At 43.1% G+C, this 113852-nt stretch overlaps 5 protein-coding genes across 10 annotated transcripts; 2 read left to right on the top strand and 3 right to left on the bottom strand.

Moving 5' to 3' along the window:
• Positions 1-2367: 2367 nt before the first annotated feature.
• Positions 2368-28522, bottom strand: LOC308104684 (vesicle-fusing ATPase-like). The gene is made up of 22 exons (XM_080455175.1): positions 28391-28522; positions 26264-26349; positions 25390-25486; positions 23882-23921; positions 19243-19409; positions 18652-18765; positions 18423-18498; positions 17703-17858; positions 16224-16423; positions 15642-15807; positions 15131-15205; positions 14738-14925; positions 9981-10076; positions 9608-9764; positions 8784-8917; positions 7996-8062; positions 7558-7637; positions 6394-6528; positions 5908-6021; positions 5159-5214; positions 3276-3358; positions 2368-2978 (listed from the first exon to the last, which is right to left on the bottom strand). The coding sequence occupies exons 1-21, from the start codon at positions 28400-28402 to the stop codon at positions 3319-3321; spliced, it is 2256 nt and encodes a 751-aa protein (XP_080311301.1). The 5' UTR covers positions 28403-28522; the 3' UTR covers positions 2368-2978; positions 3276-3318.
• An 8674-nt stretch (positions 28523-37196) lies between these two features.
• On the bottom strand, positions 37197-41636 carry LOC308104596 (multidrug resistance-associated protein 1-like; the record flags this gene model as incomplete). The annotated part of the gene is made up of 1 exon (XM_080455045.1): positions 37197-41636. One exon carries the CDS (start codon positions 41634-41636, stop codon positions 37197-37199), a length of 4440 nt encoding a protein of 1479 aa, XP_080311171.1.
• A 10414-nt stretch (positions 41637-52050) lies between these two features.
• On the bottom strand, positions 52051-56921 carry dhrs7cb (dehydrogenase/reductase (SDR family) member 7Cb). Its single transcript, XM_080454986.1, has 7 exons — positions 56762-56921; positions 55408-55564; positions 55132-55244; positions 54100-54310; positions 53869-53961; positions 53034-53195; positions 52051-52518 (listed from the first exon to the last, which is right to left on the bottom strand). Exons 2-7 carry the CDS (start codon positions 55559-55561, stop codon positions 52298-52300), a joined length of 954 nt encoding a protein of 317 aa, XP_080311112.1. The 5' UTR covers positions 55562-55564; positions 56762-56921; the 3' UTR covers positions 52051-52297.
• A 1330-nt stretch (positions 56922-58251) lies between these two features.
• On the top strand, positions 58252-97158 carry LOC308105391 (myosin phosphatase Rho interacting protein). Of its 4 annotated transcripts, XM_080456084.1 has the most exons (25): positions 58252-59344; positions 64545-64622; positions 65169-65234; positions 72283-72434; positions 72793-72877; positions 73335-73509; positions 73626-74058; positions 77912-78038; positions 79518-79616; positions 82510-82566; positions 83378-83446; positions 83560-83649; positions 83777-83886; positions 84557-85103; positions 85218-85355; positions 86744-89407; positions 91460-91607; positions 91855-91972; positions 93057-93216; positions 93438-93545; positions 93808-93894; positions 94110-94272; positions 94399-94484; positions 94909-94984; positions 96137-97158. In XM_080456084.1, exons 1-24 carry the CDS (start codon positions 59222-59224, stop codon positions 94939-94941), a joined length of 5916 nt encoding a protein of 1971 aa, XP_080312210.1. In that variant the 5' UTR covers positions 58252-59221; the 3' UTR covers positions 94942-94984; positions 96137-97158. The 4 variants fall into 4 exon arrangements, with proteins under 4 accessions (XP_080312210.1, XP_080312211.1, XP_080312209.1 ...); XM_080456085.1 differs by lacking the exon at positions 94909-94984 and having other exon boundaries at positions 86744-86800; XM_080456083.1 differs by lacking the exon at positions 94909-94984.
• Positions 97159-98571: 1413 nt separating this feature from the next.
• On the top strand, positions 98572-110466 carry LOC308104141 (uncharacterized protein). Of its 3 annotated transcripts, XR_013934799.1 has the most exons (7): positions 99309-99631; positions 99979-102806; positions 103291-103384; positions 104163-104212; positions 105359-105430; positions 107609-108328; positions 108407-110466. XR_013934799.1 is itself a non-coding variant. In XM_080454458.1 (6 exons), exons 2-5 carry the CDS (start codon positions 99984-99986, stop codon positions 105407-105409), a joined length of 3018 nt encoding a protein of 1005 aa, XP_080310584.1. In that variant the 5' UTR covers positions 98572-98748; positions 99979-99983; the 3' UTR covers positions 105410-105430; positions 107609-110466. The 3 variants fall into 3 exon arrangements, 2 of the variants coding, with proteins under 2 accessions (XP_080310584.1, XP_080310583.1); XM_080454458.1 differs by lacking the exon at positions 99309-99631 and adding an exon at positions 98572-98748 and having other exon boundaries at positions 107609-110466; XM_080454457.1 differs by having other exon boundaries at positions 107609-110466.
• Positions 110467-113852: the final 3386 nt, after the last annotated feature.

Below are 113852 nucleotides of genomic sequence, written 5' to 3'. Positions count from 1 at the left end.
TTTTACCAAAAAAATCTAATTTTCTAATTTTCTTTCTTGCATACACGATCAAGCATTGTGTCGAGCTTCACTGCAACTAGATTCCAAGGCTGTACAGTAATAAGAACTTGATATGAAAAATATAAGTGTAATGGTTGATCATTATATCCCTAGTCAGACTTTTTAGACATCAAATTGGTGTGCCAAAACAATATAGATGTTCAATTAATTAGCTCAAAACCCAGTTTAAACTGGCTTCCAATTTCCATTCAGTTCTTCATAGATACCATAAGATGGCGCCAGACACTGACTATACATTTGACAAACATGAGCTCTACAACCATTCGCCTCCAATGTTATGAACAGTTTAGAAATACTCCAATCAATCAATCAATCAATCACTTACTTATAAGGCATTATGCCTTAATTTCGATTTTCGAATTTCAAGTATGACATTTTTATTGATTAAGTGTAATGGTATTGCATAATCGGAGGGGCCTGCATTACCAGTGGGCATGGGCCTAGTTAATGCACTACACACAATAATAAGAATAGTACTGGACAGTGAAGATAACAGCAACAGGGCATTGTAGATTTGGGGGTATATACGCATTTTTTAACCCAAAGACACTTTACATGGGGGGGAGGAGAAAACCAAAGAAACTTTAATCATCAAGTACACTATGTACATCTGTGAAAGTATAGACAAAATCGTTATAGGGTTATAACGATTTTGTCTTTTACTTTGTTTATTTTCCCCATATTTATTTTATTTTGTATTAACATCTGTGTCTGTGTTCAGGGCTCTGAGAGATACCGGGGAAAGCTCTTCCTCAGCCTTGAGCCTCGGGCTGTGAGACACCTCAAGCGCTTACCATCGCACATCATCATGAACTGTCTGCTCTGTTACAATCCTACCCAAACACCTACTTGTGGTATGCGTCCTGCAGATCGGTCCAGGGGTTTGTGGGTTTAGCCGTGGATGGAGATGTGCCGAGCTGTTCATCTTCCCATGTGATGTGCCGAGCTGTACTTCATCATCCCAATCCTTTCGAACTGGACCAATGACATCTGTACCATGGTCTTCTCAACCCTCATATACTGTAAGTCTGTAAGGATCCAAAAGTGGGTCACGAGACCAATATTGTGTATTAATATTAATGTATTGGTTCTCGGCTTCAGTCAGATCAATTAAGGTCCTTGAAACCAGCTGAGAACCAGTGGCTTACAGTGCATTGCTCATACATTACAAATTACAAATGAGTGCAATAGCTACTGAATAAAGGCCTCCGTTCTCTCACAGTGTAGACTAGAGATTAGTCCACACAGGACTAGTGAGAGGGGATTACCATGATACCAAAAAGGGCTATGCTTTCATTGAAAGATAAACCCATACCAAATCTCCCATAAGCTCATATTTGCTATGGTTAGGGGTGGTTTAAATACAGGGACTTTTTTGACATGTTGCCCATGTTATTTGTACGGCGTGGCTCTGTAGGTGGTGAGCAATCTACACTACAGTATAAGAGGGTCGATCTGTGTGTCTAAAGTTAATCTCGCAAACCTTTGGACCAATCAGTGCCAAATGTACACTGCCAGTTGTAGGCCAGTAGTTTTATATACTTTGAATGTTATAACTTTCATTTTATAATAGGAGTTAATGGGGCTCGGATAGGGTCAGAAACTTTCCCAGATAAAGAGTCATACGTCAAAGATGTCAGCTGATGTCAAAGGCACATGAAGTCCGAGATTCACATTGGAGCCAAGTTTTTTTTTACCTGTGTCGAAGGTTACCTCTCATTTAAAATGAGAGGTATTTATCTAGAATCATTAATGATTAAGCAAAATTACAACTTACATTTTTTAAATGATATAAGGAAGCAATTGGTATTAGAATTCAGAGTGTTAGTTTTAAACAGTTTTATGTGCCTTTCTATGATATCAGAATTATTCAGATCATGTTGTCAAGTTGTCAATCACAGAAACGCAAATTGACTTATATATTATGCAAAACAAACAAATAACCAAGAAAAAAACTAAACTAAATCTCCACCCATAAGGCATTCCAAGCAGGCTAATACAAAGACATACTGTATTACTTTTTTGGGGGGAAATACTGTTAGACTCAGGTCTATGATGGGCTAAGTACATCTCTTAATGCATTCTCTACACCAGTGAATAGAGGTGCTTCTGAGTTCATGATCGGCACCTCTAGTATTTATGCAGTCTCTCTAAGCCAGTGAACAGAGAGCTGCCTGGGCCTGAGGTTATGAGATAAGGGGACACACTGAATGATGGACAACACTTCTCTGTCATTCCTCAAAACACAGGACAAAGTTTTCTTTTCCCTTTTTTACAGTACAAAGTTTTCAAGGCACAAAAGACAACTCCAGAAGCAAACAAAAATTGTACAGAAATAGTTTCAACAAACAAATGTATAGCGGAGAGTTGATCAGTAATGTGATCACTTATTAAACTATCTACAATTTGCATTCTTATCGTAACATTAATTTAGCAATTAAAGCACAGCACAACAAGGTAATAAGACCAACCGCGAGTAGATTTAAGCGCCAGTCTTGGAATGAAATTGAGAGGCTGTGCACACGTTATCAATATTATCCAAATAACAGCATGTGTGCATGTTGTACTTGACTCAATTCTGCTTTTATACATAAAAAAACATGCAGTTCTCAGAACATGTAGATTACAAATGGTTGGCTGCAAAAAATAAAATGTACTATATACACTGACACCATAAACGGCGCAAGTCCACTTTTACACTCTCAGTGTTAAATTCACACTCTGGATTTTAGTGTGCACCTCTGTCCATATAGTGTTGGAGAACTTCAAGGAGCCGTGGGAGGTGGAGGTTGTATAGCTGGTCACAGACACGTGCAGCAGAGGAAGCTGACTCTGGGATGGGCAGGGTACATGAGGGAGATAGAATCTCTCTCTCTCCTCTCTTGCCAGCCGCTCGCATGCTGATGCAACCTTGGCAACTGAGGTGAGAAGAAAAGTCAAAGTGAGGAGAGACGGGAATTCAAAGGAGATGCACAGCAGCCAAAGAGCACCTGTCTCGCTGACCTATTTCTACCGTCAATGCCACGCGCTAGTTCTACACCGCTGCTCTCTCTGGCTTGACCGAGCGAGACCGTTTTCTCTGTAAGGTGTCTTGGAAGTTTCCCGGCTTTCAAGAGACAGCAGGCAGTCCGTCCTCGTGACTTATTTTTATGTGACTGCAGAAAATCAACTCGTATGAAAGATAGTGAAAGGAAGAAGACTACAGCAGTTCTTACCATGATAAGCTGCCTCTCTTTACTCTGCGGCTCCATCGCGGGCCTAGATCCTCACAATCATAATATCCGCATCAGAACGCAGCCTGGAGGAAAGAATGACAAAAACATATATGCTGTAAATGCAATACTTTTTTTTGACATTTTGGATTTTTTTTGGAAAAACATTTCACACAACACTGATGATACGTCCCAGGTGCATCCATGTGATGTTTTTTCGTTATAGTTATTCTATTTATAGTGGCTCATAGGAATTTATAGACTACGTGACAACCAGGAATAGATTGGTGACCACCGGAGAGACGGGTGACAGCCGGAATGTAGACGGCATCCGGGAGCAGTTTGGGTTGGCGCCCCAGTCTGTGTCTTCCGTGAGGAAGAAGCCCAACAAATCCACGGTGAGGCCTTTAGGAGGACCATTCAAGCAAGACGCAAAGGGAGCCTGCAGTACCACCACGGGCCAAGACACCATCACACCAGAATGAAATGTTTGGAGCGGGGGAGTCTGGTGCAATGCTCAGGTCCTGGACCTGGTGAGACGGAGGAGGAGCCCGGCCAGGAGGCCATCCACAGAGCCTAGCCCCTCCACGTGCCAGAGCCTCCGCTCTCCCCCATTCCTGGCAGCGTATTGAGTGGCCCTGTCTTTCCCTATTTAGGACTGACCGTGGGTAGCTATCTGGGACGTAAGTCGGGGCTTGATCAACCCTGGCTGGGTCACCTGGGCGAGGGTGTATGTTGCGAGACCCGAAACATCCTATGACCCCAGGCTACAACACTGATGATACGTCCCAGGTGCATCCATGTGATGTTTTTTCGTTAAAGGGGTTAAGTCTGTCCTCGAGTTTTATAAATATTTAACCAATGAAATGTATTAAGAGCTTGTGATTACATTGGAATTTTTTTGTCCATTTCCTGAAAATGTAAGGGTTTGGACATGGTTTCTGCCCGACACCAATGATATACTGTTCTGTATACATATAGATTATCACCCAGGCATTCGCCATTGCTTGAGCTTATCCAACACGAGGGCAGGCATATGAACCCAAGCCGTTAGCTTAGGCGAGGGCAGATGGAGCTGTATCCGACACCGGAGAATGAAGGCAGCAATGAATGGCAATTTGTTTATTACACACCCATATTCAATCACGAAAAAAGACACTTGAAGTTGATAGGTTAACATTAATGTCATTTAAAACATTAGGTAATTTAAGGTAGTCAAAGAAACAGTGCCCTCAATACCCTCATACCTGTTGAACTACTTCTCCAAAGTGAGCGACACCCACAGCCACAACACTAGAGGGAGCGACCATGATCTGGTACAACCCAAATTCAGAACAAACATGGGAAATGCCCCGACACCATCCATTAACCCATTTAGACCTGTCGTAACCTATACGTTGCTATAACAACACTCCCTGCTGACAGGTGCCGCCCCAGCCCGTAGGATTACGTGCAGTGCCAATTATCACCATCTCCGCCCGGCTTCCCTCCCCCCCAACACAGGCCAATTGCGTTGGTGTTGTAGACGCTCAACAAAGCCAGATGCGCCACGGTGGATTTGAACTCACGACCTCCGTGGTGGTGGGCAGCTGCATTACCACTGCACCACCTGAGCGCCTGTCATGTTCCTTTTGAGCAATGAGGTCGCTTGCGGTGCCAGTTGAGTCAGGTGGCACTTTAGTTGTGCTGGTCAGCTGTCGTATAACTCCTGCTGCAAATAATGGCTGAGTGTATGATACATTTACATAAATATCATGTGTAATTCTTGTTTTCCGCACTGTTCCACAATGAAAGCTAAGGACTTGAAGGTAAGTGGATACAATGATGCGTGGAGGTACGAGCTCCATCGATGACCATATAGGAAGGAAGGAAGGTAGGGTACTTACGCTCCTTCATCTCTCAATAAGGTCAGGAACTTGCTAACTCTATATTCAGCATCCATCTGAAAGACAAAAAGATACAGCAGTTTTTTTTAACAATGGAAAAATGGATGTCCAAAGGACAGAATAACAGAGAAGTAGAAATATCTCAGTAATTTGACGTGGCGGCATTGCAGGTTCCTGGAATTCATACTTCAGTCTGAAGGGGAGGGGGAGAGGGGGCTTTAAGGAGGAGGAGATGAGGAAGTACAAGTTATTGCAAACTACTGTATGAAGTAACTTATGTAACTGCTGGAGTTAAGACATGATAACTGCATCATACTGTAGTTATCATCCCTGGAGAAGGCTTGAGGTGATAAATACCTGTGTATACAGTATATAGAGATATGGACTGTAGTGTGGTCCATGGGAAGCCTCACAAACAGTTTCCCTGCACTTTACAGTTTGGAGGGGGGGGGGGCACGAACTACGGAATTGCATAGTGACGTTTTGCAAGCTATGAATGTATTGACCCTGACAATGGCGAGAATTGTTTGTGAGCTACGAATGTATTGGACTATGACCATGGCGAGAATGGTTTGTGAGCATTATTTATTTATTGGACCCAGACACTCCACAAATCATGGCCAAAACCACACTGTTCTCATGCCAGCTAATTGATGACAGGTTGTTCTGACCGAGATAGAATCTGATGCCTAACGAGAATTCTGGACCGGGCAGGCATGCTGGCTGTCAGACCTCACTCGCTCTCTTACCTGTACAGCCATTTCAATGACCATGAGAAGCTTCTTAATGCCAATCGACAGCCTCTGGCCCTTGACAGCCGTGGCAATGCATGCCCTCTCCTTCTCTTGGAAGCTGCCCAGCAGCTGTAGGGAGCAGAGACAAACAGAGACAGGAACATGTTAGCAAAGTGAACACTGTTAGCGGAAGCCAAATAATCCCTGGTTTATGCATGCTGTGTGGCTGCATAATCTATGAGAAAGAGGGAGAGAGAGAGAAAGAAAGAGAGAGAGAGAGGACGTTCTTTAGTAAGTAAGAAAGGTGAGTGTGTTCATGGCTAGTGTGATTAGTGTACTCAAGTTTGGATGTGTACTGTACACCTGTAATGCATGTACTCTCTGTGTGTGTGTGTGTGTGTGTGTGTGTGTGTGTGTGTGTGTGTGTGTGTGTGTGTGTGTGTGTGTGTGTGTGTGTGTGTGTGTGTGTGTGTGTGTGTGTGTGGGGTGTGTGGGGGTCACCTCCAAGGCTTCTACCAGCTGCTCTCCTCTGGAGATGTTGGGAATGTGGATGGTGGTGCTGAAGGCATCCAGCATCTCCATCTCCTGCAAGACGTCTTTACGACTGGTGGTGCCAATGATAAGCAGCTTACGACCCTGAAGGAAACATTGTATGAATCAAGGTTGTTGTTTTTTTACCTAGGACTGGTCGATGAGGAAGGAACCACGTGCCATTCAACATGGTTCCAGTTTACAAGAGAAGAGAAGAGAAGAGAAGAGAAGAGAAGAGGCAGGCAAGGGGTGGAGAGGAGTGAAGGGGGATTATCGTGTCCGGCTGCCTCGTGGGCACGCCACCGCTTTAGAACATCAGAGGGGCATTGTAGCCAGGCATTCAACCCCCCCCCCCCCCAACTCAAAAGAGGCCCCACGCCTTTTCTAATGGACATACAGTAGAGCCATATTACTGGGCTATACTCTCATTCACAAAACCCTGTTAACTCATTCACTGCCTAGAACGACTAAAACGACTTTTGTCCTTTAAGCCTCCACTGCCAAGAACGACTAAAACGACTTTTAAAAAATCTTTTTTTTTTCTTTCTTATTTATTTATTTAATTTTTAACCTAAAGACCAAGGAGATATGATTTGTTGAAGATCTAGACTCCAATCCACTTCCTTGTTAACTTAAAACTTAAACATTTTGTATCTTGGCTCCTGAGTACTTTTTTTTTCTATGAAAAATCTCTGGCAGTTTGTCAAACGCAAAAATAAAAATGTTCTGGCAGTGAATGAGTTAATAACAGAACAGGGTTAAAAATAGGCTCTTATGCACACACACACACACACACACACACACACACACACACACACACACACACACACACACACACACACACACACACACACACACACACACACACACACACACACACACACACACACACACACACACGAGAAATGGGTCTCTCCACCACCACCATTCAAGTCGGAGAACAACGCAATGGACCTAAAACACTCGCTAATGCACTCACATACACAGGCCTTTACAGCTCCTGTGAGTGTGAATAGGCTGTGCTGTGGAGATCAGGGAGGTCTGCTGCCCTCTTTCTGCCTCCGCTGGAACAGCAACATTACAGTGAGTACAGCAGACATGAAGGAGATATAAATGATCATCTGCTGGATTTACCTTTGGAGGAGGTTTCTTCAGCAGAACCAGCAGGGCTTGCAGGACCAGGTTGGAGAAACGAGGGCCGATCGGCACATAGTCTGAAAGTACAATACAAAGATATTGAACATTTGGGGAATTTGTATTGACCCCCTTTCCAGATTGACTTGCAATGAGAGACCCTGCTAAAGGATATGGCTTTAGATTTGACACATTGGCTGAACAATGATCTTTAACAGCCAGATCAATTCAATACTTCTTTTCTAATGCTAAATTGGGATTTCTGAACAACTTCGATATTAAACAGGGATCCACAGATAGACCACAGACAAGGATGATCTCCATCTGAATGAAAAATACCAGGGCTTTGAGCATTCATTCAGTTTCTGTAAAACATACACGCTGACGCCAAGAGGTGTGCTAGAAGTGCGTTTAACTGAATGAAAACTAGAACCTTACCCAACAAGCGCTCAATGTCATCCACCACAACACAGCTCAGCTGGGACTTGTAGGCATCTTCAAATATCTGTCACAACAAAGGTCAGGGACAGAGAAAAACATTGGGGATTGTGCATGTGTGGTAGGCACTTGTCTGCATGATCTAAAACCATTGTGATTTAAGTGATGTAAGGAGTCTTTTAAATAGCATTCTAGGAATTTGACCTTCAAACAGGCTACCCTGCAAATTAACCCACTCATACATAGCTTTCTTAGACTTCATTTTCTTGACCAAACTTTTACATTTTGTGTGTGTGTGTTCAATAGGATGTAAGTAGACAGGCTGAGCAACTTTCATAGCTGAAGACATTGTTGTCCCTAAAATAAATTAGGTGATTGTGTTATTTCACAATATGTGAAATAACAATTGCAAATGAGCAGATTCTTCCATACTTCCTGTGAAACATCAAACTTGTTCTTTAAGGCAATGAAAGAATAAACTGACATACTTTTACTGACATTCAACACATTATGTAGAATGGGCAGTGATATAAGCTGGTCTACTCCACTTTTATTTTCTCTTCATTGAGAGAGTTTAGAGGCTGAAGAAGACAGTGGAAGGGAGGTACAGGAAGCTAGCAGGATTCAATCCTGCACAGTAAAGTCCTCAGTGTTCATTTGAGTCCCACAGCGTAAGGCTCTACACTCTCAGTTAAATGAACACAGAGGATTTTACTATGTGGGGAAGTAAGTGTGAGGATTGGAGGTGCAGGTTTCAACCACTGAACCATCAGGTGCCAGGGCATCACCTTTTTGATGGCCTGACATTTGGCGATCTCTGAGTGTCCTATCATCTTGTCTGGAGAGCAGATCTTGATGAAAGGGAACTGTGAGTCTTCAGCGATCTTGGCGGCCAGGGCTGTTTTCCCACTGTTAGGAGGACCTAGTAACAGAAGGGACACATGTAACAGTCAAATTGATGTCTGTAATCGCTGAAAGCTATTTTTTACGGCATGGCTCTGAAGGAGGCTAGCCATCTGTGTTTGTCAGTCAGTCTGTCTGTCTGTCGGTCTGTAGGGGGCTCGCAAACTGCTGGACCGATGAGCGCCAAATTCGTTGTGTGCATTTCCAGTAGGCCATGGAAGTACCTCCATGCATTTCTTTCACACGTTTTATGTTTTAAATATAGATCTTTAATTTCATAGTGGAAGTTAATGACAGTCAGATCGGACTGAAACCATGCCCAAACATGTAGTCATATGCCATAGATACCCGTATGTCACATAGATGACTGACATCATAGACTGGCCACATGAAGTCTGATATCTACATGAAGCCAAGCCTTTATTAGAACCTGTCTTGTTATTATAAAGGTTAAGTTAATACACTACACAGTTGAATTACACTGTTTACAATGTTAAGAAGAGTTTACAGTGTAGATTGGGGTGCCAGAGATAACGAATGGTATCAAATGTGGGTCCGTGGCATATTGTATATCAAAGTGTGGAACCATGAAATTAAAATGTTTGAGAATCAGTGGTTTATGGCAATACAAAACAGGATACAACAGCATGCATGTATAAGGTTCTTGTGTTATGCTTGGTTGGTGTGCCTGTGTGTTTGTATTCCCTACCCTCCAGCAGTACAGAGACAAGTGGTGTGCGGTCGCTGTTCTTGGTCTGCTGCACCAGCAGCACTCCGTCGTCCAGCACTGCAGACACTGGGTCTCCCCATCGGATGATTCCGTTCATGATGTAACTGGCATAATCCTCCTGGTTCGTACCGAATGCCTGGAGCCACATTACACACACACCATTACATACAATTATAACATGCTGTAACTGGCATAGTCCTCCTGGTTCATACCGAATGCCCGGTACCACATAAGTCACAGTACATACCATTATATGACATTAGATAAAGGCCCAAATGGAATTGAATTTTTTTAATTATTTCTTTAATCCCTAGTTTGGAAGACAAGAAAGGGAGAGAGCTGTAGAACTTACAGGTTTGATGTCGTTGTTCAGTGAAGCCAGGAAGTCATTTCTGTCTACTTGCAGCTTCTCTGCCTTTTCCATGTCCACCTCCACTGTGGTACTTGCCTACATGACACACACATGCACACACGTTTAGAATGCAAATGAGTTACTTATACAAGTTATATAAGATCAGTGGTTCCCAAACTTTTGGGGGTCCCCAGATGATTAGCTTAATGTGCAATATTGTTTTCTCACTATATGATTATTTTGGGAGCTCTGTGAACTACTCATACATTCTGTGGTCTCCTTCAGAATCTATGTGTGGCAGAGAGTACCAGAGGAGGGAGAGTGCAAACACTTGGTGTGGATTTTAACCTGCTAAACTGACACACACACACACACACACACACACACACACACAGCTCCACAATAACAAGCCTTTATCCAGCCTACACATACAGTATATACTGTAGAACGTTGGCCCTGGTGGGGTGGAAGTTGTATAGGTGGGGTGGTTTCAACCTGCCCCCCCCCCCCCCAGCAACAGAAGCATACACAACAAAACTCTCAGTGATAACTGAAGTGTTAAACATTACTTCAATTAACACTTTTTTAGACCCTCCAGAAAATTCCTTGATTATGTGGGCCAAAATCCTTGGTTTTGCGGCCTAAAATCCTTGATTTTGCAATGAAATGGGCGGGTTTTTATGTTATTTTATGCTTAGAAATTGCGGGAAGTTGCGAAATATGCGGAAAGTTACAAAATATGTGTCAAGTTACAAAATATGCAGGAACTGGAAAAAAGATGATTCTTCTCCCACACCCTGTTCTAACTAGGCTACTACTGAATGAAAAAGAACCATTGACTTCCTATGATAAACAAGCATACAAGAAGCAAGCTACATCACAGAAAGTGCTGGTAATGTTTTAGTCATTTTTTTATTTTCTCAACTTAAGCATGGCTTAAACATTCCTCACAAAAGTCACAAAATTGACTAAAATAAAATTGCTTCCTGCTTTATAAAAGTGAGGTAGAACAGTCCATCTGTTATGCTACAATAATATTTTCAAAGACACAGTTGAAACTGAGTAACTGTTGAACATCAACATCAAAATATAATGAGGCAAACCTACTTTTTACATAATTGCTGTTGGGCAGAAACCTTGTAAATACATGTTTAAGCTTTTCATGTATTTTTGGTAAATTAAGGCTCTACTTGATCATACAAGAGTGTCGCACAAAAGCAGTGAAAATACACGATCTGCAAGCATGTCGCATTGCGTTTTTCACTATTTTAAAATGTTTTTACAATAATATAAAAGGTACGGTTTTGGACATACAAAGTTTCCACCCGACAGCAATGATATAAGAAAATGTGATCAGCATGAAAGCTGACAGTATGCAAAACTTAAGTCATTAAGTAACTCATGTACTGTACTCCTGCTCCCAAGTATTTCGCTTGAAGCTGGTGAAATCCTGGAATGGCTCCACCATTGATTACTCTTTCATTCAGGAATTTCCTCATTGCAGGATGGTCGCTCTTAGAGAGTGGAATGTTGACAGCAATGCAGGTGGCGACCCAGGTCTCACAAATCTAACAAGAAAAAAAAATGTTTTTTACTATTGGGCTGTTTTATTTATTTTCTCTATCTCTCTCTGACACAGCTAAATGTTAAATATCTTTGTCCCATTCAGTTAAACAAAATTCAATATTATGACATGTATTGTAAAAGCACACAACACACACACACACACACACACACACACACACACACACACACACACACACACACACACACCACTAGCCATGGTTCACATGACGCTCATCTGTCACAAGACGAGCGTCATGTGAACCATGGCTAAACCTGTCACTAACGTTAAAACCCTTTCCCATTCAATTAAACACATTCAATGTTTATTTATTGTAAAATCAATTGGGCTATTTTAATCACACACTCACTCTCTCACACACACGCGCGCGCACACAGCATTCTGTTTTCATTAACTCGTTCGTTATCTGACCAGCTTTAATCTTGTAGGCTACTCACCTCGTTTCTTGCAGCCCTCGTAAGAGTCGTAACGGTTTTGGAGGTTGACGCCTCGGTGGACGTGAGTTGCTTGACTTGTTTCTTGTCAGCAGCGGCAGAAAGCATTTTCGAATGTTTCGCGCTAGCAAAGTGGGTCGTCACCGTCGATTTTCTCTTGTGCTCCAACACACTGTTGCACGGGGAGCAGAACAGTTTCCCCCCGCTTTCGTGCAAGACATCTGGGTACTGGTTTGCCCGGTCTCGAGCAGAAATGTTCGTCGGTAAATGAGATGGATTAGATTTGTTCATCTTAAGTGTTCTCTCTCGTAGATCCACACGTTCTTCACGCTACGGTGTTGTTGTTGTTTACCTTCTGTCAATGCGCGGGCCGATGACGTCGCGAGTCGCATATGAATTACGTCACCACTTCGGGTCAAGTTAACTTGCAATTATTTTTTCAACTCTATGCGGAAAAATGCTGGGGTTGTGAATATGTGCACTTTTTTGGGGGGGGGGGGGATTGGACCCCCACATAATCTGCGCCATGTGGCTGATTATGCAATGAATTATGCGATCGCATAATCAAGTTTTTCTCGACTCATGGCTGGTGGATCAATGTGAACCATTCATTTAACCCTCCCCTTCAACTAGCCCTTGTAAAAAGTCCAAGCCTATCACCAGAAATTAAAATAAAACGATAATTTAAAAAAAATCTATGAAATCTATAAAAAATATATATGTATATTGGGGAGCCAGACCCCCAAACCCCTAAAATACATAGAAGTCTATGCATTTTGACAGTTAAAACTATAACACAATAATACAAACACAACAGGTCTTACACCTACATTACACTTAATGTACCTAGCCCTAGAATGTCTGTGATCTTACATACATTTCAAGTATTCCAAATACACAGTCATAGATCTCTCTCGGTCCCCCACTGTGTAGTGCCCATCTGCGCGGCCATAAAAGTGCTCTAAACTCCGTCTGTACTCACCCAATAATTAATTCCTAAGACGTGGAGTCATATTTTGTCCTCTAGTTTCATATCCATGTGAAAGTTCTGCCAGAAAACGTGTGTTTAGTCAAATATCTCCACTTTTTCACGAGCTGCACACGGACGAGTTCTGTGCGACGCGAGGGGCCAGGAATGATTGCAGCACTGAATATACGTAACTTCCATAAGGACGCACAAATGTTTGGGACACACAATTGACAGGTGCTTGTGATTGGTGCGGGGTAATGAATCATCACCTGCCAATTGTGTGTCCCAAACATTTGTGCGTCCTTATGGAAGTTACGTATATTCAGTGCTGCAATCATTCCTGGCCCCTCGCGTCGCACAGAACTCGTCCGTGTGCAGCTCGTGAATAAGTGGAGATATTTGACTAAACACACGTTTTCTGGCAGAACTTTCACATGGATATGAAACTAGAGGACAAAATATGACTCCACGTCTTAGGAATTAATTATTGGGTGAGTACAGACGGAGTTTAGAGCACTTTTATGGCCGCGCAGATGGGCACTACACAGTGGGGGACCGAGAGAGATCTATGACTGTGTATTTGGAATACTTGAAATGTATGTAAGATCACAGACATTCTAGGGCTATTAATGTACCATACAAGTCCTATTATTAATACCATAATACATCCATACAAGGAAATGCAATGCTTCAGCCATACACCACACATATATTGTGTAGCAGTGTAGGCCTATGTTTTGCAGTTTGAAATTGGAAAAAGTAAATAAAATAATGCTTTGGAAAATTGTATGAAATAATGTAATGTAAAGTCCTCAACTATGCATGATTTCAACAGCTGCTAAATTTACCCTTCAACTTATTGTTTATGCCATAATTACATCGACAAGTTTTATAGTAATAGTTGAAATTATGCCTTAAATGTCAAATGTTCAAGCAAGTTCAAATCATGTATACTTTACCTTACTTCAGACCATTTTCTAAAGCATAGTCCTACAGGCTTCTCAGGTGCCCACTCGCCCACCGCTTTGATTTAATTGACACGATTTCACACACGTGTTAGCCTCTGGGGTCGCTTGGCAGACAAGGAACTGTGTCAGTGCTCCCTGGCTTCTATATGCTGCTTGCTTCTCACTTTACTGTATGTTGTTTACATCATGGATTATACCGTGGCTATTAATCGCTATCGCCTTGTAGGCTACATAATCTTCTGTCACACTTTCCAGCCACCCTTATCTTTTCCCCCAATCAGTTCTATACTTCTGACGTCTCAGTCTTTAGTTTTTTCTTTAGACGTCAACTTATGTTCTGAGACGGTAGTACTACTGTCTCATTGTCATGCTTGCAGGTTTGTTGTGGTTTGAATGGAGGCAGGGTGTGGCGGGGATGGGATCGTATCTTAGCAACACTGAAAGCGCTAACTCTCATTGGTCGTGTCATGAGTAAATGAGCCAATGAGCTGCTGAGCGCATTCTCAAGACACCAGATTAGCAGACTAGCACGGCTCACTGACAGTCACACAGCAACGAGAGGGGGACAGGAGTGGGAGGAGGAAAGCAGAATTAGTGCAATGTCTCAAATAAATCATATTGTCATTCATTCATATTGATTCCCGACCTTAAAATACGGAACAAAGTGCGTCCCGCATCAGTTCAATAAGGGACGCACGCGTCTTTTAGTTCCCAATTAACGGGACGATTCCGTATTTCACGGGACAGGTGGTAACCCTAACTGTGCTTTTGTGCAAACTGTTAATACATCAATCAATGACCTTGATGTGTCTGTTCATGGCCGTGGACTGGGCAGCCCTGACCAGGCCCTCCAGCTCAGCACCGCTGTAGTTCTTGGTCTCCGTGGCCAGCTCCTCGATGTTCACGTCGCCCGCCAGCAGGTTGTGCGTGCGCATCTTGGTTGTGTGGATGTTGAGGATCTGGACGCGTCCCTTCTCATCTGGCAGGCCTAGGGAGGATGAGGAAGAGGAAGAGGGAGTTGGCTACTTCGAACTGTATGCAAAAACAGTGATATAACAATGTATACAGGGATCCTTTCACTGTGCCTTGAAGAGCCACATTTGGCATTTGAAAACATCCTCTGAACAGACATTGGTCTAAATATTATATACACATTATATAAATGTAACACTGTGGGCAATGGGCATACTTGCCTATCTCCATCTTCACCTCCAATCGACCAGGTCTCAGTAGCGCATCGTCTATCAGGTCAGGTCTGTTGGTCATTCCTGATGGACACAAGGAGAATGATAGAGGGATGGAGAGAGGCGAGTAGAAAAACAGTTCAGCTAAATATTCAGGCATGATAGCTGCTTTCCCTAAATTCAGATAACACTGAAAATGTCTGTCCACCAGGCCGGAATGGCCGGAGATTATGTTTTCACCCCTGTGTCTGCGTTTGTCTCTCTACAGCTAGACCACTGGGAATGCGTGTGAAACTTTCACGCGCCTTCCCAGTAGGCCAAGGAAGAACCTCTGACCCAAATGTTTCAGAACAACCTCACAGGTAGCTCCCATATAGGCCATATTATTCACACACACACACACACACACACACACACACACACACACACACACACACACACACACACACACACACACACACACACACACACACACACACACACACACACACACACAATATATATTATGTATAATTATTACCGATGACCAGGATGTTGTTGAGCTGCTCCACTCCATCTATCTTGGAGAGCAGCTGGTTGACCACTGTGTCATGGACCCCTGTACTGCCGGCCATGCTGCCACGCTGCTTGCAGATGGCGTCGATCTCGTCGAAGATGATGATGTGAAGGCCGCTGTTGGCGCCCAGCTACGGCACGCAGAGAGGAGTGGAAAACGGGTGGGAAAATGGGTAATTGTGGCAGAAGAAAAAATGTCAGCATAGAGAAGAAGTGTAAATGCGTATTATTCATATTAGACACAGATGGCTGGATAGAAATGTACCCAGAAATGTATAGTATATACACTGTAGATCATGAACATACAATAGACCAGATCACAATAAAGTTAAAAAAAACAGACATTTACTCTTTTGACTGCCAGCTCTTACATTAACTACAGTGAAATGCATAGAGTGCTTATGCCTGCATCATGAAAATAGCAGCTCTACAAGCTCACAATGTGTTGTGCTGTGACGCGTTGCGAGCTTGTAGATCTGCTATTTTCTGTGCATGACATGGAGCAATCTGTGTGTGTCTGTGTGTACATCTGCATGGCAGGTCTCACCCTCTTCTGCTCATCCTCTGCGTCTGCAAACAGTTTTCTGACGTTGGCCTCGGACTCTCCCACGTATTTGTTGAGGACCTCGGGCCCATTAACGATCTTTGGCTCGCGGGCGTTGAGCATCGTGCCGATCTGGCGTGCCATCAGGGTTTTACCACAGCCCGGGGGTCCATACAACAAGATCCCCTTCACGTGCTTACAGCCTGGAGGGGGCACACAAAGACATGTCTATAAAACTGCCTCTGAAGAGTTTTCAACTTGTGGGACAAAACCAAGAGCCTTTGTTTATTTCTCAGGGAGAAACGTACAGCAAACTAGAAAAGAACTTAATTCAAATTCAACTTAAACCCAATAAAACCGTGAAAGCATCCGTGTGTCATCTCTGTACAAAACTTTGCAGGGGGTCCCTGGCACAAAACATTTTGAGAACTACTGATTTAGAAAGCATTTGTAGAATCGGCCTCAGTTCTGCTAAATTTGTGGGGTTTGGCCTTGTGCTTGCTACACCTTATAAGAGTACAGGGGAGACAAGGGCAAAGCACCCATCAGTCACACCCACACACACACCCACGCACGCACACGCACACCAACCGAGCATTACACAAGAACGTTCTGCATGCATGCTGTTGTATCCTGGTTTGTATTGCCATAAGCCACCGATTCTCACACATTTTCATTTCATGGACCCCCAGTTTGACATACAATATAACACGGACCCACATTTGATACCATTTCTTATCTCTGGGACCCCAATCTAACATTGTAAACAGTGTAATTTAACTGTGAACTGTATTCATTTAACGGAGAGTGTACAACTGGAACCCACACACACACACACACACACACACACACACACACACACACACACACACACACAGGACCCTATCTCAACGCTTTATGAGCACTCCAGCGACTTCTGTTTATTTCATCTGGTTCAAAAAGATCTGATTGACTGATAGTAATCCCCTAAAACGCTCACTTGTCAACTTGGTCCTGTCCAAACCCACATGTGTGCTGAAACACAGGCTTCCAAGAAAAAGGGGAAACACGCTTTATTTGGATCTTCAGAAGTAAGAAAATGTATTCTGCTAATAACGTCCACCAGCATGGGCTATTTAATGTCTCTATTGTTGTGGGCGGCTTGGGTCTGCAAAGCTGCCAGTTTGAATCTCAGGAACAACCCCCAAAATGCCCAAGAGCAAGGCTCTTAACATCCCATCAGCTCCAATGGCCAGTGGTCGGCAGCTGAAGCCTGCAGCTGTACCAACTGGCTTCCAGGTGTGTGTAACTGTACTGGTTTGAAGCACGACATTGCTGCATTTAAGCTCTGTCAACTTTTCTTGTATTAAGTGTGTTTGAATCCGGCTCAGGTCCTGTTTCAAACAGTCACCTCCTCTAACTAGTCTCTCCTTGCCGTTTCTCTCCACTCTACTATCTGTATAAAGCATGGAAAGGCTTTAAAACAGACAGAATCTAGCTCACCCATCTGTTCCACGATATCCGGCGGGAACACTCTGGAGGCAAAAGCTCGGCGGAAGATAGCAGAGAATTCCTTGTCGAGGCCTCCGATGCCCATCCGCTCGAAGTTCCAGTCTGGGTTGATGATGGACTGACGAGATTCCCTGGTCTTAGCTTTCCCTGGAAAAAACACAAAAACAGCAAATTAAAAACAAATTGGAGTTAATGTCAAACTAACAATGAAAAACGTATACATGCATATATTTTTCTGTTCTGCATTTCAGGCCTGCTTTTTTTCTCTTTTATGAGATGAAAAATCTTGCACCATACAAATCAAATACATGTAACATGTTACAAAACATGAATGTCTAGACTAGTACATGGTTACTGTACATGAAGACAAGTGGATAGGTGAAACTTAGTTGCATGCTGCCCCCTTGTGGTTTTATTAGGAAATACTGTCAGCAGAAGGAACTGTCAAAGCTGCAGTTAGCAGGGCTGTTCTCCTTGAACTGTATATAAAAACATATTTTCCTTCATTCATTAAGCAGGTGCCAGCCAGACAACTCAGAGTTGAATGACTTCTCATAAATGGAAGCATTCATCAACAGAGCCAACCACTCATGGTCAAAGCACCCAATTTATATTTCTGCATGAGAATAACTCTTAAGTCCTTTCAACTCCTGATGTGTGATCTTCCAGTCCTGAAGTGCTGTGTAAGCTTGGTTCGTTTCTGACACTCACCAACCAGGTTTAGCGACGAGCTCTCTGCCTTCTCAAAAACCACCTGGCTGTTGCCCAGCAACAAACCAGTCGCAATCTGAAAATCAGATAACAAAACATGGAAATTATGGCTTGTGTTTAATGGAAATTGTATAGTGACATTCATTTTCATTCAAGTATTTTCAGCCCATTTCCTTGGGGACAGCTAATTATTTCCCTACTATAAATAGGGTTAACAAGGGGAGACTACCTTTTGTTTCTTGCTGGAGGTATTTGCATTCACTTCCTTGAGGATGCTGGGGTCCAAGGCCTCGATGTCCTTTATCAGCAAGCCAAACAGCTTATCACAGAAGCTAAACACTAACTACAATCAAACAGAACAAGTATAAACAACAACAATTGGAGATAAGCATTAGCAAGGATTCCATGAATCCCTGTAACTGCTATAAGAGTCATACTCATATGCACATAATACTTGATATGATACCTAAAACACTGGGTAAATCTGGGATGAGGCCTTTTTTTCTTTACCATATTATAGTACCACAAACAGAAAAAATATGCATTTGCTTTGGATATATTCAGACAAGTTATCAATTTGAACAATCTTACAAGTTCTCTTTAAAGTGGAAAATACTTCCACTGACAGAATTCATACGTTATTTTCATAATCTTAGATAATTATATTTCTAATATGAACAACTTTGATCTGAATCTTTGACATCACTGAGATACATATCCTTGAGTCTCAGTACTGAATGTGAGGCGTGTGAGCTCAAAAGTGTTTTTTTGCAAGCCATTGAGATGTTTTAGTGGTAGACTTCCCAGTAGTCCCCAGTACCTGCTGGTCAGTGCTGAAGGCCTGGTTATTGAAGTGCTGTATGAATTCAGCGGCCATCTTGTCGGAGTCGTAAGGGTTGCTGTCCACACTCTTCTTCTGCAGGAAGTCAATCTCCACCATCATGGTGCCCACACAATGTCTGGACTTGTCAAAATTGTAATTGGTCACTGCAGAGTGGAAGAGGCAATGGATGGTGAATTTGGTTAAGACAACCTCAGCCCTCCTCAACTTGGATCATTATAGCGTCTCTGGTGTGATTACTGCTATTAGAAACATACCGCACAGCTTGTTCATAAGTCATTAGTACATTTTGCAACGCTTTCCAAAAAAACTCATGTCTCTTTGGCCTGTTGGTATAATGATTGTTCACTTCCACAGTGCGTGACTCCAGGTGTTGAAATGACTTCAAACACTGTTAACTAAAACAAGTCTCTAATTGGGTTATGTAAAAACAACTGGAATTGGCGCTGGGGTCATGTCAGAGACAGAAGAGTACCAAGTAGCTGCCTGCAGAGTGCGATGAGTGGAATTTTGGTACACATAGCTTCTCTAAAAGAAAGTCTGTCCTGTCTTCATACACTGTGCCCCGTGTTCAGACAGCCAACGTTCCGACTCAGTGTCTATTATGGAAATGAGCCATAAGCGTCTCAGTGGTGGTCTGGGATTGTTTTATGTTCTGCCACTTACATGATGGAAGGCTTAGAACGGTGCTAATTACAACTGAAACACTGGACCATTAACCGGCATACTGTGTACACATTTAGCTGCATACTCAAAGACAGGCGCTGTATGCTAAAAAGAACAAAATGGACCTCTTTGATGAAATTATACAAAAGAAGCCTATTTCATTGTCACTTAGGATTAGCAGGTAGTCTTCAAAGCAGGTATGAGAAAGGCTCTGTGAAAAATGAAAATGTAAGCTACCATGAAGACATACATTTTCTTATCAAGTGGGTTGCATGTACGTTTATCCCTTTCTCACTTTACATTACATAATGGGGCCTGTCATTGTGGCCATTGGGCTTCAAGGGCTGAGGGGCTGTGTTGTTATATCAAAGAAATGGCAAAGAAAAGGCTTTCTCATCCCCTGACACCCAGTCAATCTTTAAGAAAGATGTGTGGTGTTACCAAATAGTGACATAATTACACCATTTGTTCCAGTGCCGGATCAATCATGTCCACTCCACCCCGCAACATCCTGCTACCATAATTGACGGCCACACTCATGGAGTGTACACGAGTGTATGAAGCTTATGGCCGAGCACACACATGGCCCAACTAACTCCACATTTTCCCCCAAAATTCCTCAATATTCTGCCTGTGTTTACAGCTGCTTCCCATACCGTTACTGTACTTGCAGGATGTACAATCAATAACAAACGCATTATGCCCCAATACTTATGAAAATCACTTCGCCAGCTGCAATTTACTTCCTGATGGTTCTTTTAACAGCCAATCATCATCATCTGCCACAAAACCTCAGCACCTTCGTTCCCCTGCAGAGCACACAGAAACAAGCGCTGCCCAGTACAGTACGTACAGTACAGTACAGGTAGAGGTACAGGACAGTACAGTACCGTACAGTACAGTACAGTACAGGTACAGTACAGGTACAGTACAGTACAGGTACAGGTACAGTACAGTACAGTACAGTTACAGTACAGTACAGGTACAGTACAGGTACAGTACAGTACAGTACGTACAGTACAGTACGTACAGTACGTACAGTACAGTGCAGTACGTGCAGGTACAGTACAGTGCAGTACGTACAGGTACAGTACAGGTACAGTACAGTACAGGTACAGTACAGGTACAGTACAGGTACAGTACAGTACAGTACAGTACAGGTACAGTACAGGTACAGTACAGTACAGTACAGTACAGTGCAGGTACAGTACAGTACAGTACAGTACAGTACAGTACAGTACAGTACAGGTACAGTACAGTACAGGTACAATACGTACAGTACGTACAGTACAGGTACAGTACAGGTACAGTACGTACAGTACAGTACAGGTACAGTATAGTACAGTGCAGGTACAGTACAGAACAGTACGTACAGTACAGGTACAGTACAGTACGTACAGTACAGTACAGTGCAGGTACAGTACAGTACAGTACGTACAGGTACAGTACAGTACAGTGCAGGTACAGTACAGTACAGTACAGTACAGTACAGTACGTACAGGTACAGTACAGTACAGTGCAGGTACAGTACAGTACAGGTACAGTACAGTACGTACAGTGCATGTACAGTACAGTACGTACAGTACAGGTACAGTACAGTACAGTATGTACAGTACAGTACGTACAGTACGTACAGTACGTACAGTACAGGTACAGTACAGTATGTACAGTACAGTACAATACGTACAGTACAGGTACAGTACAGTACAGTACAGTACGTACAGGTACAGTACAGTACGTACAGTACAGGTACAGTACAGGTACAGTACAGTACGTACAGTACAGTGCATGTACAGTACAGTACGTACAGTAGAGTACAGTACGTACAGTACAGGTACAGTACAGTGCAGGTACAGTACAGTACGTACAGTACAGTACAGTACAGTACAGGTACAGTACAGTACGTACGTACAGTACAGTACAGTGCAGGTACAGTACAGTACAGTACGTACGTACAGTACAGTGCAGATACAGTACAGTACAGTACGTACAGTACAGTACAGTACAGTACAGTACAGTACAGTACAGTACAGTACAGTACAGTACAGGTACAGTACAGTACAGTACGTACAGTACAGGTACATTACAGTACGTACAGTACAGTACGTACAGTACAGTACAGTGCAAGTACAAGTACCAGCACAGTACAGTACGTACAGGTACAGTACAGTACAAGTACAAGTACAAGTACAGTACAGTACAGTACGTACAGTACAGTACAGTACAGTACGTACAGTACTGTACTGTACATACAGTATTTACACAATACTACCTACATAGGAAAATAAAGTCTCTTCTTCACCAGATGCAATTTAAACACTGTGATGCCTGCTCAGAGTCATATTGTGTCTAACATACACATCTCTCTCATCTCAGCTGTACCTGGGCCCTAGGTGTATTCCAATCAACCAGAGTGCAGATGTTGTGACGTCAGGGCTCTCAATACTGCACATTGGGGGAGGAGGAGGGGTGCAGGGCGGGCGCACAGATCGCTGTGTGGGCGCAGGTGCTATGTGGGCGCGGGCGATAGAGCTGAGGCCGCGCGCAGCGCGGCCGAAGTTCTAGTCTAAGTAATGGCTAACTCCCCCCACATGAGTGTGTCATTAATAACCTGCAGGATAGCAGCACCTGTAGCCAGCACTGCAGAGAGAGAGATATCACATCTAGCAATAGATAAATATATAAGACATGGTTCAAAATGAACGGGGCTTGGGGCAAAATGCCTTTAAAACTTGACCATATGATGTATATGGACGAATTAACATGATGTTATCAAATAGTATAAAAATGAATATTAAAATGAATGTAACTGAAAGTTAAAAACGTGGTTTTGGCTGATTGTTGAGTGTGCTATGGAAATCTTTGGTCTTCAGTGAACTGAAATGCTCAAATCTTTCAAAATAATTGTCCAAGAATCATCTTTTGTCCCTTTTTTTTGTCCTTTTCTGGGTATGTCACAGTCATAATATAGCTCACGACCTAATGCAGAGAGTGTCTATAGGGGCAGAACTTCCGTTGTACGTATTTCCTCCGCAAACAATCTTTTTCGACCAATCACAACACTCGTTTCATTCTCGGAGAATGTAAACAGATTTGTAAAGCCTCAGCGTCATGTCCTTGGGCGGTACTTCCGCCAATTTCTTTTCCTATTATTTTCAAGAGATGAGCTAGTAAGCACTGATCATTAGGGATGCTGACAGCCTGACAATAAATCACAGTCATTACTGGATGCTGAAAGGAGAGGGATTCCATGAATAATGAGACAAGTCCTTCTACACATGAGGCATCATAGCTGTTAAAGGGATACTTCACTTTAGGGCCGGGGACACATTTAAAAAAAATATTAAAAATAAATGAAAAAAGTTATGGAAAATTCATGGCCCCCTCACGCATTAGAGTGTCCTACTAATGCGTGAGGGGGCCATGAATTTTCCATAACTTTTTTCATTTATTTTTAATATTTTTTTTAAATGTGTCCCCGGCCCGAGAGTGAAGTATCCCTTTAATGTCTTTCTCTACCCCTTTTACAAATGCTATGCTTTCTTAACATTATATAGACAGGTGAGAGTGCCTGTACTGTATGTATGACAAGTTAACTGAATAACAGAATAGTGGTTTCGACCGGATTCCTTTTTTACAAAAATATGGGGTTTACATTGATTGGACCATGTAAACATGATCTAGGTTTTACACATCCCTGTGTTGTAGGGTAGCCCTGCCTGTAGCCCAGAAACCTAATATCTCCATTGGCCCTTGGCTGAGCAGTAGATGTTTGCATTGTCAATATCGTATATATCTATCCATCTATCTGTATGTCACAGGATGATTCAAATGAATCTGTTGGCATCTTTCGATCACAATTAACCGTTGCATCGCCCTGCCCTATCACTGAAAACAGTGCCTTGTTGAGAGACAACAGATTCGTAGTTCCACAGATGACACTGTCTCTTACCTTCAACCTCCTGACCAATGGACAGGCCCGCCCATTTTCTCTGGAATGCAAAACGACAAACAATTGATTCAACCAAACAGGGTTCCGTTTCTCTTTGTATTGAGTTCTAGCTATGAACGGACACAGGCAACAGGGATGCTAAAGTTCTTTTTTTGCCATGTTATCCAGCAACAAGGTACTGGCATATCTCAAATAGCACAGCTATTATATTTTATTACTGACATAAAGCACTAGGGAGTTTTTCCACAAACACAGCAGTGTAACGTTCCTCTGTAGCATGGTCTTATTTCACAACATATCTTATACGGCATGTTGAAAACTTTACGGTTGGGCGATATTGATAGATTAAAATATGATGATATTTCTTACTAAATATGTCAATATCAATAGTGTAACGATATTTGGGATATAACTATTCAGCTTTTAGAAGACATTTACATGCAAGACATGTTTGTAAAAGGATCATTAGTTATTTGGATATGACGTCCAAACAGGTGGCCATTCGTTGCTCATTCCACTCCGCTAGAACAGTCAGGAAATTGTACCACTTTACTGTAATGCGGGTGTTAAGACCAGGAAAAGACAACATTCAAGCTATATCACAATATTTCAATAACCATTTCCCAATCCCAGACAATATCTAATCACAATATTGATATTATATCAACATATCACCAAGTGCAATTATTATTATTTTTAGTACTTATAAATGGGGCACCATTCGTGCCTGGTATTTCAACTAATCAACAACTAACCGATCAAATTAACCTTGTGAACCCTTCAAGTGTACAAGCTGTTGTAGAATAAGACCGTTAGGAGGAGGTTACTGTAGTACCTGTGTGGCGCTGAGACTGTCACGGTTTATAGACGGAGGAGGAATGGCTAGAGACAGGCAAGGCCAAAGTGGAAAAAGCAATGACAGACAGATTGAGACAAACAGAGAGAGAAAGGTGCATGCAGAGGGGCTCTCACAGAAAGAATTACTCCGACCATACCAGCTCAGTACAGTGACATGTTGGCAATTCTATATAACTGGTTGTTAAACCATTCCCCCTTCATATTCAGCACACTCCCCATTGCTGCTAAAATGTTTTTATCTTTGTCTTTTCTTAAACCCTATTGCTGCTAAAGGGTTTTACCCTTAAAAAAGAATTATATCCAGTATTATCTTGTTATATATTGTTATTGTTAGCACAATCTGTGTCACACCAACATTTGGCTGCTTATACTTGCTCAGATAGAAAAAAACGCAACCAAATCCTGAGTGTCAATTTAACTCTGTGAGTCTGTGAGTGTAAAAACTGACCCTTATAGGTCCAACTTGAATTAACACACAGGAATTTGCTGTGTGCATAGAACCAAAAGGTTATGTTACCACTTATGACAATTCTAACCCCCCCCAAATATTGTCAAATGTCTGTATAGGACATGAAACAGTTTGCCAGATCACACATTGGTACAAACAGATGGTTATTTGGGAGTGCGTGACAGATGACATCATATGGTACCTGTGGCAGGCTGAAGGCGATGGTTCCTGGGACGACACTGGCGTGCGTCTTCACAGTGAGCACATACTTGTGGGTCACGTTGCGCACCGTCACATGTCTGCATCGATGTGGTTTAGAGAGAAAACGAGAGAGTTTGAACGCAGAATTTGATTTGATGAGATTTATTTGATAAATTCAAGATAGTACAATAGTATGCAGTGGTAAAGTCCCTGCCCACCAGGTTGTGGGTTTGAATCCACCGTGGTGCATCCGGCTTTGTCGGGTGTCTATGTTCGGGGGAGGGAAGCCGGGTGGGGAGGGCGATACTGGTCATTGCACGTACTCTTACGGGCTGGGGCCGGCACCTGCCAGCAGGGAGTGTTGGGCGGGAGGAGTAGGACAAAAGGTCCTACATCCTTCCGGTGGGGGCTCCTCACTGGCAGGTGAGTCAGTAGGATACAACAACAGTGACAACACAGAAATGTGTGTGGGGGAGGAATTATTTGGCATAATGACTAAATTGGGTAGAAAGATTGTGTAAAAATAATTGGCTTCTCTAAATTTAGGGAAAAAAAGAATGATCAGGATAGCGCAAAAAGTCAGAAGACAATTCCATTGCGGTCCAAGAATAAATCATAGCAGCATAGGTGAAGTAACTGATAACACATGTGTTATTCTATTATAACATAAAATCACTGTAATAGTAACATTCAACAACAAAGACAGTCATAAAACCAATGTACAAGAGATAAATAAATAGAACATTAGATTTAAAAACACCAGTTAATACGTTCACAAACCCATGCATGCAGTCAACCAAACTACTGAAGGGGTCTGGTATGAAACACAAGCACATCTGACAATACACACAAACATTTTTTTAAATGGCACTCACTGTTCAAACTGTGGCTCCTTCTCACTCACGACAGCACAGTTGGTCAGCGACAGCTCGTCTGTCGGGCACTTCGCCGCTTGCATAGTCTGGAAATGACAGCGAGAGAACAGAACACATGACTCAATCAACGGCAGCTATGTATGGGTTGCAAGGTGGCTCAGTGGGTTACTGCTGCCTCACAGCAACAAGGTCCTGGGTTTGAATCCCACTGGGGGGCAGACTGAGGCCTGTGTGTGTGGTTTGCATGTTCTCCCCATGTTCACACAGGTTTCCTCCCACACTAAAAAGACGTGCATGTCACGGACATACAGTACTCCTGCTAGGGTCCTTGACCAAGATACTGGCATTGAGCTGAACCTGGTCCAAGGCACCGGAGAACGGCTGCCCCAGCCTGTCCAAGAATTTGTTGGTTAAACACTTAAACCCTATAAAGTACTTCTTATTAGTCCCACAGGGTTCTATACCTATATACTTGGTCCCCTCCTTTTGTAAATAGCCTACTTCTGCTTCTGACAAATATAATTTCTTGGTTATAACTTCTGTAAGTATCTGAAGAAATGCGTTCTGCTATGTAGTGAGAATTTAGGGTACAATTTTGAATGATGCCAACTTTTTGTTTATGAAGAGTTCTCTTATAGTATTATTAGTGACTATACCCTTCTGCCTCCACTCTCTATAAAAGGCATTGTCTGTCTGTAACAGATCAATTGTCAAAGATTCATAGACAAAGAAAGGGATGTTGTGAAAAAGACATAGGAATCTTGCCCAATCACTCTATGCAATTTTGAGGCAACACAATAGAGCTCAGCAGTCTCTCAAGGACAGTGGTCTTTTGAGGGTGTAGTCTCACCACCAGGGCCCAGCAACGTCAGACTGCTCACGAAACCATTCCTATTACATTCAGGTTTCCAAGGATATCCTTTTCCAGAGAAACTACAGTGTCTAGACTAGAGGCTAGAGCAGACCAGAAGTACTGTATATCTAGTCTTCAGACAAGATCTAATAGCCCATACCATACTGACACTGATTTGGCCAGGTTCTGGGGAATCCTCATGATCCCCATCAACAAACTCCTTTGCAAGCAGCCACATACTAGCCTGGTTCCAAATAAAGGGGCTTAAACTAAGAGCCTAAACTAGCTGTGCCAAAATAAGAGGACAACTTCCTTTGTGTTTAATGAAAAGGGAGGCTGTAGAACACATACAGTAGCCTACTTGCGGACAGGCATGCACACATACAGTACATATCCACACGCACAGCAGTATCACCTGGCTACTGGCTCTCCTAATTTTAACAGATTACTGTGCTTGCCTCCAGAGCTTAACAGTGGGAAGGGAGAAGTAACTGTGTGTGTGCATCCATCCTTAAACCCTTCCATTTATGGCATGCTCCCACCAGTTTGTCTTGTGTGCATTAATTGCATGAGCTTGTGTGTGCGTGTGCGTGTGCGTGTGTGCGTGTGTGTGTGTGTGTGTGTGTGGGGGGGGGGGAGCATGCAATTTCATCAACTTGCTCTCTATTAACAAAAACATATCAATCAGTTCAATTACATTGGTTGGGGTAAGTTTAGGAGAGTTCTTGAACTAATATCAAATAAGTAACCTGGTTACTACAGTATGTAATAGTATGTTATGCGCTATATTATATTAATGTTGCTTGACATGTCTGGCAAGGTTTGGTCAAGCTCTAATTTAATGAATATTTGTTTGGTGGGAACATAAAACTTTGCTTTTGTGGACACAGTAGGAAAATGAAATGGGACCTTCTGCATAATGAGTACTTATACTTTTGTATTCCGGACTTTTCTTAACAGAGTATTTCTCCATTGCAGTATTGATACTTTTACTTAAGTAAACAATGTGAATACTTTTTCCACCACTGAACATTCCACAACAGAAGTTGGTTCAGGTTCAGTTCAGTCAGACTTCCGGAGGCTTCGCTTTGCCAAATGACTTTTGAATGACGTACGTAGGGAATCTGAATGGTAGTTCAGTCAACGTTGCGTTTTGTATCGGCCACTGTGTGTGTGTGTGTGTGTGTGTGTGTGTGTGTGTGTGTGTGTGTGTGTGTGTGTGTGTGTGCAGTTACGCTTATCAGAAAACGTATTTGGTTAACTAATAAACTCACCCGGCCGGCCATTTTGATATTTCTTTAACCCCTCTGGAAATATTCAAGTGTAATTTTAGTATAAACGTTGGTTGCTGACAGGTCGCTGAACAAACAAACTATATCCTGCAGTTGGTAGTGTCGGTAGTGTTGGTAGTACCCGGCAGTGTTGCCAGATTGTGCGAGAGAAATAAGCAGCCAGGTCTCTGAAAACAAGCCCAAAAGAAGCCACATCAGCACTCTCTAACCCTATTAGCTATTTGAAAATAGCCGATCTACAAGCTGTTGTGAGCATCTAGATCTGGATTTGGATGGCTATGCTTAGCTATGACATTTTCACAAGTCGCTGCAGGTCACACTACGTATATAGCGTAACACAGTAGAAGTTAGAACACACCATTTTTTGGGGGGTCCTTGACATGAAAAGGTTTGAGAAACACTGGTTTAAACTACAATAGGAAACAAGCCCAAATAAGCAACTGCACTTTAGAAACAAGCCCAAGAAACTGCAACCCGCAACTACCAACTACCAATATTTACAAGCAACTTTACAGAAAAACAAGCCCAAAGTCGCTTATAATAAACGGACATGGCAACACTGGTAGCCGGCACGGGATCGACGCATGCATTATGTCATCACGCACGCAAGGCGTGGTGGAGCAGCAGAAGCATGGGCGTGTCGACACCTAATGGGCGCTTTGTGTGCACTTGGGTGCAACATAAGACTGGTCTGCATGGATAATGGATAAATGGATACAGGTGAGCTGGGCACCTAAAGGAGAACTTTGCCCATTTTCAACCTATGTTCATATAATAGGTCCTCACTCCTCACTTGTGTCCTCCACCACTCTGGTCCTCACTAATGCAAATTATCATAATGGTACCATTTTTGTCTACTCTGTCTGTCTCAGGGGGTCATCACCATGCCAGCTTGTGATGGACATTTTGATAATTCAATACGGTTAGAACTGAAGGGCCCCCTCTGGGCCCCAACAGTCTCATTGTGGGCATGAGATCTATTTAGCCACTGCCTTTTCATCTTAGTTTAGACCCCCAATTGAAATAATGAGAATAAGTCAATAGTTTAATATGTATAGTTATGAAAAGTGTAATGCACATCAAACAATAATAAAAACATTATTTATGATTAACTGATGATTGCACTTGACTTGATATTTATATGGCAAAATGGTTGAAATTTCACTCCTTTCGTTTATTTATTTTTCTCAGTTCTCTGTCTGCTGGAAATGTCTAGTCAAATGATATGTGTTTTGTTGCAAGTGTCTCTCCAAGTTCTCTTTCTTCACCATCACTGTGCAGTTCTTGTTGTTGAGACAAATACTTAAACAGCCTCCTTCAACTCAATGCAGTGGTTGCGAACGCGGAAGGAGGCGCCCGACCAAGTGGAGCTTACTATGTAACCATGCTTGGGTTGTGTGTGTCTCTGTCCGTGTGTGTCTCCGTCTGTGTCTCTGTGTTCACGCTCTCATTGGCTCGCGCCCCCATGTGACTCGAAACTCCGTGCTGAAATGCCAGCAGCTGCACTGCCTGTATACAGCCGGCAGAGTGCGGCAGAGTGCACTACTACAGTGTGGTTGAAATATGGCAGCCACAGTCAATCTGCGTTCGCCTCCAGCGTTCGCACGTCTTACTTGTGTATAGTGTGTGGCAAAAATCCTGAAGGGGGCGTCAACAAGTGGCATTTTGTAGCGGCGGCCATCTTTGTGGGGTATAAACAGGTTGACTTAACATTGCCCCCCACAAGTATGTTTGCAGCAACTATGCCACGCCACCCCCCCCCCCCCCCGTGGTGACGACACGTTGGCAAGCACTATTGGGCATCCGGCATACAGGGCAAATGCCCGGTGGGCCGACCAATAATGGGCCGGGGGCAGGCCTGTTATTATTTATTCTATTCTTTTTTTTATTGCCCCCATCTTAGGATAGTTACAACATGGCTATTCCCACCATGATGTTACCACACTGCTGCCATCATAATCACACACTACTGCCTTTATTTTTGACACAGTCATATAACCAGAAACAGATTTAACCCTAAACATACACTAGTAAAAAGGAGAGAATAGTAAATGGTCCATTTATAGAGCACCTTTCTCGAACAGATTATCAAAATGAATGACTGAGATAAAAGGTCCAGCTTTAAAGGCCAGTCTAGGCATCAAAGCCCTGACCTGGACCAATGTCAGCATACCCGTTTTGTGATAAGGTTGTAGATCAGCAGCCAGTCCTACTCTGACATGCTTTATACATAAGCCCACTGAATTTGTTGTTTCAAGAGATCCTTATTTTTTCATTATTATATCATTTAGACATTCGGTTTAACTACTAAACCACAGTTTGATTTCATGAACACATTTTTGAACATTACACTGAGAGGAAAAGAAACCTCACAGAATTATGTTAAAAAGCAATACACATGTACACACGTGTGAACAGGGCCGAAATTGTATCACATTTGACTTGCCGATATCTTGGAGATATACCACACTTTTCCTTTTCCTTTCAATAAATAATTCGTATCAAATTCACAACAATAAAATATCAATGCACAATAAAGTGCAGGGTGCGTAATTATTGTGAATCCAATCTGAATAATACTGCTTAACGACTACGCCACCTTTTGTAAAGAGGAAGGTCCCCTATGTACACACTTTTTCCTTTTAGGCTTTCACAGGTTCGGGTTATACTGGTACGTTTAGAATACTTTTGGTATCCTTATCCTTGAGAACACAACACTTGAAAACTCCCATGAGGAACTGGACACGGAAACACTTATATCAAAATGGTAAGTCACAATTTATTGGGTCCCTATTACAATGGCATCTGCGCCTTAAAACCAATCAAAATAAACACTATACTAATAAAATACCTAACTAAACACAGCATTTACACAACAACTATAAAAGCAATTATAAAGTTGTGCAAACTACGCAAGGTTCTTTATCAAAGGGGTTTCACTTAGCAGGGGGTTCTTTGCAACAAGTACTTCAAAAGTAAAGTGCAGTGCCAATAAAGTCCTTGGATAGTCAACACGGTCCGTTCAAGGGGTAATGCTGCATGTCCATATAGGAAGAGGATTTTAAGCCAGCCTTCTTTGTCTTCTTTTCTTCTTTCTCTCCGTCTGAAATTATAGAGACTTGGACCAGTTCATCTGTGCATTTACAGTATATTGCGTCGTTCTCAGGCAGTGGTTATACAGGGATTACGTTGCGTGTTCAGGTACTTACTTGCCGGCCAGGTTTTTACACCTGGCACTGAGTTAGTTGCGTGTGCAACGTTATCGCCACTTCTCAGTCTCGTCGCTCCTTATATGGTCTGGTCTCATTGGTCTCATGTGGTCATCTCCTTTTATGGTCTGGTCTCGCTCTCTTCCTCCCCTTCGGTTCAATCGCTCTCTCCTTCCTTTCCTCGTATGTAGGCACACCTCGGCTTCCAAACTCCTAGGTGGCTGGTGTGTCTACACTCACTTGTTCTTCACTCTGCTCCGTGTTCCTCCGCACAACCTTCCCCTCTGCTGTCCTTCTCCTTCTGACAGGCTTGCTCTCTCTTGGTGCTCTGCTCAATGTTTCAAACGGTCCCGCCTCCACTTTTATACCTGGGAAACCACACCTCTCGCCTCTTTCATTTGTTCTTGGTGACATTACGTCTGGTGACATTGGCCATGACCGTGTCCCTTGGGCGTGACCTCGTGATCACCTTCAGCCAGTTAGAGTTCTAGGCAGACATGGACTAAGGGACCGGGGGAAAACAATTGTGGATACAATACAGTGCATTTAATGTGATACAGAAAATAATAAGATGATGGCGTTCAGTGAGAAAATAAGTATACATTAAGCACCAATAAAATAAATACCAAAAAATAAGAAAACCCCCGTTTCAACCTTGTCACACATGCGCACGCACACAGAACAACCGCCCAAAGGTGACTGCATGCCAGTTGCCCTGACCTCCCTGATCATAAGGAAATTCTGGACAAAATACCCTCTTGATCCGTTGCAGTTTTATTATAAGAGGAATCATGCCAAGCTGTTTGTTGATTTTTCATCATCTTTCAACACTATTCAACCCCACCTGTTTGTGGATGAACTCTGTAAACTACTTTGGCGTTGACACTATTTTATTGATTGGATCCTCTCCAATAGAACGGTGAAGCTGAATGAGAGCATGTCAGGTGAGCTTTGTTCATCTACTGCTTCCCCCCAGGGGTTTGTTCTGTACTCATTTATATATTTTTATATGACTGGGACAGTTTGCTTACTGATATATCCTGAAGATAATTGATGGCCATGACGATGAATCATTCAATCAAACAAACAATATTAATAATATACTATTCTAATTGATTGATTACTTGCTTCTATTAACCACTTATGCCCAACATTATACTTTAGTCATATGATTGTCACGCAGAAATAACATACAAGCTCACAAGTCACAAAGTGTCGCATTGTGTCCTTGTAGATCTGCTATTTTTGCAATTAATGAACATTTCCGCCAATAATGATATCCCCAAAACCAGAACACCAGGGTTGAAGTGGTTAAAGTGTCATCATGTATCTTTCCTGGTGATCAGGCAGCCCATATGGGCTTAGAGGACATTGATCAAAGAAAATAACAATATGTAGGCGATCTAGGCATCACATACTGTTTCAGTCATAGTGTTATTGTGGGCTCGCTGCAGCAGCAGCGAGCACACTATTGATGTTCTACAATATTTCTTTCTCTCCCAAAAGTATGGCACCTAACTACTCCCACATACTTTCACTTAGAAACTCCATTCAAACTGTAAAAAATTCAGCTTACTGTGTACATCTATGCTTGTACTTTTCTTTTTGAAATAATTTGTAGTTTTTGAAATAATTAACTTTAAAGGATCTACACCATGAATTTAAAAAATAATAATAATATTTAATATCATGTTGTTTATGTCCCTCAAACGTTTTTCAAAAGGTTTGAGCCTAAATCAAGCCTCAGAGATACTCATTCCAACTAACTTCTCTCTGGCTTATAAAGCACTTTCACCTGCAATACCACATTGTCCTGTTTGGCACGGGGCGCTATTGAGCCAGTTTGTATGCATGTTATCTCCTGGTTCTGTGTGGAAAAAGTAAAAAAAAAAATAAGAAAAAAAAGTAAAAAGAAAAAGTGCGCACGGGTCTGCTCTCCGATTTAATCCAAAGATCTAAGCTGTGTGATGTATACATTTTTAGTTAAGACCATTAATATAAACCCATGCACCTACACACTGTAGCAATCAGTGCAGCTGCTGCTACCTAATCTGTCAGTCATTGGCTGTCAGGCAGTGGTGCTGCAAAGTATCTAAGTACATTTACTCAAGTACTATACAAGTGCTTACAATGCACAGTACAATTTTGTGGTACTTTTACTTTACTTTCCATTTTTGTTACTTCTACTCCACTACAATGACAGCTTTTTGACAGCTTTAGTTACTTGTTACTTTGCAGATTTTATTATTAATACAAAACCTACAGTAACCACATACAGCCGATCTACAATGTGATGCGTTATGAGCTTGTAGATCTGCTATTTTCTGAACATTTTAGTACTTTTACTTTGGTACTCAAAGTATATTTTGATGCTAAAACGTTTGTGCACTGCAAGCTCCAAAACTCCCCCCACACACACCCCATACTCCACCTCCCACACCACATGACATACCCCCCTATGTCATACATTAACTATAAAGAAAAAGCCGATCTACAAAGTCATGCGTTGTGAGCTTGTAGATCTGCTATTTTGAACAAGCTTGACAATCTTTGGAAGATGTCAGTACTTTGGTACTTAAAGTATATTGTGATACCAATACTTTTGTACATTTTTGGCACGCTACTAGTTCTACATAGCGTGGGACCAGACGAATCTGCCAGTGCAAAAAAAAAATGCCCTCGAAGTCCTACATGCTTACACCTAGAAACACCATCCAAACTTTAAAATGTTCAACTTACTTTGGAATCGTGTGCTTGTACATGAATCTTTGAAATGTTTTGTCGTATTTAGAAATATTTCACTTTAAAAGTTCAGAAAATTATAATGGAAGTCAATGGAAGATTTTGGTCCATCACAACTCCTTCATACTTTCACCTAGAAACTCCATTCACAATTAAAAAAATTCAGCTTACTATGGACTGAAGGTTTTACTCTGAAATGTTTTGTCGTTTTTCAGATATTTACAACCAATTTAATCCAATCAGGAGAGAGAACCCATACAGGATAAAGAAATTAAATTGGCAGTGAGGAAACATAAATGAGCAGACAAATTAGGAATTGGAACACAAGCTGATACGTGATCTCTATGAGGTTCTTTCTCCTGATTGGATGAAATGGGTGACTCACTTATTAAAGAGTTGGACACCTGAACAAACGCTCTATAGCAATGATTACTATTGGAATGCTTTAACGTTTGAACAATAACATTTCGTTTAAATCAACTAGTAATCACTTATAGCACGTTTAAGTCAAATCACTGATATTACTGGATAAAGGCAGTGAATAGAAGCCTTTATGTGAGAACCTGTTTGAGCAGGTATGTGTGGTCTGTTTGCCATTGCTCAGGGCTGTTTGCAACCCTTTCCTCAATAAACAAAATGTTTTCTTTAAACACATAATATGTGTTTAAAGAAAGATGTGTGTTTATTGTGGAAAGGTGTGTGTGTGTGTGTGTGTGTGTGTGTGTGTGTGTGTGTGTGTGTGTGTGTGTGTGTGTGTGTGTGTGTGTGTGTGTGTGTGTGTGTGTGTGTGTGTGTGTGTGTGTGTGTGTGTGTGTGTGTGTGTGTGTGTGTGTGTGTGTGTGTGTGTGATAAAAACAAATAAAGCCACTCTGGGCTGTCACCATATATGGCCATTACAATAAATACATAAAGCCATCAAACTACACAAATGACCCCGTATTTTTCTGTATTTTGCTGGATGATGTGATTACCTCTACAAAATGCTCTAGTTTCAAACCTGTTAGGTCCAATGGCTGTTTTTGGGGGATCTTCTGTTTGACATAGATCTTTATCTCACAATCTTCAAATTTCCAAAATAAGTAACACACTGAGCCACTAAGACTGCACACCCATCTCATCAACCAAACCAGTCAATCAGTCAGTCTGACTTTTAACTGACTGTTGGTACAGTTCCTTGTGCAGTTAACAAAGAAAGTCTCACAATATTGAAAAATAAACCTATATAATTCAAGTAATGCCAAAAGGAAAGTTAAATAAATAAAAAGTTAAATGCTACTGTATTTAACCACTTTTAACCTGGCATCCCTATTTTGCTCATGTCAATGTAGGTCAACATTTTCCAAAGAGTTTCCAAAACTTTCCAAAAGTAGCTGCATTAGCCGATATATCATCATATATCATATCATATTTTAAAGAATGGTATAGTATACTACATGCATGTTAAGAGCGGAAACATGACGTGAACACATTTGAAACATGTGCTGTAGTTTATCTATCCACTACATTCACAGAGGGGGGGGTTGAATTATCCCACAAAACAACCTATTGAGTTCTTGACAGGTTTGATCCTATTTTGTTGAGTTAATATCGTCCAACAACATAATGGTCATGTTTGTGTAAGGCTGTATTGTATGTATTTATTCTAATGCTCACGTGACAGCCCGAATGGTTTTATTTGCACCTGTTAATGAGTATTTCTGTTTCAAGACATAATTGTGTTTGTATAGGCCAGGGGAAAATTGACTCTCAACGGCCTTTCTAACCATGTGTTTAGAGCTTAGCTGAAGACACTGCGGTACTCTCCAAGAGACATTTAAACTCTCTTTGGGTAATTGGCGATCGAAAGACAGACAGACAGACAGACAGACAGACAGACAGACAGACAGACAGACAGACAGACAGACAGACAGACAGACAGACAGACAGACAGACAGACAGACAGACAGACAGACAGACAGACAGACAGACAGACAGACAGACAGTGTATGTTTGGAGGTAGTCCAACATTTTAAACGTTTTAAATGTTGCACAAAATTACAGCTATTTCCCAGATTTAACATCATGAAGCACACTAATAACATTGTTTAAATAGGAATGTCGAAAATAGCTGATTTACAAGCTTGAGATTGTAGATTTTCTATTTTCGTAAATAGACGTATGTAACGTCTATGTATATATATGTAACCGCAGCCACTGTGATGCGTTGTGAGCTTGTAAATCTGCTATTTTGGAGAAGGCTTGACAATCTTTGGAAGACGTGAGTACTTTTACTATGGTACTTCAAGTATATTTTATATAGTAGTGACACACACACACACACACACACACACACACACACACACACACACACACACACACACACACACACACACACACACACACACACACACACACACACACACACACACACACACACACACACACACACACACACACACACACACACACCAGAACATAGGGATGTTTTTCAGTAAAAGTGGTGGTCTAATATTACATTTCATTACCACATTTCAGTAAAGGTGCACTGTAGTAAGTGATTTATCTTTTAGATAAGTATATTCTGAGAGTAATATTTGCTATAGATTGTTCAGTAGCAGGGGGCTGGACCTTTAAAAAACAGCAACAGATTGAATATAGTGTTCAGACCTGGTTGTGAAAATACTGGCTTGCATGGAGGGCTAGCTGAGGAGGCAGAGATGTAGACTTTGGAGTGTGAAGTAGAATATGTAGGCTAACAACCAACGTTTAAATTTTTTTTTTCTTTTTTCGATTCATCCATCTCATGGTATGGGAGTTAGAAGAGCAGAAAGGAGGAGTACAGTTGGATGTGTCCAGGTTCAGACCAACCTGGAGTCTTTGGCCATCTTGTAAAAGATTCCTCTTTGAGAGATGAGGTTGGAGGGGGTATCAAACTCAGCCATCTCTCCCTTGTCCAACACCAGGACCCTGGTATAATCCATGATAGTGTTGAGGCGATGGGCAATGGTCAAGATGGTGCAGTCCTCAAACTGGGTGCGGATGGTGGACTGGATTAGATTGTCTGTCTCCAGATCAACGGCGGCTGTGGCCTCATCCAAGACCAGGATCTTGGTCTTCCTCAGCAGAGCTCTGGCCAGACACACCAGCTGGCGCTGACCCAGACTGAGGTTCTCTCCTCCTTCAGAACATTCATGGTTGAGTTTGTCTGGCAGACCTGATACAAAGCTTTTGAGGTGGGCCAGTTCCAAGGCTGTCCACACCTCCTCATCAGTGTAACAATCAAATGGGTCCAAGTTCATCCTCAAAGAGCCTGAGAACAATACTGGGTCCTGTGGTATGATGGTGATTCTGGAGCGGAGTTCGTGCAGGCCCAGCTGAGCAATGTTGACCCCATCAATGAGGATGTAACCTTCGGCTGCTTCAATGATGCGGAACAGTCCCAGTGTCAGGGAAGACTTCCCTGCACCTGTACGCCCTACAATACCCACCTTTTCCCCTCCCTGGATGGTGATGTTGATGTTGCGAATGGCCAGCACATGGTCCTCACGGTAACGCAGGCCAAAGTCTCTGATCTCAATGTAACCTGCTGTTGGCCAGCCAGGGGGCAGGGTGGATGGGTCATGTTTCCACTCTGCCTCTTTCTCTGTGTCGCCGTACTCTTTGACCCTCTCCACAGCCACAATGTTTGTTTCCAGATCAGAAGACATTGTCACCATCCATGACAGAAAGACTGTCAGCTGCATAGCATAGGATATTGACAGGCCTATGATACCAGGACTCAGGCTTTCTCTGGCCATCACAGCAAATAAAGCAGCGAATAACACAATGCAGTTCCCCACAAACTCCAGACGGACTGCCATCCACCTGTTGGCCACGATGCTGGGGTAGTAAGCCTTCTGGTTGTGATCGACGCGCTGGTCGCTCTCCTGGATGAAGCGCTCCTGCTTGCCGAAAGCACGAATGACGCTGGTTCCCAACAGGGTTTCGTTGAAGTGGGTAAAGATGGGCGATCGGCTTACCGACTCCAGCCGCTTGAGCTGGCGTGACGATGCCAGGTAGAACCTCTGTACAAAAAAGTAAAGCAGTCCCAGTGGAGGGATGATGATCACGACCAGTGGCGTGGCCACCATTATCATGACGCATCCATCCAACACGTTGAACATAGAACCAATGAACATTCTGATGATGCTGGGGAGTAGTGAGTCGATGGTGTCCGTGTCCTTGGCAAAGCGGTTCACCAGGTTGCCGCTGGGTGTGCGCTCAAAGAACGACATTGGTGAGCGCAGGACATTAAACAGCAAGGACTGGTGGAGGTAGCGTGAGGCCAGGATGCACCCAATGTTCAATGAGATGGCATAACAGAAGACCGCCACACCTTGTAAGAAGCCCAGAGCGCCATACACACCCAGTCTCATCTCCTTGTAGGGTTGAGTGCCGTTGATCACTGGGTCATCTGTCCACCGACTAAGCCAGTAGTTGGACAAGAGCGAGGCCAAGTGGTGAGCAAAGAACATCATCAGAGTAATGCAGGAAAGCTGCACTCCTATGGCCTTCGTGTACTCCCAGAACACAGCCAACTTTACCTTTCCTGTGTTGGCCTTGTCTGCCTCCATCAGCTTGCCCACTTCATTGTTATTGGCTTTCGTCCCCAAAAACTCATCTCCTTCACTCTTCTGACACACTTTTGTTGAGTTACTGCTGTTCTGAACACCTTGACCAATGACAGTAGCAGGGCCACCGCTTTCCATTCCCTTTGGTACAGAAGTTGAGTTGTTGCCTTGCTCGGCGTTGGTGTAGGTATGCAGGAACTCTGCAAAGGCCCCCTGTCTGGCCATCAGCTCCAGATAGGACCCCATCTCTGTGATCTCCCCCTCCACCATCACCAGGATTAGGTCAACTTGCGGCAAGTAGCTCAGGCCGTGAGTCACCAGCACACGTGTTTTGTCCTTGAGCATACCCTGTGGGCCGATGATCTTGTCAAAGATGTGTTTTCCCACGTGGGCATCGACCGCAGACAGCGGGTCATCCAGCAGGTAGACGGAGCAGTTACAATAGACAGCCCTGGCCAAGCTTACCCTCTGCTTCTGACCTCCTGATAGATTCACTCCCTTCTCCCCAATCTCAGTAATGTCTCCTGCAGGCAGGATCTCCAGATCGGGCAGCAGGGCGCAGGCCTCCACAATGTGCTGGTACCAGCTATCATTCCTCTCCTGACCAAACATGATGTTGTCTTTGAGGGTGTCATTCTGAATCCACGGCTGCTGGGGAACATAGGCCACGGAACCCTTGACAGTCACAGTCCCGTCTAGTTTCTCCATTTCTCCCAGCAGAGCAGAGAGCAGTGATGACTTTCCGCATCCTACATGTCCAACCACTGCCACTAGGGAACCTTCGGGTATGGACACATTCAACCTTTTCAAAGTCTCTGGTTCATCTCTGGACCAGCTGAAAGCCCCGTCCACAATGGAGATACTGTCAGCAGATCCTGCAATCATCTTCCTCTCCACGCTGTCCTCCTGCAGCTCCTCGTGAGACAGGAACATATGTAGACGCTTCATGGAAACGCTGGCCTGCACCATGCTGCTGATGACCATGGGCAGCATGTTGAGAGGGAAGCGCAGGATGTTGAATAGAGCCAACGACACAAAGGCCTTCTGGGCATCCAGCACGTTGTTCTCGTCACTCAGAACGTACACAGCGAACGTAGACAGCGCTACCAGAAAGGGGGTGCTGATCCAGGCGAAGGTGGATATGGCGTCCAGGTAAGCAGCCTTCTTTAAGACACGCAGCTCGCTATCGCGGATAGCAGATAGCTTTTCATTGAAGGCCAGTTCCCAAGCATACAACTTCAACACCTTGATGCCATTCAACACTTCGCTCATCAGCTTGATTCGGCTGTCTTTACTCTTCATCTGAGCTACCTGGTAGGCCTTGGTTTTCATGGCAATTACAGCATTGACTGGCACCACCAGAATCATCACGGCCACCCCTGCCAGTACAGATGGACCCAAGTTCTGCCAGAGGAAGTACAGGGCCAATACCACCTGTAGTGGTGCAGACCAGATCATGTTAATGTAGGGGAAGAGGTCCATGAGTCTCTGGGCGTCTATAGACATCAGGTTGACAATCTCACCCACTGTGGAGGTACGTCGCGCTGCATTAGTGATCACCATGGCCTTTCTGTAGACAACTCCAATGATGGCGGTTCGTACACGCATACCAGTCACAAAGCAAATATGACAGTACTTATGTAGAATCAATGTCTGAATGCAGGAACACACAAACAACAGCAATGTGTAGAAGTAGCCCTGCCAGGAGGGGGCGCTGGAGTTGTTGACAAAGTAGATCAATCGTCTGAGGATCTCGGGCCCGACAAACAGGAGGATGTCGCAGATTATCTTGTAGAGGGAGGACATGAAGAAGTATGGTCCAAAATTCAAGCACAGGGCCCAAAACAGAAAGGGCTCTCTGGTCTTTTCCTCTGGCTTTTTGACTTTTTGGCACTTTCTGTTCCAGCCCTGGAACAGGTGTGGGACGACCCTCTGGGAGCAGTCCTCAGGGTTCAGGGACCACAGGTCTTTCTCCTCCAGAGGACGCTTGTAGCCCGTCATCATCATTCTGGTGATCCACCAGAATGTTATCCTGGACAGGAATGAAGCCCGGGCCTCAGGACAGGGATTCTGGTCTTCAATGGCCTGAGAGAACAGTGGTGGAGGGTCTGAAAGGCAGGACAGTAACAGGGCAATGAGCAGCAGGGCATAGTACACATAGAAGGTGGTGTATTGCCACACACACACAGCTGACGGCTGGTCAAGTGCCTGAATTATCTTGGACCTGAATGTGACTGTGGCACAAACCAGAGCCAGGAGCCAGAAGCCCAGCATCAGCCCAGACGACTGGATTCCTTTCATGCGCTCGTACTGGGTCAACAGGGTGGCCAACAGCATGGTGACTCCGAGTACGGTAGGGCTAACCAGGTAGACCGGTGCAGGAGCACCGTGTGGTTGGCTTCTTTCCCAGACAGAATAGAAAAGATCTGCCCAGCAAATAATCCACAGCAGAAAGCCAACCGTCGTTTTGGATCTGTTGAGGTGGCTCATGCCGTTGTAACCACAGTTATAGCTGCGGAGGTAGACGAGGTAGAGCGGAGCACACAGCCAGAGGTAGAGGCAAGGTAACCACACCAGTACTGTGTTTTGGAAGCACTGGGTTAGGTCTGGATTGGCAGTGTACCAGGTCCGGTTCCAATCCCAGATTGGATCGGAACCGTTCAAACCGCAAAAGTTGTCTAAGCCCATTAAATGTAACATAATGTAAGTAAAGCGTTGTGTTATTTTTAAGCCAGTGTGCAGGGGTCTTTCAAGTACCGTTCCACCTGTCCACCTTGGAACTGCACTGAATGAAATTTGCTGCTGCGGCAGCTTTTACTGTTGGCAGTTACAGCGTAACCTAGCAACGGACACTGTCTGCTGCAGGTTTTGTTTTCCTAACATTCTCTGCTCAGAAAATATTATAATTGAGGTGTAGTGGGGCGGGGCAAAACGGGACAGTGCACCCACACTGTTAGAAACGATACACAAGATCTACTCAATAAAATGTAGGCAACTATTTACAATCATTATTATTATTATTATTATTATTATAAGTAAATCTAATTGACTTGGAATTAAGTAAATATAACTCTTATTAGATTAGATTTACGGCAATGCATGATAGTGGAGCAGTTATGTGCTACGATCTTTCAATTTATGATACAAGCGTGACAATTGGCATGAGCAGTCTCCATGGGTCACTTGACAAGAAAATTGTCTGAGGCATTTGAAATTTCAAGATGGCGGCTATTTTTCAAGATGGCCAACACCTTAGTGGAGCAGTTAGGTGATATAATGGTTTATTTGGTGATACAAGCATGAAAATTGGCATGAGCAGTCTCTAAGGGTTGCTTGACAATAAGCCACCCAAAGCTACTTGAAATTTCAAGATGGCGGCCATTTTTCAAGATGGCCACCACCTTAGTGAAGCAGTTGTGATATAATGGTTTATTTGGTGGTACAAGCATGAAAATTGGCATGAGCAGTCTCTAAGGGTTGCTTGACAATAAGTCAGCCAAAGCTACTTGAAATGTCAAGATGGCGGCCATTTTTCAAGATGGCCACCACCTTAGTGAAGCAGTTAAGTGATATAATGGTTTATTTGGTGATACAAGCATGAAAATTGGCATGAGCAGTCTCTAAGGGTTGCTTGACAATAAGCCACCCAAAGCTACTTGAAATTTCAAGATGGCGGACATTTTTCAAGATGGCCACCACCTTAGTGAAGCAGTTGTGATATAATGGTTTATTTGGTGATACAAGCATGAAAATTGGCATGAGCAGTCTCTAAGGGTTGCTTGACAAGAAAACACTCCCAGCCACTTGAAATTTCTATTTTCAAGATGGCCGCCCCCTGGATCCTCAAAAGATACATTTTCTCATAGAAATGTATTGTTTTTTTTCATTAAGGACGATTTGGTGTCATTTTATTTTATGTTTTAGATTTATACTAAAGAACAACAATCACAATACAGTTGTGTTGATTTGTTGATCATAGATAGATTAGATAAGAGTGAATATCTGAACTACCAGGTAGGGGTGGGACGATATATCGATATCGCGATATATCGCGATACTTACAAATAATCGATATACTGCCGGAAAAATTTGATATAAAAATAAAAATAAAATCCTACTCTGTATTTGTGTAATGATGATTTTGAACAGTTTGGTGCTATTTTAAGTGTTTATGAATTGAATACAAGGACTATCATTATATATCGTTGGTGAAATTTCATGCAATATATCGTGATATCGCAGTATATCGCAATATATCGAATATCGTGATATTATCGTTATCGAGGGCCTAATATTGCAATAGATATCGTATTGTGAGATACCCATATCGTCCCACCCCTACTACCAGGGCACACTGGTGATATATCACTGCTGTTAAACTCTAAAAGAGTGGGGTTCTATGTCAGCTAATTGAAAGCTAGTATCCCAAATGCTATCTAATTTACCCTAAACAGTTAGATAGCCGCACCTGAATTGACAGGTTGTGCCAGCGCGGGAGAGCCGAGCCAAGGTTAATGGGGTTTTAGTTAACCGGATGGTGTAGAGATCGCACAGGATTTAAATTGCATTGGATGAACGATCGGACTAAGTGTAGGGTTAAGGCACGAACTTAGTTGTATCCCATACATCAAAGTGCTAATTGTGATAAAAGGATAAACCCTCTGCCTCTGCCTATGCTGCAGACATGGCAGAAGCCATCATAAGAGTTTAGAAAACTAACTGGGACAGATGTTTCATTTGTCAGCAGTTCACCAAGGAAAATCTCATTCAGCCGAGTTTATTCAACAGAGAGCACGATCGTACTGGTTATGATACCATTGCAAGAAATGTTCCATTATTTCATAAGATCAATGCTCTGCCTATCTTACTTAGTCCAACCCGACCAGATGAAGGTGATGGCATAGAAAGCACATTGGCAAGAAACAGAGCAAAATATCATTCAAGCTGTAAACTTAGGTTCAACAACACAGAGCTGGAAAGGGCCCAAAAGAGAGCATCTACTGCTGCTGAAGACACCGAAGATACCAAAGATATCCATGTCAAGAGGCCAAGAAGATCTAATGTATGACAGGTCCAGCGATGTCACAACAAAACAAACGTGCTTATTATGAGGCTGGATACGTGTGGGGACAGGCATTGAAGCGACATCCACAAATGCAGAGCCCATCTGACTGGGGATGGGTGGAACAAGACGAGAAGTGGAAAGTCTTCTGGACTCCACTTCCACTTATTGCGGAGAGTTGTTGGGAGTTGACCAAATGTGGGTGCACCAAGGCATGTACTGGAAGGTGTAAGTGCTTCAGATATGGACTCAGTTTCACATGCCTATGTAGTTGCCCCTGCTAGAACCTATTTGCATGTTTATTTTGCCAGAGTTATTCCCCGTTGTCCTCTGTGTTTTCAAGTGTAGGCCTATGGCTCGGCTTCCCCTCGCCACATCGGCTCATCATGTTTTACTTTGTCACCAGTCTATTACAGTGTAATTTTCAGTTGTTACTTTGTAACTTTGCTTCCACTGCCTTCCACTGCCATATCTAACAGTGAAGCACATTTTCAGTTTAGTTCCTTAGTATCGTTTGTCATGGTTCCGTGGCTATTGCCATTCAGTATTAGCCATTGCTCATAATTTTGGAGCACTGTCCGTTCAGCACCACAACTGTGCTAATCAGCACCACAACTATGCTAATTTATTATCTTATTTTTTTGTTTCCCCTCCCATTAGTATGTAGCCTACCTCAGTGAACCCTGAGAGCTATGCCGGTGGGAGGCAACTCCTGACAGGTTTGACCAAACTGGACAGGTCGTGGGCGAGGAGTCAGACAAAACACAGTCAAACAACCTCTCTTGACAGAGCTTTTTGAGGAACCCAATACATTTCTATGAGAAAAGGTATAATTTAAAGATCCACATGGCGGACGACAGTCATCTTGAAATTTCAAGTGGCTGTCGGCGGTTTCTTGTCAAATGACCTTTTGAGACGGCTCATGGCAATTTTCATACTTGTATCACCAACTAAATGATTTATTAAGCTTAACAGCTCCACTAAGGTGTTGGCCATCTTGAAAAATGGCCGCCATCTTGAAATTTCAAGTAGCTGTGGGTGGCTTATTGTCAAGTGACCCACAGAGACTGCTCATGCCAATTTTCATGCTTGTATCACCAAATAAACCATTATATAACTTACCTGCTCCACCAAAGTGTCAGCCATCTTGAAAAATGGCCGCCATCTTGAAATTTCAAGTAGCTGTGGGTGGTTTATTGTCAAGTGACCCACAGAGACTGCTTATGCCAATTTTCATGCTTGTATCACCAAATAAACCATCATATCACTTAACAGCTCCACTAAGGTGTTGGCCATCTTGGAAAATGGCCGCCATCTTGAAATTTCAAATGCCTCAGACAATTTTCTTGTCAAGTGACCCATGGAGTCTGCTCATGCCAATTTTCACGCTTGTATCATCAACTGAAAGATTCTGATGAAAATAAGCACTTAACCGCTCCACTATGAGTAGATTCAAATAGAAACAAAATTAATTAACACCTAACCTAAAACTATTGAGTTCATACTAATCAAAAATATTTAGTTAATACTACTTCTCTGTAAATAGTACTAATATATTTTAAGTTAGTTCTACACATCAAATAACTGGGACACTTATTGATATTTACCCATTTCATATGAGTATATTTAAATGATATTTACCTATTTCATATAAGTATATTTAAATAAAAGCAAATCAATCAATAACTGAACATAAATATTGATATACATTTCAAAATGTGATATAGTTCATTCTACATTAATTACTGCATTGCAAATAAAGATTATTAGGAATAACAGGAATATCAGCGTTAATCAGAACTCTTTATTTAATAATTGTATACTAGGCAAAGTTGTGCCCAAGTCACAATGAATGCCACAGTTAATTCACAATTCAGTGCAAATATAGGTCAAAATGTAATTTCTCCCCTGAGCAACAGGCAGGCTTTATTAACTATTAGCTATTAGTCGTAAACATTTCAGCACTTGCACATGGAGACCGGTGTTCAAATCCGGGGTGGAACAGGAAAGTTACATATTGAATTATAGTCCATGGGCCAGACCAGAAGTCAGGGACACGAAAGGTGGCAAAATCTCTTTGGCACCATTTTGTTTGTAGAGTCCATATAAGTACTTTGAAACATGATAGCCTTTTCAAATGAGTAGCTTTAATACTTTTTTAGGATATTCATTTTTTTTGCCATTATCTCCCCACATTATCTGCACAGTAGTCCGGTACCTGGCCTATAGACCCGTTCGCAATTTGGTGGAAGGAGAATTTCTCACTTGAACAAGGGGTACCTAGACATGAAAAAACACAGAGGTGCTCGTCCGCCATAGTGCCACGAATGGCGCAATGCCAATGGTCAAATCAAATATGGCTGCCATCGGCCATGATGAAAATCCAACTTCTTTGTTTCTGAGTGTATATACACATGCAATACCTCCATTTTGACTAATTGTGGGGTGGGGAATTCATTTCTGATATGGTTATGACCACTTTGGGTGATGTTGACTTTGAAAGGTCCTTGGCCATAACTTGGCCATTGTTAGGACTAAAAACAGGTGCAACTAGAAAAAGTGATCCTCGGAGCACAGGTCTCCGCCAGGTCAGGTAGGTTATTGTGGGCCAGCAATGTTCAGAATTTGCCAATCAGGATGGAATATAAAAAATTGGACGGAACCATCTTGATCACTTGACTATAGAGATAATGTGTACCGATTTGCATGATCTTTGGACAAAATTTGTAGGAAAAATCGGCCTCCTGGTGGCGCTATAATAGGGAAATGTTAAAAGGGTGGCGTTTGTTCTTCAACGTAGTGCAAATGTACGTGCAAAGTTCCACCGCAATCGGACGCTGCGTTCATGATTTGCGGCATTTTGTTCAAAACAGGCCACTCCTGCAAACCTTAGATGTCAATGTTAGCCAATCAGGATGGAATATGAAAAATCAAACAGTTCCATCGTGATCATATGACTATAGAGATCATGTGTACCGATTTGCGTGAAATTTGGATGAAATCTGAAAGCTTAATCTCAAAATATGTGTTTTACATAAGTCGGCCTCCTGGTGGCGCTATAAAAGGCCAATGTAAAAAATGCAGGGCAGATGTTTTTCCTTGGCCTCTAGGGAGTATGCGTGCAAAGTTTCACGCAGATCGGTGCAATTACAGTTAAAAATGCAATTTGGCCTTTAATAGCGCCACCATGAGGCTGATTTGAAAATTTCCAAATGGCATTTCTTCTTCGGCCTAGTGGGAATGTGCGTGTGAAATTTCATGGAAATCGCAAGCTGCGTTCATGATTTGAGGCATTTAGTTCAAAATGGACCAATCCTGCAAACTTTGGAAGCCAACCTTAGCCAATCAGGATGGAATATGTTAAATCAGACAGATCCGTGTTGATCACATGACTATAGAGATACTGTGTACTGATTTGCGTGACAAATCGGCCTCCTGGTGGCGCTATAACTGGGCCATGTAAAAGATTTGGGGCAGAGGTTCTGAATTGGCATCCAGGGAGTGTGTGTGCGCAGTTCCGCAGCGACCGGGCCAACGGTTTCGGAGATTAGCCGCTCACAGACAGATGGACACACGGACGGACGGACAGGGGGTAAAACATACTCTCTCGCCATGCCTTTCGGCCTGGCGGAGACAATAAGACTAATTCAACTAATTCTGACATTTATAATTCCTTTCTGATATTGTTTTGACCATTAAGGAGCATCTTGTCATTGAAATATCAAAGTCAATGTAATTTTTCAATAACTCAGTTACTCAATAATTGTGTTCTTCACAATCACTTTCATTGTATTTTTTTTCAATAATGATTTGTTTTATTTATAACAAAAGACATACACATGAGACATGGTCAAGTAGATTATTATGGCTTCCTGGTAGCGCTATAACAGGCCAATGTGAAAAGGAGGGCATTTCTTCCTTGGCAAAGTAGGAATCTATGCGGAAAATTTTATGGAAATAGCATGCTGCGTTCAGGATTTGAGGCATTTTGTTCAAAACGAACCAATCCTGCAAACTTTGGCAGGTGTGTGTTAATGACGAGGACCCACGGGATCGGTGTCTACGACATCATGTGTGTGTGTGTTGTGCCTTGGGATATTTAGCTATGCACACTTCTCTGGGGCATGACATGATCTGTAAACTGGGTTGTACGTACTATGTCTAAAAAGAACAGGAGCACTCAAAAAATGGGGAGGAGAGGATAAAAAGTTAATACACAGATTATTATATAAAGCGCGAGAACTGAACCCGATCACTCCCTGATGAAGACCATGACACTTGTGTGACGGCATAAAGTCCACCTACCACACAGATGGACTTTTGGTCAAATTGACCTTTTTTTCCTGTGTTATCATTGGCCACTGTCTCCCCTCGGGGCTCCACACGTCCTAACACCTTCTTCCACGCAGCGGGGATACCATAGTCTTTTAAATATGTCCCAATCACATCTCACAGGTATACTACGCTTCATTTGGCTTAGAGACAGAAAACTAAATCTGATATATAACTTAAGTTACACGTATTAACTTTAAAAACAAAACAAAATACAAACATATACCACACACTGTAGGCCTACAGTAGTAGTCACTACAACACTCACTTCTACTGTACAGTATGTCACAGGAGCAATCCATATGAATTCAACAGTTAAAGCATTATTCCTTTTCACATTGGCAAAGTAATCACTGAAAATCATTATTCAATATACCAACCGTTACACAAAAGTTCTACATCCAGTCCAGTGCTTTTCTATTCCGTACATACAACATACCATCATGTCAACAAAATGTTTCCCTCAATACAACAGTCACAACAGGACTCCTAAAATAATGCTATACTATGGTATTATGAATACATGGCATCTGTCTACCTAACATGCTATCTAAATGACATTTTAGCCTTTGCATAATCCTGCAAGGTCGTCAAGGCTAGGGCAAGTGCTACGGGCTTTTTAGACAAGTATACGTACAACCCATACAGTAAACAGATCCTGTCATGCCCCAGAGAAGTGTACAAACTGTACATAGTTAATATCACAAGGTACAACACACACCTGAGGTCATACGCACCGATGCTGTGGGTGCTCCTTGTCATAAACACACACCTGAGGTGGTGATCAGGGGTGCACTGGGCGCTTCGCGTGACACCACGGCGTTCCGCCAGTTTTTTGAACAAACATATGTTGCTACCAGTGGTGTAAAGTAACTAAGTACATTTACTCATGTACTGTACTGTACTTAAATACACTTTTGAGGATTTTTTTACTTTACTGGAGTATTTCCAATTTGCAGTACTTTCACTTCTACTCTACAACTCAGGGGCAAATGTTGTACTTTTACTACTAGTTTTTGAAAACTAGTAGTAAGTTTTTGAAAACTTGAGTTACGTGTTACTTTGTAGATTTTGATTATTATTACAAAACTGGTTATGATGATGATAATGATGACGATGACGAATACTGAATAATTGATATTGGTATGACAGTTATGATGATGTTCATTGATTAAAGTGAATGAAAGAGAGAAAATTCTTTTTATTTTTCCTCTGTATGACATGTCCTCTATTAAAGAAAAGTGGCGCGCTTTCTTGATTATTTGAATATATGGTTGCTGTCTTTGAAGACTGATAACTGTGACTAAGCTACCACTTGGGGAAGGCTATCATGATTAAATATAATCTAGGGATATAGACCTATTCAAAAATACAAAACTAGAATTAGCAAATGTTGCACTTGAGTGACCCCGTCCCCGATTAGTGAAAATGCTGTTCACATCGTATCACAACGTGAGGTGTTGTGAGATTGTAGACATGCCATTTGCTGAATGTTCGCCGCAGAATAGGCATGCTAGGGTTCATGTGGTTAAATAAGTGAATGAAAGAGATTGAATAATGTTTTTTTCCCCTCTGTATGACATGTTCTATTCAAAAAAAGTTAGAGAATTGTTTCATTCTTTGGAACTATGGTTGGTGTCATTGAAGGCTGATAACTGGGACTAAGCTACTACTTGGGAAGGGCTATCATGTTGAAATATTATCTAGATATATAGACCTTTTCAAAATACCAAACTAGAGTTTGCCACCTTGAGTGTCCCTGATAAGTGAAAATTCTGGCCTGGGCCCATGGACTATTAGTTAGGTAGGGTATGTGGATTCAACCTTTAAAACTGAGCTTTAGGTAAAAGAAAAAAGAAGTGACCGCATCATTCCCTTTAAGGCATTCAGTGCAACAACAAAAATAATCACTGGACTCAACCTTCAAAACTTGAGCTTGAGGTAGAAGAGAAGTGAACCCATCATTCCCTTTAACAGCAGCCGACCATGTTTTGGTGGGAGCGCGCCCTAAAAATGTTTTCTAAATCCTAACAGTTTTCTGAAATAAATAAATAAATAAAAAATCAAGATTTTTCAAAAATAGCAGATCTACAAACTCATAGCGCGCCAAAGAAATCTAAAGTGACACAGATGCGTTCCAGGTCTTAATGGGTTAACAGGAGTCTCGTCTCTCCAGTTCTTCAATAAACAGAAAATACATTTTCAGATGGGTTCCCAATTTCATCCACATCCAATTTATAAACTGATAACCATTTATCAGCTTAAATATAATAGTGTACCAGTTCAGATTTTGACATCTAATTTCTTTGTTGTCATCACTTCATATTTCACTTGTTTATCCTGCACCCTGAATGAGTTCTCTCCTAAATGGATAAAATTGGTGTTCTGGCCTGAAAATGTTTATTAAAGAGCTGTAGAGACAGGGGGATCCAAGAAACTGATCACTTTAATAGCAAACTTAACAGGGATTAAAATGGCAACTCACCTGAAAAGGGTCAAACAGGGCAGGCCAAGGGTTCATCATGGCTCGAACACTAGGACACTGATTGATGACTTCATGTCGTCTGAGGGCAAATGTCTTGTTCATTTTGTCCTTAACTATCTTTTCATTGTTCTTCTTCTTTGACTCAGTGACCAACTCTTCCCTTTCTTTCTCCAAACTGTGCTCATCTTCATTGGCTGGCATCCCAAAACCTCTCACCTCTCAGTTCTGCATTTTGTGGTGGATTTTGTCCTTCCATCCACCGGATCCTGGAGGGGTCACCACTATGACCACATCTATGTGTGTGCCCGTGTTTAAATCGCCATACTGTGTTGTTATTGGTTTAATTATTATTATTAGTATTATTATTATATACACATAAAATAATTGTAAAAAAAATAGCAGATCTACAAGCTCACAACACGTTGCATCACGACGCATTGTGAGCTTGTAGATCTGCTATTTTCACAACTTTTTGTGTGACATTATTGTATGTAAATAATGTAATCCCAACATAATCTGATAATCAGACTTGGATTGTATCTATAAATTGACAGACAAGGTGTTTGGCAGATTATATTTGTAATTGCAGGGAGTCCATGCAGAGCAGACAGACTTATTTCCTCAATATTGTGTTTGTGCTGAGGGAAAATTCTTTATGACACATTTGCCACTGGGATATTTTATTTCACTGTTTTATTTGTTTTTTTTGGGAGGCGGGGGGAGTTCATCTTAAAATGCACAAAAAAATCAAAATTAGCACCATCATAAAATGCAGGGAAATGGCACAAAGTTGAATACCTGAAATCTATTTACTTGACTGTAGGCTCTTTAGGTATTTGGACATAGTAAACACTTGTATACACAATGATAAGTAAAAGGAGTATATCTGTGGCACCAAAGAGCACACTAGTGCAAATGATGACATGTTGCTGCCATCTACAGGAGATTCCATAAATTGGATGCATTTCACAGAGATTAAATACCTTGGAATTATAATCCATCTTGGGCCAAATACACATTTCAACAAAACCATGCTTTGTGATACTATGGGAAAATTAGAATGGACATATAATCTGTCATAATAGGATTTATCTTCAGCTAAAGTGACCTGATTTACTATCTGAGACCAACTTAATTCTCAAGCATTACACATCATTTGTAATGGCCAAATAAAAAACACAACATACTCAATTTCCCTTAATCTAACTAACCATAAGCCTAAACTGTACAACTTAAACTCTTTATTTCAATGTGCAATCATTTTGATATGCTGCATGGGGAAATCAATTAAGACAACATCCTTACATTTGTGTGAACATTCCAAACCGATGCATTAAAATCTTACAGGTTCAGAATGAACAATGGAACCGCAATGGTTCCATGTGTACACTTTCAGAGTTAGATTAACAATGGGGATGTATTTAAGATATAGGCTGTTTGTTTTCTTTCCCTCTAGCTTCTGCCCTTCTCCTACTGCATCTGCTCAGCCAAAGCTGAGTCCTTCACTCCTGCAGCCACCACAGAAAATAGGAAGGATGGGAAGAGTGAGCGGAGGTAGAGAGCCACCCTGGGGATGGGGTGGGACAGCAGAACCTCTTTCCTCTTCCTGTTCACAGTCTGCACAATCTCATTGGCCAGGACCGATGGGCCCACACCATTGGTCAACTGGTTAGCAATAACGCTGGTAATGACTGTAGCAGGAAGAAAAAAAAGTTCAATTTAGCCAAAAACAATAACAATATTCATATGTGGACTCCATATATTTGTGTTGTGTACCTGTATAATGATTTTGCACGCGTCATTATTACATGTTGAGTCTGTGCTTTGAACAACAACCACGTGACACGTTACTTGCCAAAAATGTAAGCGTGTGTGGAATCTGTGGATCTTGGGAACCACATGGGATCTATGACATATCTAAGACGTACAGTATATGAATCCAAATGTGGGCAAGGTTTCAAACAGAGCCCATTGATTTCCATTATAAATGAAAGTTAAAACAATATAAATTGGAGGTATTTCTGTGGCCTAAGTGCGCAATTAAGTTGGCGCTGATCGGTCAAGCGGTTTGTGATATTAGCTCCAGAGGCATAGACAGACTCTGCTAGATTCCTTGCAGATCCACACTGTAAAAATAGCGCGTTGCTTTTTTCAGTTCAAAGTCAGCTACATTTGGCAAGCGACATAAATTAGGCTTTATACTCACATGGTTTCAAGTTGTTTAGGCTGAGTACAGGTGTGTCGGATGGAGGAATGGCACTGCTATTGATGAAGGTGTGACTTATGGTGCTGACAGTTATACCATACTCATCCACTTCAGCACGCAAGCAGTCAAAGAAGGCTTGTGCTGCATGCTTGGAGGCCGCATCTAAAAAGACATACATAAACACACATAGACACACACACACGCGTGAACACAAAAGAGCTTTGACTCACCCATAACGCAACTTCATTCCATACATTGCAAAGGAGACACCGTGTCTAATTGTTATCTGTCTCACCACAGGAATTCTTTGTGCCTGTTGCACCACACACTGAGAACTTGTAGTTCATGTTTGAAATTCTGACAGGCTGTAGTCTCTTATTTACAGTATGTGTAGTACAAATGGGGTGTCTATATTTTCATATCTAAAGTTCTACGTCGCACCGCCGATCAGACCAATATGTCTGAGTCACAGTGTCGGGGGCTTTGTCAGAGTACCCGTCTGTCTGTGTCGCTTTCATGCCCATATATGGAGATCCCTGATGTCATTAGTATATGCCCATACCTTGTATTGGCATGCCCATATATCGACATATTGGTCGTATCAGCGGTTCTGGACAACCGGATATCCGAACGACTCGGCAGTTGGCACCGCACTCCCTTGAGTCCATTGTCCTGCCTATATATGGCCGTATCTTGTTTGTTTATGGTTATGTCATGTCTGAGTCAGAGTGACGTGGCCGAGGTCTGCTGGCCGATCCTCCCGGTAGCCAATTTTGATATAATAGGAAGAGGAGCTGTCTTAGCAAATGATGAAAACAGTTTTACGAAAACTTACAGGAGCTTCTGAAAGGGACTGCCAGTCTACCCTGAATGCTGTTGACCAATATGATGTGTCCTGATCTTCTGGACATCATTGTCGGGAGCACACCTGTATCATGATTCACTCAGAATTAACGCCTCATTAAGCAATCATTATTGGCTGAAAAAGACATCAATAACACAGGAATGCACACAGAAACGCAATGTGTTTGTGGTGAATTGGGCAAATTGTCTCTGGTGTGTCTACCTTTGGCCAGAGTGCTGGGGCCAAAATAGTTGATGTCCATGATGTTTCTGTCCAGTTCGAGAGAGACGCTCTGCACGGGGGCCTTCAGCTTCATGCTGCTATTGCAGATCAACACGTCCACACAGCCATAACACTCAACCACCTCATTCACCACCTCTGGCATGCTGTCCATGTCACTAAAGTCCAGGATCACAAGCTTGGGCATGAACGTCTAGGGAAATAAAAAACAAGGAAGGTATGTTTTATGGGTACCACTTGAACCCTATACTTAGCTGACCTCTACGCTAAATATTTTCACCGAAAATAACAGATCTACAAGCTCACAATGCATCACAAAATGATGTTTGCCCCAGAGTAGGGTCGCTAGGGTTCATGTGGTTAATATATGGGGGCAAAAACTATGAAAATAGTTGCTAATCAATTAGATTTAGGTTTTTGTTCCATGTTGCATACTGACAGGTATAATGCTCATATGTTTTCTCATTGGATAATATTAGTGTCTGTTTTAGTAACATCTGCTTTTATTTCCTATATACACACATATCCTATATCTGCTCTGGCTTGTGTACAGGAAATGCCCAGTGGACAGTGGACACTGTCAGAAAGGATATCCTACTATTGTGTGTGACCAGAGGAGGAAGGGGTGGTCTGTGACGTGATAGGTAGAGGAGAGGATTATGATAAAAGCAGTGACCGAATGTGCTATGTCTTTTTCTAAGAACCCACCACGGACACCTTGTGTCATCCATTGATCCCTCACTGACATTCCGGTGGGTTTTTGGTTTATCGATCTGAAAAAGCTGCACAATTGAGACTGAGTGTGATATCGTGAAGGTCTACTCTAGCTCTTTGATGATCTAGTGTTGTATAAGTTCTTTCTTTGGATCAATGGCTGCAATGTATACTTTTTCCTCATTCAGGGAGTTTGCAAAAGCATGGGAAACTTGGCTATATGAAGAATCACTTTTTTTGTGCTTATTCAAACAAGGATGGACATGCTGAAACTGTATTTTTTTTATCTGGTTGCCTCACCTGGCTGGGATCAGCATCTCTGGTCAATGAGTCAAATAGAGACTCAAGCTTATCCCAGCTCATCCCACACAGGATCAGTCTGGCACCTCCCTTATGGAGGATATGGGCACAGGCTAAATAGGAATAAAAAGTAAAAACAACAACTGAAATGACATCAGGAGAGGAAAAGAAAATAATATTTGGCTCATTGTGTACAATAACCTTGTTATCCATTCTACAACTGCATTAGAAACTATTTTTCAAAGTCGAATCATGGCATCATGAAAAGTTATTTACCAGTCCCAACCCCTGACACAGCGTCTGTGATCACCACCACTTTGTTCCGCACCAAGGACTTTGACATGAACCGCATGACCTCATTGTATATGTAGTATATCCCTGCTGCTACCACTATCAGCAGGGGCAGCACAAACACAGAGGAGAAACTCATGATCTGTAAGGGAGACAGAGGATCCAATATAAGCAATAAATACACAACACACCTATTGACCTGCATTCTAGAACAGCAATAACCCAGTCAAGGATCAGGTGTTGAGACAAGAACCAGAATCCTACCATAAAGCTATTTTGAGGTGCGGCTTATCTGTTCTGTACATTGCTGTAATGCCAAAAAAGCATCATCCATCTTCTTTAATGAAAACTCCATAGAGCAATATCAGCATGTGCTGTCAAATACAATTGTGTTCTCAAGATGATGAGCCACTATCCTGTGTGTTTCCACAGTGGCTGAGGAGTAAGCCGCAGGCAACGAAACAATACAGTTCTCTCGTGTGTCCAACTCGAGACTATACACTTGACAGGTCCTATTCAGATAAGCATGGGTGACATCAGGGTGAAATGTAGGTCACGTTTCAACTTATGGAACATTCACTGTGTTCTGTAGCAGCAGACCAGATACTGTGCACTTCCCAGTGATAGATATGTGTGCCAAAGGAGAAGTCTCACAGCCCGCTGTGCACTTTGCATGCCCTGCCTAGACCTTTTAGTTCTGCATGTCAGTATTGATTTCATTTCGCTGGCTTTATCTATGGAGCAAAGTAAAAGTGGATTCAGAATAATTTCATGTAAGGTAGTATAATGGTAATAAACTCCAAAGTACCGTATGTGGGTACAACGTGTGTCTGGTGGCCCTGCTATTGCTCTTACCATGTAAAGTGTGTCTGAAGAGAACAGCTAAATATATATTCTAATCTGCCACAGCAGAATCGCTTGCACTACATTAAGTCACCTCCAGGATATTGTCATTGGATATACCCCAAGGGGGGCAGCCTTTCGGAAACTAAACTAAACTAAACTAAACTAAACTAAACTAAACTAAACTAAACTAAACTAAACTAAACTAAAGTTCACGTGCACAATCAAGAAAGGACCTTCCTTGTCTTGATTTACTGGTGAAAACACATTAACCCAGCCTACAGTCAGAACCATAAATATGATGTATTACCTACAAATACTGTAAATCCCCCTGAAGACCCAATTCCCAAATCAACCCCCTGGTTTGGGCTACCAGGTCCCAGAGGGTCAGTCAGTAGGCCGACTGATGATGAGCACACATCTATAGCAACACAGCACACACACCACACCACACAGCAGACACACATGTAATCTCTGTTATTCTTGGGTCACTTACAGCATGGGGCAGGGAACTAATCCTTCACCGGGAATGGCTGATGTTTTCCGGGTTTAGTTAGGTAACAGAGAATTAGCCCTTCTCCCTCTGTGTCTCTTGTCAGCTCACATAGCTCTCTCACCCACTCTCTGCCTGCCTGACCCACTGTGGGCTAGTGGAACCTGATGCTTATAATAGCCTGTGCTAGAGTCAGCCATTAATACACGTTATGTGGTGTATAGTATTTAAGGCATGCCTCCTTGTTGCCAACATGAGTGAGTGGACAACAAATGGAGGCCCAACTCCCTCTAGGTCGTCCTCAGATGAGCCCTAACCCCCCCCTGACTAGAAATAAGAGTTGCACTTGGTGTTGAAGGTATTTTAGTCAACGCCTTGTCTAGATATCAATCACCAACTATATATATGTCCCCAAACTCAAACTCCTAAGGGTAGGCCCCTATTGCCCCCCACCCCCAAGTTTTAGAAATGCTTATAGCTCTTTGTTTGACTAAACCAGCTTTTAAGTCAATACAACTGTGGATAGAAAGTTACAATTCTTATGCATGGGTCACTGAAATAGGGAGAAAGAGAACGAGACTATTATTGCCAATTACATCCATAGCTCAATGATTACATCCCTGACTGAAATCTTAAATAAATGAACCTTTCATTTTTCACCCCTCAGTTTGTTCAGAAGAATAACTTATTTACTTTGCATTTTAAAACATCCATAGACAGCATCCCACAGTGTGTCCATAATCCATTGAAAGATTTGGTGATGACAGACAGTAGACCAGACCACTTCATATTATATCAACTTTTCAAATCAAAAATTCAATTGCATTATTTATTAACTCCATCTCGTGTCGCTCACCAAAAAGAAGTAAATCAATCAATCAATATTTTTTAGGGGGGCAAGCGACACCGTCGTACTGCGGAGTATATATTCGGTGCTCGGTGGGCGGTGACAGTGGAGCAAATACCGCGAGATCCCGTAAAATTCCAACAGCAAATCTGCGACCTCCATCCACTGGGAAAGAAGCAGCGTTGCCATGTCCGCTTATTATAAGCGAATTTGGGCTTATTTTTCTGTAAAGTTGCTTGTAGTTGCGGGTTGCGTTTTTTTGGGCTTGTTTAGTAATTGCTTATTTGGGCTCGTTTCTAAAGTGTAGTTGCTTATTTGGCCTTGTTTCCTAATTCCTTGTTTTCAAACATTTTCAAGTCAAGGACACCAATTAATATGTATTTGTCTGACTCTGCAGACCCCCTCAGAAAATAAAATTATGTTATGCCAGGGACCCACATACAAGATTCGTACCCCAAAATTGGTGTTGAGATAATAATAATACTAATAATAGCAGATCTACAAGCTCATAACGCTTGTGAGCTTGTCGGCTATTTTCATCTTCTTTTGGTGTTGTTTTCATAGACCTGGTTGCTTGTTTTTCTCCCGCAAAGCCTGGCAACACTGGAAAGAAGAACTCAGTCAGCCCCGAGAAAAGGAAGAAAAATAAAACCACCGTGGTGCTGCTGAACGTAGTGCTAACTAACCCAAAAACCAGGGAATGGAACCCAACCCCAAATATCAACGTATTTGGCGTCAGTAGTGATCGGGGGACGGGGGGGTTCTTTCTCTGCAGACCGTATGGAAAGCACGAGAGGGAGTCGGTAGCATTTGTTTTTGTTTCTTGGGCTCCTTTTTAAACCCAAACAGGGTTTCATTATTAGCCAAGCTTGCAAGCTACTAGCTCAACGAGCTAGCAGGAGCAGAAGGAGGAGGAGGAGGAGGAGGAGGAGCGGTCCGTCGGTGGGTCAACACAACTCCGTTCCTTGGAGGAGGAACGACCGTACAGGGGGGGATAGCAGCCTGCTGTAGCCGACTGGAGACTGCTATATCCGACTGGAGAGGGACTTCTGTAGCCGACTGGAGAGAGAGCTCCGTTCTTGGGCGGATTTGTTTCCCACTTTTCATGGAGTTCGAGGCGGACGCCTCCTCCTCGGCCCTGGTGTTTTTGTGGCTTTGTCGTTATTGATCTCTTGGGCTAGCGAGCTAGCTAGTTTACTACTAGCCACCTCTGCTGTGTGTCTGTCGCCACTGGGCTTTGTGGGGTGCAGGAGGCCATGGACTGACTGAGAGGCGTTCATCATCACCCACCCCCCAGCAGGCTGGCTTTTAATGATAATGGCCACTCATCATTTATTGGGGGAATAATGATGATAATACTTGGATACAAGTCAACAAGCAAGCGTTTGTTTTGAACTGTGGTGGTCGTGCACGATTAAAAAAAACCCTGGAATGATGCATTTGGATGGATGGCTAAGCAGTTGTTGATGTTCACCACATTTGGATAAAAGAAAAGAAACGCACAAGAAGAACAACCCGGGGGGGTTGCATTGCACACACACAGCTGCAGCATAGAGTTGTCAGAAGAAACTATTATCGGGTTACTTTGACCAGAGGTGGGAAAGAAACGGCAGACCATGTCTGCTGCAAAAGAAAACCCCTGTAGGAAGTTCCAGGCGAACATTTTTAACAAGAGCAAATGTCAGAACTGTTTCAAACCACGAGAGCTGCATCTCTTGACGGACAGCGATTTGAACCAGGTACGTAGGCTACTACAAGTTAGGCCTATAATTGCAGCGTTGATTGTGTTTATTTTTGCATAACATGTTGTATCTTTTAACACCCCGTGGCAGTCGCAACAAACGGGGAGTTACATTTCAGGATGCATGACATGATATGTCCCTGCCAAACGTCAGTCAAAAGTAACAATTAGCTGACAACAGTAACCTGATTACAGTGTTAACCAGCTTGTCAAGTTCACGAGAATGTAGTCGAGCTACAACAATCAGCTCTCGTTTTTATAGCCCATTATCCATAAAGCACTTTGTAATTGAGAAAATGGTTAGATGGTTAGATATCTGGGCTAGGCAGTAGGCTACAGTATAGTTTGGATATAGCCATGGTTCACATGACGCTTGTATACAAGCGTCATGGTGCCGAGTCCCCCTGGTCTAAAGTTGTGTTCGATTTTTTCACATTGCCATCTCTCACATAAACATAAACGTTCAGATTTCAAATATAAAGTGCTTACCACCGAGCCACGGATGTTACAAGGCGATGCGGACCGCGATGAGTACCCGTATCTCCCGTATTGTTCAATAAAAAGCATTTTAATCCCATCGCCAGCCATTTTCTCCAAATTGTCTCCGATACTTTCAACCATGCGACACTAATGGTTGGGAGGTGTATTGCACTCTGATACATTACAAAACAAAAAAAATCAAAAAAAGAAAATGGCCGGCGATGGGATTAAAATGCTTTTTATTGAACAATACGGGAGATACGGGTACTCATCGCGGTCCGCATCGCCTTGTAACATCCGTGGCTCGGTGGTAAGCACTTTATATTTGAAATCTGAACGTTTATGTTTATGTGAGAGATGGCAATGTGAAAAAATCGAACACAACTTTAGACCAGGGGGACTCGGCACCATGACTGTCATGGTATGACAGTCATGTTTCAGGGCTAAGTTTGGATAGAGACTGTAAAAGAGAGTCTGGTGGGATCAGTTGTTGTTATGTGCTTGTGTGCCAGTAATAAACAACAAGCCAAGATGCAGAGACAGTGAAGGAAGAGTGGAGTGCTTTATTGTTTTGGCCAAAACACAAGCTGTCTATTTCTTTCATTCATTGATTTGTCTCTGATTCTAAGCAACCCACTTGTTTCTTTACCCATGTGACAGGCATGTTGTTGAAAGGGAATTCCTGTAGCTCGGCTAAACTCTGGCAATGTCAGCTCTGCACTGTTTAGCCTGCTGGGGTGTCACCATCGGCTATGAGTGCAGCAGCCATAAAGAGAAGGAGCGCCCTTCATCAAAACTATGGAGATTGAGTTATACACAAGCTTTCCTTTCAGTCTCTCTCGCCTGCGTTCACTCTCTCTCTCTCTCTCTCTCCCAGATCATTAGTTTAGTCTCTCTGTTGTATCCTGTAATTGATCCCAGGCGATGAGGTCCAGATGGGCCCTTGAACATGGCTTAAGAGCCAAACGGCAACGTCAGCATCCTCTCCTCTCCCTGTGTCTATACTTTGTGTGGATCTGCTAGTGTTTTATTGCAGGTTAACCCTTCAGATCCAAGACTTCTGATTCAGAGCAAGCATTTTAGGATTACATCACTTCCTATAATCCCCTGTGACCCAGCCCTCACTCTCTCTAAAAGCATTGATGATGACATCCATCCAAGGAACCAGAAAGGCTGTATACTGTACTTGTCTGCGTCATTGCGTGAGATCTGCGGGCTCAGTTCTTTAGTCTTCTTCACAAAATGCCTTGTTAACCCAGCATACAGTGATAAAACACTATTACAATTGTAGCAGCATGCAATACATTTGTATATAGCAGTGGTTCTCAAAGTGGGGTCCAGGGACTTTCAGGGGATTATAAATTGACCCTTACAAGTCTGTAGCAGGTCCATTTGGTTCCATTTGTATACTGTCAGAGTTGAGGAGGGCCCTTGAATAAAAACGTTTGAGAACCATTGGTATAATCAGGGTTGTTATCAACAGTCACTAGCGGACAGTCTACAAAATGTATTGCTATAACCCCTGGCTTAAATTTGTGCAACACGTGAGCTGTCGGTGTTAAAGTTCCCAGACATGTTGGACATGTATAAAACACGTTTTTTTTTTTTGTGAGCGAGAATGTGACCAGTGGATGGAGACTGTTACAGGCTGACTAGGAAGACCTCAAGCCTCTCAGCCAGCGATAAACTCAATAAGCAAGTGAGAAGAAAGCTTCAGCACTGCAGTGTAATGCTGTTAAAACACCATGAATGGCTCATTAGGCTAAGTGAATTTGAGCAAGTTATTTGGGACTCGAAGGGAGCTGAAATTGCTAGTTTAAGCGCCCCCCCCCCCCCCCCCCCCCCCCCCCCCCCCGCTTTTCTTTTCTTTTCATTCGCCTCCCACTACTCGTTTGATAGAGCTGGTGCTATGAATGCAACATTGACATAGATAGCCCACATGGAAAAGTTATCCGAAGGGAAGGCTGCGAATATCGGAAGAACAGTATCCAATATAAACAATCTCTTTGTTTAACACTACTAGGACATAAGGTTGAACCGGGGGAGGGGACGCGGCCTGAGCACATTCCTGTATTTCAGCTTGTGTACTCTTACAAGACCTAAGGCACGAATTTGTTGAATTTGTTGCTATGGTTTTCAGTTTGTCACATGAATGATTTGTCCACAGAGGGATTGAGATCATCCTCGGGCTTTGAGGTTCCTCCCCATGCGAGCGAGGAAAGTAATCGTACTTCATGGTAGGGGTGGTGGGAGGCAGGGCTATGATGGAGGATACAGTCTAAAAGTCTGTGTCTGCGAGACAGGATGCGTGAGAGAAACCGAGGGAGTCTGGGATGGGGTAGTAGTCGAGGTGAGAGTAGGAGTGAGTAAGCGAGCGAGGGAAAAGGAGGAAGCGTTTGTAAGGGGAAGTGTGGGATCCATCGGGGGAAACTGGAGCCGAGCTTCCCAGAGGTTTCTGCTCAACCTTGCACTCCGTGGGCTTGCAGGCAGCAGTTTGAATTTGAGGCAAAGTCTTGGCCTTAAAGAGCCTTTAGAATTAACACATTCCAAATGTTCCAAGGCAGCTAAAGCCTGCAGACTATTCCCAATGTTGGCATCATGGAATGATTGGCGCCGCCAACTTTTTATGCCAAATAGCCAGTAGCTTATACTCTTGACTGCCCAACACAGTGCCAGCGGGTGGAGGGATGCTAGTATTTAGAATCACTGTTGTGGTAGTGGAATGACTTTCGCATGGTTCCCTTCTGGCGTGTCACACCCAGCTGTGTTTGTCATTGTCACTCATATTATGCCTGACAAGCGACAAGTGTGCGCCTGCTAGAATATGTGCACCCTCACTGTAAAATCCTCAGTATTCATTTAACCACTTTAAACATGAACCTCCCTATTTGGGACATTTATTTCATAGGCAAAAATGGTCAAAGCAAGCTAAAATACGCAGTTGTGAGCTTGTAGATCGGCTGTTTTCGGTGCACGACACCATCGTACGACTTTATAAAGTATACATTTACCCAAGTGGACCTGTGAAGATCCACTGAGGGTTACTTAGCACCTAGGTGCACCTGCTGGTGCTAACATTTGGACGGGCTAAAAGACGAGCACCCGGGGTTGAGCAGTTCACTTCTTGGGCCCTCTGGATTGCTTAAGGGAGGAAACAGAAACGTAACCGCAGGACCCCTACACCAGTGGTTCTCAAACTTTTTCATGTCAAGGACCCCCAAAATGATATGTATTTGGCCGCGGACCCCCATCTCAAAATATTTTGTTCCAGGGACCCCCAGAAGCAAAGATTTGAGTTACAGATGTTTGCTTTAAAAATATATGTATTCAAAGATTTATTTTTTACAAGCTCAGTGCGGCACTTGGTGCCGTGCTATGAGCTTATATATCTGCCATTTTTGAATAGCCAAAGTATAAAATATGGATAAAGGGGTTAAAATGATTTGTGAAGCTTTATTAACTAATTTAGCTGGGGACCCCCCTGGTACCCACCCCAAGGACCCCTGGGGGTCCCCGGACCCCACTTTGAGAACCAATGCCCTACACCCTGTGGCTGCTTCTCCCTGCCTCAACGGCCTGCCATCACCCCCAGGTGTCTGTCACAGCTGCTCTCCCCTTGTGCTTTTTCTCTCTCACGCTCTCTTTTCTTCCTTTTTCCTTTGCGTTGGTTTCCAGACCATTTTGTGCATTAAAACATTAGAGATGGGCTAAATGTAATTGTTTGTCATCCTCTGCCAAATTAGCAGAGAGGTTTGATTTATGTGGGTCTCTCTCCCCTCCAAAAAATCTGTCTCGACTATCCCCATAGGTGCATCTATGCAAGTTCAAACAAGACAGATTTATAGCAGGCATGCGATGACACGGAGCCGCAACAGGGCCAATAATAGTGTAGCTGGGGCTAATAATCAGATGTTTCTGCTCTGCAGGTGAGCCATTCACCTGGAGTTTGGCAAAGGGGGGGGGCTCAAGGAAGAAGGAGGGCTGCCTGCCAATGTTTAACACTCAACACAGAGAAAAAACACCTTTATCCTGGCATCCCTATTTTGGGCATGTGACATGTCGTTGTAGGTCAATTGTTCAAAAATAGCAGATCTATGAGCTCACAACGCATCGCATTGCAATGCTTTGCGAGCATGTAGGTTGGTTATTTTTGCTATTCGTCAATAGGTCGTTCTATTTAAGTGGTTTTAACGGAGAGCAAAGACTGGGCATTTTAAAAGGCCTTCCTCCTATCCGCCGGCCCTGTGTTTCCAATGTCTTTTGAACTTGTCCTCTGTTTCCATTGGATGTCGGTAGTTTATGGTTAAACAAAATCAAGAAGGAGAACCAGTGATCATGTATTAAGGATTGTATTGTTTTTGCGAGTTTGTTCCCGACTGATAGGCACTCTGTTGGTGTCAGTCACACTTGGACGCCCCACTCTGGTCTCATCTGTTGTGAGGAAATGGGAAGGAGAGGCACCCAAGCGTGTCATCAAACAAGAGTTGATTAAACCAAGAGGCTCACTAACTGGCTGTTGTGTGGTTGCAAAAAAATACCTCGTGAGAGGAGAGGACAGGCAACATCTGGGCCCCAAAAGGCTGCACACTCTCCCTCACACACACTCTCTCACCATCTCTCTCTCATCCCATCCCCCCTCTGGTTACACTCTCTTCCAGTTTTAATGATTGCCTAAATTGCCCTTTCCCCCCCTCTCTGTTTTTTTTTTTTTTTTACAGGCTAAACCTATTTATGGCGGATGGCTGTGCTTGGCCCCCGAGGGAACTGACTTTGACAATCCTATGCAGAGATCCCGGGTAAGAGTGCATTTGTTGTAGATGTGGACTGGAGCAGGGGGATGGGCATGCATATGCTCATTTTTTCCTGTACTCCACTGAGATAGACTAGTGGTATGTTACACGAGCTCCATTTCCTGCTGTGAAAAAAAGTATGGCTGAACCTTCAGCCTTTAACTGATTCTGATCCATATGGGAGATATAGGCTAATGGCCGTTGACACGAAATAATCTCTGTGTCCTTATCTTATTATTACCTTGCCTTTTTTTCTAGGGTGGCATATCTTGGCTTTTGTGAGTCATTAACCACATGAACCCGAATGTCCCTATTCTGGGGCAAACATTTGGCAAAAATAGCAGATCTACAAGCGAAGGGTCGAGCTTGTAGATCTGCTATTTATTCAGTGAAGAGATTTGGTGTGACGCGAAAAACGAGGGGGGCAAGTATAGACCCCTGGCGGACTCCGGTCAACAAATGATATGGGATTTAAGTGACTACTGCTTACTGAGCTTCTTTTACGCTGCCCTGTCAGCTTCTCCAGAATAACAGACTTCTTAATTTTGACAGAAATGGCAGCGGAGATTCTTTGTGCTGTACGAACATGGCTGCCTGCGCTTCGCCCTGGACGAATCGGTAAGCACGGCATCCGCTACACTGAAATCACAGTCTTAATTTGTGGTGGGGGGCCCGGTTGTAAGCTGTAAGACGGCTTATCAGTCTCACCTGGGTATAGCTGATGACTGTACTGTGCGCTTATCTTAACGGGGGAAATGTAAGGCTGTGCCGCCAGTGATGCTGAAAATGTACCTTCTCGCTGGAAACTTTTATCACTTGAAAACAACACATCGCAGTAGTTCATAGAGAGGCAAATGGTGCAATAGAGAGATAAGCATGAAATGAGAACGGTCCAGCAAACAAGAGGGAGGCGGCAGAGCTGTAAAGTCACTTTATTGACCATATTCACATGGCCTGAGTATGACATGGAGCAAAATGGCTACCATGTGAATATGGTCTGTGGTGCCCACGCTAAGTCCATGTTTGTGCTGGCGTTTGTCGCTGGGGAATGTGACACGGGTGACCAAGCCCACACCGGCTGATCAGGCTGGAGATTAGAATGCTTGTGTATAAACATTGGGGCCCACACGTTACCATGTAGCTTGCCTGCCTGTCTATTAGCTTGCCGAAGACATACAGAAGCATGGTTTTAAAATGTCTTGAAAGAAGCTGAGGCATCATGTGAGTGGGAAGGTGGGGTCAATTTAGGAGAGTTGGACTTCAAGGGGTCAGATGCATTGCTCAGTGGTATGGGGAGGCTTCACATATTGGGGGGGGGGTGTTGATGAAAGAAGATTTAGTAGTTTGAATCCACCCTTGCTGAATCTCATGATATTGACATTGATCTGCCACCTAATGACAAAAGAAACGTGTGTGTGTGCGTGCATGCGTGCGTGTGTTTTCCACTGTGTGTTATGTGTTTCCAGTGACACCCGTGCTGGTGTGTAACTGTGTTTTCCTCTCATTGTAATGGTTATTCCAAAACTGTCGGCCTCATTGTCCCCCAGCCTTTTCATCTGCTCTGAGAGCACTCCGGAAAGGCAGGGAAACTGGGTCAGGAAAATGGCCACTTTGCGCAGCAGGACCCTCAGGATAGACGCGCTCCCAAATTTTAACCTCCTATTGCACATTTAATTCTCTCGTCGAGGTCCTCATTGTTTAACCAAATGGTTTGTCCAGGCCGAGCTGCAATATGTTTTGTTTTTGGCTGAGGTAATGTACACCGTTGTCTAATGCGGATATCCCTCCCCTTCCCTGGCTCAGATACAGTGCAGAGATTTTAAAGAAGTGACACCCGCCCACATGCTCTCTCTGTCTCTTGCAGTCTTTTTCCTCGTTTGATCACACTATATCTCTCCCACCCATTGAAATTCCTCCTCCAAGAGCCTATGCCATACAAAGCCTGTCATGCCAAGGAGCTGAGAGCAGAGAGATGGTTTCCTTGACAGTGGTAACCTCAACTAGCCTAATGGCTCAGATGCATGCCTCACCATTTTGAGTTCAAAGTGGGTGATTATTTTAATTTATTTTTACTTGGTAAATCATGTTGTCTCCAAGGTTCTCTGAAATTAGCTTGTTGACATGGTTATTTTGTCTCTTTGAAATTAAGGTGCACAGATAGTTGCAAGTTTGAAATAGTTGTTCCTGCTCGATTTTGTAAGGAATGCCCAATCTCTGGTACGCCAAAACGCAGTACTGAATTTCTAAATGTACTAAAAGTATTCTTTCAGTAGGCAGAATGAGCGGCGATAGAACTGGCTTTATTACCAATGATCAAATCAACTCTTTCACGCTTCCCTCTCAGACAAATGGTCGAAAGACGACCAAGCCAGCCACATGCTGAAAATGCTAAAGATGTTACCGATGATTAACCTCAGTCAGCAAAATTGATGCTATTACTTACTTGTAATTTACTTATTAGTTGGTCAATTAATTTACTCTTGTGAAAGACAACCTTGTTCTTCACTGGGCAAGACAAGGTTGTCCTTTGTGTGTTCCAGTTATTATTAGGTGATATAGATTTCATTTTTTTTATTTTGTCAAACTATTCTGGAATGCTTTGGCATCATCCAGTGATTTTCTTGTTTCACTGTCTGCGGAACAGACCCAATATGGTCTAAAGACCAGGCAACTTATCCCGCCTGAAGTGATTGTTAGTCATTCCTCTGCTCCTTCCTGGCCAGCTGAGAAGGTCAGAGTTAGGCCACCGGCTGGTATGTTGACCACAGAGATGGAAGCGCAGCAGATCAGAATATGATAAACGGTTACCCATTTATTGTTCGATTCTGTTGTGATGGAAAAGCAAGACAGTGTCTTGAGTCCTATACTAGTCTGAAGGAGTGGCCTATTCTCACATGGCGATGGTCTGTCAAAGTATAAGGACCACAGAGTGATGACACTGCTATTTTGGGGACCAGAAGGCATCATAGCCTCTACGTGAAGAGGTAGCCTCTTAAAGCTGAACTATTTTAGCCATAAGGAGAGCGAGAGATGTTCTCAAGTCTTCAGCAGCGTTCCTCTCACATGCCCATATTTGGTGAACTACAGCAGGCTCTCCGTTCCAGGACTACAGAGAGAGAGAGAGAGAGAGAGAGAGGAAGGGAGCATGCTAGCCCCCCAAAACCACAGGGAAACGTCACATACGCCCCAGACCCAGACATTCCACACACACACACACGGCTCGCCACGGCAAGCGCCCAGGTCTGTTGCTGCCGGGGATTGGGGGTGGTAACGCATCTGATAATTGGGAGAGTTTGAGAATATTTTAACAATGTGCGTTTAACCAGATGATTAGACGTACTGGGTCAGAACATCGCAAGTAGAGCCCAACCGATATATTGGTTTGGCCATTATTTGCCTTTTTTGACATCTGTATTGGCAATTATGCAGCCGATTTGTTTCCTTTTAAACCTTTTTGAAATGAGCAGATCTAGCTCACAATGCATAGCGATGCAACACACTGAGAGCTTGTAGATTGGCTATCTTTGAAACTGTTTGAATATGTATTAAGTTGTTAAATAAAATAAAGTTCAGTTTATGTCTATTTGTTTGCTTGCTTGTTCATTGTATAATTAAAGTTAAATGTTCCTTTCATATATTGACGTTTAACCCATTAGACCTGGAGAAGCATCTGTGTCATTTTTAGATTTGAGCTAAAAAGCATTATTTTACACTTTGGCAATTAAAAAATAGCAGATATACAAGCTCGGTGCCGCGCTATGAGCTTGTAGATCTGCTATTTTTGAGAAATCGTAAACATGTGTGCAAATCTTTGAACATATTTTTTTTTCAAGCGAACATTTGTAACTCAAATCTTTGCTTCTGGGGGTCCCTGGAACAAAATATTTTGAGATGGGGGTCCTTGGCCAAATACATATACATTTTGGGGTCCTTGACATGAAAAAGTTTGAGAACCACTGACATAGTAACATAAGTTTTTTTTTTAGATTCTAAAAACAGACATTTTATAGAATCGGCCTCAGGTCTTAATGGGTTAAAATACTTAATTTAAAATGTTGTGTGGGTCAGTTATTTAATGTCAATTATATTTGGCATGGGACCCCAAAATCTGGCCTCATTCAGGCTCTCATCGCAAGGCATGGCGTCAAACGGAGAGAGAGAGAGAGGTGGTGAAAGTGAGACTTGAGTCGTGGGGGGAAACCGGTTTAGTGGGCAGGCTGGAAACGAAGCGAGACCACCCTGAAAGTGTCGAGGTTGAAGGGTCGGTGACCATGAGAACACAGGGGAAGCGGGGGGGATCACATCACACACACTGCATGGCTTTGCTGCATATCTGCCTCTGTTCTACCCTTTGACTGGAAATGGGAACAGTCCATCAGTCAGTCATTTAGCCAGTCACATCACATATCAACCAAGCCCACCACCTCTCTGTCCTCTGCCAGGCACATCCACCAGGTGTTGAGTCTTTGTATCCACGACGCTGTTTTATGGCCTGGAAAGTATTTCTACCGTAGCAGCTCTAGCAGTAAGGGGGGTGGTGGTGGTGGTGGTAGGAGAAGCTAGACTGGCAGTTCCTGTCTGTTGAGGGTTGGAAGAAGAGTGTTGTCGGAGGGCACTGCGTGTCGAGGCACATGTGCCATATAAAACAGCAGCCTCCGGTCCACAGTCTTAACGCGGCGGCCTTTGACGGGACTTGCCACTGGCTTGGCCCATAAAAAGCCTCCTGAAGGATTTATCATTTATAGAGTGGGTGTACTCCACTTAATTCTAAAGCTGGCTCAGTGGGTTTTTTCACAGTTTTTACAATCTTTTTTTTTTTTGGGAAGGCTTCACAAGTTTACTATTGGGTTTGGGCTGCAATTAAAAATACCCCAGATTTTGGCATTGGATAATTGCTTGCAGTAGCCGAGTTAAGGTGCCACCATATTCAATGGGTCATTTTACTTTAAGATCATTCTTGCTTTATTCTACAGTAGACAATGCATCTGACTTCACTGAGTAACATGCTTGTATTGTTTCTGTGCAGTTCAAACTCCTGTCATGTTTTATAGCCTCTCTTTGTGTCGTGCTCCCATAGAAGCTAAACTCTCAAAAAGAGTCTGAGAAAGTCATTGGTTTTAATAATATCCCGCCATGAGCCTAAAAATAGTTGGCCCCATGGAAGACAGACACAATCGGAGGATATGGTATTGAATCTGTTGTGTAGAAATCAAACAGACTATAATTCATCTGCCTTTGAATGGCAGAGTCTTGGCAGATAAATCTCCTTTGTTTTGGTGCCAGTAGCGGCTAACTGTTTCTAAGCAACAGCAGTTGCCTCTTCTATGCACACACAGGACCAGGATCAGCCGGTACTTAACAGAATCTAACCTTCGCCATAACTGCATCAAGCACAAGCAACTGACCACAGATCAGATTTGGGGATCACCTGGTTCTGAGTGTTGTTTGACTTTCCTTGACCTCATCCGTTGGCCTTCACTGCCAAGTAGATGTGAGGCTAACTTTTAACAATTTCACTGCAACTACCTTCCCAAATCAACATTATGCTTTTAGTGATATTGGCACATTAGATTTGACCAATTGTCCAAATCTTGCAGATTGAATCAGCACTAGGTTGATGCATTATCACAGCATACATGTTTTCATATCTTTAAACTGTAATCCCATAAAACATTTAAATGATAGTTACTGGAAGTTTATCGGCCTGAACCCAAAACATAGAAGGATCCATGGCATAGTGTAAATGAAGAGAAATTTGAAATCTCTATGGAGTGCTATGAAGGTCACTGTTGCATTGATGTAGCTTAACTTCTCTCCCATGCCCTCTGCATCGCTAAATGGCCTAGATGTCCCTCTCTGCCTCAACTTTGTACATTTTTTTTTCTTCTCTTTTTTTTTTGTTGCAGAGGGAGTCCTTCTGCAGCCTCTGAGTTCTAAGTGTGACCCACTGTAATTGCCATATTTGGCAGCCCCGGGGGTTTACTGGCAGATCTTAATAAAGCTGGATCTGTGTTCAATGGCCTTAAAAGGAGCTTGGGAGAGAAACGGCACCTGTTTTACATCTGTAGCAGGCAGAGCAATGCCTGATAACGCTGCAGGATTCAGACCAGACGTAAAAGAAAGTACAAGGGGTCTGAGAGGAAGTTTAGGGGAATTCTGCCGGCCTGTGTTGACGAGACAATACGTTATCAGGTAGAAATAACAATGAGATCATTATTATCCCCACCCCCCTTCCCACCTGAAACAAAATGTAGGTGCTGTGTATTGTCAAGGGCTCTTCGGACAAGTTTTTGGTTCCACTGATTGCAACATATGACCATATGACCAAGGAATATGGAACAGATTGGCATTATGTTTTTATTGGAACATATTGTGCAGCATAGTAAATCCATCAAAACATGGAACGGGGTGGATTACTATCATATGGTCAGTCTACTCTAGGCACTCTAGGCTTCTCTGAAAAGAATTATAAAGATCATGCTCTGTATCTCTCAGCTGGTGTACAAACACACAGATGTAGGCACACAGCCACACACACACACACACACACACACACACACACACACACACACACACACACACACACACACACACACACACACACACACACACACACACACACACACACACACACACACACACACACACACACACACACACACAAAGCCGCTTTGGTCCAGCTTCCAGTGCTGCCGTCCCTTCTATTCACTCAGAAGGCGCTACAACTGAAAGGATTTCCCCAGTTGCCATGGTGACCTGTTGATAACAGCGGTGTGACCTTACAGTAGAGGGGCCTGATAGCCCTGATGTGTCCCCTGAGCAAGAATGGTAAAGGAGGAATGAAGGACTGACAGAGAAACAGTCACTTTCACACTCCACTTAGCCCCGGGGAATGTTCACACTGCCATATTTTGAAGTGGGCTAGCGGCACGTTTAGTCCTGGGCTTGCTGGCTTTGCTGTGGAGCACAGTTAACACTAAATCCCGAAATTGCTGAAAACGTTGCCCCTAAATGGCTAGTGTGAACGCAGGCTGATAACTACAATAACAATTGTCATTGACCAATCACGTGTCTAGCCCAAGGCTTGTACTGAGTAAGCTCTGGGTCTGCATAAAATCTGGGGAACACCTCCTAAGCCAGCCCTGGGCTATCCTCAGCCTGAGGCTAAGCACAGAAAAGTGTGAAAACACAGTGTGTTACTCAGTTAGCAAGTTCTGTCAAATGATGCATTGTTTCTGATCTGAATTGCACCTTTCTCCTTCAACTTTTCTCTGTTTGGTTTTGAAACATATGGAATGATATCAGTGTTTACCTTTTGCAGCCGTCCTGACGTGTGGCAACAGAGCGCTGCGAGCGTCTCTGCTACCTCTTAACCCTTTAAGACCTGAGGCGATTTTTAAAAATGTTTTCTAAATCCTAACAGTTTTTGGAAAGAAATCTTGGGGAAAAAAATTCATGATTTTTCAAAAATAGCAGATCTACAAGCTCATAGCGCGGCACCGAGTGCCGCGCTATGAGCTTGTATATCTGCTATTTTTGAATAGCCAAAGAAATCTAAAGTGACACAGATGCGTTCCAGGTATTAATGGGTTAATTCAAGGATAACACAATGAGGCATACATGCATAAAGTCAGGTCGTTTTAACGTGATGTTGTTTCTCCCCCAGCCAAGCACGCTGCCTCAGGGCACGGTGAACATGAACCTTTGTACAGATGTCATCGACGCCGAGCCCAAGACGGGCCAGAAGAATGCTCTCGTCATCATCACCCCAGAACAGGAGTACTTCATTAGAGGAGAGAATAAAGAGATTATCAATGGGTAGGTTTATTGTATGCGTGCGTGCGTGCGTATGGTCTGATGAAATCATGAATGAGTCAGTGGTTGCGTTTTATTTTTCTACTACTATCTATTAGTGTTGTTTACTGTCTTGCGTGTGGGTAAAAATACATAGTTGCCACTGTGCCATAGTAAACTGTAGCACCACTAGAATAGATAAATGCTTAACCACTTAAGCCCTTTATACTTCATTGTACAACACACATACGAAATAGATTTTTTTTAAATTTTCTTTAAAACTGAAAAAATGGCTTCGGACTCTGTGCCAGGGCTTTTTATGTGGTTATTAGCAGTCCTGGAGAACAATGTAATGCTATTCACATTGCGTGTTTGTCTTTAGGTGGAGTGAACAGCTGGTGGTGTACCCCAGGACCAATAAGCAGAACCAGAAGAAAAAACGCAAGGTGGAGCCCACTACCTCCCAGGTAACCTTCAGTACAGCGTGAACCATACACAAGATAATAAATTAGTTAGAAAGACAACCTTTGTAATGTCTGGAAGAGTGATGTGGGTCCATTATCATTCTTCAATTAAATTTGACTTTATTTATTTCTACTTTAACACATTGACTGCCAGAATTATTTCATAATTTTTTAGCCAGTGCCAGAGTTTTTCATTGGGAAAAAAAAAGTGCTCAGGAGCCGAAATACAGCATTTTTAAGTTTTAAGTTAACAAGGAAGTGGATAGGAGTCTAGATCTTCAACTAATCATATCTCCTTGGTCTTTGGGTGAAATTGGAAAAAAAAAACATTAAAAAAAAAAAGAAAAAAAAACTTCACGTAGATCTACGCGATTGGCACGTGGCGGCTTTAAAGCGGTTCGCGTAGATCTACGTGATTGGCAGTCAATGTGTTAATCGACATTTATTTATTCTTTTCCAGGAGCCGGGTCCAGCCAAGGTTGCGGTAACGGGCTCGGGTATCCCTGAAGCAGAGAAGGTTCCAGACTCTAGCTCCATTATCTGGCAGGAGGAGCTAAGCCAGAGAGAGGCTGAAGGGGCTGCTGTATGGTCTGCTGCTGACCTGCCTCCTCTGGGATCTCCAGTTCCCCCTGCTGGTAGGGAGGAATCGGATAACTCGCCCCCAGAATTTGAGCAGAGAAGAGACTAAATCAAATACATAATCACATCAATGTGTGTTGCCTGTAGAGTGACTTCCTGTTTCCTTGTTTAGCTGACTCTGCCTCTGTGGGCCGCGGCTCGGACACTGGCTCCGTGAACGGCGACGAGATGGACCGCGGTGGCCCGCCTCTCCACGGCTCGGTGCCCAACGACCTACTCTCCCCTACGGGCTCCTGCTCCAGCCTGGGCGGCGTGCCGCGGTGCATCTCCCCGGCCCCCAGCGACCCCTTCCCCTCCGGCAGCTCGCTGCTCTCCAACGGCTCGCACATCAGTGGCTCGGTCAGCTCGCTGGACTCGGACGCCAGCGGCAGCACCGTGACCAGCACCGATAGCCACCCGGCCGGCCACCGGGGGGGGGCCCACGGCCACCACGAAACCACTCGCTCCAGACGCCTGGAGGCCGAGGCCAGGAAGGCCGAGAAGAGGAGCCGGTTGAGGAGCCCCGAGAGGCAGGAGAGGGAGGCCGTCCTCAGTCCCGAGAGGAGGTCAGTGGGTCTGCATTGGCTTTGTCATCCCGTCTGTCCCTTCAGTGTCCCTCATTTGTCTCTTATCTGAACCACATGAAACCTAACATCCCTATTCTGGGCGAACTTTGAGTGAAAATAGACAAACATTCAGTGAAAATAGACAATCTACAATAGATTGGCCATTTTCGGCAGAGATTTGATGTAGAGGGAAAAAAGGAGGAGGCCAAGTACAAACCCCGGTCAAGAAGTGTACAGGGTTTAGTTGTCTGCTTTTCTGTGTTTCTCTGACATGTCTTTCCCATTCCTCCAGTAATCAAGGTTCAAGGTGTTTATTATTTTCACATACGCGTGCAATACAGCCGGTAGAAACATTGTTTTTATAGGTTAACACATTGACCGCCGGGCCCGTAGTTCTACGGGCCGTTAAATCCAACGCTTAACCGCCGATCCCGTAGCCTACGGGCTGTGGTGCTTTTTCCTTTTTTTCGATTTTTTTTTTTTTTTTCAATTTTCCGGTACGGCACATTTCATTGTAACACCACCGGAAACAGAATTATTTGGGATCCGGTTTTGACGATCACGCCGGCTCCCATTCTAAAGTCTACACTGAAACGCCATTTTCTTCGATTGTAGTTTTTCTCCTCGCTGATCACTGTTTAACATAAACCGTTCTAACTCAACAATGGATGCCCCGTTTGACACGTGGTTTGGACTGGTAGACACAGGGAGATGTCCGCGATGTTTACAAACAGTGCACAGATCAATCTTAAGGATTTTAACGACGTCTATGGCGACGTGAAAAAAACAAAAAACAACAATAAAACGTTGGCACTGGTGAGTACATTATGAGATTAACCTCTGGCGGTCAATGTGTTAAACAGAAGCGTTCTTTAGCCTTCTGTGGAACACGGCCTGGACATGCAGAGATATTAAAGACATATTCAGCCTGTCTAAACCATGCTGCCAGGTAAAGCAGTTAATCAACCACTGGTTTAGCCTTAGCTTGGTGAACCAGGTTAGCGGGCAGCCTTTTTTGGAATGCCAGCTTCCCTGCTGTCTGGAGACAGTGGAGCACTAGGCTTTATCCATTTAAAGGCATGCACTCGCATAGACAGTCCTGTGACGCACTTAACCGACATACTTAACCACTTTTGATGCACACTCAGAACCGGTGTATTTTCCATGGATGGAGGGGTGGAGAAAATGCCGTATTTGGTGATTATGGAGACAAGAGACGCAGACTGAGATTTGAGATGCTCTGCTTTGAATATTCCTGTGTGTGTATTTCTTGGACCATATTTGTTACTAATAATTGTATATTGCCAGTTTTGGGGGGGGGTCAGCGCTTATATTCTGTGTAAGCACACACTGTATAAACATATTGGCTTTGTACTTTTCCATTCAGCAATCTGCCCCTCAGCCCCTGGGCGCTGTTCTTGGAAAGGTCACAGGTCATACACACACCAGTGAGGGCAGCATTTCAAACGAAACAAGTTGGGGGGGAGGGAGGGGGTCATCTTTTTCCTCCCAGAGCCAGCTTCCTGGCTGCTCCATTCCCTACATCCAAGCCCGGCTCCGAAAGAAAGGGAGGAGATGGGAGGGAAAAATAGAAAGAATGCACACACACACAGTTGGCCTTGAAAACAGATAACCGGTCCATTTGGACTGTTAGAGGCTTTCAGAGGAACAGACATCTTGTTCACATGGCAGCCATTACATCATAAGAGTAGAAGTATGATGTAACAGCAAAATGACAGATGTGTGAATATGGTTAACCCATTAAGACCTGAGGCAGATTCTAAAAATGTTTTCTAAATCCTAATGGTTTTTTTCTTTTTACATAAAAAATTTAAAAATATAATAAAAAAATAAAATGTATAATATGTAAAACATATCTCAAAATATGTTGTTCCAGAGATCCCCAGAAGCAAAGATTTTAGTTACAAATGTTTGCTTTAAAAATATATATATTCAAAGATTTGCGCACACTTTCCACGATTTTTCAAAAATAGCAGATCTACAAGCTCATAGCGTGGCACTCGGTGCAGCGCTATGAGCTTGTATATCTTGTATATCTTGTATAAATAAAGTCTTAAAATGACACAGCTGCGTTCCCGGTCTAAATGGGTTAATTAGCCAGCGAGGCGGCCATGTGGATCATGTGACTGAAATGCCCCTCAGCCGTCCTCTTCCTTCTCTCTCTCCCCATGTTGCCTTTTAAGGAGGCCGGCTATGGCTGAGGAATCCCCAAATAAGGGCAGCATCAAAAAAAAGAAGAGTAATTTAATATTTCCCACTGCCTCTCTCTTTCTCGCTCACTCTCTCTCTCTCTCTCTGTGTAAAGTGAATTCCACTGGCCTTTTAACAAAGGCTGTATGTGTGGGAATGTGTCAAAGCCGGCAGTGTACCATTTCATTTGTTGGAGCTGTGTTTATGCAAGTCTGCAGATATACAACACAGATTAAGGTACTATCTCATCTGTGATCTTAAAGTCCGGCGTTGGCGCTGTGGCTGCCCCCCCCCCCCCCCCCTTCTAATATTGTTTGACCACCGTGCTGCTGACCTTGCCATAGGATACGTCCTTGGCGTACCCAAGCTGCCCCATAAACAGACTTGTCCATTGTCTGTTTGATTGATACTGTATGTATGTCATCTTATCTATAAATTCCAGAAACCACTGTATATATACTGTACCTATGTACGTCTGTATGTATGATTGTCCTTCATATATCTCGAGCCTTTAACCCGTTAAGACTAGGAAAGCATCAGTGTCATTTTTTAGATTTCTTTGGCTGTTCAAAAAAGCAGCTATACAAACTAACATGAGCTTGTAGATCTGCTATTTTTTTTAAAGAAATCGTGAAAATGTGTGCAAATCTTTGAATATATCTACATGTTTAACTCAAATCTATGCTTCTGAGGGTCCCTGGAGCAAAATATTTTGAGATGGGGGGGTCCGGGAACAAAAACATATCATTTTGGGGGTCCTTGACATGACATTTTTTGAGTTAAAAATATTTGCTTTAAAAATATATATAAAGATTTGCACCCATTTTCAAGATAAAAATAAATAAATAGCAGATCTACAAGCTCATAGCGCGGCACTATGAGCTTGTATATCTGCTATTTTTGAATAGCCAAAGTATTAAAATATGGATAAAGTGGTTACACGGCTGTGATCCCGGTTTGAATGGGTTAATCCAATCAACGTCATACTTGGCGAATGGTCCCAAGGAAGTACAGTGTGTGTGTGAAGTTGGATCAGATGAACGGTTCTCCATACCCGGCCTGCTCCGAATGGGCACACATTCCCAACAACGGCCACGCCCCAAACAGGCATTGCACCAGTATTATGAACTGTATGACATCTAGGGCTGTCACGATTATCACATTTTACTTGACGATTAATTATCGCTCAAATAATTGCGATTAACAATTTAATTGTTTCTTTCGTTGAACATGAAAATTGCATTTCTTATTGGCTTTTCGGCTTCGTAAACAAAAGTTGCACAGTGCAGATATGACAAATATGTAAATAACTTTATACTTAAAAACGAAGAAAAAATTACATTAATAGTGGAAATAGCCGATCTACAAGCTCAAAACGCATGGAGATGCGACACGTTTTCAGCTTGTAGATCTGCTTTTTCCACTTTTTGAATTTTTTTTTAAATATATGAAAACTTTTCAACATGATTATGACAATAATGCGAAAAATAATTGTGATTATATGTAATAATTGTGACAGGCCTAATGACGTCTAGACACTCTTGTTCCGTCTTGCATAGTTTTTCTGTTTGTTGTGGTCACTTTGCTGTAACTGCTTGGTGTTTAACCTTTGCACGTGTGTTTGTGTGTTCCCTGGATCCAGTCGCTCCGGCGTGATTGAGAAGTTGGAGGCCTTGGAGCTGGAGAATGCAGAGAGGATGGAGGTGGAGGAAGCAGGGAGGGGTGGAGCCAGACAAGGCCGCAGCGAACACAGACGCTTCCACAGAGAGGTAATGCTGCTGTGTGTGTGTGTGTGTGTGTGTGTGTGTTTGGTTGCATGTTCGTGCTAACAGTGCCAGCATTGTGCAGCAGTTTACAATGGATGTGGTAAGGACTTGTAAACAGTGTTTTTTAAACAACATCACATGGCGGAACAGAACGCAGACGTGAGCTTAGCTTTGGACCCACGAGCATGTGTTGTGTTTTTCCTCTCGTTCCAGCAGACCCCTCCACACCCCTCCCCCCCCCTTTTCTGTCCTGCCTTTGTTTTGGTTGGAGGTCATAGGTCAGGAGCGTGTGCTGTATTCATTTCCAGTTTCCATTCTGTTTCGGGATTCCCCTGGCGATTGCGCTTCCCTTTCCCACCCAGCCCTGCTGCACTCGAGCTACAGCGGCTTAAACTTACCCCCCTCTCTTTAGTAGAGCGAGAGGGATGCACAACATTGGGTCAGAAGTCAAAAACAGATTGAGAACTGCCACCAGAATGTTGAGGGGAACTGATCTCACCACCTCACATCACGCCGAGTGACTTTACCGCTTTTTGTGTTTTTTTACCACTCAGAGTGTTTTGTCTCCAGATGAAAGATAAAGGCACAACACTGGTTATTACGCACGTACTCTGTGCCCGTGTTGGAATTCTGTCCATCTCCACTGTTGCTGTCAAACATCCAGTCGCGCAACACTCCCTCTTTATATACACAGATTGCGGTTAGAGACACCCTGTTTTGCTTCACGCTATCAGCGCGCATTCAGTGTTATCATTCTCTCTGGTTCAGCGCGGTGCCGTGCCGAGTTCAGCCTCAGAAAACATGCACGTTTGACGGGGGGGGAAGGGGGGGTGGGGGGAATTGGCTGTCATGATATTTTCGTATGCACTGAGGGCTGGTTTCGCACTTTCCCACCCAGACCCTGACCCACATTACGTTACTTCCTGCTTTTCAGATGTCTCTGGAAAGCAGGACGTTTCCTGTATCTGTTATGATGAATCTGATTCCCACAGAATAAAAAAAAAAAAACGTATGATTAAAACAAAGAGCAAAGAAAGAAAAACATAACATAAAGCATTGGTTCTAAAAGTGGGGTCCGGGGACCCCCAGGAGTCCTTGGGGGGATACCAGGGGGTCTCCAGCAAAATTTGTTAATAAAGCGTCACAATCAGTTTAACCCCTTATCCATATTTTATAGTTTGGATATTCAAAAATAGCAGATCTACAAGCTCGTAGCGTGGCACCGAGTGCCGCGCTATGAGCTTGTAGATCTGCATTTTTTTTTTTTATCTTGAAAATGTGTGCAAATCTTTAAATCTATTTTTAAAAGGCGAACATTTTTAACACAAATCTTTGCTTTTGGGGGTCCGTGGTACAACATATTTTCAGATGGGGGTCCACGGCCACACGCATATCAATTTGGGGGTCCTTGGCATGAAAATGTTTGAGAACCACTGACATAAAGTGTGTGTGTGTGTGTGTGTGTGTGTGTGTGTTCTCCAGGAGCAGAAACATGGCCAGGGACTGGACTTCCCCTCCACCCTCCCGCCACTGAGGAGAGCAAAGTCCCTGGACCGACGGACCAGTGAGTCTGTCATGACAGTAAGTGGTCTCTGTCCTACTCTCTCTTTGTATAGCAAGGTTCTCTTCTGTACGTATATCATGGTTCACATGATCCTTTTAATGTCTCTTGTAACTAATACAGACGGATCCTGTATTAAGCTACTATTAGCATAGTGGCCAGTCTTGTGGTGGCAGGATATAAAATGACTGTATGGATTTACATCGCTTTTTCTTTTTCTTTTAAATAATGGAATGTCTCGCACGAGTCAAGACAGCATTATAGTAATAGAGTTTTTCATGGTGTTTGGTCATAGTTCCCTCAATCAGCAATACATCATACCGGCACATTAGTCTGCTTTATGTTCTGAAAATTGAAAGATGGAGGTGATTGATTATGTCCCTATTTGTTTGGCTAGTCTTTTCTATTCCTTCGAAGAAGAGATGTTATAAGAAGATATAATAAGAACAGAGAAAACGTTTAAAATCATTCTTTCATGCCATAAAAACGTAGTATTTTCAGTAGTTTCCACTGTACCAGCAGATTACATTTTCTTTAACAAAGCCAGCTAACTTGTGTTGAAGCAAAATTCTGATTGGCGGAGTGGTGATTACATCACAAATCGTCCAGTTTGTGTTGCATCCAGATTCCAGAATTCCCCGACTTGGTCACCTGATAATGAGGTGTTCATGTGGCACTTCCTGGTGGGAAACTGGAGGAGACCGTTAATCTGACAACACATGATGAAAGCAAAGCACTACTCGTCCAGAATAAACTTAGTAATCAGCTGGTGATATTTGCTCAAGGTGTTTCTGTTGTTTGCGTGTGTGTGTTAGTGTTGATGGGTGTAGACTGTGCCTTTCTAGACAATACCTCTGTTGTTCTCCTAAGCTGTGAAGAGTCTATGGTCAGATTCAATGCCAGGGCTGTTGCTGAGGGAGGTCATTGGGTTGCTCTTGTTGTTGTTGTTGTTGGGTTGAAGGTAGGGCTCTAACTATCGATTATGTTCTTAGTGATTACTTCAATTATTTTTTTGATTAAATGAACAATCACAATTGTTATGTCAACAAATGCAACATGAAAATGTTTTAACTGATAAAAAAAAAAAAAACTACATTGATTAGTTTGTGTAAACACGTAACCCCTATTTTATTCTTTGTTGTGGAAACATAGCAAGAATAGCTGATCTGCAAGCTCGGCTGTTGCACCCCTAGTTGAAGGGCTAGTGAGGTTGGCTAACAGATCAGAACAGAATGGCACACATCAAAGATTGAGAAAGGTTTCAGTAGATCCAGACTTCATTCTTAAAGCAAAGCTGGCCCTTTGTATTTATGGCAGCTTTGCTTGGGAAGCCGTTTCTTAGCCTGGTTGGAGAAATGTTTCTGTTTCTGTCTTTTACTGCTACTATTAATTATCCAATTAACAAATTCAGATGAATTATGTTAAAACAAAGCAAATGAGATGGGGACTGTGTAGCATATGCATTAGCCTGTATCTCTGTCGGGTCAGCTGATATAAGGATGCATTTGTCACTAATGCAGGTTCCAGACTTCTTATCTGTGGACTGAACCTACTTCAGACTAATGCTAGTGTTTCTTTGGCCTACTGTAGGTGTGGTTGTGTGAGAGTGTGGATCTGTAGGGCAGTCGTCCATGATGCAGGGTGCAGTACAGCGCCCTCCTCTCCCTCTCCTGTCCAGGTTATCCTCCTGCTATCTCTGTGTGCAGCCTTTTATCATCTGTGTGATTTTGGAGCACCCATTCTGCCAAGTGTGTCTGCGTCTGTCTGTGTGTCTCTGTCTGTTTGAAGACTTGGAGAGCGACAGAATAAAGAGTGTGTGTGTGTATGTCACAACTTAACCACTGCTTCCTGAGGGCACTGATCACATGTGTGTGTGTGTATGTGTGCGCGTGTGTTTTGTCCCACCGTGTGGAATCACAGCAGACTACAACAAAACTGGGCACCGGATGCTGCAACCTCAGCTATCATAGTACAGAACAGCAGCAACATCGGCAGAAGTTGCCCCTGTCAAGCGGATCATATCTAAAGATGATCATATATTGAAAACAAACCAATAGATTTGTCTGAGCCATTGGTAGGGTCAACTTCTACCCTCAGCTGAGTGAGCATGTGTTTGTCTCTGCTGCTGACCTGACAATTATTGTGTTCACCCGTTTTAAATGCTGACGGTGTGTGCCCTTTTGACTTGAAGTGTAGAAAGCTCAAATGTCTGCTATAGTTTGGGCTAATTCATACCCTGTTTCATGTTTATTGTGTTTATAATTGTATCACAGCCACAGGTAAGTGGACTGAACTCATCGTCTACTTATGTTTCAGTGCCTACATGAGTTAAAACCAAGCATTTTAACATTCTATTAGTTTGTCTTGCATGATGACATGGTGCTACAGAGGTTTTTAGTCGTAAAGGACCATACTCAACATTACTACCGAGCATTTTCCAAAACATACATGACATAGTTTGTTTAATTCTCAAGGAAGCTATTGGATTCAAGTTTTATAAATCAACTTGCTGAGACAAATATCATTGTGTTAAAGTTACGTTATTGTTGTGTATACTGCATTAAAGCACAAATGGATCATTTTGAAAGTCTAGCCTGAAATAGTCCCTACATCTATTACCTATTGATCATATAATGATGTTTAGCCAACGTTTGTTCAGTTTTTCAGGTAAGTTTGGTACAATTGTAATGTAAATACTCTTAATGTAACTGCATATAATTTGGAGAAAATATAAATAAGTGTGAAATCTCAAATTAAGACATTAACGGGGAAATGTTTATATACGATATATGACTGATGATGTGAATACGTAACATGTATTGATGCTGGTATGGTCCTTTTAAGAGAGACTTTAACTTTCATTCAGATGTACAGTGTCTCACTATCCCTTTTTTTCCCGCTTCTTATTTTTAGCCGGATTTGCTGAACTTCAAAAAGGGTTGGATGATGAAGTTGGACGAGCAAAGCCAGGTACTTTCTGAGCTTGTTAGCCTACAGACAGCTTCATGTGTGGTTTAGTCGCGTCACTCAACATTGTGGGGAGCGCTCCTTTTGGTCCATGTGTCTCAGCCAATTGCAACAATTGGGTGCGGGGGGTTTCTTTCATATGATAAAATGCACTTGCAAAATACCCAATGATTAACTGAAGGTTAGGTAGGTGTTGAATGTGATGTAATGCATTAGCGTTGTGTCAACAGTTCTAAGACAGGTAATGAAATGGTAGTCACTTAAATTGAAGAGATGGAGTCATCTAAGAAAGATATTGAATCAGTAGTCATTTGAATTGAAGCGATTGACTCCTCTAAGAAAGGTACTGAAAAGTTATTTGAATTTAAGTGATGGAGTCATCAAAGAAGGGACTCGTGGCTAGTTCAAACGACATCTGAAATGTCCGCCCAAGCACCTCAGAATGTCTGTACCATTATATGGCCTTTACAGAGGGCTGGTCAGACTTTGATGTCAGAGCTTCAATGAGGACAGTTAAAAGAGCGAGCTGGGACCCAAGGGCTTTGCACATGCATTTTTACACAACATATGGACAGGGAGATGGGTGTCAGGAGCTACAAAAACTCCTGCATCTCGTAGCAGCTTTTACCGACTGAGGGAATATTGCGGTTATACACGTGAACAAACTCTCATTTCTCAAATATCTCGTCAGTTTCTCATTAGTCTAGTTGGCAGTTTTATGTTCTTCTGCGATGCGGTCTATTGCTTTGACATGATTCTGTCTTTGAACTTTGTGTAACCTGCCTTTCCTCTTTCACCCCTCTCCACCCTGCAGTGGAAAAAATATTGGTTTGTGCTGACAGATCACAGCCTGCGATACTACAAGGACTCCATCGCTGAAGAGGTGACACAGCTTATTTTTTTTCTTTTTCCATTATAATCTTGCCAATCATTTTTCCTAATCTTGGCAATTGTTACATTTCATGTTTGTCACATTTCATGTTTGTGTCACCTCAGGCTTCTGATCTGGATGGTGAGATCGACCTGTCTACTTGCTACAATGTCACGGAGTACCAGGCGCAACGCAACTATGGTTTCCAAATACATGTGAGGGACAACTCCTTTCTTATATGATAGACATTTTGTTGTTATTTTTAGCATATCTATACATATGTTTGTCCGTTGAGCCCCGAGTGATCATCTTATGCATTTCATACTGACTGTCAATGTTCAGACCCAGGAGGGCATGCACACTCTGTCAGCCATGACGGCAGGTATACGGAGGAATTGGATCCAGGCGGTCATGAAGAATGTGAGACCCTCCACCGCTCCTGATGTGGCAAGGTCAGTTTGACAAATCTTAATATGAGTTGCTTAGCAACGCATACTGTAAACAGCAGATTAAATTCTTCATAAAACCTTGATCTCAGTGTTTCATTCGCAGCACCATATCGGATATGGATTTAAATAAATATTCGTATAGCAGCAATAGTACAATTGCATTTGGTGGTGAATAACATCACAGCCGTGATGTTATTCACCATAACACACTTCCTCTCGTGTTCTATTGTTTAATTCAGGGGTCTTCAATGTTTTCTGGCCAAGGACCCCCTAGCTGAGAGAGAGATGAAGCAGGGACCCCCCTCTATATTGTATAAAATTGTGTTTCAGATTAGACTCTTTTTTTTGGACTTGGTCTGCCCTTTTTTCCCTCTACACCTATACCTCTTTGCCAGAAATAGCCGATCTACAAGCTCACAACGCCTTGCAGCGTGAGGCGTTGTGAGCTTGTAGATCGGCTATTTTTGGCTTAAGTTCTCCTCAGAAAAGGGAGAAGTAGTTAAGGGGGAAAAAAAATCATATCACACAAAGATTTGGCGGACCCCCTGTAGTAAATCTGAGGACCCCCTAGGGGTCCCAGACCCCCTGTTGAAGACCCCTGGTGTTGGATCTGGGCACAGAGGCTATTGAGTATTTCAGTATACCTTTTTAAAGTTTATTTTGCTGCCTTTAGCTCGACTGAGGCTGCACTGGAGGGTCTGGTTAGACCAGATGTCACCCAGGACTCTGAGGTCTCGTCCACGGAGCGAGACCCCGCGGCGGGCGTCAAGAAGAGCCGGGCCCGCGAGCGCAGAAAGGAAGGTCGCTCGAAGACCTTCGACTGGGCAGAGTTCCGACCCATCGCCCAGGCTCTGGCCCACCAGCGGGCCCAGGAGGCCGAAGGCCTGCAGGCAGACCTCGGAGACCTCGACCGGACTCGCAGACGGGAAGAGAGGCGAAAGAGGTACGAGTCTGTGACCGGCACAAGTGCGGAGCCCCCGGCCGTTGTCGAGGGAGGGAGGATGGACTGTGAGAGTGGAGGGGGCGATGGACGCACGGAGCTCGACGCGGGAGGTCCCTTAGCCGTGGAGACGCAGCAGCAGGTGGAGGAGGTGATCGAACAGCACTGGCAACAGGTGGAGAAGACGCCCATACGGGACGAGAGGAGAGTTCCGCTGCCCTCAACTGTGCACAAAGAGGCAGCCGATTTGGAGAAACTGTTGGAAAGTTACAAGAAAGGGGTATGTTTATACCGAGAGTAGCAGAATCTGTGGAAAACGGGGAACCAAGCTCAATTTAACAATTTTCTGTTACTGACATTTTTGTATGGCTCGCCCTGTCGCCCACCTTTCCAGGTAGAAGAGCTGAAGACGCAACTGGGCAGCTGTCACCAGCAGCTGGTCGACTCCAACCAGCACAAGCAGGACTTGGAAACCCAGCTGAGAACGGCCCTGGAGAGAGAGCAGGACATCCGCTCGGGCTACATCTCCCCGGTGAGTCATCAGATAACTAGTCGCTATGTATTCAGTGCTGTACTGCATTATATACTGTGCCGTCTTTAAAAAAAGGCCTGCTGTTGGGTTTCATGCATACGTTCGGAACTGAGCAGCATTTTCCTTCCATTTTGTAACAAATCTTTGCATGTTGTATATTTTATGGTAAGAAAAACATCAAACTGACTGACCTCGATGCTACAAAACGGCTACAGATACTGTATGTGCCCTTTGCATGAGTTCATTGCATGTGAAGAAAAACATGGAGATCTTATTACTACTTTGGCTTCTACTAGCGTATCTCTTATTTATGTGATGGATAGGCTTGTGTAGGATAGAGTTTATGAACTTATGCTAGAAGTTAATATGATGAATAAATAATAAATAATTCGATTGATTATGGACCAAATAACACCACCGTTGTGGTGGTCATTATTAGTGGCATTATACTTTTCGCCTATTAAAATGTTTGGCTTGAAAATAAATAACCTCTCAGCTTGTCTAATTATTTGCATGAAAGTCAGAATTTCATTTTCTTTTAACTACTATAGACCATCCTTTTTTTTTAACAAATGTCATCAGCCATGCAGTGGCTTAATTTAATTTTGTCGGTCGAATCCCTTTGACCTTGTGCGCGTGGATATGTTTCTAGGTTTGTGACGTTTAAAAGTGATTTGTGTTTACTTGGGGACTAAGTAGATAGACGTTCAGACATGTTATAAAAAATGTGCTGATACTTTTCCATGAGTTTCTTTAAATCTTTAGAATATGTTTGTAAATCTTATGAAAATATGTAAATCTTTTGTCTTGTTTCAGAACTATTACATTCCAGTGTTTTTCAAGGTTGTGGTGAAATCTTACCAATTACATTTGAGGAGAATTGCATTTCTAAGTTATGCTTTAGTTGGGTACACCAGAAATCCAACATCTCCACAAACAATTATGTTTAGTGAAAGTGAATGAGTGGTGCAAAGAACTGAAAATGTATGTACGTATTTTGTTGGACTTGGTCTTCTGTTCTTCCATCCCTCATCCCTCAGTAAACCATCCAGCTGAAACTAATTCTGCATCACTTACCCCATGAAATAACCTTTAACCATTTAATGTGCATGCTCTGTCGTGATTAACTAACCCCGGCCATTAAATCTCTTTTCTATGCTTTCAATTCACATCGTTTAGGCCTAATTAAATTGGAATGATAATGTTTTTATCATTACTGTTCAACAACATAATTTGAAGTTAAACATATCATTTGGGAATGTTTAATTCAATGTCAGATTTTAGAGGGAAAATGGGGGAAATAATTGATTAGTTGACCCTTGAAACAATTAGCAAGCTTGTGTGTCCCCTGCTATGTGTTAACCAACTGTCTGGTCCCCTTTTCCAAGCTGGAGCACCCAGCTCTGGAGGCTGATGTGACGCCCCAGACGAAGAGGCCGGAACTGGTTAGTTCTCAAGCACAGAGCTTGACAAAGAAGTACCAGGAGACCAAAGAGCTCCTGCAGCTGCAAGAACTGAAAAAGCGCAATATGCAGGCACAGCTTGGCCTCTCACTTTCTCACCTCTCCATCACGGAACCTTATCTTTCTGAACCCCCACAAACACACACTCTGGAAAGCCCTCCCCCAGAACCTATCCAAAAGACAGTTAGCCTCCTTCTCCATGATAGCACAGAGAGCATTCAGGAGCTAGAGGACTTGATATCTGGCAACCCTCTGACTCTTAAGGGTTTGGTGAACTTATTACAGTCACACAGTTGCAGCCAGGAGGTAATGGAACAAAATAGCATCCATAATCTCTTGGAGACCTGGAAATATCAACAGGAGGTAGAGAATGAGACCATAAAGAAGAGCTTAGCCAGGGCAGGAGATTGCATCCGCAGCTACGAAACCCGTCTGCTAACCATGGAAGATATGGTAGGGAAGGTTCAGAGGCAAAAGTTGGAAAGCTTAAAAAACCCATACTGTCCTATCTCGAAAATCGAAGACCATTCGGAAATGAATGAGGTGACGGTAGCAATGCTGTCCCAGAGGGTTGAGCTGTTGTCCAGCGAGAATGGGGCACTGAACCAAAGATATCAAGAAATGTTGAACCAGCTGACTGAAGCCGACAGAGAGATAGACAGGCTGAAAGCCGAGTTGGTTGACCTGCAGGGCAGCAAACAGCACTACCTCATCATGGAGGAGCTGAATAGAGTCAAGGCTCAACTGGCAGAGAACCAAGCCAACGCCATCGACAGGGAGTATTACGAGAGAGAGCTAAACGACAAGTCTCTGAGGCTCCATGAAGCTCTGGTGACATTAGAGGAGCTGGGGAACAGCCTGAAGGACACGGAGAAGAAACTGCAGTTGAAGGAAGCCACGTTGAAAGGTCTGGGATTCCAGTTGGCGAATAATGACGATGACGAGACGCTATCAGAGAAAGAGCGTCTCAGGGAGCTGCTTGAAGCCTCCGAGGCAAAGTTGCTTGAAAGAGAGGCAGCCCTGCAGACCACGGAGCAGCGCTATTTAGAACTCGAAGCACAGACCAGTGAACTAATCACTAGAATCCAGGAATCAGAGAGAATCAATAGTCAGAAGTTAATAGAGGCAGAAAATGAACTACGGATGTTAAAAGATAAGTTGGGGTTAGAGATGACTGCAGGTACGGAAGAAAAGATGCTTGTTGGTGCACGGGTTGAACGGGTAATTCATGTGGGTGAGAGGCAGGATGCACAAGAAGGACTAATTAAGCAAGTAGTCAGAGAGTTTGAGTTGAAGGCTCAGGCACTTAATCGGGTATTGCAGATGTTATCGAAGGTAGACGTCAGTGTAGAGAAACTACTCAGTGATTTGAAAAGCACTTTACTTATCACAGAATACCTTGGATGTCCTAACGTGGCGTCATTTAACGTGAGTCAGAAAGTTATGAAGCGATTAGTATTAGAGGCAGAGTTCTGGAGCCAGCTGTTGAGTATTACTGAAGAGAGACCAGAAGATGAGACAGGAAATACAAAAAGCTTTGAGAGGCTTTTGGCAGAACGTATGACGGCGGAGAGGAGCATGTTGCTTTTGATTAGAAGGATTTGTCCGCAAGCAAAGATGGAAGTTGATAGCGAGGTGTTTGTGACGGAATCAAGCCTCTCGGACATGTATAGTTGGCTCAATAATGAAACGAACGCTCTCATTCTGGCTGACCTTAGAGAGATCTTGGAAGAGAAGGTTTATTTACTAAAGCAAATAATCTCCACTTTGAAGTCAAAAAAAGATGACAAGCTCCTGTCTGTTATTCTAGCTAGTTTCAACTCCGTTGATCAACAGAAACACTGTCGTGAATATATTTTAGATGCCTTTAGAGAAGCGCACTTGTCTTATGTCAGCATTAGACTGAAGTATGAACATAACGCAGAGCTACAGCAAAAGCAGGCACAAATTCAGAATGGCAGCATGGACTGTGCGAGCTGTCCTAAACTGAGAGAGCTCACACGAGATCTACAATGCCAACTGGCAGATCTTCAGAATCGGCTATCTGAAGCAACAGTGAGAAGGGACACAGGGTCACTAACTCACATTCAGATTGAAGGACAGCCTATAGACTCACTGGATAAAGCCATTGAACTTCAAGACATGATAGCCAGACACAGGAAGGAGCTGCGGGAGGTCAAGGATGCATATGAGCAGGAAGCAGAAAAGCTGAGGCAGGAAGTTGCTAAGGCCGGTGAGGTGCTCCGCCTCCGTTCCGAAGAAAACATCAAAGAGATAGACTCACTCACCACCTGCATGGAGAACCTGTCGAAGAAGCATGAGCTGGAAAGGAGTGTTCTCCTAGAGACGTTTGAGCGCGAAATGGAGGAGCTGAGACGCATAGTGACTCCAGCAAGCCCAGGTGCGTCTGATGTGGTCAGGGACGATGCCACGCATCCCGCTCTACCCCCAGCATCGACCCTCAAGGAGCGTATCCAGGAGCTGGTGACCCAGGTCTCAGTCATGACTGAAGAGATGAGGCGACGCGAACAGCTGGGCGGCACGACGACACTGCGGCTGAAATATGACAAAGACCTGGAGAATCTGAAGGTGGCAGCATCCCTGTCCTTGCCGTCCTCCATCCGTGATGCCTTGTGTTCCCTTGTGGCAAACCCCAGAACCCCCATCCCCTTACCCTGCCTTCCTAACCTCGCCCACCTCACTCCCGCTCTACGTTCTGTAAACCAGTTTTCCTCCATGTTGCATGATCACTAACCCTCTCTTGAGTGCATGTGATCGTTAAAGCTGCAGTTGTTGTGTACTGAGGAACCCATTTTGTGGACGTTTTAGCACTGCAGTTTCTTGATTACTCGAGTGTCAAGTAACTAAGATTTGATATTAGCCATCTGATCATTTTGAAGCTGTAAGATGTTGTCACACACTTTTGGTGGACCCAGTCATTTGAGGCTATTATTATGAAATGAGTTCCTCTTGTGTTAGTCCAGTGTGCTTATTAATCCAATTTTTACTCTGGTATTGGCAAAGAGGTTGACCCTTTTTTCTTTTATTTAAATGAATTCATTTAGACATTTTAAATCATGGTTTTGGAAATTAGTTATGTCTTTAGCCTTTATTCAAACAGACAATGCATGGGTCCAATCTCTTTTCCTTTATCTGTGTTAACTTTAACATTTCACCCTTCTTGGCTCTGATTAATATGAAATTAATTGAACTGTCTTGAATAATATTCATATAGTATAGAGTTTTTTTCTTTTCTTTTTTTTTACAAATAGATGAGAGGATTTATCTTAGTTTCTGTCCACCTACAGAACTAGGTTTGGCTTCACCTTTTTGCGTCTTCATTTTCTAATGTTACAATTAAAATCACTGACATCTTAGTGGAAGTAATATCAGTAATATTGTATCAACTGATTTGATTGCATTGAGCTGAAGGTTAATACAGTCAGTCATGTTTGTTGTGATTTAGAAGAACCGCAATGGATTCCTTCCATTCACTCTGTAATGTATGGAAATAATTTTAGTCTGGATTGGTTGAGCAGAAGCCATCCCATTGCACTCCTCAAACAGGATATGAGCTTTTGTACACATGCACACACATACACACACATACACACACTCCTAGCCAAATCTGTATCAACAGTAAACAAAGTGCAGGTGCTGTTTGCTGTGATGTCAGACCAGAGAGTCTCCATATGCCCAGCGGGAGAGACTTGGCTCACTCAGTCTCTCACAGTCAGTTCCTGCACTACTCTCAGTTCTCAGGACTTTTATCCCTATGAAAACAGACTGGGGCTACAGCCTGTTTAACTGCTGCAGAGAGGGAGGGGCACAGGCCAGGGCACCACCGTTGACTGGGTCCTCAGATTAGCGGCAGTGAATAGAGGACGGATGTAGGCCTAGGTTTGGGGTCAAGCCAGTCGGAAGGCCATTCAAATCTCCTCTTGTGGAAACATGCACTGTAATTATAATAGCACTGTGAATGGCTCTTTTCTAAAAGCGTGTTGATTAGGATTACCTTCACCCTCCCCCTTCTCCATACCACCCAAAGGTGTAAATACAAACTTGCCAGTATTGCATAATTCGACACAGACGGGCAGACCAAAAATACCTCATGCCGACCATGCGTCTGTTACCAGAGGCATCTGACACCAACCCCCACCCCCCCCCCACACACACACACACTATTAATCATTTTGTTATGGCCAAGGCTTAATCCTGCGTTCCATCAAAGATTTTGACCAAGCACAGATTATGTTGTATACACGTTTTCAACCAGACTTGAACTCGTTTCTTTTTTTCATTCTGTGAGCATGTTCAGAAGCAAACTTGTCAGTGGATTAATGGTCTTTAGGTGCATAGGGTTTAAAGGCACTTGTATTACCCACCTCTCTCACTGCTTACGCGTTCCTTCGATGTATTCTGTGCCTTTCTCTTAACCTCTCTTGTACTCATACAGGCTCATCTTGCTCGTGGCTAACAGGCTGTAGCTTGTTATTAAACGGATGATGATCAGCAATAACTTCTATGTGGGGCCCAGGGGGTTTTCCATCCCAGCTCACATTGGTCAGGAGAACCTCTTGGTCCCGTCACAGATGACCTGTATGCTCAACTGTTTTCTCTGAACCCTCCTATGTATTGTAGGCCACCTGTGAGCGGGGCTTTGCTGCCATGGAGGAGTCGCACCAGAGGGTGATAGATGAGCTACAGAAGAAGCACCAGAGAGAGTTGGAGAATCTCCATGAGGAAAAAGAGAGGTTGCTTGCTGAGGAGACGGCAGCAACCATATCTGGTAAATAGAACCTGGGATAAAGAACCGATCTTACTTAAGACAGTACATATCTGAAGGAATTACAGACTGGTAAATAATGTGATTTCACTTTGCATACAGCACATGATCTTCTTGCCTCTTTAGTTTTTTTATCATTGGACTCATTGGCATGGGGTTATTATGCTCTGTGGTGAAAGTGGTTACACAGCATTTAAGAGTTTGCAGGTTCTCCACTCAATAAAGCCCTTTGTTTTTGCTGTTGCCATAGCAATTGAAGCAATGAAGAATGCCCACCGGTCGGAGCTGGAGAAGGAGCTGGACAAGGCCCGCAAGGCTAACAACAACACGGAGAACGCAGACATAGAGGAGATTCGCAGACAGCACGAGTAAGCTTGCTTCCTTCACTGCTCCAGTACTGTATCCTATGGTAGGATACACACCCATTGTTGATCATGGGGCTCAGTGTAAAAATGCTGTGCTAGTATCTTTTGAAGTTAAACTCATTTTAACTGGGATGTTGTGGTGGTGAGTGGTCCTTAGATTGTTACTCCTGCTGATGTAATCAGGCCCCTGAAAGTTTTTTCAACACATCTGCCGTTGTATTTTTGATAGTGTGTTTGAGTCTGGTTCCTCTTGCGTTTGCTTATTTAAAGGATGACTTGTTTAATTTGAATTTGGCAATAATAAAGATGTTAATAGTCCCAGTTTCTTCTGCTGTTCCATATGTCTAGTTGCGACATGAGCAGACAGACATACTGGGTGTTGACTTCTCACCTGCCTGTCCTCTGCATGCTATGACACATCACACCACATCACCTGGGGAGCTGCAGGTGTTGAGACCTGCCACATGAGATTCCCATCAGAAAACTTGAGCATTCATTAAGGTCAAGTCCATGGAAATTAGTTTTTAATAAGGAAACTATTCCGTGAGTTTCCCTAATTTACAATAACGTTTACCACGATCCGTAATCATGAAATATAGTTGTAAAAGCCCTAATATTCTCAACAGCCTGTTTTTTTAGTGAAGCCCTTTCTTCGAACCAGAACCATTGTTTGTCTGCGTTTTCTGGGCTAACTTACTGATCCGGCTTTGTGAAACTTAACCGAAAGCTGTCTACGTCTGAATAGTAACCGGGCAGAAGGTCTCCTTGTCCGCTGCTTGCCAGCTGTAACCAAGGCAACAGGTGACTGAGGTAGCAAAATATGACCCTGCCAAACATGGAATTACAATGTCCCACAGACCGGACTCCAGTCTGGTCTGTGGGGCATTGTATTTCTCTGTCATTTCTCTGTATTGCTCTGCCATTCGGTCCCACTGTATGCTTCTAATCAGACATCAATCAACCTCATTCAGGCTCAAAGTGTGAACTAAAGCAAAGGCAGGCCAGAGGATTTATTATTCATAGTTTATGTTGCTGTAGCTTTGTTTGAACTCTCTGAACGTTGGTGTCTTATCGTGTTGTGTTTCAGAGAGGAGCTGTGTTCGTTCCAGCGGGAGATCGAGGTGCTGTCGGAGCAGTATTCCCAGAAGTGCCTGGAGAACGCCCACCTGGCCCAGGCACTGGAGGCCGAGAGGCAGGCCCTCAGGCAGTGTCAGAGAGAGAACCAGGAGCTCAATGCACACAATCAGGTGCGGAGATACAGTACACTCCACACATACTGTACAACACAGCTGCTCACACGCAACATGGCTGCTCACACGCATTCCCCCTGAGGAAAACCATTACTTGCTAGCCTCGACATTTATCTGATGCATGTACATACACATGTACATGCATCATGTCAAGGTTCCCTGGTGCTGAAGCTTTCCTTTGCCTATTGAACTAAGACGGTAGTTGTTTGTGTTTCTAGGAGCTGAACAACCGTTTGGCAGCAGAGATCACAAAGATGCGCTCCATGACCAGCGAGGAGAAAGACTCGGGCATCACCATACAGGGCAAGGAGCTCTACGAGTTGGAGGTACCCTCACTTTTTACTCTTGAAATGTTTTTTTTTAAAGTGTACATTATGGAAAAAAAGGTTCTCTCTGTGTATATCCAAGACAACCGTATTGACACTAATAGTGGCAAATGTAAATTTACTGTAATCCTTGAAAGTGGTGTAATGAAAGAGTTTCTACAATTACTGTGAGCGTCTGTTATTTTGGTGTCTGTAATCTGATATATGGAGGTTAATAACATAGTTACTCAGTATTAAGTTACATGTCTTTTCCACATGCCAGGTGATGCTGAGGGTGAAGGAATCTGAGGTCCAGTACCTGAAGCAGGAAATCAACTCACTGAAAGATGAACTCCAGTCTGCCCAAAGAGTAGGTTTCTCTTAATTTGAGCACAAGCTCAACTAAGTGGCTTCCTTCTCAGGCACTTCAGGATGAAAATCCCCATAGTTCTTAGGCACTGTTGGGGGAAACTTTAACGAAGTAAAGGGTAGACGATGCATATAATACTTAAGTGACCTTTCATCCGAGATCTTAAATTGTATGTGTGTGTGTGTGTGTGTGTGTGTGTGTGTGTGCGTGCACAGGACAAGAAATATTCAACTGATAAGTATAAGGACATCTATACAGAGCTGAGCATTGTCAAGGCCAAAGCCGAGCGGGATCTAGGGCGGCTCAGAGACCAGCTGCAGCTGGCCCACGAGGCACTGGGGGAGCCTTCACTAGAGGAGGTGGAGAAAGGAGGATACGGTAGGGAAACGTTCACACATGCAAATCAAAATGCTTGCCATTACACTATAATGCAGAAAAATGCTCTTGTCTCGTCTTCACTTGGCAGAAGCACCGTGCTATTTAAGTGTCCATTGTCTTCACTAGATATAATGAAGTCCAAAAGCAACCCAGACATCCTCAAGATGGCAGCTGCTGCAGCTAAACGCTCTGAGCGCACCATGAGGTCAAAGGTAGGTTCCCGAACACCAGGAGGCCATTACTAGTCCTCAAACCCGTCCACTGTAGCCGTTTCCTTTCTATTAGAATGTTATCTTCATTAAACTGGATTGCTGAAACAATTGTCTTTTTTGAACAGTGATTAATTTAGCCAGTAGAGGTCTCTCATAACAGCAGGATTTAGTGAGTTAAATACAACAAACAAGTGATGTAGCATGCCATACTGCCATCTACAGGTCAATTGTTTAATTGCCTGTATTATTGAATGGTGCGTCACATATTATGGCAATATCATCGCCAAGTTGCACACACACAACTTAAAATGACCATATAACACTGCACCTTTTTATAATTATGGACTGTTGCACCAGTAACACTGTAGTTGCTTAACACACGCTTGCTGGTGTGTTTTGTTCTTTTCCCCCCTTCTGTCCTCAGTCTGTGAATCGTGACATGCCCTGGGACAGTTAGGGCTGCTGAAGACGTTTAGGCCTTCTACCCTTCTCCTTTTTAGGTAAACCAACCGGACCCCTCCACCAGTGTCAACCACTTCCTGTTGTCCTTCACCTCTTAAAGCACTGTGTGTGGCTCTGACAGTGTCACTATTTCAACATTGTTAAAACACAAATCCCCCCCTACGTCCCAGGTGCAAGCTGATGAGAAGAAATTGCGTTCAAGCTCCCACAGAGCATAGATATCTTTCATGTAGTTCATACATGGGCAACTGGCGGCCCGGGGGCCCCCACCTTCACTTAATGCGGCCCGCAGGTTAATATCGGAATACTGATATATTATTGATTTCAGCTGTTACAATTCCAAACATGCAAACATGACCCGCTTTAATTACTTCAGTCTATATTAGTAGCTTAATGACTAGTATTAAAATGTTATTGTCTTTTTTATGTCCAATGTATTTGTATTTAAGTTCATAAAGTTAACATAAGTATAACTAAATGCACTAACCCTAATTAAATAAAAATGTTACTTTTCAGGATTCCAATAAAAAAATAGCAAAAGATTATTCAGGATTTCAATTTAAAAAAATGCAAAAATAGCAGATCTACAAGCTCATAACGCGTCGCACTGCGACACGTTTTGAGCTTGTAGATCGGCTATTTTTGCTACTTTAGAGTGTGACATAGAATGACGAAGTAGGGCATTAATTAAAATACGGAGATAAGAGGTTTCTTTACAGTATATGAAATGTGGCCCTCTGGAGTGAGTGTGGAAATATAGTGGCCCTCTCCATCATCAAAGTTGCCCACCCCTGATGTAGTTGTAAGTTTGGGGTATTTACGTGGTTGGTATGGCTCTCAATACAATTTGATTGTCCAATCACATTACTCACTCATACCAATTATTATTATTATTATTTTTTACCAGTTTACATTATGACTTATAGATTATCCAAGTGCCACATGGAGTGTAGAAGGCTTAGTGAAGTTTTGTCTTTGGGTTTTACTCATCTCACTGCACTGTTCAGATGAATGCATTCACCCATGTTGTGGATTTTTAAGCATGTGTTAACAATAGATAAGCACTGTTGTGAAGCACTTGACCTCCACTGCCTGCTAAAGAATGACATGGCTCTATCAAGGCAAAGATGTTATGTTCTCTGATCAGTCTTAATTCCCTGTTGTCTTTCTCTTATGTTGTCTTTCTCCAGAGTCTAAAGGAAGGACTGACAGCTGAACAGAGACTCCACCTGTTTGAAAACAAAGACACTAAGGAGTTCTGACATTGACACGTTAATGGCCTGCCTAACTTGCTGCATGTTTAGAGGCCCACTATATTTTAGCTCTGTAATTACTTATTTAGAAACACTACACACTGGTCACAAAACACAAGTCATATATTATTGAAAAAAAATCATGGTATGAAGTTTGAATTTCATGTCTATAGTGTCCGCATTCCATGCACTTCAGTTACTGTGACATTTTGTTTTTTATTGTTAAAATCTTACTGTAAATATTGTGTACTGTTTTTAATTGAGCATCTATCATGCATACACTAAAACCCTGACTGTGTAAGCTACTGTTTTAACTCTGTAGACTGTGTTGCTAGCCAAAGGAATAACTGTGATGTTTAATGGCTACACACAACAGCTACATGTTAATGATCGAATAATGACTTGCATAACCAACCTGAGGAATTAGTTTGGCCTTCATGCCTGCACATTATGCTAGGCGTGGTCGGCATGCACATGTTGAGAACCCCCAGCACTGCTCCGTTATCATTTCAGCGCAGATGACAGTGTCACTCAATAAACCGTGAGATGAAAATGTTTGCCTGCAAACGGTCTGCCGCATTGGATGTCGCTTCATTGGCTGTTTGCTTCTATGTGGTGATCATCATAGATGTCTTAAATTCACCCATTTTAGATTATCCATGAAAAGGTTGACTGCTGAATGCATATGTATCTGATTCACTGATTATAATATAAATATATATATGAAAATTTATATAGACTTTTTTTTTTCTTGCTGCAATCATTGGGTCAGCTGTATAGGAGTTGTTGGAGGTGGTTATGTTTGTAGTCTTGTTCAGTGGCAGTCCCTTTGTATTTATTTAAATGTTTTGGATTGTTGTCTCACATGCCCATTCCTCTGTACTCTATTATTGTAAATATACAGCAAATGTACACCAACTGACTAAAGGTTTATTAGCAATAAATATTTTTGCACCCTTGTTCTGGTGTGACTTAGTTTATTGAGTTGTTCTGCCAGCCTACCTACACTGCAATCACAAACTAGATTAGAATAGATTTTTCCATACAAAAAGCTTAAGTTCGACCATTACGTGTATGCATCAGATCAACACTAGATTATGTCTTTGAAAGGGAGAAAATGAAAATAACGGAAAACGCATAAGGCCAGCATTTACAAATTGACAGGCACCAACACCATCGCTGCAGCAGAAGTTGTCAACGTGATTTTTGTGCTTCATCTTTGGTTCTGGAACTATATTTTCACATTTTTAAAACAAACACGCATCTATGCCATTCAAAAACATATGTAGAGTTTATGTTCCAGAAAGAACCCTGTGTATCAACTACGACTTGGATTTACAAGTCACAAGAACCATTTGTGCATGCAAACGTAAGGGTTCAGATTTATGTGCCTTGAAAATGGATAATGGTCATTTGATTTCTATTTATTTTTAAGCTTTGGGATAAGGTTTGCAACCATATTTAAAATTCACAATTAATAGCCTTGCATATAAATTCTGTTTTATTAAATTATTGGATTTGTATTACTGTAACAGTGCCACATTAATAGGCCCATTTGTTTTAGGATTGTCTTCTGATTTGCTCTAAATTGTTGATTGCTATTGTTTTATTGGACCTAAAACTACCACAAAATTAGTATTGGGGCTTAAGTTTTGTGTTACTACATCACAAAAGCTTATTACCCATGGTAATGAGGTCTGTGTACACACAGGCGTATACAGCCTTGTGTGTGTGTGTGTGTGTGTGTGTGTGTGTGTGTGTGTGTGTGTGTGTGTGTGTGTGTGTGTGTGTGTGTGTGTGTGTGTGTGTGTGTGTGTGTGTGTGTGTGTGTGTGTATGGCATAGCCTGCCTGAAATCATCACAAGTCAAGTGACACATGATGTAACAAAACCACTATGTTATGTTTTCAAACATTTGAATGGACTAATTGTTTGGTCATGATTACAATCTGTTAATTATTATATCATAATATACTCTAATGTTAAAAGGCTCAGGGGGATGACTCACTTGATCACGTGTCCCATGATGCTTCAGTGTAACTTATCAGTAATGCCATGTCCGCTTATTATAAGCGACTTTGGGCTTCTTTTTCTGTAAAGTTGCTTTTAAATATTGGTAGCTGCAGGGGTTGTTTTTTTGGCCTTGTTTCTTATTCTGGGCTTGCTTCCTAAATTCCTAAAATTGTGTAACCCCTGTACCACGTGTTAAAATGTTTCAAAATGTGTGAGCTTGAGCTCATGTAGCCTAGTCGCTTCTTTTGGGCTTGTTTTCATAGACCTAGTTGCTTATTTGTCTCGTAATATCTGGCAACACTGTAACTTATGCGTTATGCCCATAGAGTTATTATGCCCCAGCTGAGTGAGAGACAACTGTTCACTGTGCGTGTGCTCAGGAGATTTGTGGTTTCCTTCCCCCCAATCTTATTCTCATATTGTCGTCGGGGGTCTTCATTATTATTGTTATTAAAAGAGTCCGGGTGGCTTCTTGGAGTGTAAATGTTGGGCGAGGTGGATTCTTAAAATTGTCCGTTTTCAAAGCATCCGTTCCGGGTAAGTTTTGATTCCAGCAGCAGCAGCAGTAGCGTTGCCAGGTTATGTGAGAGAAATAAGCAACCAGGTCAAGGAAAACAAGCAACTTAGGTCACATAAAAGCACTTTAAACATAAAATATGCGTCGGCTATTTGATCTACGCTCACAGTTGTACGCTTGTAGATCTGCTATCTTCAAAACTTCTTGAAATAAAATGTGGAATATTTGGAATATTTGTTGAAACATTCTAACACAAATGCTCCCTGGCACAAAACATTTATGAAAATATTTGAGAACCACTGGTTTAAATAATAATAAAAAAAATGTTTTGGAAGCAAGCCCTAACAAGCAACCAGCCTAAAACCAGCCTAAAAAAAACACAACTAGCAACCACCAATATTTACAAGCAACTTTACAGAAAAACAAGCCCAAAGTCGCTTACAATAAGCGGACATGGCAGCCCTGAGCAGCAGCGCAGTAACAGTAGCCCCTACTGTCTTTGTTTCATCCATCCCGGGGCCTTGCTAGCATTTAGCATTAGCATTAGCTGCTCGCGCTAACCAGCGTGAGAGGAGTCGGGACGGGGACGAGTTAGTTCGCCTGCATGACGATGTTGTCGTCGGTCAATATCGCGAAAAATAACTATTTGGGACATGACAACATCCCGGCCGTCCGCTTGTCGTCACCCTCGCGGTCTCAACGAGTGAGACGTCGGGTATAAAGCTACGAACTATTTAAGCTAGCGAATGGATGTTTAAATGCGAGCTCCACGTTCCAGGGCTCTAAGGTTAACGTTGGTCGGGTCAGAGATAACGTTTTCGGCGTGGTTCCGCCTGGGACTTGTTGTTGTGGCACTTTAGAAAATAACAGCTGGGGGAAAGCAGCCTAATAAGGTTGTCATCGGTAGGTCACTTCAAATACAGTGTTATATATTGATAACCAACTGAAACCTAGTTGGCTAACTTTTTAACCACCTAAAACCCCATACGGGTAAGCGGAGTCCCTCAGGGCTCAATGCTCGTATCTTTTGCGTTTTCTGTTATTGTTGGGGAAAGCTTTCGCTGAAAATAGCAGATCTACAAGCTCACAGTGAGCTTGTCGATCTGCTATTTTCAGCGAAAGCTTTCCCCACAATACCGGTGCTGAGGTTTAAGTGGTTAAATAATCTCAAATCTTTACAAAGGAAAAACCCTGCTTATTATAAACTTGTTATTAACTTTATTTCTCTTCTCTGATGTGTTACATTGTAGTTGCTATGGAACAACCACCCGGGAGCTTAGATGATTTACAGCCCCAGGACCTCTCCACCTGCAGCATCCCCACTGTGATCAACCTAGCCGGACAGAGTGAGGAATGTGTCCTCAATGCCAGCTCCATGGAGGCTCTACAAATGGTTAGGAACGCCAACTGGTACCCACACTCCGGGAACAGCATATCTGGACTACCTTTCCCAGAGACGGCCCCCTCGGACAGCAGACTGCAGCCGGGGGATCAGATTCAACCAGACAATGCCTTCTCCAACACTACGGTCACCCTCTCTTATGTGAGCAGGTCTCACCTCTTCTCCACTCACGACTCTCTGTCTCAGCATTCGGCACTATATGGCGTGCCGTCTATCGGAAAGTTCTCCCTGCCCCCTTCTTATGAGTCAGAGAAGGGGCTCGGCGAGGCCGACTGTGCTCTGAGCCAACACTACTTGGAGCGAAATGATAGTCCTCTGGACCTTGCCACACAGACGGAACTCTTTCAGTGCTTGTCCCAGGCTCAGGAAGGGATTGAGAATGCCGTGGGAGTATGTTTAACACAGCAATCTCATGAGTTCAATGTGGGGGTTGTTTCCATTGATGGCAATGAGGATAAATGTCTACAAAGCAGGTTAGAACACGGCACTACTCAGGATACAGTAAACGGCGGGGGTGTGGACAATGGTCAAAGTGACAGTTGGTCAGATTCTGGAGCCTGCGTACAGCCTTTGCCCGACACCCTTGCTGTTAACATGGGGGAGCCCACAGTTCTCTTCCTCCTCTCTGGAACACCGGGGGCAGTGGTCATCCAGGACGGCATGCACGCTACAGACCTGTGCTCACTGAGTAGGAACTACAGCAGTCCTCTCGAGGACCCCGTCTCCCCCTCTGCTACCTCACTGGATGACGTTGAGGATGTGTTTTTGCTGCCTCAGGCCTCTAGCTCACCCAGTGCGGACAACCCCCTTGTGGAGACAGCCGTGGAGCCCGTCTGGGACAGGGTAAACGGAGGAGAGCCCATCCAGCCTTCAGCCCTGGTGGGTGCAAGGTCTGGCGGTGATATCGCGATGACGACGACAGATACCAGCAACAGGTACAAGTCAACAGGAAGTCGGCGAAAGGCTGTGCTGGAGCCTTTAATCGACCTGACAGAGGATGACTTTCTGACAGAGGTCGTGGAGAAGAAACCAGAGAAGAAACCCAAGAAGAAATCCACGCCTCCTCATTTAAACGGGAAGGCACCGGCACTGCAGAAGAGTTTTCAGAGAAAGGAGCTGCCCATGCGCTCCGGTAGAGGGATGAGGTTGGAGGCAATCGTCATGAACATTAATGCCAGTAGGCGCAAACCACTGGCGTGCATACATACTGCTAAAAAAAACAAGGCCTCCCCAAACGCAGCTAGCATTTCTAAAGTTGTGAGTCCTAAGAAAGACACCTCAAAAAAGAAAGGCAGCGTGAAAGCACCTGTCTCAGCCAAAAAGACCAAACTGAAAGCGGCAACGCCGCAAAGACGGAGAAGACCCAACGGCATCAACACTGACGGCTGCAAACAGTCTACCTCGGAATGTGAGACCATCAATGATTCCAAAACCTCACACAGCAGCACCCCCCCAAAAAGGCCCAGTCCTCGGCTCCCTGTACACAAGAAGTCTAAGAACAAGCGGGGGGATGTTTCACAACCCAAACAATCGCCAGAGCCCAGCACCTACTTTCATGTACACAACAGGTCCAAGTCGAAGGCAAACCATGTCTCGATTCCTGAGCCATCGTTGAAGTCCAGCCCTCAGTTTTCTAAACCCAAGAAGTCGTCGAGGCAGCCCAAGCACGTTTCACGTCGTGCTCTGACAGCAGAGATCGATGCAGTTAGGATATCCTCACCGCCAGCGAAATCTCCAGAGAAAAAGAAAAGCCCAGAGAAAAAGAAAAGCCCCGCCAAGCACAAAGACAATACTGCAGGCACTGGTAGCAGAACCTCCCCGACCGCTCAGAAAACCAAGGTATCCCACCCCCCAAAGAAGAAGAAGAGGAAGAAGAGACAGGAATTCAGACCCATGCAGTCCTCCATGTTCTCCCCCATAGAGCCCGAGATCAAGCTGAAATATGTCAACTACAAGGAAGAGAAAAGGGACACGCGGCTGGATGCCTTCTCCCCGTTCATCCGCAGGGAAGTCAAGCAGTTGTCCTCGGCACTGTGCACTGTCATCAACTACCCTGAGCAGGAGCAGTCACGGCTGAAGAAAGGCCAACAGTCGGTCCGCTCTGGAGGCTTTATTCCCGGAGCTGTGCCCAGCACTTCCTGTCTGCACCTGGGCCGCACCTCCACCCACAGCCAGCACAGCCGCTCGCTAGTCTGCTGCCTGTGCGGAGAGTCGGCCAATGCCATGGACTTGGGGGACCTCCATGGGCCATACTACCCTGAGGGTTACCAGCCCAGCACCAAAACACCAGCAAGCACGCCTGGCCTTAAGGAAGACGAGGGGGACTTAAGCGATTCCGACTCCTCGTTATGCAGCCCCAGGGGCAGAAATTGTGGTCACCCTCTGACACAGCGGCAGCACAAGCCGAAAGGATCTCTGTTGAAGCGCAAGGGCCCGTCGGGGAGTCAGTGGCGGGCAGGCAATGGCAAGCTCTGTGGCAGCCCCGACGCTAAGAGGGCCAGGGTGGATGCAGACCCCACAGAGGTAGAGGAGGACTGGTACAGCCCTCCCGTTGTGCCCCTGGAGCCCTGCGAGTACTGGTTCCACGAGGACTGCGGCATCTGGTCAGCGGGTGTGTTCCTGGTGAAGGGCAAAGTCTACGGGCTGGAGGAGGCTGTCACGGTTGCCCAGGAAACGGTAAAGTTGGGAGGCCAGTAATTCTGGATTGTCGTCAAACGGATACAGAATCTATTTCGTAGTTGGTTTGACACAGGGAATTAATTATGAATTGACTGAAAATAATCTTGCTCATGTAGGTTAAATGAATTAACCGATAAGCAGGGTTTTTTGTGATATTCTTTTTAAATTTCCTATAAAATATGTTTTTTAAATATTTTTTTGTATCAACAAAATGACTTGATTAACCACTCAAGCCCTGTATTATACAGTACTCCGTTGTACAATAGTGGCAAGCAAATAAGGCTTTTAGATCGGCTGTTTACACTATTAAACAAATAATCTAAAAACGGTATCGCCCAGCCCTAATAATATATAATGTCTGCCACTTCTGCCCCTTGTCATGACATGGTCTGATTGTTACAAAAAAATACCTTTTCATTGTACCAAAAAACGGTGACTTGAGATGTTTCTTTTTGGGGGGCTGTTTCGGGTGTGTTTTCAGATGTGCTCCGGTTGCCACGGCTCAGGTGCTACACTGGGCTGCTTTTTCAAAGGCTGCCCCTGCAAGTATCACTACAGATGTGCTCTGGAGTCAGGTGAGTGCTGCCCGCTGTCCACCCACTCCATGTATCCAGTACACACAGTCATTCATTTAGTCCAATATGATTAGCCTATGATATAATATGATTTAGATGAGAAAAGGATCAAAGTACAGTTCTTACTCTTGCTGTGTGTGTGCGTGCAAGGCTCTGTTAAACATCTGTTAGTTTGACATTGTCTGTCCCAAGCTGGTTGTAACACAGCTGACTACTGTGTCCTGACAGCAGACTGACCCTGAGCTGATTTAAGCACACTTCAGCATGGATTTGGGGAGGTTCTGTTGCAGTGCAGTACAAGAGTTACATTGTTCATTGTCAGTCAGTGTTTAAAAAAGATTTGGAATCATAAAAAAAGAAGCTAATAGATAATGTCTTTAAATCTTATGCTGGTGCTGACCCACCTTCCGTTCATGTATCTCTGGAGTTATGACCTATTTGATAAAATCTTCAAACCCAGCCAGTCATACATGAAGTCCTTGAAAAGTCCTAGAATTTCTCAAATAAAAACGTGCCTCAGACCTGAATCGCATATTATGTTGATTACCATTTTAAAGGGTGTAGTTACCTGGGAACAAGTGCTTGCATGCATGTGTGTGTTTGTGTCTGCAAGTGTGTGCATGTGTGTTTCCTGCAAATAGCTCTTTTGTGCTCCGTTCCGTCATTATTGCAGCCATATAGGCTAAACTAGCATGTGGGGGCTGGTTGACTTATGCTTAAATCTTCTGAGTGAGTCACCGTAGTATCCTCGATTCACATTACATTCTTGTCTTTGCAGGCTGTGTGCTCACAGAGGAAAACTTCTCCATGAAGTGCAAAAAGCACAAGGTAAGCATGAGTAATTGCAAATAGACTTACCCTCAAATATTAAAATATTTGCATGCTCATTCGAACAAATTTAAATATTTGGATGCTTAATTTGTTATATTTTGTCATTGCACAGCCATGTCATATTTTCTTTGTAAATGTTCCACCTCTATGAACAAAACTGCTACATAATGTTGGCCTAACTAAACTAAGGGATGCGATGAAAAAAACATGTACATGCAGATCATCAGCGATAGCCGTAGTAAGATTCACATTCTCATAATGCAGCCTTTCCTTTTGTTTCGTGCAGTGTGTATTTGATAATATATGTTTGTAAAGAATAATATATTTTCGATGAATCTCGCGCCAGCATTGTTCTTGTGAAGCAATTCATTGGTGAGCTACGTAGGCAACGCAAGGCGGTGGCCAGTTTATAGTAGGCATGTCTCTAAACAGACATACTGATCTTTATAATCGTCACCATTAAGAACAAAACAACTTAACCAGAACCATGGGGGTGTAACTAAGAGATTTGCTGAAAAGAGCAAATAGTCTGTCTCCAGCTCTTTAATAAACAGAAAAAAATACATTTTCATGTGGGTTTCCAATTTAATCCAATTCAGTGTTCCATTTCCAATTTTGTCTGCTCACTTCTTTGTGTCATCACTTCCAATTTCATTTGTCTATCCTGTATCCTGTATGAGTTCTCTCTCTCGTGATTGGATACAATTGGTATCCCAACCTGAAAATGCATTTTCTGTTAACTAAAGAGCTGGAGAGACAGAGAGACTCCTGTTACTGAACAAACATTCTATAGCCATGATTACTTTCAGAATATAGAGCTTTAACAAAAAAAGAATTGTTTTAAACATGATAAAATATAACACTACCTTTTATGTTTGATAGTTCTTCTCAGAATGAATGAGGAAATATTTTTTTAGCTACTTGAGCTCTATTTTATATTTCCACTATTCAAAAATACCCGATCTACAATCGAATACCCGATCTGACAATGTGTCAAATCACGATGCATTATTTGTGAGCTACTGAGCTTGTATAGCTGTGATTTTCTAAACATTAACTTTAACTAACAAAAATCTATTTAGAAAAGTCCCTGTGGTGATAGTTTCCTGCACACTGAGCTCTGGTTTCTTTCCCTCCCTTTAGTACAAGACATTGAAAGCCCTCCCTGGGAACAGACGAAACGAAGACAGGTGACGAACTGAGGAACTTCATGTGGTAAGTAACACGATGTTGCTGTCGGGTGGAAACCTTGTATGTCCTTTTTTATTATTTATTTAAAATAATTTTTAAAATTGTGAAAATAGTACAAGCAAGTACAAACTTGTTAGATTTGCTATTTTCACTACTTTTGTGCGACACTCTTGTATGATTAAGTTGGGCATTAATTTAAGGAAGGAAAAAAAAACATAAAAAGAATGTGGAGAATACAAGGTTTCTGCCCGACTACCTATAAATAACTGCATGTGTCTCGTCATGTACCACACCACCTCCAGTGGCCACATAACTGCATTAGACTTTCAAAAATGTTCAGTGTCTTGCAGGGTATGACTAAAAGGCACCAATCACAATCCATCAAAAATAAGGCTGACTCGTGCGGCAGAGTAATAGGTTGAAGGGATGAGAACATGTATAACCAATTAAACTGACATGGATACATTGCAGCTGTACACTTATTTTATCCTGATTTAAACCATACAATCAGTCCCAGTCTGGTTGATGCATCACTGAGGTTGTCCTTTATGGCTGAGCCAGTTTAGTACAGTGATTCTCAACCCTTTGAATTCTCGGGGACCCCACTCCTCAGTGTTAGTTTAACTGTGAGAGTATACAAATAGAACCAAATGGACCCATTTGTACACTCAAGAGTTACAGAAACATACTGTAAGGGTCCATTTGGGCCCCTGGTGGTCCGTGGATCTGACTTTGAGAACCAGTGGTCCGTTCCACATACCACATTAAAATCCTCAGTGGATTTTACTGTGTACTGTAGGCACACACGCAACCAGCTATGTCCTAATCAGGTTTTGTTTTGACCCAGAACCGAGTCATTAAATATAGAGCACCTGCTGATACAGTCGCGATCCACTCTTTACATTTCCTAAATAATACAATTGCACATTGCGCACTTACAAGTACATTAAAGGAGAAAAAAAATACCAGTGGCCGCTTGACTGCATGTATTTTTTTATCACTAAATCATCCAAATCCTGTTATTTTTTACAGACGCTCGTGTTGCAGCAGTGTTTAGGTTCATGTCTGCCCACACCCATTCAGATATAAAGTGACATAAGCGTCAATCCGCTTGTACTGTTCACACATGATCCGTCATCAAGGTAGCCTGTCAAAACAAGCAGCTGTAAATACAACTGCACAATTTCAGCAGAAACTGTTGTGTGGTTGCGGGCTGCCGCTGTCTGCCTGGCCTGTGCAAGGCTGTTAGACTGCGACCCAAATGAGTTTCCGAGTTAACATTGCACGTCATTGCATTTGTCCGAGTACATGATTATCATGGTCTCTCTCTCCCTGCTGCATGTTCTGAAACGCGCATAACAATCCTGTTCTTCAAAGCGACTGACGTCAGTTCTCAGACTGGATTTATATTGATATATTAGCGGGTCCTAACTTCACGTTATGTCTGGAGAGTCATGAGTCATGTCATTTAAATCAAATCACTGGTCTACACAGGACAAAAACATATACTGATTGCCTAATTAACATTTCATTTGGTCAGGTAAGGTTGCATGCAAGGATATCACACACTCAGTAATACGGTGTTGCATGCAAAAAAGAACCACAGATCTACAAGTTAGCGTTACGACGTGTTGTTAACTTGGAGATCTGAAATTGGAGAATATTTGCTAGGCGACGCTGAGACTCAGTCTTAAAGGAATACCCCCAAAATCTTTCTCACAGGGTGAGTAAGTGATGGAATAAAAGTCATTTTGGGGGTGAAGTATTCCTTGAAATTGACGGTACAGGCATTAACCAACAGTTTCTGCCATATTGCTTTTAGCTCTCCAAGTAAGTTAATGATCAATTCTCATCCACAATTAAATATAATGGTTGATGTAACAAATACAGTTTTTTTTTTTAAAGAAAATCATGTTAGTTAGAGGTATATTGTGATAGAAACACGCCGCACTGCTGTTAGTGGTGAGCGGAATGATGGGAGCGGAATATTGTCTGAGAAATGTCGATCTTGGAGATCAGATCAGATTCAGGACATGGCTAGACATGACATACCCATAGTGTCATGGGTTTGAATCTGGCTTTTGACCTGGGTAACATCCCTCCTTCACCCTTCATTTCTGTTCAAGCAAGAATGCCTTTTAAAAAGTAAAAGAAAGGTGAATGCGTCTCTAAGAGTTTTTTTCTTTCCCCCCGTTCTTCCAGACATTCATCTGCAATGTTTTGCAAGGACATGTGGGGGGCATTTGTCCTGCCCGTGGAACTGTGGATTCCATTGATCGTCGGCCTGACTTTCGGCAGATCGCGAAAGCACTGGCGAACCTTAACTACACTTCCTCACTCTCCAACTGTTCTGTCACCCTCGTCACTCCAGCCGGGAAGACATGGCCTTTGTGGGCTCGACGACTCCCCCTCAGTCAAGTCTGGCGGTACCTGCGGGGCAGCAATGAGCAGGGAATGAGGCCATCAACGGGTGTTTTACATTCAGGCCTCCAAACCAAGGTTCACCGTTGGACAGAGGGATACAAATTATTTTGCAGACTTTATCACTTTGTAATTATTTATGAGAAATTATTTTTTTCTTTCTCCCTCTTTAAAGAAAGAAATAATTTAAGTCTGAATTACAATCAAATATATTTAATTTTGTAAGACTTTTAAGTATGTGATTATCTTGTTTGGCTATTTATTTCATGAGGTTTCTTAATGGCTTCTCGTTTAGCACTTGTTGAAGAGGTTCGAATTATGTGAGCGTTTTCTTTTTAAGTTATTGGTAAGGTAATCCGATGCTGCCCACTTAAGCCAGTCAATGAAGTGCTGGTCACGTCGGGTTGAGTGTGGGAACGACCCCAAGTGTTTCCTCGACATCATCAATTTGTGACCCACTGTACCCATTAACTTCCTTCACAATCCATTTTAAAATGCCATGTTGCTGTCAACTTAACAGGGTTTTTCTTTTGCATTTCATCTTTCATGCATCAGAATCAGTTTATTGTCACATCACAGGTTTACAAGGTAAAAGAGTGGGTGAAATTCTTTTTTGCATGGCATTATAGTTTGTTTTGCAAAGCAGGGGAGAAAGATCTACAAAACACGACATCCATACAGAACTTGCACTAATGGTCAGTGGTTAGGTATGAAGACAGCATTATGTAGGGAAAATAATTCTGTGTGTTTGAATGTTAACCCCCCCCCCCACGCCCCAAGCCCCCTAATAACGGGATTTTTGCAGGTAGCACTTTGGATAGATGCTGAGAACTTGGTTGTCTCATTGATGACAAGGCCACGCCTCACCGTCATGATGGGGCCTTTTCATAATTTGTGTTCGCTTAAAGCACTTTGTTGATTTCCATCAGGCTTGAATGTGTTCCCTGTAGACGGTCAGACCGGCGCCTGTTCACATGTGGACGTGGGAGTAGTTCATTTGTACACAATTAGCAGGTGGAGGTGGGGGTTTTGTTGGGTTGCTGGGTGGCATCCCGCAGCCCTAGTTTATTTCATGTGTCAGTTTTCTGACTATAATTTGGTGACAATATTCGCACCCAACACTACGCCTACATTGCTGACTGAATGTGGCACATCTCACTCATTGTTACATCACACTATACATTTCCAATCACATGCGTCTTTACTCTCTTTTCTTAGCGTTAAAGACTCAACCATCAGATGCATGTTTTGACAGTAATGTTTGAGATGAATTCTGGGGTTGCTCTAACGGCGCTTTTGCTTTTGACGTCGGATGTGATAATGTGACAAGAGTGGCTGTTCTGGTATTGAAGACAAACCTGTTAAATTTCTGCTCAGTTCTGTGCTTGATTGTTTCTGACTTGGGCCTAAGTGTTACTTGTCCAACACAACCTTTTCAGTTTTATGTTTAGTTTTTCCCACCCCGACCAGCTTTACATTAGACAACTCTCTGTATGTATATGCCTTTGGACATCCTGGTGACTAAAGGCAGCTTGCATGTATTTTTCTGCTGCAAACAATAGAAGAGGTCTGGTAGAATGGTGGCCCAGCACCGAAACAACACCCGCTCCCCTTCAGAGCACACAGGCACAAACCTAACCTGGGACCTCTATGAACAATACATATTGAAATGTGTACCCAGCTAGTTTTCCACCTGTATATTCAGGACTGGATGTTAAAGTCTGTCTTGGGATTGGATGCACCTTAACTCCAGCCTTGTTTTGTTTCACGATTTTCGAGGCATCATTGTGATCAGTGTTGGTGAAATGTCTGTATGTACTTTTGCATTGCACCATTGGGGGCAGTGTTGTTCTGTCTTAGGACCAGTGTTCGAGGTTTGTGCACCAGTGTGCAGGATCATGGATGGGTCACAGCTGTGACTGTATGTCCCACGGATATACCGGCAGACATCAACGCTGAGAGAGCTGATCGCTTTGCCAGCTTAGAATGTCCTGTTAACACACCAGGGAGGGGGGGTTACCACATCTCATCAAGCCACAACACGTCTCTCTTGTGATTTGTGCCATTCTAATGATTTAAAAGGATTATTTATTTTATTTGTTGCAGTGAAATGGGACTGTTGTTGACGGTTATGTCTAAAAGGCTATATCCTCAATGTAACAGTTTTATTTCAAGCAGGTGTGCGTTGTATGTCTATGGTTGTACCAAATACAGCATTGGAAATATGTTTTATTCTTTTTAAATATGTTTTGTCCATGTCTAGATCTCAGGGCCGAGTCTCAGATATTGCAATGTTTTGATTAAAGATTTTATTTCTTTTATTTTAATGTAATTTCTTTTGCTGTTTGGGCTTACTACACCTTGACTTGGAGCAGTGATCGCTGATGTAGCAGGTTGTTAATTTGAGCAGCTTCGGAGTCATATCAACTGATAACACGCTTGCTACTCATCACATTCCAATGTCTCCTCCATGTGTATGTAGTGTTGTGGTCTTTTTAGGTTAAACAGGACTGGATTAGGGCTGCCAACTCATGTTTTCCATCAATTTGTTTTCCTTTTATGGCAACATTTTGTACTGTGTTTGCCTCTGCGAGTGTCGGAGGTAGCAATTGTAAGAATAAATATTTTGTCCAACCCTATTATTTTCTGCAAAGATCTTTGTTGTTCAAGGTTATTTATCACAATTTCTTATTACTATCTTTAATTGAATTGAATATTGGAGCCAAATGTATTACTTGACTACTTAAACCCTATATATTTAGTGTGTCAAATGGCAAAAATATTAGATCTACATGCTCAATACTTGTAAGCTAGTAGACCGGCTATTTTTGCTGAATGTTTTGCCCATTTGTTAGCCTATTTCCACCGAATGTTCACCTATTTTGACATGCCCGTAATAGGGATGCTAGGGTTTGTGTTAGGTCCCCCAGGGTCTATACTTGGTCCTCTTTTTATTTCCCCTCTACACCAAATGCCAAAACTCCCAAAAGTAGCCGATCTGCAAACTCGCAGCGCATCATGGCGGTTGTGAGCTTGTAGATCGGCTATTTTCGTTGTCCTACATATGTGTACACATGCACTCCCATGTATCTAAGTGATACATTGTAATTGAATGCAATTTTAAAGAGATCACTTAAGTAATTAGTGGTTATTATTAAATATGGCTCTTTTATTGCCGGAAAAAAATCTCCTGTTATCGAACGGTCTAAGGTTGGCAGGTATGGTTTAGGTTACAGAAGCTGTCACTTTGATCATCAACTTCATGTTCAAATGTGTTTACCTGTAGTCTACAGGTAAACACATGATCTACAGGCTGTAGATCATATGTCACAATAAACAAAAATGGTGCTAAATAGTGTTAAAAGTGGTTCTTTGAGTCGTGATTATCAGAATCAGAATCAGTTTTATTGTCACATCACAGGTTTACAAGGTAAAAAAGTGGGTGAAATTCTTTTTTGTACATCGTTCCCATCGCAACGTTAGTTTCCATAGAAAGAAGAGGGGGGGGGAGAAGAAGAGGGTGGGGGGTAAGTGGGAAGGAGATCAAAACAAGAGAGCAACAGAAGGCCAGACAAGTTATCTACATATTTACAAATTACCTGAGATAATAAAAACTAAAAAAAACTAAACTAAGGTGCCTGAGCATAGCAGCAATGTATTGTATACTGTGCATGTTATACTTATACTGTGCATGATAGACAATGGACGTTAAGGTGCTTAGAGGAAAAGGAGCACAATAAAAAAGACCAAAAAAAGTCAGTGCGTTATACAAGGGATTAAGGTGCAAAAGGTCAGTGCGTGTCCACCTAGAGTGAACCGACCCTAGTATAATCCGCAGGTAGCTCCATGAGGGAGTGCAACAAAAAGTCATTTGTACCTGGTGTAGTCCACAGGTGTGTCCGAGGGGGGGCTAAAGTCCAAGTCATTGTCCCTGGTATAATCCACAGGTGTGTTCAGGAAGAGCCAGAAAAGTCTGCGCTGCCTGTTGTCAGGCTGCTGAACAAGGCCTATGCCTCATTCAGGCTTATGCCCCATTCAGCATTCTGACAGCAGCCGGATTGAAACTACACCAGTACCTGGTGGTGGAACTCTTGATACTGCGGTAGAGCCCCTTGCCCGGTCGCGGTCGTTGTAGGGGGTTGAACAGTCTGTGACTTGGGTGGTGCTTGTCCTTGATGATGCGCTTGGCTTTGACCACGCACCGCTTTTTGTACAGATCCTGGAGCGCTGGGAGCTCGATTCCCATTATCCGCTCTGCCGATCGCACTACTCGTTGTAGGCTGATCTTTTCTCGGGCAGTGCAGTTCCCGTACCAGGCCGTGACACAGCCTGTTAGGATGCCTTCGACAGAACTGTTGTAGTACAGCCTGAGGATGCGACGTCCTACTCCGAGCTTCTTCAGGCGGCGGAGCCAGTACAGTCGCTGCTGAGCCTTTTTCCTCACGTGTGTGGAGTGCGTCTCCCATTTGAGGTCCTCCTCGATGTGTACTCCGAGGAACTTGAACTCGCTGACCCTTTCCACTGCAGCACCGTCGATGAGGATGGGCGCATGGTCTCTCCGCGGCCTCCTGAAGTCCACGATCAGTTCTTTGGTCTTGTCGACGTTAAGAGAGAGGTTGTTCTCTCGGCACCAGCGTGCTAGTGATTTGATCTCCTCTCTGTAGTCAGACTCGTCGTTGTTGACGATTCGGCCTATCACTGTCGTGTCGTCCGCGTACTTTATGATGGTGTTGGAGACATGTGTGGCTATGCAGTCATACGTGTACAGGGAGTAGAGGAGAGGGCTCAGCACGCATCCCTGGGGTGCTCCGGTGTTGAGGGTCAGGGGGTCGGATGTGATGCTGCCCATTCTCACCACCTGATGTCGGTTGGACAAGAAGTCCTGTATCCAGTCGCACATGCTTGGGTGTAGCCCAGGGTGTTCTACTAGACTCAGGTTCTGGCCGCTACGCTACCCTCACACCTACGTGGCACCGCCGATCCAACCAATATCTCGGAGTCTGTGCTCAGGAATGTGTCAAAAACAAAAAAAAATCCATGAATTCAAGGCTTCATGGGGTGTGTAATTGATAGAAAATAAGCATTTTTTGGGTGAACAATCTTTTTAAGTGTCTTGTTCAGGGACACTTTAACACATTGGTGAGGCACTTTGTTGATTTCCATCAGGCTTGAATGTGTTCCCTGTAGACGGTCAGACCGGCGCCTGTTCACATGTGGACGTGGGAGTAGTTCATTTGTACACAATTAGCAGGTGGAGGTGGGGGTTTTGTTGGGTTGCTGGGTGGCATCCCGCAGCCCCTATATGTGAGGTTTGGACATCGACACCCATTGCACCCCCCCAACCCTGCGCTGTGATTGGCCACCAGTGTACCCCCCTAACCCTGCACCGTGATTGGCCAATCACAGTCTATTCAGGACTGTGATTGGCTAGTGAAACATGACACATGTGCATAGCCCTATAAATAGGACTATGCACTTAAAGGTTTAATGACATTCACTTTTACACCACATTCAAAGTCTTTGTCCTGGTCCTTCAAAAGTGTACAAAAAGTTTTAAGTGAAAATTCCATTCCAGTGATCCATGGCAGGTGTTTTTCTCTCACATTTCTAAAGCCTTTTCAACTGCAATGAAAAAATAAATCTTTGCCTGTGGGTGTCGCTGGTGAGGGATTTTGCCTGTCAATCATCGCCTCTGCTCCGCCCCCCTCAAAGGAAAGGATAGGGGAGGGGAGGGGCGAGGAGGAGAGTGGGCGGGATTAATCGACTGTGACCTCACTGTCGAAGGGCCAAGCTCAGATTACTTTTCAGCCTAATTATTCAGAAAACCCCAGACCACAGAAAATCCACTGAATGTTCTAAGTTCAGGTTTTTTGGGTGTAATTGAGGTCATAAAACCCCAAATAAAACATTGAAAATAAAAAAAGTGAAAATGAATGTCATAATACCTTTAAAAAAAACACATTAATTGGTTTTTTTAAGTTAGGGGTGTACAATGGTTGGTCCACAATATTACTTTTCTTTAACT

This window comes from Gymnoscopelus braueri (genome assembly GCF_963280865.1).
Source record: "Gymnoscopelus braueri genome assembly, chromosome: 17".
Classification (NCBI taxonomy): domain Eukaryota; kingdom Metazoa; phylum Chordata; class Actinopteri; order Myctophiformes; family Myctophidae; genus Gymnoscopelus; species Gymnoscopelus braueri.
Note: the sequence above shows the minus strand (reverse complement) of the source record. Positions and strands in the feature narration are given on the sequence as shown.

What these genes read in the sequence shown, in the direction of transcription:
- LOC308104684 (XM_080455175.1), bottom strand. An exon ending in CAACAACATCCTGGTCATCG is followed by an intron (nt 15,206 to 15,641) that starts GTAATAATTATA and finishes TGTGTCCATCAG; the next exon opens with GAATGACCAACAGACCTGAC. An exon ending in TGAACAACGACATCAAACCT is followed by an intron (nt 9,765 to 9,980) that starts GTAAGTTCTACA and finishes ATGTGGCTCCAG; the next exon opens with GCATTCGGTACGAACCAGGA.
- dhrs7cb (XM_080454986.1), bottom strand. Translation starts at nt 55,561, where the DNA reads ATGAGTTTCTCCTCTGTGTTTGTGCTGCCCCTGCTGATAGTGGTAGCA. An exon ending in GAGATGCTGATCCCAGCCAG is followed by an intron (nt 54,311 to 55,131) that starts GTGAGGCAACCA and finishes TTATTTCCCTAG; the next exon opens with ACGTTCATGCCCAAGCTTGT. An exon ending in AGTCCCTTTCAGAAGCTCCT is followed by an intron (nt 53,196 to 53,868) that starts GTAAGTTTTCGT and finishes ATGTCTTTTTAG; the next exon opens with ATGCGGCCTCCAAGCATGCA.
- LOC308105391 (XM_080456083.1), top strand. Translation starts at nt 59,222, where the DNA reads ATGTCTGCTGCAAAAGAAAACCCCTGTAGGAAGTTCCAGGCGAACATT. An exon ending in ATCCTATGCAGAGATCCCGG is followed by an intron (nt 64,623 to 65,168) that starts GTAAGAGTGCAT and finishes TAATTTTGACAG; the next exon opens with AAATGGCAGCGGAGATTCTT. An exon ending in GCTTCGCCCTGGACGAATCG is followed by an intron (nt 65,235 to 72,282) that starts GTAAGCACGGCA and finishes TTTCTCCCCCAG; the next exon opens with CCAAGCACGCTGCCTCAGGG.
- LOC308104141 (XM_080454458.1), top strand. Translation starts at nt 99,984, where the DNA reads ATGGAACAACCACCCGGGAGCTTAGATGATTTACAGCCCCAGGACCTC. An exon ending in CAGATGTGCTCTGGAGTCAG is followed by an intron (nt 103,385 to 104,162) that starts GTGAGTGCTGCC and finishes TTGTCTTTGCAG; the next exon opens with GCTGTGTGCTCACAGAGGAA. An exon ending in TGAAGTGCAAAAAGCACAAG is followed by an intron (nt 104,213 to 105,358) that starts GTAAGCATGAGT and finishes CCCTCCCTTTAG; the next exon opens with TACAAGACATTGAAAGCCCT.